General features: G+C 48.9%; 3 protein-coding genes and 1 long non-coding RNA gene across 7 annotated transcripts in view; 1 reads left to right on the plus strand and 3 right to left on the minus strand.

The window, feature by feature from the left end:
• The window catches only part of RPRD1B (regulation of nuclear pre-mRNA domain containing 1B), a 40898-nt gene extending 9844 nt beyond the window's left edge, over positions 1–31054 (plus strand). For 2 of the 3 annotated variants that reach the window (XM_020811593.3, XM_020811594.3), the window contains exons 3-7: positions 6100–6233; positions 13363–13475; positions 15656–15782; positions 17276–17451; positions 28945–31054. In XM_020811593.3, the coding sequence (XP_020667252.1) occupies positions 6100–6233; positions 13363–13475; positions 15656–15782; positions 17276–17451; positions 28945–29094 (700 nt within the window). In that variant the 3' untranslated portion in view covers positions 29095–31054. Of the gene's footprint in view, positions 1–6099; positions 6234–13362; positions 13476–15655; positions 15783–17275; positions 17452–19595; positions 20226–28944 lie in introns of those variants that run through there. The other variant, XM_020811595.3, reaches the window with a different exon arrangement.
• A 15454-nt stretch (positions 31055–46508) lies between these two features.
• On the minus strand, positions 46509–108439 carry TGM2 (transglutaminase 2). The gene is made up of 13 exons (XM_072996591.2): positions 105323–108439; positions 99862–100041; positions 89592–89834; positions 87004–87122; positions 78869–78997; positions 77864–78041; positions 76094–76229; positions 74510–74613; positions 73215–73454; positions 72623–72892; positions 52784–52944; positions 51134–51270; positions 46509–50213 (listed from the first exon to the last, which is right to left on the minus strand). The coding sequence occupies exons 1-13, from the start codon at positions 105330–105332 to the stop codon at positions 50057–50059; spliced, it is 2064 nt and encodes a 687-aa protein (XP_072852692.2). The 5' UTR covers positions 105333–108439; the 3' UTR covers positions 46509–50056.
• Positions 53196–64965, minus strand: LOC144588808 (uncharacterized). Its single transcript, XR_013544521.1, has 2 exons — positions 63966–64965; positions 53196–58392 (listed from the first exon to the last, which is right to left on the minus strand). It is a non-coding gene; the product is annotated as an uncharacterized LOC144588808 (long non-coding RNA).
• Positions 108440–137249: 28810 nt separating the features above from the next.
• LOC110088946 (bactericidal permeability-increasing protein) overlaps positions 137250–141982 on the minus strand; it is a 16994-nt gene continuing 12261 nt past the window's right edge. For both annotated transcript variants that reach the window (XM_020811601.3, XM_020811600.3), the window contains exons 10-15: positions 141318–141485; positions 140851–140918; positions 140400–140442; positions 139647–139710; positions 138599–138675; positions 137250–137995 (exon numbers count right to left, since the gene is read on the minus strand). In XM_020811601.3, the coding sequence (XP_020667260.3) occupies positions 137954–137995; positions 138599–138675; positions 139647–139710; positions 140400–140442; positions 140851–140918; positions 141318–141485 (462 nt within the window). In that variant the 3' untranslated portion in view covers positions 137250–137953. The remainder of the gene's footprint in view (positions 137996–138598; positions 138676–139646; positions 139711–140399; positions 140443–140850; positions 140919–141317; positions 141486–141982) is intronic.

Consider the following 141982-nt stretch of genomic DNA (forward strand, 5'->3'; position numbering starts at 1 on the left):
CCAGCGTCGGATCACGATGAGGAACCTCCTCTGAAAAAACCTCGGCGCCATCACAAGCGCAGACATGGATCTGGCGTTGATAGACGGAAAAAGCATCGGCGTCGAGACTATTCTTCCTCCGACTCCAACGATAGTGTCGAGAGGAGATCATGCCACCGACGCCGACGGAGGGATTACTCATCTGAGTCCACCTCGACATCGAGGGACCGCAGAAGGAGGAGAAAGAGGACGCGTTATACCTCTTCATCCTCCTCTGTTTCACCTCCAAGAAAGCATCGACACAAGCGCTCCAATGTCGATAAGCAGAGACCTTTGACATCGACCGAAAAGGGGGCCTCCACATCGACAACTCAAAAACCTGATGCTGCTCCTGCAGATCCTCAACCACCTCAACCTCCTCTGCCACAGAACCCCACCAGAGGTGCCCCTCAAGGACAGCATCCCAGCATCTTTCCCACCTCTGATGAGGAGAGTCAAGTATCCCAAACTTCCTTTGATTAAGAAGAGGAGGTTACATCTGAAGCCTCTTTAGAAACACCCCTTCCATGGGAACCTTTGGGATCGGATGCTGCTGATATCCACCCATCCTCTCCATCTGAGGATTTTTCATCCTATTCCCAGATGGTTTCTCGAATGGCTACCACCGTAAGGCTAGAGATAGAAAAATCGCCTACACGTGAAGATGACCTAACTTTTGGTGACATTAATAAGGAGAGATCTCACCCTGTTAGTCTATCTTATGTACCTGAATTGCTAGACCTCATTATGGAATATTGGGAGCACCCTGCTAATTCCACATCTGTGTCGAGAAGGACTGAAAACTTATACCATATCCATGGCCCTAAGACTTCTTTCCTATTGAATCATCCTGCTCCATATTCCCTGGTAGTCGAATCCAGTGCATCCAGGATTCCTACTAAGGGCCATGCAACTCCTACCAATAAAGAAGGCAGGAAATTAGAGGTTTTGGGGTGAAGACTGTATACAATGACAACCTTCGCCATAAGGGCACTGAATTATTTGGTTGCTATGGGCGCGTATCAGAAACAGCTTTGGGCTAGGGTGCTGCCAGCTCTACAGGTAGCGCTGGAAGATATCAGACAAATGTGTCTTAACACACACGCTGAGGCACTGACTGTTTCTAAGCATCAGCGTTTAGCTTCGTGACATGTTGCTGATGCCACTGCTAAGAATCTTGCTTCTATAATCACCCTAAGAAGGCATGCTTGGCTTAGATCATCCAACATCGTGGATGATATTAAGACCAGAATCGAGAACTTAACATTTGATGCTTCTGGTCTGTTCAGTGAGAAGACTGATGAGAAGCTTGAGAACCTGCATAAGAGCAAAAAGACAGCAAGGTCTTACTCCATACATTAGCAACCTAGGGGGACAAAGTTCCAATGGCGTCCCAAGTTTTCTCAGCAGTCATACCAACAATCTACACCATCATCTTACCGTTCCTTCCTTAACCAAGGTCAGACGCGGTCTTCACAGGCCTCTTCGTCTACTGCAGCTTCAAACCCCGGTCCAACAAACGACAGTCTTACAAATCGTCTGGACAAAAGTCCAAGCAATATCTTTGACTTGACCAAGACCATCTCAAAGGCGCATCACACAACCCGCCTGTCTCCTCATCTCCAGAACTGGTACAAGATAATGCAGGACTCATGGGTCTTGAACATTATAAGCTCCGGCTACCGGCTGGAGTTTATAGAATTGCCTCCTCTAGGATGGATCAAGTCTACATCATTCGATCCCATCCTAGAAGAAGAGATTCTTGCCCTCCTAGCAAAACAGGCCATCCAAAAGGTTCCACTTCGAGACATTCAAAACGGGTTTTACTCCCGGTACTTTACAGTACCGAAGAAGGACAGTGGCCTCAGGCCAATACTGGACCTGAGGGACTTGAACACCTACCTCAGACCTCGCCGTTTCAGGATGGTCACACTGGAGGGAATCATTCACCTGCTGAAGAAAGGAGATTGGTTTGTGGTGGTGGATCTAAAAGATGCGTATTTCCACATCACAATTCATCAGAAATACAGGAAATACTTGCGTCTAAGCTTTATGGACACCATTTGTCAGTATGTGGCTCTCCCCTTCGGTCTCTCCATGGCACCGACGACCTTCACCAAGTGCATGGCTCTGGTGGCTGCTTACCTGCGTCTACAGGGGATCCAAATTTACCCCTACATTGACGACTGGGTGATTGTGTCCAGATCCAGGGCAGAAGCAGTCAAGGACACTCTTCAAGTTCTTCACACCCTGCAAGCCTTGGGTCTTACCATAAATTATGACAAGTCTCATTTAGAGCCTTCGCAAGTGATGGACTGTATAGGGGCATGTCTTGACTCTCTGCGTGCTTGCATGTTTCTACCTCCCGAACGTATCCAGAAGATCAGGAAGGCAGTTCAAAACTTCAAACCCAAGGGCAGAGTCTCAGCACGGCTTGCGCAACGTCTGCTGGGTCTCATGGCATCGACAACCTGTGCCCTACCCCATGCGCACCTCAAGATGCGCTCACTCCAGTCTTGGCTACTCGCCCTATTCAATCCTCTGCGAGAACGTCAACACAAGCGACTGAGGGTCACACCAGAGCTAGCAGATCAACTTCACTGGTGGACATTCCCACCACATCTTTTGATAGGACGACCTTTTCGACCCCTACAGTTGACACGACAAGTGACAACAGACGCCAGCCCCCTGGGTTGGGGAGCCCACTGCGGGGGACATCAAATTCATGCCCTTTGGTCCCCTCAAGAAGCCTCACTCCACATCAATCACCTGGAGTTAATAGCAGTTATAAAGGCACTCAGAGCGTTCCTCCCCCTGGTGAAGGGCAGAGCAATACAAGTGGTCACAGACAACGCCACGACCATGTTCTATGTGAACAAACAAGGGGGAACACGATCGAAGTCTCTTCTGTTTCTGGCTGTCCACTTATGGGAGTGGTGTTACCAGCAGCACATCTTCCCGGTGGCCATTCACATCTCCACGACAGACAGTCAGCTGGCGGACGAACTGAGCCGCTGCTCGTTCCAATCTCACGAGTGGGAGCTAGATCAGGAAATGTTTCTCAGCCTGTGCTACAGGTGGGGTCCAACCAGTCGTAGACATGTTTGCGACACAGACCAACAAGAAATGCGAAAGGTACGGCTCTCGTGCAGGAAGGGGCAAAGGCTCTCTGGGGGATGCCTTTATGATTCCATGGAACAAGGGACTGCTGTGTCTCTATCCACCAGTACCTGTTCTGCAAAAGGCCCTGATCAGGACTCTTCAGATGAAAGCGGAGGCAATCTTCATTGCTCCTTGGTGGCCACGACAGCCATGGTTCTCCGTGCTTCTCCGGTCAGCGGTGGACAGAATGACATTGCCATGTCTACCACATTTGATCACTCAGGACGAAGGGAAACATCCTTCACCCGGACTTGGAATCCCTCCACTTGACAGCGTGGAGGATTTCCCAGCATTAACAGAAGTCATTGACAAAGCAAGAAAGCCAGCCACTAAATTACAAGTACAAGTGGCAGGGTTTCCTGAAATTTGCTAAAGAACGCAGGTTACAACCTTCTCCTGTAGCCTTATCTACTCTTCTCCTTTATATTCGACATCTTTTCGACTTAGGACTGTCCAAATCTACCTTAAAAGTTTATACCTCAGCCATCGTCGCTTTCCAACCTCCTAGCTCTGAGTCGTCTTGGTGGTTTTCACACCCAACTTTGAAAGCCTTCTTTAACGGTTTGTCCAGCATGAGACCTCCTTTGAGAAAACCAGTACCACAGTGGTCCTTGCAAACAGTGCTACATTGCCTCACTCAACATCCTTTTGAGCCAATGGCCTCATGTGACCTCAAAATGCTTTCACTTAAGACTTTATTCCTAGTTGCCATCACTTCTGCTCATAGAGCTAGTGAATTGGCCGCACTTCGTACAGACTCTCCGTACCTTCAGTTTTTTAAAGACAAGGTGGTGCTACACCCTGACGTTACATTTCTCCCCAAAGTGGTTTCCGAGTTCCATGTTAACCAACCTTTGGTGTTACCGACATTGTTTCCTGATGCAGTTACAGATGTTGAGCGCATGCTCCATTCTTTACATGTTCGAAGAGCGTTAGCTTATTATGTCACTAGAACTAAGGACTTTAGGAAAGTTCTGAAACTGTTCCTCTGTTTCTATGGTCAGCATAAAGGTTCCGCTGCCTCATCTTCCACCCTATCCAGATGGTTGGTCTCCACCATTGCTCTGGCCTACGAACTGCAGAACAAGCCTATTCCCGAGGGTCTCAGAGCTCATTCCACCAGAGCTGTTGCCACATCGACGGCCCTGCTGCGAGGAGTTGACATCCAAGAGATTTGCAGAGCAGCAACCTGGTCCAACGTGTCTACCTTTGTTACACATTACAAGCTGGACCTACGGGCCAAGAATGAGACCAAATTCGGGAGGGCTGTACTTACTTCACTTCTGCAGTGACAGCCCACCATCCAGTAAGTGAGCTTGCTAGTCACCCACTGGTGTGGATTCATAGAGACCACGTTGAAGAAGGACAGGTTACTTACCTGTAAACATGGTTCTTCAAGTGGATCTCTATGAATACACACATCCCGCCCAGCCTCCCCACATGTCCTTCACTGTTGAGTGGGTTCCAACTCTCTCCATGTGGCGGGCATATGGAGCTGGGGCTTTGGCGGGCGGAGCATGCGCTATACAGGGCAACCTAAACTTTGTTACTTTTCACTATAGTTCTAGAAGATTCCGAGAGGCCAGCGCAGGCGCTGTCTTAACCCACTGGTGTGGATTCATAGAGATCCACTTGAAGAACCATTTTTACAGGTAAGTAACCTGTCCTTTCTGGACATTGAAATACTCCATTCGAAAATTTGCTGTGACCACTTTGTACATCAGGAAGAAATGGTGATGGGAAGAGAGTAGACCATGGCTTCTTACCTCATCGGTTGCAGCTGCTGCCTTCTGTTTAGAGCATGACCTAACAGCCCTCCATCATGATACCTAATTACACAAAAGCCTCTATTCATGGGATTTCTCTCCTGGAGGTTGGGGAATCCAATCAAGCCAACAGGATGTGTGTGCCTCAGGTGTTACAGAATGCATCCTGTGTTCTTTGCAATGAATGGTAGAGGACAGGCCATGTGGGAAACAGGCTTCATGGAGCAGAGGTTGCTTGTAGAACAGAGAAAATGTGGTTACAGTGGGATTTGCCAGCTCAGGCGTTGCCTGCTTGCCCCTGTGTATCTGCATCAAGAGCCTGACGGAGGTTGCTCAATGCAAACCTGCATTTGCTTTCTGCGTGTTAACTGGGCCCTATATTTGATCCTAATGTGTGAGATAAATGTTCTTGGATTTTAGCAAATCTGCCTTCCCTTTGATCTGTTACTTGAGGAGTTATAACTGTGGCAAACAGAGTATCTGTTGGAGTATTCCCTTTAGAAACCTCGGGTTTTACTCTCAGATTCCTCACTGGCAGCCTTTCTGCAATTGCTAGTTATTCCACGTGCCTTCACTCTGTCTAAACACTATTTTAAGTAAGGTCAGCTTCTCAAATGGTATGGATTTATCAGATTTTTTTACCTCCCCAGATTGCCTTTCTGCCTGGCTCACTCCATCTGTCTTCAGGCGACTATTCTCTTACTGTGGGGCAAACTACAAATGCACAGCTATGTGTCATTTCCTGGCATGTAATATGTTATCAGCTTGTTAAAGGCTGTGGTGCTATTTAGAGAGGGTTTTAAGGTCTTAAGGACTGATGATATCTAGCTCAAACAAAGGAATAGGTGTGCCTTTGTGTTACTCTTCTACTCTTTATGTATGCTGTGAATGTTACTAAACAAATCTGGGCCTTTTAAAACCATGTTTTTTAATTCAGGTGCCTGTGAATTACAGCTGGGTGAGCATCTCTCTTAAAAAAATCTAGCTGCCCGCACTTCGGCTTTCCTAGTTATTTTGCCTCTTTGCCTGTCTCTCAGTGTTACTGTAGGAAGGACGTTCTGTTAGTGCCCTCTGCCCCAAACATCGCCTTTTCGGTTTGTGTACACCTTTTTTCCCACCTGTTTCTGACATACTTAAATTTTTCACCTTCCAGAGAAGCAGACGAGGGCTGCAAAAAGCCCCTGGAGCGATTGCTGAACATCTGGCAAGAGAGGAGCGTGTATGGCAGTGAGTTCATTCAGCAGTTGAAACTGTCTATGGAAGACTCGAGTAGCCCCCAACCTAAAGGTAAAAAATGTGCTTGTTTTTCACAGAAAAAACACACACACACCTGTGTTTGGATTGGGTTTAGCATGTTTTAAATCAATTTTATAAAAGGGACTATGTGATACACGTGGGCCTGTGGATTCTTTCGACAGGGAATCGTGTTATTTGACTAAAAGCGAGATATTTAACTCTTGCGCCAGAGGTTTATTTTAATTTGGATGTCAGATCGATTGAATTTGAATCGATTCGACATGTGGATACATCTTTTGGTGTAAATTGAGTGTGTAGGGATTGCCGTTCACTCCTCCATGTCCACGTCTCTGTTTCCCAAGCTTACTCATCTCTGATCAGTTTCGGACCTGTCCCTACCTTTCCTGTGTATCTGTCTGTCTCCATGTGTGTGTTTCAGGCTGTGGGGAAACCTCTGTTTAGTTTGTTTTTCTAACTGTCATTCTGTTCTAGCACTGTTCCAGATTTCAATCAATCAACCAGTCAATCAATAAACACCACAGCAGCAGCAAATGGCTGTGAGAGGCAGCCAGCGTGAGGGCGGCAGGCAGGCACAGGACAAAGCTTCAGATGCAACGCTTCTGACAGCCCATGTAGCCCCCTTGACCAATATACAACACCGCTTAAAATATGGATTAAATATTTTCCCGAGGGGATGCACAGGACAGCACAAAAACCATATGACTATCACATGACTTTAAAGTGAATTCAGAATCTCTGATCCATCACCCGATTTATTTCATTAGTGTAACCACCCTTAGGCTTAAGGATTGAGCTTGCTGTGTAGTCAAGGATGGTTTTTGGCAGACTATTCAAAACATTACCTTTCCCTATTTAATAGGAAATTCCCATCCAGCTGGTTGGGTGGGGGCCATAGGAGAATCTGTTTCTTGTCCAGAGTCCATTTCGACTTACTGGCCTTTATTCAAGCCATTATCAAGGCCTGGTGGCGCTCAGGGACCTGGACTACATCTCCTGCAAAGGATGTAGAGGAGAGATACAGCTGCATGTCAAAACTCTGGATGACCTCTCCCAACAGCTTCATGTAGATGTTAAAAAGCATTGGGGAGATAATTGTCTCCCGTAAGAACCTACAGTATAATGCAGGACCCACAGAGTCGAAACAGCCTCCCCGAGCTAATAATTGTGTTCTAAAGCTTGCTGATTGTGAATGATGCCTATATGGCCATCAGTGTTCAAAATAATTCCAAAATTGTAGGTCCCTGTCTTAACGAGCCTAGACTCTGCATTTCACTTTGGGAAGGAGGGTTAGAAAACATTTTATGACAAGTTAATACCCACATGTGTGTTTGCTCGTGTTTAAGCTTTGCTCCAGCCAGGTATTTGGAGTGGAGGTCTGAGGGATTTAGTCTCTGAAGTTTTGAGGAACTGATCGTGGCTTTTGAGCCAGAGGAAAGTATCCTGGCTCTGTCCACTCTCTGTATCATTCCTGTATAACAAACTTAATCGCTGTCCTGAAACTAAAGCAGGAAGGGTCATCAAACGAGAAAGGAAATCTGACCCAGCCACCTTGTCTTGCGGACTAGATCAACGGCAAGGTGTGGTTGCCAAAAGCGTTCTTCCCAGTGGGCATTCTCAAATATTTACCTTTTCTCAGAATCTTTAATCATGTGGGGTTTTTTTCCTACCTCCCAGATGCCTAGGAAAGATGCCCTTGGTTTGTCTCAAGTGTTTAGTTGGAAGATCTGGGCAGGGTGAGGAAAAGAGCCTGTCGTTTCAGGACGCTTCCATTTGTGTTCCAAAAGCTGGGCAGGAACACCCGACCCCTTGGTAGAGGAGGACAGCAAAATGTGTTCTGACCAGCTCAAGCACCGTCTTTCTCACCGAGTATCCAGATACTGCTGCCTTTTTCTAGACAAGGTTCCTGAGGACGGGTCACTCTTCCCTTGCCCTCTAGCTGTTCGCCATCTGTATCTAGTCTCCCACCTGCCAAAACATTGCAGATTCGTTCATAGGAAGGGAGAGGGGGAGCTTTTTTCTTGCAAAACCCTGCAGGAGAAGCCAAAAAAAAAAAAAAAAAAAAAAAAAAAACCCAAAACTGGAGGATCAGAGAAAACACCCATCCTCCAAATGCCTTCGGAGAGCACGGTTTCTGCTCTGGTCTCCCTGTTTCTTTGCTTGCCTTGCCTGTCAAGCAGGAAGACTAAAAAAAAACCTGCTGCCTTCACAGCCTGGAGATCACCCCGAGTCTGGTGTCCAGCTGTTACAGTGGCATTTTCCCAAAGGCCTTTGGTCACCTCATTTATTTATTTTAGTTTATTACATTTATACCCCGCCCATCTAGACCAAAGGTCTACTCTGGGCAGCATTACAAATTTAAAAGCAGTAAAACCAATAAACATGCAATAAATCCAAGATGGTAAAATGTAAATTTAAGATACAGCAGGAGGGAAGCAGCTCTTCCTCTTTAGACCTGTTTCTGAGGGGCTGGAAAAGCAGGAGGTGGAGGCGGAGGCGGCGCAGAAGTGCAGAAAATGCCTGATTCCGGTCCCCAGCATGTTGTCACTCCCCCCCCCCAAGGTATTTGGATGTTTCTAGCTTCAGGGCATTCCGTAATGTCTATGAGTTCGTCCGTGCCCTAAAGGCTGCAAACTCAACTCTCTTTGGTTTGAATCCTGTCAGATTGTCTGAAGTGAGCTATTCTTAGTGGCTGTACAGTCCTTTTCAAAGGGAACAGACTCCTGGCCTGGCAAGCTGTCACCTGAACAGCCTCCCAGGTGATCAGACTAGACCGGTCTGGCATCCCCAAGACATCCATTGACCTTAAGATTGGCTGCCAGTCAAGAGGAGGGCACTGTACGGCTCACTGTAGGAAAGCAGGGCTGCCAACATGTTGAGTCTTTCCTCGTGCCTTTCTGACAAATACAGTTTGGGGATCTGTTGGCAGCTGTGTGCAACACTAGGCTTCTTGGCGCCCGTCACGGGCTTGGAGAATGCACAGACCCTTGGTTTGTTCTGCTTTTCCCCACTGCTCCCCTCTTCTCCCACTCTTGGTATGGTGAGGCATAGTGGGCTGACGTTATGATGTTATCGGCTGTTTTGCGCCTATGCCTGATTCCTTGCCAGAGAATTTTAGAACCCAGATTTGGCCAGTAACATGCTGTAAAGTCTCACAAGCCCATGTGCAGTGGTCACGTGAAGTAAGAAAGCAAGAAAGGAAGCACATTTTTTAAAGAAATAAGGGAAATAACTGGATTAAATATTTAAATGTCCCCGTCAATGGCTTTATTGAATTTGGTTAAGAAGGATCAATTGTTGAAGCAAAATAAGGACTTAATAGTAATAATGATTACGGCAGCAAGGAAAAATGATAACCAACTCAGTTTAGAGGAATGGTATAGAGAACTATGGGACATGGCAATTAATGATAAATGGACATGTGATATGAAAATAAGAAGAGGCCTATCAAAAAAATAATGATTTTAAGAAAATATGGAGTGTATTCTTGGAATATGTATTTCGGAGAGGGAAGGGGTAAACGCAGAGGGAAGAAACAATAATGTTTTGGAGAGAAAATGGATTGAATGAAATTTAAAAATATTATGAATGCTTGTGGTTGTTCTGGGTTTTTCGGGCTCTTTGGCTGTGTTCTGAAGGTTGTTCTTCCTAATGTTTCACCAGTCTCTGTGGCCCGCATCTTCAGAGGACAGCACTCTGAATGCTTGACGGAGCTTCCTCTTGATTCACTTTTCCACTTGGCTGTTCTTCACGTGTTGTTCAACCTCGTGCGAGCTGTTCTTTTTGCAAGCCTCATTTCAGTTTAAGCCGGAGGTGGGCCAACAGCCGTCTGTGGACTGGTGGGTGGGGGTGCTCTCTGCCACCACCACCACCACCCCGGATTCTAAATTTATTGATTTTCCAAAGGATTTACCTGGAAATTCCTCCTTGACCCCTCCAGGGGACATGAGAGAACCATTTGAGGGTGTTAGAGGCCACAGCACTCCTGTCCCCACGCCTCTGGATTCTATGGAAGAAGAAGCATATGTGCGTGAGAGGGGTCTTTCCATTTTTTAAAATTTCCATTTGAGAGAGACGTGCTAGGAAAGGAGACGCAAGTGTGGCATGAGAAGACCTCGGACCTCTGAAAGTTGCCCAGTTCCATTTTAAGCGAAACTGTTTAACTGGTGTGAAATTGAAACCTGGGGCCGAATAGAGGAGTATGTTGGACTCTTCCCTGAGGGCCAAAGGGACGAAGCAAGGATGGACGTAGCTGTGTGAGATCGTGGCTTCATGGGAAGAGCTGTAGGCATTTACTCCCTGCGTTTCCTTGTCCCTTACCATCCACTCCTTGTGAAGATGGGACACTTTGTCTTTCTTAAGCAGCCGCTGAAAAGGCATTCTGAATGGATTTGAAAATCAGAAATTCTCCTTTGGCAAGAGAAGGCAACTCTAGCCTTCTGCCTAGTTGTTGAATGAATACCAGGCACTTATTACTCGGAGAAAGTAGTTTTCGTGCTGGCAGGGTTCCATGGGGGAAAAAACATTTTCTAAAACCCTCCTATTTGACCCTCTGTGGGAATTGGATGTGGAGAAGATGTTGGTCATGGTGTCGGGTCAGACGATCTAACACTGGACAACTTCCTAAGAGCTTATAGACCCCTAGGAAAAAGAAAAACAAAAGCCTGCGCTGCACAACAGGTGATATTTATCCCTGGAAGGGTTAATTCCATAATGAAACCAGATAACTCTTTCCAGTCATGTCAAAATCCCTCTGGGTATCAATGTAAAATAAGTAGTTTCCTTATTGCAATGATGCCAGGAAACATCCACTTGTCAGTTTTTATAAGTACTGTCTACATTGCCTCTGTGTCCCATCGGCATAGAAAATACTTCAGTGTTGTAAAGAAAAAGCATAGTCTTGCAGCTACGGAAGAAATGTAGGTACCAATGTTTAAGCTGAAATCCATTTGTGCAGCTTTTGAAAAGCTGCAGGAATGATGGCCATCCGAACGTCTTACAGCTCTAAAAAGTTGCAAATAAGAAATAATCCAAAAATGAAACTTAGGTTGTAGGCTGAATTTAAATTAGAAAAATTCATTTCCTTTATAAGCTTTTAGCTGTGTCACAGAGAAGAACTTAAATCATATTTCAATTCAAAATGCAGAGAATCTATTTCTAAAACACATAATTAAATGTTTAAAAAAAGCATTATACTTTTTAGCAGTCTTTAGCCTTTAAGCATATTACTCAGCACACGTGAAAAATATTCTAAGGGCTCAATCATGATTTCTTTGCTGCTGGTGATACTACTATATGATGCCTGATGCTCTTTGGTGTCTGTGCTATTGGTATCCAGTGTGTGCATTTCATTGCATGTTTCTTGCCTCCCTGCATTTATATTTCTCCCAGTTGTTTACGTTTCCTTTCAACTGTAAACACCTGAATTTTGCAGTTTAGTAAGTTACTGATCTCTATAAATAGTCAGAATAGTTTTAATAAAAAATATCTTTTTGGCAGCCTCATAAAATATGAGACTGGCAGGTTGCCACTCTGGCAGTTAATAGCCTTTATTTTGATTAACACGGTCCTGGCATTTGGGGAAATAATAAGTTACTTGAGTATGGTTATACTTGGCAGACAAAATCCCAGGAGCATAAGTGCTAGTGAACTGCGTTAGTAGGGGACCAATTGGCTCTATCCGCAGTTTAGAACTCGAGGATTCCACCCTCCCACGCCTTTATTTTTGTTTTCTTATCGGTTGCTTATCCTCAAGTGTTAGGTATGAAATAAGTTCTTTCGTAAGGCAACGTTACTGTACGGTGTCCTGGCTTTCAAACTTGGCAGGAGAGCTGATGGTTTTGCAATAAGGTAAAGGTAAAGCTTCCCCATGACCTTTAGTCCAGTCGTGTCCGACTCTAGGGTGCGGTGCTCATCCCTGTCTCCAAGCCGTAGAGCCAGCGTTTGTCCGAAGACCATTTTCATGGTCACGTGGCCAGCACGACTAGACACGGACTGCCATGACCTTCCCACCGAGGTGGTACCTATTTATCTACTCGCATTTTTACATGCCTTTGAACGGCTAGGTTGGCAGGAGGTGGGACAAGTGACAGGGGCTCACTCCCTTGCATGGATTCGATCTTACTACGGCGGGTCTTCCGACCTTGCAGCACAGAGGCTTCTGCAGTTTAACCTGTTCGAGCCTCATCTTCAAAGCACAATTTACATTTTCAGAGTTGTAATTTTTTCACAGTCCACTTAATGGTTTTAACACTACAAAAACTCCAACCTTGACCATGGCTGTTATTCAGAGAAGAGCAGGACATTTGCATTGCTTAGCAGAGGGTGAGCAAGAGGGGGCTTCAGTGGTGGACTGGCCTTGCTGGCCAAGGCAAACTTTGCAGCCAACAGTCCAGAGGGCCCTCCCACAGAAAAATTTAGGGCACGTTCCTCTTCATGATCAGCTCCTTCAGGTGCCATCTTAGGGAGATGAAATAAGAGTGCTGCATCTGTCTGGAAGCTGGAGCACTGTCTCCATCTGGTCTTATTCTGGCCTTGTGGTATCCATGCAGCCTGCTCTTCACCAGGAGACCATGTCAGGGCAGCGTGTGAGCCGTCTTGAGGAGATGACTCCCTGTTTATGGTCCCAACATAAGGGACATCAGAAGAAGGGCCCTGCTGGATCAGGCCCAGGGCCCCTCTAGTCCAGCATCCTGTATCTCCCAGTGGCCCCACCAGGTGCCTCGGGGAGCGCACGAGACCACGAGAGACCTGTCTCCTGATCCCCCTCCCCTGCATCTGGCCTTTGGAGGTCCCTTCCTTTGAAGCCTGGACAGTTTTGTTTCGGATGCCTCGGCCGTGGCTAACATCACCCATTGCTAGAAAGACCTTGCTTCTTGCTTTTGAAATGACGAAGGTATTTAATGGCCCCGGTGAACAGTCCCCGGGCACAGTACCAGGGCAGATAGAGGAAAGTCTCACGGACATGTACTCTTGATTGCTGCTCAATCTGATCGGCGGGTTGGGAAGTGTACAGGGGTTGGCTTGGCACAAACCATGATTTTCAAATTTGCAATCCTTTGGCTTCCATCTTCTAAAGGAAAAGAAACTGTCCCTTGGTGTTCACCCCACCCAGCCCCCCACAAAGTCTACAGCATTTGTGACTTTTGGTGTCTGGTCTCAGTTACAGAGGAGAAGAAGTCCTTGAAGCGGACATTTCAGCAGATACAAGAAGAGGAAGATGACGATTACCCTGGGAGCTACTCCCCACAGGATCCCAACACTGGGCCCCTTCTGGTATGTCTGGAAGTTGGGGGCTGGATAAGATCATTAACCCCCCTCCCAAGCAGGTGACACCATGAACTACTGCAGTGAAACAGTCAACAGCCACTAGTAATATTTATTTGTGTAAAATAATTGGATCTTGGAAATTGAAGAAGAGTACAGAACACAGGAAGAAGGAACATAAAGCAAATGCTAGTCCATAAAGTCACAACATTCAAAGCAAACTAAAGAAAATTGCTCAAAGCAAGGAAGTCTGTTGCAAGCCAGCAGGGAGTGACTTAATTTATATAGCTAATAGATCATTCCAGGAAGTTCATTAAACTTAGATTTCCTGCCTGCTGAGCTGTAAGGCTGCCTCCCAGTTCTTTGTTCTGAAAAAGAAAGGTCCTTCAAATTTTTTTGTGCTTGCCATTTGGTTTCTGGATGGTTTCTTAGAATTTTTAGAGAAGCAAATATTGACAGAACAGATACCAGCGTGCACAGGCCTGCTGCATTGGAAACATCAGGGAGCCCATTGCAGGACAGCGTGCTGCCGTGCATGACGTGGGCAGAGAGCTGACTAGTCCAGGATGAATCAAGATTTAGAAGGGCCTTCAGTAATAGCTCTGAAAGGCTGGACATTCAGGCTGGGGCTGGAACGAGGGAGGAAGTCCCACTCAGATTTTTTTGGACTCCCAACTCCCAGAATTCTCCATTCTGGGAGATCCACGTGACAGACCACATTACAGATGTCTAACTTTTACCCACCTGGAAAGAAGCCTGACGCGAAGGCTCAGTGGCCTAGTTTCTTCCTAGCTTCCTGTTAAAAATTGAGTTGGCATTTAAAAAAAAATCATCATGGCATCTCTCTGCCTAGAAGTCTTTCTCTGGCTTGTCTTTTGGTGGAATAAAAGCTAGAATCTCAGAGAGTAGATAAAATGTTATTTGTAGGTGGGATCCCCATGCAAAATGCTTTTTCCAGCAGCTTCTGCGGCACCACTTATGGCTTACATAGTCTTGGTGCCCGGGGGGGGGGGGTTCTTTGTGGCCTCGCAGGTTGGAACAGTGAGATCCTTGTCCTTCTGGGCTCTGTTTGTGCTGAATATGCCATCCCTGTTTTGAGAAGGTGGGAGAAGCATGGACAAATGCTATGTAAATGATTGTTCTGCATACCAGAAACCTTCCCGTATAGTGGTATGCCAGATATAATTCCCTATGTGATGGAAAGGGGGGGAAGCGCTTCCGTGAGGTGTCCCCCTCTCTTACCTTTCCATACTGAGAACGGCAGTTCTCTTGATCTGCTGTTAGCGGTAGATATTCCAGCCAAAGCAGTAGTGGGGTGCAAACCCTCTAATCCCTGTTTAAAATAGTGGAGACTTGTAGGGCCATTTCAAGAGGACTTAGGACAGGAATAATTCCCGACAGCTCAGCTTATTCTCTGCCAGGAACATCAGAGGCAACTGCTGGATTAGCCTAGTGATTTCTCTAAACCAGTATTCTGTTCCCCAAAGTGACGAACTAGCCTCTAAAATTATGCTGCTTACATACCATCCCATAGTGCTTAAAGCACTCTCTGGGTGGTATGCAATTTAATTATGCGGGCTACGCATTGCCCTCTTCTCCCCCCACCCCCCGGGGCAAGCTAGATACTCAATTGACCAACCTCAGAAGGATGGAAGGCTGAGGTTTTAAAATAGAGAACCGCTTCATATTGCTTTTATTGTTATACTCTAAGATCTTAAGCTATAGAGTAGTATATAAATGGCTTAAATAAAGGCTTAAGCCAGTGTTATTCTTGTGTGCAGAAACACAGCAGCTGATTGCGGTCCTCATTCAGGTCTCCCCGCTCTCCTTTCCGAAGGGGCAGGCAAGGGCACCATTAGAACTCTGATCCGTTGGGGATGGTGAGCAAGGCTTGTTGCCTTTTTTAGATGCCACAATTCTCCTTGTTGACTGGAGCACTGCAGAACACTGGGAATGAGATGTTTTGCTGGATTACCGATGCCCAGAAGTGGTTTTGTAAGGACAGCAAAACAACTGTTGGAGGCTGTTTTTCAACTCCAAAAGAATTGTTTCTAGAAGCAAGTGAACTAGCTTAGGAAATGTAGGACTGCAGAGTGCTGAAGGCTCTTTGAAACGTGGCCGTGGCTTGCAGAGGTACCCGTGGAGTGACTGTGGTGCTGCAGAGTGGTGACTGTGGCCTTCTTCTGCAGACCGAGGACTTGATCAAAGCCCTGCAAGACCTGGAAAATGCAGCCTCCGGAGACGCCACCGTGCGGCAGAAGATTGCCTCTCTCCCCCAGGAGGTCCAGGACGTGTCGCTTTTAGAGAAGATTACAGGTGAGACTCTAAATCGCCCTTGAGTGCCGAGCGTGTGGCAGGAGTTTTTCTGTACCTGGAAGGTGGCATCCAGATGGGCCTCGCAGACGGGCTGCTGTTTCATCCTTGGGGTTGGTCCAGTCTGGACTGGAAGCGGACGGCTCCTTGCCCTCCCCAACACCAGCCAGCTTGCCCTACCCAGTTCACTCGCTTTGGGGACTGCCGTGGGTCAGGGGGTCACTACACTTTCCTCATTTCTCAGGGAAATGGACGGTTCCCTCTCTTCTCAGGCCAGGCCGTTGCCCTGTAAGGGGAAGCACGTAGAGTGTGGTCAGGGCAGAGCTTCGAAGAGGTTAGTGCCGGTGAAGGCTTGCTCTTTACGGTGCCTCCCCAATGAAGGTGTGTGGTGGCTTCCCTTCTGGACCTTGGGAAGGGTCGTCTGAGCAGAGCCCACCAGGCAGAGGGGCTTCAGTTGGTGGGACCCGATGCTAGATAACGGGTGGGCGGGCAGGGCTCTCTAGTGAGTCAGGTCCCTGGGGTACCTGGTCTGGCACTCTGGCACTCTCTCGTGGGCCCCACCCCCAAAGGGAGGAGAGCAGCTGGCTGGCATGTAGTTTTACTGCAGCGCCCTCTCTGCAGGGAATGTGCCGGATCTCGAGAGGGTGTTTGACTTCCCTAGGAGTCCTCCCAAGAGGGATGGAACTCCTGGGCGAACAACAGAAGCCTGTAGTTCCTCATAGCTGACCTTATTCCAGTAAAGGATTTATCCCAGAATTAAACCAATCCATCATTGACAAGCATGTCCAAATTCATTTGGGTATCCAAGCCTAAGTCTTTGTTTGAATAATTCCAGCCAATTGCAAGATTTATAGACCTCCCAGGCAAGGGAAAAAAAGGCGCCTATGGTTTGTCCGTTGCTGGAGAGCTCAAGGGTTTAGGTCCCTGGCTGTGGAGCCCAGAGGGTGGGGAAATCAGTTCCCCACTGGACCTCCTTTATAGGGGCTGGACTTAATGATCCAGAGGGTCCCTTCTAGCTCTGCAGTTCTGTGATGTTGGTGGCGATGGTCCTTATTATCATAGCTGACAATTAGCAGGTGATATTGGCCGCTGCCAGCTGTCCAGCAGGGGCTTGAAGGGATGACAGGGCCACCCGGCGTCCCAGCGTCCTGCGGCCTGGCCCCTCCTCCTTAACCCTTGGCCTTTTGAGCCCAGGCTGATTGGCTCTTGGGTGAGCCAAAGTGCCTGCCGCGGCGCATGGCTGCCTGGTTTATTTCCCCCTGCTTGGTTTTCCTGGGAAGAAACAACAACCCAGGAGCTTTTATTGCTCGGGTGTCCGTCCTTGTCTTTCTCTAGCCCTGTTTAAAGAAGATCCGGATTCATTGGCACTTGTGCCTTCTCCTCAATTGGAATTCATCACAGGGGAGCAGCTGGTGGGAGGGGAGCTGGTTTTTGTCCTCAACACAAAAGGGCTCAAATGGAGCCCATGTAAATTATTTGCCACCTTTTGTGCGCAGACAAAGAGGCGGCTGAACGCCTTTCGAAGACTGTGGACGAGGCATGTTTGCTGCTGGCAGAGTACAATGGGCGGCTGGCGGCAGAGCTGGAGGACCGGCGCCAGCTGGCACGCATGCTGATTGAGTACACGCAGAACCAGAAGGATGTGCTGACAGAGAAGGAGAAGAAGCTGGAAGTGAGTATGGCCTGGTTGCCGAGCGGTCGGTTCTCCTTCCCAGACCGTCCGGAATGAGAAAGATTGGGTGTCAAGCCTGCACTGTGGCCACTTAAGTCCCGGCTTCGCCCGTGAAGTGTTTCTGTAGAAGAACAAAACGCTAAGAAACCCAGCTTGTCTTGCAGGAAACAATTTAAGCACCCGGGTTGATCTGATGGGCAGGTCTGGTCAGCCTCCCGGTGGGGTTTCCATTCTTTGAGAGTCCAGTACACATCATGCTAGTATTACCCATCATTGGGTTTTTTTAAGGGGGGAAAAAGTTTGGCGTGCTTGATCTGTGGTCAATGGGGCCTTGCTTGGCTTCCAGGATCTCTGTGCTAAGATGGTGAGACGCCCCTTTCTTGGAGTGCCCAGTTTCCAATTTAGCTGAGCACCTGGCCGTCCTTGATCGAGCTGATCCTGACCCAATATGCAGCTGAGTGCCCAAAATGCCTTTTCAACCGTTGCTGATCAGGGCCACAAATGTTTATTCATGGCCTTGTTACCGTGGGCTGTCCAGTTGCAAAGGAAAAATGGCTGTGAGCGTGGCCGCGTGTCATCTCTCTGGAAGGCACTCCTCATGGCAAGGCCGGGCGTTCGGCTGCGCAGCCCAAGGCTGATCCAGAAATGTGATTAATGACTCTGCTTGTATGTCCGCTCTGCCATCTGGTGCACTGGCCCCCGGCAGCCCATGACGTGGCTTCCTACGGCTGTCCATGCCCTGACGGTTGTGAGCAGCTGTTCTTGGGTGGGGTAAGAGTGGCGGGTGAGGGCAGAGTTGTCCAGAAGGAGGGCACGCGTTGAGCAGGATGCCCCTGCGGGGGTCCCGCCTGCAGCCACAGGCCTGCCTTGCCCTTCTCATAAGCTGCCTGTCGCCTTTGCTCACCCCGGCTTTCCTCTTGTGCTCACTCATACGTGGTTCCTCAGGTCTTACAGGGGTGGTTGCATTTCAGTTGCAAGAGAAATTGTTAGATGCTGAGAATTGACTGGTAACCGAACCTATAAGAGTAAGAAGGGAAGCCATATAGATTTTAAAATGCAGTTAAAATAAACTTCTTGTCTGACATCAGGAAAGCTGGACTTGGGCTCAGGAAGTCATGGCAGAAGCTCAGCCATGCCGGGTTGTCCCCTGTCTGGCCTCTTCACCCATACAAACTGGCCATCTGGCTGCCTCTGTTTGCCCACCTTCTGGTCCCTCTGCAAGGGCCGAAGGTGGCCTTGGTTCTCCAGGCCTCTGGGGTGACGAGGGCAGAGCAGCGCTTAGCCCTTGTTGTGCCTGGGACGCGTGTGGACGGGCTTTCCTAGCTGAAAAGGTGATGACGGTTTCCTTTGTTGGTTAACGTGACTGCAAAATACGGAGAGAAGGGGAATAATGACTTTAGGGCGAAGGTCTCCTCTCTTGGATTCTTTCAAGCCTCAAAAGGGTTTATGAACAAGAATGTGAGGGACAGGATGAGAAACGCTGACCAAACTGTAAAGCGCGATGATGGGTTTCAAGCCATCTGTTTAAAAAGCTTATCTGTGCAGGCTTCTGATGAAAAGCCTTGTTTGTTACACCTTCTCATGACACAAGACTTCCAAAGCATGAGAACAGAATGCCCAGATGCACAATGTATTCTACCTTATAAAAATTAACAGATACATCTTTTAAAGATTAACAGTTTGTTAGGGCTGGAAGGTCATGGTGTCATAAATGTACAGTATTCATCTTTTAAGAGGGCGCCAGACTTGATGTTGTTTTGCTGCAAAAAAACTAAGACCGTTTCCTTCTAGAAATTGATGAAAAATTGCTTCTTGTCCTGTTTCTGGAATGGGTTGAGAAGAGAAATTGGCCTCCTATCTGGCAACCCCTAAAGAGGATTTATTTTATAAGTCAGGGAAAGGTCTGCTGTGCTCTGATCAAATAAGGCAAGTAACTGTATGTCCTCAGGGTTTTCAGATTCTCAGAGTGATTTTTCATTGATCAAGCGGTTTAAATAGTTAATCCCCTTCTCTGGGACCACAGCGAACTATCTAAACATCAGAAGGGTAATTTAGAGGCTGCTGACATGACTGCTCATCAGCCAAGGCAAATTCTGCATCTAGACCTTATTTACATAAGAGTTGCCAATGTTTACTCATTTCAGCCTGTTGACCCAAAGATCCTGAAATAGCCCAGCTCTGGGACTCTGAACACTCTTGCTGGGAACTGCCCTTCCAAAGCATCAGTCATGCCAGGACACTGTGTTGGATGAGATGGGATGATGCCAGACACTAGTGATGATGGACCGGCCGCTGTCCTTGCCGCGGCAAGACCCAAAGGCTAGCTGGGAGATGTAAAGACGTGCCAGATGAAGCTGAATCACCAGCTTGAGAGGGGAATAAAGTCACACCTTGTACCTTCTCCAGCAGCGGTGTCTTGTGAGGGGGCTAAATCAGATTCCAGTGTGACTTCTTCTCTTAAAGGTTGCATGCTCTGAAAACAGTTCCAGCTTCACAAGTGGAACACCAGTTTGGCCCTTGCAGCCGTTCTCGAGAAGGCCAAGGAAGAGAGTAACATAGGCTGCGATTCAGTGTGTCTGCCTCTAAGGAATAAGAGCGCAGGGACATTTGGTGGGGACTTGGTTAATGTGCTATGGAGTGTGTGCAGGGTGTACTGTATGCGCTTCCAGATTCCTCCTTTGGAAAGTGTGAGCTGTCCACTTCCAGGATGAAGGTGTCAATGTTTCTGTACCTTCAGCATCTAATAAATAAAACATTTTTTAAAAGCTGCAAAACTGTCCTGCGTTCATCAGAACTCTTTTAATTCCTCTGCCTATTGTGACATTTTGCAGGATGGTCACTTTGAGCATCTCTGGGGTATTTCCTGATTTTTTTTCCAAATTGCCTACAAGAAAGGGTGTGTGTGTGTGTGTGGAACCTTTTTTGATCCCACACTTTTAAAGGTCCCCCCCCCCTTTGCCCAAAAAGTACTGCACCAATCTCTCTGAAACTTTGTAGTTTTCATTTTCGCAGAAGGAGCAGCTTTGTGGATTTTTCTATGAAATGAAGTTACAGGCGGTTTTCTTTGGGTGGAGGTGCTTTTAGACCTGTTGTTCATGAAGCGGCCTCATGCCTTTCAGATCCAGTGGGTGGTTGGCACTCCTATTTTGTGGCCGCTGATTCTGTACTGAAATTACTGGTTTGTCTGGAAGTAGTAAAAGAACCCAGCCTAATAGGTTCCCCTCTTTGTGAATCAGCTGCAGGATTTGGTGGGTCCCAAGCACCCGACCTTTACCCCTTGAGGTTATTTCTTCCATTCCTAACAGCACCCCATTCCTACCCAAACAAGGCCGTGCTTCAGCCCCAGCACTTGCAATGAAGAGGCACAACTGGGGCTGGCAGGTTTATCTCTCTACCTTTCTCCTGTGATTGATGGTGACACTCCCCCTGAGAAGCGCATTTTCCGGCAGGGGAAATGAAATCGATCAGTGGAGGCAGAAGGTGGTGGTAACTGACTACGCTTTCGTGGTGAGAAATCCTCCCACCGGCTCCCCGTTGTCTGAGCACCTGGTTTCTGGGCCAGTGGAACCTCTCGGGCTCTTTGGTCGGCCTCAGGAACTTACCTGCTCAAGGCCAACCAAAGATGGCAGCAGTGGCCTAGCATCTGTGCTCTGTTGTAGGTTTTGGCGGCGGTGGTGGCGGCTCTGTTGTGCTGACCACTGACGCTGGGCCAGCTTAGTGTGGGGTGATCCGGGTTCCCTTGAAGACAGGGCAACTTGCTGTATGGTGCCTCTTGAAGGAGGACTTAAGTCAGCCCTTCCTGCACATCTCTCTGCATAGGCTAGAGGAGCTGTGTGGAGTGACTGGCCTCAGCAGCCGTTCAAACAGCCGGGATGCATCTTTTTCAGTGTGCAAACTGCCCTGGCAGAGCCCTAGGGAGAGCCTTTTTTTTACATCCAGTTGACCAGGGGAGGGAGGGTGCCACGATACTTGGAGAAGCCTGCAAAACTCTCCGGTAAGCTTCCCTGGCAGAGGCTTCATGGCCCCCAAATGTCCTTCTACAACTGCCCTTCCTGTTAATTGAGATGATCCAGCATATGTCGGGAAATAAACAGACGCTTCACGTTGGCCAGAGTGAAGAATAGTATTTGGAAACGGGCAGAAAAGCATCCACGCAACTGAGCAAGCCAGACACTCCTGTGTAAGCAACAGCTGTGATCACTCAGGAGGCTTAGGAGAGCCTTACAGGGAAAAGACGTTGTAATACTAAAATCCTCCTCTGATTCCAGCTCTGAAACTTGGAACACTCACCCCAACGCTGGGAGCTGGTTGCCGGTCTCCTAGGTTTGCCTCCATGAAGCTTAAGCCTCCTTGCAGATGGTTGCATGGCGTTGCTTTGGAGATTTTGAAGGCAAGCCATACTGGGAAGTCATTTCCATGGGGTGAACCAAGCAAATTGGTCATTGCCTCTTTAGTCCTCAAATAAGGCTGCCTCGCAGGAGGGGGGGGGACCAAGTACTCTTCTGCTTGACTGACTGGTCATGTTTTCTCCCTCCTTGTTGGCCTTCTCTCCCAGTGTATCTATGGATGAGGTTGGGTTTTGGTTGAATCAGAAGGACTTCCTGTTCACCTCTCCTTTATCTTCTCAAAAACCTATTGAAAACAATGCTGAATTAGTCTAACAATATACTACAACAGTTGAGTCTCCTAATGAATCACTATACCCGGGGAAATTTGTAGTATATTGTGGGACTATTTCAGCATTGTTTTCATGAACTTTTTGCCATTGCTAATAACTGTTCTGTGCTCCTTACTGGATGTGCTCACGTATGCTGCCAACAGATTCTTTAACTGAGCTATATGGCGCAGTGGTTAAACGGCTGTCCTGCAGCCAAAACTCTGCTCACGACCTGGGGTTCAATCCCAGGTAGCCGGCTCAAGGTTGACTCAGCCTTCTATCCTTCTGAGGTCGGTAAAATGAGTACCCAGCTTGCTGGGGGGGGATGTATAGCCTGCATAATTAACTTGTAAACCTCCCAGAGAGTGCTTGAAGTGCTATGGGGCGGTATATAAGCAGCACACTTTTAGCAGCATGCTTTTATGTGCTGTGTTTCAGCAGATGATCCGGGATTTTAATGTGACGAGAGATGGCAAACTTTTCTATCCACTGGCTGATATTTCATGGCTGCAGTTGGCACTTTTATGAGGACAGGCCGTAACTTCCTGTGCTGGCTGCGGTTGATGGGAGTTGAAGTCCCAACACACCTGGTGTTTGGGGGTGGGAGTGGCCTGCAGCAACCAAACCTGGCAGGCTCTGTTGAGGCAACTCTTAAGATGACTTCCAGCTCCCATTTTCCCAGGCTTTCCTTGTGGGCTTCTGGTCCAACTCATTGCTCCCCATGGCATACTTCTTCATGGTTTGGGAATGCTCTCATTTTGCAACAGTTTACTTGAAGGGCTCATCTAATTCCTACTAAAAGATCTCCCCTCCTTCCCCCACTTTGCTAATTTGGGCTGCTCTACAGAGAAAGCCGTTCTGTTCTAGTTCCCTGGAAACCCATTCCTTTTTTCCAGTTCATTCGCTAGAAATGAAAAAGTCACCCCTTGTGTCTCAAATACCTTTCATTGAAAAAGTAGCTCCCGAAAGCTACTTGGTGTGTTCAAGGCAGGAAGTTTGGCCCTGTGACTCTCTCAGCCTTTTCTTGACGGCTAGACACTCAACTGCTGATATGCTGTTTGTTAGGTGACAAACGGCCGTGGGTGTTTATAAATGTGGACATGTTCCTAAGGCTGGCTTCCATGTCTAAATGTGTGTCCAAATTTCCGGGAATTATTTTGGAAAATACAAACCTAAACTCTGTTGGGGTTTATGGGGCTTATTTGTGCAGCTGTTTGGAGATGGCGCTGGAGTCTAAATATTTGTGTAAGTCTTGGGGGTGCAGAGCAAAACTCGGATTTCTAAAACCAGGTGCATCAGGTCCATTCATCACTAAAACAATTGTTTTCAAACCAGTTGCTGTCTCTTGATCAAAGGAATTGCTCCGCGTCCAAAGTCTTTGGGGTAAGAGCCAGATGTTTTCTCGTGGTGGAAATGCCTTTTACTGTAGAAGCTCCTCTTCTAAGCAGCCTGACCTAGAAGGGACCTTGAATTTTTCCTGTTGTTCATGGAAAACATGACCCTCTTGGATGGTGCCTAGGACAAGCAACCAAGGATCCACAGCCTGGAAAGAGGAAGGCCAGGAAAACATTGTGGGAGGGTGGAGATAGGAAAAGACCCCCTCCTTCCTTTCTTTTTCTTTTTCTTTTTTGAAGGTGTGGATGGGGAGAAAAGCTCACTCTCCTCTTTTTTCCCCTTGGCTTTTAAATACCTCTGATACTAGGTCTGCTCTTTCTTGAGTGGTATGGTTGAGGGGAAGGAGAGAGTATTTTCTCAAGGGTGGCGTCCTGCAGAGTGTGGGCGTATTGCTCGTGAAAGAATGGAGAGGTGTTGATTTTCCATCCCCGTCACCCAAAGCCCTTCCAGGAGGGACCCCGCCCCTCCTTGTCCTTCCTCTTGAACCAGCTGTTCTTCCGTCCCACCCTAGGTGTTGGGAGAGTGGAAAAGATTGACGGCAGGGGCTGAGTTCGGCACAGGGTCCTTTCCCTAGGAACACGGGGCCTGCCTGTGTTTCCAACCGGGTGTCTCTTGTCTTCCTCCTCTTCAGCCTGTCTTAATCCTCCCAGGAGAGGTGATAGAAATCACAGGCATCACCAGGTTACTCAGGGCCTTGCGCTTGGAGGGAGGGGAGGCCACAAACATTGATTGTTCCTCCTTTCTCTTTTTTCACCTCTCTCCCTCCCTCCCTCCTTTCTCTCCTCCGCCGCCGGGTTCTCCAAGCACAGCATCCATCACTGTCTTCTGGACTCATGTACTACAATTTTTAAGCAGCGGCTTCTTGGCAGAAGGGCTATCTGTAGACTCAGCTGTATCGGCCTCCTGTCTCCAAGACTGTTTAGGTACAATAAGATCTCTCGCTATCTCTATTTGGGGCAACCCGGAGGAGCTCCTTAATGGGGGGGGGGGCTTTTCCGTGGCAGCTTAATAGACTGAACCACAATGCCTCCCTTCCACACACACACACACACAGAGTCTCTGCAAAGATGCCTTTAGTTGTGAAATGTTGTGTCAAGTTTCTGCATCACAAAACTGTGGATCTGGAAGGACCTGGGGTCCCTGGTCTTCCCTCTCCCTCTCCTCCTTGGTGGTGCATCCAGTTGCCTGGCCCCCAGAGGGAGGTCACCGTTCTTGCCGGGGCCAAAGGACAGCATGCTGCAGCTGAAGAGCATCTCATCCCTCTGCAATCCGGCAGAGATAGCATGAAGAGGGTGGGTGAATCGCCGCCCTTGAGGGAAGAGGCTGGGGCTGCCTGGTATTTGCATGGAGGAAGCTTTGCCAGGGCTGCCCCTTGGCCGCTTCTCCAGTTGGAAGTATTTTGGGCAGCAGACGAGCAGGTTATAGGAAACACCCCACCCCACCCTGCTAAGGCGGCCTGTGTTAGATGACCAGGTGGGCAAAGGTTTTGGGTGGATTAAAAAATAAATAAATCTCACCACGTTCTTGGGGTGATGTAGGAGAGGCGGTCTTCCCAGTCGCCCCTGTGGTCATTCTGTGAGGTGCCTGCGTGTGAGCACCACTCAAATCTCTTGAGTCCTTGGCTCAGTGGAAACTTGGTTAGGAGACCTCTTGAAGGTGCCCCACCTCGCCCCCATCCTCTTGCTCTCCTCGTTAGAAGTGCTTTCTGCCCTGGAAGCTCTAAGGTTTGTCCCTCTAAGACCATGCGGGGAGTTACTGGCAAGGCCCACCAGTCGCTCTGGAAAATGCATTCGGTGACAAAGTGGGGCAAAATTATTCGGCTTTGTTTAGAGAATGTTTGGGACTTTGTTTCCTGAAGGGCAGGATCAGAAGGGTGGGAATGCATGGCCCAAAGCCGTGGGTGACACAGGGCTGCTGGAAGGCTTCACAAACGAACGTGCTCTGGAAAGCCTTCCACTCCTCTCTCTTTCAAAACATTTTCCAGGGGCCAAAACACTGCAGTTGAAAAGGTTTTATTGACGGGCTCTGGGTGGGGATTTGAAAAGCACATCCAGCGTGGTTTGAGTGATATAATAAAAATGCAAAGTTTTATTTGGAAAGTTTTTGCAGTGTTTATAAATACCGTAGGAGACATTTCATGCTATTTAATATCCTAATTTTAGCTGATGGGAAGCTCTTGTGTGTGCCTACACGCATGTGAATGATCCATGCAACTATTTCCTAGGGATCGCTTTATTAAGATGAAAAAAGCTAATTGCAACTTTGACAGTGCTTTGCTTGTGTTTTTCCCCCATTTGTAAAGCCTCTGGTTTTACGAGAGGTTTCATTTCTAGAACAGAATCTTCACCGCTAGCCCTAAACAGAAGCTAGCCAAAAGAGCTGTCCACCTTCTGCCCAATGAAGATTCTCCAGACTTTCCTCTTTTTGCTCCCTGCCAACAGAAAGGACCTATATATATTAGAGCTGCAGGCTTCTCAGGCAGAGGGTGGCTATGGGTTTCTGTGTGGGGTCAAAGGCTGGGTAGAAAGGAAAGGCATAAGCTCAGGCTGCTCTCTCGGTGGCACAGGGGACATGGGTCTGAACTTCCACCCAGGTGGCCTTAAGGCCTCCTTCCAAAAAAGCCAGGCTGGGATGGAACTACTTTTCAGGCTGTTGGGCTCAACCCTGATCAAGGTAAGCTTGGCACCTTTTGTTAGATGGGAGGCTCCTTCAAGCGGTGAAGGGTATCTGGATGTCATAGCATTGTGACTTTCCTATCTGGCCGGTGCTCGCTCTCCTCTGAACATTATTGAAGGAATTTTGTGCAGTTGAGATGCAGAACATTAAAGGAAGTCCCTTTTGGTGTGTCAGCTGGAGTCAGGGAAAGCGTTTTGGTGCTCCTGCAGCAAATGTGGCCGGCACGCCAGAGGGACACAATCAAGTCTGTCATGCTGGCATAATGGTTGCCCTCCATGGAGGGTTCTGCCAGCCAGATGGTCCTGGAAACCCAGAACCTTTTGCCAAAGATGCACAGAGGTCCTTTTGGAAAAGATTCAGTCTTCCTGGCCTTATCTTACCTTTTCATCTTCGACTTTGGAATAGCTTGCCGCCAGAGATCTGCCTGGCACCCTCGCTGGGTGTTTTCAAGAGCCAATTAAAAACTTGGCTCTTTAGGCAGGTCTTCCCTCCTGCCAATACATGATTTTGACCTTTTTTTTTGTTTTTTGTTGTTTATCCTCCCATCTTGATTATATCATTACAGTGGTGCCCCGCATAGCGACGATAATCCATTCCGGAAAAATCGTCGCTATATGGATTTGTCGCTATGCGGGGCAAAAAAGCCCATAGGAACGCATTAAAACACGTTTAATGTGTTCCTATGGGCAAAAAAGTCACCATTATGCGAAGATCCTCCATGCGCCCACCATTTTCGCTGCCTGGTAAGCGAGGAAAGGGCGCGAAAACACAGCGGGCAGCCATTTTATTTACTCGGTGGCCATTTTGGAACCGCCAATCAGCTATTAGAAAAAACATCGCAATGCGAAAATCGGTAAGTGAAACGCTTACCGATCATCGCAAAGTGATGTTTTACCATTTAAAACATCGCAATGTGATCACTTTTGCGATCGCAAAAAACATATCGCTATGCGGATTCGTCGTTAAACGAATCGCTCGTTATGCGGGTCACCACTGTATTGTAGATTTTAAATCTGTTTTGTTTATAATGTATTGTGAGCCACCCTGAGTAGACTCCTGGGATATAAATTCAATAATAAATAAATAAATAAATAGTCTTATGGAGCATTTGTTGACTTGACAGTTGGGCAGTCAGCTGTCCATATCTTCTGAATGGGGCTTGTTTGCATCCTGTTTGGAAGGAAGGAAGTGGGGATAGTGGGAAGCGGTTGAGTAAACGTGGTTGAACAGGAGTGAAAACAAGGAGTATTTTTATTTATTATTTATTGAAAATCTTTCTAGCCCGCCTTTCTCCTTAAAAAGGACCCTGTCGTCCTGGCAGGGGCCAGCATTGAGGAGTCCCTGAGACCGAGTTGTTGCTGAAGCGATCAGCCTCTCTCTCGGGGAGGGGGCTTGCACCGCAGGACCCGTGGGATTCCCTGGGCAGAGAAAGCGGACCCTTGCAGAGAATTTGACTCTGAGCTTAGCCTTCGGCCTGACATTCCCGTCATCTTTCTGGAAGGGCAGTTTTACCCTTTTTTGTGGAGTAGCATTCAACCCGGCCCTTCCGCCTATTGGCTGAAAAGAGGTCCCGCCCAGATCGCCTCCTTGGGAAGCGAGGCCTCTGGTTATCTTAGGGGTGCCTCTTTTACAAGCACACGTGGGGCTGAACTTAACGTGGTATGTGCCCATAGGATCCCCACAGCCTGGGAGATATTTGGAGAGCCTGAAACCCTGTCATGGTTGAGCTAGCAAGTTTGTTTCTCTGCTTGGAGCCCCACTCCAGCGGCCTGCCCCCCCCTTTGAAACCTGGGATGATGATGATGATGATGATGATGATGATGATGATGATGATGATGATGATGATTTATTTATTTATTTATTTATTTATTTATTTATTTATTTAATTTATATCCCGCCTATCTAGTCGTGGTGGACTACTTTTTAACCCCCGCCGTGTCCTCTAATGGGCAGGCGGTGTGTTTCGTAGTCTCTGCCACAGGCCCTTTGGTGTCTTCTCCGACATGCAGTGTGGATCTGTCGTGATGTCTCCTGTGAAACCAGCCGTGGGAGCCACAGACGATCCAAGCAGGACTTTCTGCGCTCGGGGACTTAAACCAGCTCCCCCCCCCCCGGCCTCCCATCCCAGCTCTTCTGCCCCTTGTCGCCATTTGTAGGCACCTCGGTTTTGCCAGCAGTAACCAGTGTGTGGATTGAACGGCCTCCCTTTCACCGTGGATATGAGCCAGAGAAGGGAGAAATGAAAGGTCACCCTTTTTATGACCCCCTCGGTTAACTGCCCCAAGTAGACCTGGTCTAGAGGGGCAGGGTATAAATTTAACTAAAGTAAAGTTCTGGTCTAAGACTCTCCGATCCACAGGTTGGTTTCCCTGACCCAGGTTGACCCAAGTTTTATGTTTTCCAGTGGGATTTTTAGTGGGTGGGGAGTGTTTGGGGATGTTTTTATGTGTGTGCATGTGGGTCTGGTCTCTGGGTGTCTCTGTGAATTTGATTGTATGGGTATACTGTGTATATACTTACAATGACAATAAATTTATTTGATTTGATTGATTTGATTTGGTGTCTATGGTGGCCCAACCTTCAAGCGGCAGGAAGGGTGGGAAGCCAGCCAGCGAGTGGCTCGGGGCAGCCAGCTTCGCATCTGAAGTAGACAGAGCCCTGGGTGGGCTGCCTAGGTGCAGTCCAGCAGGGAGGGACGTTGAGGCAGGATCCGCAGGGCTGATTCTAATGCCTTCTTTTTGTTCTGTTTGTTTTTCTGATTCTAGGAGTACAAGCAGAAGCTTGCTCGGGTAACGCAGGTCCGGAAAGAGCTTAAATCCCACATTCAGAGCCTGCCTGACCTGTCGCTGTTGCCCAACGTGACCGGAGGGCTGGCTCCTTTGCCATCTGCTGGGGACCTTTTCTCAACTGACTAGGACACTAAGGACACGTGTCCGCCAGTCCCTCTTCATCTCTGCCCCCTCCCAAAATCCTATTCCATTCGATACCAGCAGAGAGCACCTCGCGATGGTGGACAGTTCTCAAAGCAAACTGTGACATAGGAAGCGTAGACAGACACAGACAGAGGCTGTCCTCTGGTCTCTCGGCAGGACCTGCTCCTTGTGATGGAAGGAAGGCACCCCTTCGTGTTTGTCAAAACATTTAACTTTACTTTCCTCTTTACACATCCAGTTTCCACCTCCACCTGTACAAAGTGTGCGTGTCTGTTTCAGCCAAAAAAAAAAAAAAAAACAGAACTTGATTTATGGTTTGCTCCCCCCGCCCCCTGTATAAAAAGAAATGGGTTGTTTCTGAATAAGTTTGGTGTGTGTGAGGCTTAATTTTTCCAGGCCTCCCAACTCTAGAGTAGACAGGCAGCATCACTACGTGAAGACAGCAAGGCTGAGATGCATGCCCTACCTGGGGTGAGATCTGATCTTTTGGGTCACATTTCTGGGAAGAGGGGCCAAAACGCCGTTCTCTCAGTCGGCATTAACCTTTTTCCCCTCTTGCCGCTCTCGCAGAGCCACTTTGCCTGGCCTCCCTCATCGGTCTTGTGTCCGGCTTGGTCCTCCTGCAGCATTTGCAAGCGGCAAGTGTAGGTTTTTAGTCAGCTGGTATTGAATGCTTTCTTTGGAACAGCCTTCTTGATGGACTGCAGTCTTCCTCTCATAAAGAGGTGTTGAAACCCTATCCATTAAATTCCTCTGTAGCTGTGATAGATTTGGCAAGCCCACATGTCCTAGAAGGAGCATCTCTTAGGCATTAAGCCTTGGGCCATTTCGAAGACCAGGTGCCTCCCTCGGAGATGTTCCTCCTTGTGGATTGTGCTCGTTGGGAGTCCACGTTCTTCTCTTGGTTTCTTCTTTTCCCCTCTACCAGCAGGCCAGGTAAACAGGGCCACAGGGTTTGTGCATGTGGACTGGCCTTTCCCAAAGGTTACCCTCTCCAACGTCTTGGGCTACAGCTCCCACAGCACGTTGTGTGGGCATCGGGAGCCTGTGGCATTGGGAAGATCTCAGGGAGGCTGGATGGTGGTGGTGGGGGTGGGGGTGGGGTTTCAGTTCCATCAGCGTGCCCAAGGGTTGGGGAAGCCAACGTCCAAAGCATCACAGAGACTGAAGGTGGAGGGTGAAGACTTAAATCTACACTTGCACTGACGGATGGTTTGGGGGTTTCTCTCTGTCCTCTTAAAAGAAAGCAGGTCTCCCAACCTCTCTGCAGCCATTGCACCGGGGGTTGCGGTGGCTGTCCTTCCTTCCTTCCTGGTCTCTGAGGAAAGAAGAAGGGCCTTCCCCTTGGCTTTTTGCTGAGGGGTCTCTTGCCACTTTTGCATCTTCCTTCCGTTTGGCCTGGAAACGACCGACATCCTGGCTTCTTTGCCAACCGATCCAACCCTCCAAACTGCATTTCTTCTCAAAGGGCAGCCACAGGGCAGTTTTGAGTTCTACATGCTTCGCCTGCGGATCTCGAGTTTCCACCTGGATGCCTCTTCCCTTGGTCAATCTTGGAGTTGTCGGAGAAGCCCCGTGTGTATGCGCGTGCGTGTAAGCGTGTGTGTGGGTGTGTGCCCGAGCCCATGACAGAGCAGCACAATGTTGGCAGCCTGGCTGTTCCATGTTTGTTTTGTTTAATGTCCCCAAAATCCTATGAAACCCATTTGTGCGAAGGTTCTGGGAGGGGCTGGAGCCTCTGCGCGGGCGGGAGGTGGGGGGCCACAGTGGCGCTCCGCTCCGGGTGGTCGCGTGTTGAGGGCGATTCTTCCCAAGGCGCTTTCTTAAATCTGTATATGAATTGATCTAGAGATAAATTTAGAGATATAGGCTGCCGTTTTAGCAGCAGTATATTCTGAAATGTCTCATAAATATATTTTTGAATAAAGAGAGTGTCATCCAACGGGAGAGTGACATTTTGTTTATGTAACAGAGGAGCTCTGGTCCGCCTTCCATGAAATGCCAGCCGGAGTGGCAGTAAGCACTTGGAGATGGTTTCCGAACTTTGTATTGGAAGCACAGCCCTTGCGCTTGTAACTCAGAATATAGCTGTGTTTGATCTTCATTCAATGGTGTTTAGTCCTTCAGCAGAGTTTCTGAGCCTGTGGAGTTCAATTCAGGCTCATATTGATTTCTTCAGAGGTTGGGATGATTTAAAAGTCACAGGCTGAGATTCTCTGCACACGGCAAAGAGGGGTCGGAATTACAGTGTCTGCCCTGAGCTGGCAGTCCTTTCTCCTGCAGAATTTCAGATACTAAATGTGGGATATTAGGAGCTGGAAATCTGCTTTCAGGTAGCAGAGTGCTTACGAGAAAGCCATCAGCTAGGGTAGAGATAGAAGCGTTGAACTTGCTGTGAGATGTCCTTTTTCTTTAATGAGAGAAGGACGCCCTCCACTGCAGGAAAACCCCTTTTGTAAATGCTGGTAGGTCCTGAGCTGAAATCTACACCACCTCCAGTTGAAAGCAGGGTTGAGTTAGAGATGATGTGGTCACAGGTGCCATTCATCTGAAGATTTATTTAAAACACAGCAGATAAACAAGGAATAAATTACATGAAATGAAGACACAATATAAAAGAAATAAAAGGAAAATCAGTGAACTTCTGACAGAGTTATAATGCAGCGAGGACATGAAAAGCAGAACAACCAGTATTAAAGTTATCAGATGAAATTATAGTTAGTTACACAGCGCTTTATCAAAATAACAATCTTTGCCCCTAATTTTTAACTCGCCTTCTAGTTGGACATTTAGTGTGTTTGATCTTCTTTGGCCTAAAGACTGAGAACGAAAGACGTCTTTAAGGTATAAATAAAGGACGACAATGAGGAAGTGTCGAATCTCCTGGAAGGATTCATCTTCATCGAACCCATTGTGAAAACTTGGACCTTCTGATGGAATCAAGGCAAACTTAAGACTCAAAAGGCCTCAAAGCGGTCAGAATCCATAGAAACGGAAATAAGATTTTTGAAGTCTGCAAAAGTAGAAGTCACATGAGGAAAAGTGAGCTGAGAAACATCTGAGTGTGACCCTGGGTCTGAGCCCTTTCCCGCAGACAGTGGTTGCTTTTTGCCCCACTGACACCCCTCACGTCCCTGCATCCTGCCTGGCTTCCTTTCCACTACCCCTAAAATTCAGTTCGTTGTTGGTAGATAGGAAGAAAAGTGCATCATGCCACTTTTCTTTATTCCCAGAGACCGAATCGTCCCTTTCGGCGGCCTGTGACATGGCCATAGCATCTGATCAGGTTACCCTCTGGGCCTGGAGCCACTGAAAGGATCCAAATGGGTCCCCCCCCCCCCCCCGTGCTGTTCTTTGGTCTTGCAGCTCGGCCAGAGCCTGGTTGCTCCCACAATCTTCTATCCACCTTTTTTCCTGCTCATTCCATCCTGCAAAAGTCCAGGCTGGAAGGAATCCTCAGCCCTTTTGGCCAACAGGAAGCTGTCGGCGGTGCTGTGTACGAAACAAGCCATATGTTTCCTCCAGACCGTTTCACAATCCATATAGGCCACATACCTGTAAGCCAGGTGAGTCCACATGTCCGCAGGCCTTTTGTCCAGTGTACCCTAAAAGTAGGACCTGATGAACAGACTGTAGTGCATCACATAACTAACTGTCCAGGCCCTGGGCCATTAACGGCAGCCTGGCAGAATCAAGACAGGCAGCGCAAGGAGACAGCCTTTCGCTGGATTATCCTGGCAGTAAACTCTACATATGGAGCTATTCTAAAGCATGCTAAAATGTGAGTCGATAAATAGGTACCACCATGGTGGGAAGGTCATGGCGTTCCGTGTCTAGTCGCGCTGGCCAGATGACCATGGAAACTCTTCGGACCAATGCTGGCTCTAGAGCTTGGAGATGGGGATGAGCACCGCCCCCTCCAGTCGGACACGACTGGACTAAACGTCAAGGGGAACCTACTTACCTTCACCTTTATGGAGCTATTCTGCCAGTCCGTGTTGTTGCTCTAGCAATGGGGGGCGAGGGGCAGGGGGACCTCCTCCTCCTATATACTATATCTGTGTGACTCCTTGGGAAAAGCCATTCAGTTATTATTATTTTACCCTGCCTTACTGTCCGTAGAGGGACCCGAGGCAGCTTACAAATGATCTAATAATTTAATAAATAATATAACCGTCGCATTATTGAAAGCCATTAAATACATTAATCGTTAAAAAGTACAAAATGTACCCCTTGTGGCACGCACTTCCATAGACTCTACACTGTCCAAATACAAATATATTGCAGAAGTCAGGACACCCCCCTCACTTTTCATAAATATTTTAGTATATCTTTTCATGGGACGACACTGAAGAAATGACACCAGGGAGGGAAAACGGCAACTTGGGCCCCATTTGGACCTTGTCACTTTGTGGTGTACTCACTTTTGTTGCCAGCGGTTTAGACATTAATAGTTGTGGGTTGTGTTATTTTGCGGGGACAGCACATTGACACTGTCATACAAGCTGTATACTTATGGCTTTACATTGTAGCCAAGTGTCATTTGTTCATATATATATATCAGAAAGAGGGGAGAACTTAGCTCTCTGCTTCCCCCCCACCCCCGCCGCCAACCCAGTGCCCACAACTTTACAAGTACAGGACCTGCATTTTATGATCCAGGCTGCACACTGTTCAGAAGCTGGTCCCACCCACTGTGATCCTGCAGGGATCATGAGCAACGTGGCTCACTTGTGGAGGTGGCTGTTGCCTGTCACACAGTCCAGCTTCCCTGCACCTGCTGCCCTCCAGGTGCTTTGGACTAGAGTTACCATCATCCCCAGTCCACATAACAAGCAAGGCTGATGGCATTTGTAGTCAGTAAGTTGGTGGCATCAGTAAATTGGTGATCTTCTGTCTTGGGTACCAACCAGACAGGGTGGGGCAGCGGCATCAGTCCAGGTTTTCCCCCTATCCACATATTTGGTGCCATTGAGTCTATTCTGACTCCGGGTGACCCTCTCCAGGTAGAGAATCCTCAGAAGTGGTTGCCCATTTCCCCCATTTCTTTTGGGGACATCCTGGGACTCCTGTGCAGATGGCCGAGGCCGCCCAGGCTGGCTCTACTCACAGAAGAGGCGCAGTGGGGGGAACTGGGCCCCCAACCTCTGGCTCTGCAGCCAGAGATCTAAACCCCTGAGTTTTCCAGCCAGCTATAATAACCATGATGTGCCATCAAGCCAATTCAATTCACACTTGCGGCGCCCCTTTCCAGGGTTTTCCAGGTAGAAATACCCAATAAGTTAAAGAAATAAGTGAAATGTTTGTGTCAAAAGAGAGCCATGTGGATTAAGGGAGAACGAACCTCTCCTTTTCCCAGCAAAACCTCGAACCTGGCCTTCCCAGCCCCAAACGGAGGATCAGAATACATTCAGATGCGTCCTACCGCTGAGTTTTTCCTTTGGTCCGAAAGAGGAGCGTAGCTGGAAGCATCCGCACACTGGCTTTTGAAAGAAGAGAAAGCCCAAATTACTAGATGGATGTATACGATTTCATTTTATCTTAGAAGCCCAACACAGGATTTAGCCCCTTTTCTTCACTGCTGTGTGCGGAGAGCTTTTCTCCCTATGCCCTTGAGCAGGATTTCTTGGTCAAGTAACAAGATGCTAAATCTTTGACTACAAATTGCCTTCCTCCCGATGCCCAGGGTGGTTTGCAAGCGGGACAAAAGCATCTCGGGGCGGGGGATCGCTTTCAGAGGATGGCAGCTGCCTTTAAACGCTTAATCATCTTCAAGTGCTTTAAGTATTTTGTACCGTCTGCCACCTCTTTGACCCTCTCCTTCCCCCTCCTATGTAAAGAGAGCTGAAAACAACACGGTTTCCCCCTAATTTGCGCTTCAGCCAAGCTGCTTGATCCTTCCTTGGCCGCATTGCAGGCTGATGTTTCCAGCTTGCTGAGCCCACCATTAACTGCAGGGAGAGCGCAGGCTTTGTCAGGCTTGGTGGGAAAAGCCTCGTAAATCTGGACTCTGTTGGGCATCTGCTGCTGCCATTTTGCTGCGGGCTTTGTTCTCCCTCCACATCTGGAGCCGTGTCAACATGACTCAAGGCCAGCCAGAGGTTGTGCTGCTGCTGCAGCCTACTCAGAACGAGGGTTTTCCTCTTCCGTCCAGCCCTCGGTTCCTCCCAGGAAAAGCACAGCTTTTTGGTTTTCTTCCATGTGCTTCACGGAGGATGTTCTGGCTTAATTTCTGGTGACGTCAAAACTGTAGCTGAAGATCAAGGACCAACAAGTGGCTTGTGAACGTGAAAAATCTCATCCGAGCTCCCCTTGGGTGGGCAAAACCGTGCTGGAGGCTTTCCGTCAAACCTCCTGGAGAAGATCCACAAACAGGTTGTAAGGGTTTGTGACATGGAAAATAAGAGGTGATTTGAGTCGGTGCAGAGGGCCTCTCTCGAATGATTCAGCAGAAGCGGTGAGGACATTCTCCATGAAAGACCCACGCGAAATGCAAATGTTTTCTGCAGCTTGGGCGTCTTTGTCCTGCTTCTCAGTGCATTGGACTAAAGTCTTTGCAGCCTGCAGAATTGTGGCTGCAAAGACACGTGGCTTTGCATTCCACCTCCAGACGACGTGGCTGGAGGTGGAATGATCCTAACCTCTCCTGGGCTCAGTTCCATGCCACTGAATGGGGCCTATCTATGGTGGCCCCTTATTGGGTCTCCAGGGGGGGAGGGGCCTCGGGTCTGCATTCTAGTGCCTGCATATCTGTCTTTATCTTTAAGATGTTTATATGTTTATAATGAAGGCTGTGTGCTGATGCAAAGAATCAGCCCACCCTTCAAGGAGAGTTTCTGGTCCACTGGCAAAAGATCGTATGGCTTGTGTTCCTGACCAGCATCCCTCATGTAGAAGAATCAAGGAGGCCTTCGACCCTGAAGCCCAAGCCGGCCTATAAAAGCCTTCCTCTTCCCTGGCCCCTGCTTTGACTGCGTATTGCCAAATATCATCCTTTGAACTGCAAATTTAATCCACTCCCTTGACCTTCGTAGATTTTCCATCGTAGGCGTTGAGCCACCTGCTTAAGCTGGCACCAATGGGCGTGCATGTTTTTCTGTTGTGCCTCTTTCCTCTGGGTTTTACTGCACACATTTCTGCACCGGCTTGCCCGACAGGAGGGCCTGTGACCCTGGCACAAGCCGCCCCTTTCAGCGCTGTGCCTCTGGGGCTCCGGGCCTTGCTAAATCCAACGCAGCTGCCACCTTCACCCCGTCTCCGGTCTTTTTTATTCCTCGGCACTTGCCAAGTCCAGTTGCCTTCAGCCGGAATTAGCTGCCACTAGAGGGGTCTCGGGGGGAGCAGACCTGGCTGCTGAGCCCACAGGACAGAGGGAGGCAGTTCTTGTAAGCATGGATTCAGTCAGGATTTCCTTGGGAGGTTGAAGAACCCGCTTCAGTCGCTCAGGGAGAGAGGGCGGTTTGCACACCCACGGCCCCCCAGCAGGTTCTGTCCTTGGCCTCTCCAGGCAGAGCTAGGGTGAGCTCTTGCCAGGCGGCCAGAGAGGGCAACTGCCAGTCTGACCCCATTGTGGGGGTCATCAGGCTCCGTGCAAACTCTCCCACCTGAATATGCGGTGCAGGTGTCTATATGTGGATACACAAAATGCCAGATGCAGGGGAAGAGAGGGGATCGGGAGACGGGTCTCTCATGGTCTCTCGTGTGCTCCCCAAGGCATCTGGCGGGGCCACTTGAAGCTGGACTAGAGGGGCCCTTGGCCTGATCCAGCAGGGTGCTTCTTCCGAGGTTCCCATGGAGGCCAAGTAACCACAATGTGGGTTGTGTTCATGAGCCCTCAAGTTGTTTCTGACTTAGGGTGACCCTCATGGGACCTGTATGAGGGATGTGAGATGCTCAGGGAATGGTCTACCATGGCCGCCGCCACTCCCAGTGGGTCCGAGCAGGTGAGCGGGGCTGGGAACCCCGGCCCCCTGGATCCGACGCAGGCCAGCGCGCCATCCCCTCCACTCCATCGCCTCTCCAACCACAATTCCTCACAAAAGCCAGCAAGGAGACAAGGTTTCATTGTCTGTCTTCCGAAGCTTCTTCCTTAAGGCCACGCCTGATTTTCTCTTGCGCACAGGTGGTACGGTGCGATTATTCAGGCATGGGGAAGAGTGCACTGCGCATGCTCAGAGGCACTCTCAGTATTCACGTGTTCTGGACAGAGGAGCCTTCCTGCCAGGGAGGGAGGGGGTTGTGTCAGGCCCCTTGCCTGGGGGATCAGAGCCTGCGGTGGCAGAGAAGAAATCCCACAGCTGAAGCTGCCTTCATTCTTCCCAAAAATGGAGGCAGGGAAGGGAAGGAGCTACGTAGTGGGGGAGACCCGAGGTCAACGTGTGTGTGTGTGTGTGTGTGTGTGTGTGTGTGTGTGTGTGTGTGTGTGTGTGTGTGTGTGTGTGTGTGTCGCAGGTGGGCTTCTGCCTTTGAGGGCGGGACGCTCCACCACCCTCACCGCTTCTGCGCTGACCTTTGGTGTGGAACCACTCTAGAGACCTTAGGATCAACCTCTTCATCGAACGTTTCCCAGTGCCTCTTTTGTCAGGACTGCCACGTTGAAAAATGAGGCATTCTCATGGAACGGGGAGTGTTTCCGCCCCATCCTTCTCCACCCAGAAGCTGGCAACCTTTCTGTGGGGCAGAAGGAGGACTGGATGGACATAGGCAAGGCAGGCCGAGTTGGCGCTGGTGGATGGGGCAGGGATGCCCATCTTCGAGGGAAGACCCACCTGCCCCTGGAAAGACCAGGGCTTGGGATGCGTGATTGGGAGGCCAACGTAAGAAAGGGACGGGTGAAACGGAGGAGTTTTACTCTGCCATTCCGGTCCAGAGGAGGGTGACTGGGGCTCCCCTTCAGCTCATGCAACCCAAACATGGATCGTTGCCTTTGACCCAGGCTTCTTGCACATGCCTCTGCCTCTCCTCCCTCTGGGCCGAAGGAGCAGCCTGCCGCTTTGCAAAGGGATGCTCCTGACCTTCAGGAAGAGCCTGTCAGAGACTCATCATGTGCCATGCCCTGGCTTTGATCAGAAAGGGGAGAGAAGGGAGACTATTTTCATGTTAGGGGATGACAGGGTCTGTCAGCAGCAGGGAAGGAGCATCAAGGCTGCAGCCAAGCTAGTTGGCAACTGCCCTCTTGCCAGCCCCAGCTGGAGGAAGGCCTTCTCAGAAGGGAGGAGACCTGATCCGGTGGAGACCTGGGGTCTTAGAACTGGTGGGCTTCTTCTCCCTGAGCTTCTTGGTTGCAAGCTTCTCTATCGCTTCTGCACAGCTATAAACCATCTCTCTCTGTCACAGCTCAGCTGAGTGAAGCCAATATTTATTAGCCAAGGTTCGTGAACATGGGAAGACTTTGCTATGGACAATGTTACGTCCCAAGGAGGAGAAACGGACGCCCTTGGCAGTGTGAACCTTTGTGCACCATGTTGGCACCGACATCGGAAACGGGGGCTCCGGGACACGCACAGAACGAAGATGCCAGGTCATCTTCATGCCAGACAGGATGTCTGCTGGGATCCCTAAAGGAGTTCAGCCTAATTCCAACATCAGCCAGGCTGGAGGCCTCCAAAGGAGCTCTGACTTGGCAAGAGGAATCCCAGGGTGCCTCATGGAAGCAGGGAGGCTAATAAGGGCTCCTTCCACATTTCAGAGGCTGCTTTGCACCTGCGTGCACTTGTCTGCGGGAGGCACGGCCTGGGGGTCCCGTTCATTCTCAGCTCTTGTTCTCACTTCCACGAAATAGGAGCCCTTTGGGCTCAGCGTGCATCATCATCCTTGGCTGGCAGGATCAAGTTGCAGGATCCGCCAAGCAGGAGCGGATCCTGCATGCTCTTTTGGTGAAGAAGCTGTGTGGTGCAGTTGTTCATGGGCCCAGGCTCTCCCTTCGATCCAAAACCACTGCGGTGTTCCTCAGGCCAAAGAACTGGGTGCAAAACGAAGCCAAATGAGCCGGGCTGAGAAAGAGTCACTGGACTCCTTCAGGCCCTGTGCAGCGTGAGTGTGGCGTGTCCTGAAACGCCCATGTGTGTCAGGCTTGGCTCATGTGAACGCTGCAGGTGGAACGGGGGGGGGCAGGCAGGTTAGGAATTCTGCCACTGTCATTGAGCTGACGTGCCAAAGTGGATGCACAATTAATTCACAATCAAGGTGTGCGCATTCACGGTAGCAAAACATGGTAGGGTTGGGGGGGTTGTTTTTAGTTTTTAAAGAAGCTCACGTGGTTACTGGGGGGAAAAATGCTTTGAACAAGATTGCCCACAGACGCAAGGCACCAATGGCACAGCTTGAAACCTTCCCGGCGCAGTTTGGAAAGACAAGGGCCTGTTATCTGGAAAAGACAGACGATGCCAAAAGGTACTCCAATAACAGTGTCGCTACTCCTTCCAACGGGGGACACTTTTGATGAGTTGAAGATCGATGCCTACAGGTACAGGAGCATTTCTCTTCCTGGCCTGTCCCCCAACCACCAGCTCCACCTCAGGAGAAGCATTTGGTGCTCTGGGAGACATAGTTCTTAGCTCTGCCACTGATCTAGAGCTACAGCATGACGTGAAGAGAAGAGACGAGGCCTTCCCGTTGGAAATGAGAGGAGAAACCCACCTGCTCCAGGACCCTCGTCCCATGAAGGGTCAGGCCGAGAGACTCCCATCCAGCTGACGATCTCCTCAAACGGAGCGGCCCTCCTGTCGCTCTTCTCTGTGGCTCCTGAATGGAGCACTGGCTCTGAGCCGAGAGGGTCAAGAGCAGCCAAGAGTTCTCGAGAGAGAGAGAGAGACCTCTCCTCCACACCCATGATTCAGATCCAGGGAAGAGAGGAGAGGATGGGATGTTTAGAGAAGAGCGGCCCTTCTCTTTCCAGAAGGAATCCAAGAAGGGGCTGGCCCGATGCTCTTTGGCCATCCTTCACTCACTCCCTTCCCGTTGAGTCTCTTAGGATGTTGCTCAGCTCACAGGTGAGTTTCTCCTGCCACCGGGAAGGAAGAGAGGAGAAAAATAAAAACGGAACAGACTGAGGTAGCCCTGGCCGGAAGTCCTTTCGCTTTGTCTACCCACTTTTTTTTTGTATTTTCCCAGGCACAGAAATGTATGTGTGTGTGTGTTTTAAACAGAGAAATGGAAGTGCTCAAATGCCATCATGGACCTCTACAAGGAACAAGAGTCACTGCTGGAGACGGTCTCCTTTTTCTACAAAATCGGATAAAGGCAACTTCTCTACTTCCCCCTGAGGCGAACTCTGGTACTACCAAGATAAGTCAAGCTAGTTCTGTGTGTTTGCAACCTCTGTCTCGGAACTAAACCGTCAACATCTGGGCAGGATGATTTTTGGACTTCTTTACGCCCCCTCCTCTTCCACAAAGACAAACCCCCCGCCCCCAGGCTCTGCATTACCCAGCCTAAAAAAAGGATTTCTACAGAATTTGAAAGCTTGCCCATTAAAAAACAATATTTTAGTGGTCTGGTAAAAATGTCTTGGAGGCCACGGAAGACAGGAGGGCCTGGCGTGCTCTGGTCCATGGGGTCACGAAGAGTCCAACACGACTAAACAACAACAAAAATGTCATCCACTCATGTGATGGGTTAGGAAGATAAGCAAGAAGGGACTCAGGCTTCCAGCTGTGTCCTGGGAGACAGATGAACGTGCCTTTCTCTCCCCCCCCCTCCCCGGACATTGGAGATGCAAGGCGGATGTTGTGCCTGAGTGGCCAGTGCTGGTTCTGGACCAGAAGATGGTGGTGGGCAGACGAGGGAGGGGGAGAAGCTGGGAACTGTACTTTCTCATTTTTTATTCAGGGACACCGGCAGGGAAGGGAGCGGGAGGGCTGATCTATGTACCAAATAAAAGCACAACACAATCGAGTTCATAAACTTTGAACATAAACATCTCGCAATAAAACCAATGGAACATCTCACTTCCAAAGAGCAATGCAAGCAAAACCGAAAGAAGAAGAAGAAGAAGCCCTCCTAACCTTCAGCCGCTGGCCATTAAAGGCACGCCTGGAAACAAAACTTAACCCCAGTATGTGACGAGGCAGGGCTGGAGGATGGGTCCCTTAATCCCTCGGGGGAACCATGGGAACGAAGGAGGCCTGGCTCTCTCTCTGTGGGGCAGCTTGGTTGCCTTTGGGCCGAATCGAGCTCCACAACCTCTCTTTGGGACCCACATGTATGTGTGTGTGTGTGTGTGTGTGTGTGTGCGTGAGAGAGAGAGAGAGAGAGAGAGGTCACCCTCAGTTTAGTTCAGATGGCGGAATGTTGTCACTGCGGAAGGCAGAGTTCACCGTGGTGGCCATTGGCCAACTCCTGGCAAATCCTAGACACACACACACACACACACACACACCACATCTGGCTTGTCAGCACAGCATCTTCCTCCCCCCCCCCAAAAAAATGTGTTTAAGGGTTGCCCAGAAGCAACAAGAGTGTTGCGGTTGAGGCTCGGAACCAACTGTAGTAAACAAGAGATGGTGTCATGCACACAGTTGTGGTGATGGATCCAGAGGTGTAGTCGTGAGGATGGTGACCCACAACATCCTGACCGGATGGCACTGCCCCATTGCCATGGTGTGTTCAGTGGGGCGGAGTATCGGGATGCCCCTCCTGGAGTATGTTTGGCTTCCTGACAATCCCTTCGAATTTACCACCTGAAAACATCTGTATGCGTTTCAATGATGTCGTGATGAGTCCCCCACGGAGTTTGCTTCTATTCCGGGGGTCAAAGGCGGCCGTCCTGTCTTCCATTCCTCCTGGTCGCTTGAGGGTTGTTTTTGTTCAAAAGGCAGCCTCAGAGCCAAGCGAGGATGGATCAGCTGGCCAGGAAATAGAAACACGGCCAATTCTCTTTTTCTTCTGGCAAAAAAAAGTTATGGATCAAACAGTGGGGGAGGCCAAAACCTGCGAAGCCCCCGTCCAGACTGGCCAGCATGCAGTCCTGGGAGAGAACGGCGTGGTGGCCATCCATCCAGAATGGCTGGGTCTGTTTGGAGCTCCTGGTCTAGATGGAAGTAATGGTTGACTCTAGGATATTAGACACAGGCATCTGACAACATCCAGGTAGCCCCCTGTGGAACTTGTAGCCCCCAGAAGTCACCTGTCCAAGGCCTAAGGTGGCCGTGGTTTGGGCTTCATCCGCCAGGAGTCACCTGTCATCAGATTCCTGGTCAAACCAGTTACTCCCCTGTTTCTGGAGGCTTTTGCTTTCCTCTTTCATCGGTGCTGCTTCCCAAAAACAACCCTGCCGGTTGGCTGGGCTGCCCTCCCTCCTCCTGGGATCATTGTGTTAACGAAATCCCAGAACAGATGATCCAACAGCTGCTGGGCATCTGGTTTTTTTAACAGGGATGTGCATAGGTCCCCCGACCCAGTCCACACCTGAATAATGGGCACACCGGTGGCAGCTGACCTGCCCTTTCCCCTTTTGGCCGGCACGCGACCCCAGTCCATATTGCGGGCGGTGATAGTATTTATGTGCTTCCAGTTCTCTGTGGGGACCTGGTGCTTGTGAGCAGGGAAATGCAGCAAATCTGGGTCACACAGTGTTTAGGTGTAGGCAGGTGGTGAGCGCTCCAATGCTGGAGGCATGCAAGAGAAAATTGGACTGCCGTCTGTCGGCTCTACTTTGATTTGGATCCTTGCCTTGAGCAGGGGGTTGGACTCAATGGCCTTAGAGCCCCCTTTTAGCTCAATTATTCTAGGATTGAATGACAGAAGGGCACCCCTGGCCGCTTGCAGAGCTGGGCATGCCGTTTTCTTTTCATTTGTATTTCTTCTCTTGTCAGGAGAAAGCCCCAGTTGGCTTCCTAAGCCAGCCGCCAGAAGGCGAGGGATTTTTTTTAAAGGGCAGGGGGCCATGCTCGTCTTTCGATTCCTTCTTAAAAGGTCAGTGCATGAGGCCTGCCCTTCTACTGCTTTCCCGTTCCATCCTTTCTCTCCTCTCTCACCAGATCTTCCTCCTCCCTGGATCTGAAATGAGCGGTGCTGCAGCCATTGTGCCAAGACTTTGGTTATGAAATCAGCAATTTTCCATTAGGAAAGGCAAGGAAGGGTGCTTGCTAAGGTAAAAAGCAGACTCTCCTTCTCTGTTGCCACCTGCTCAGCATCTGCCTCGGCCTTTTGCTTTCCCCCCACTTATATTCATGATGCCACGTTAACCTGCTGGTGCTGCTGAATCTACTAAGCGGAAGTTCCACCCCATTGTGTCCTCTACTGAATGAAGCAGCCCTCGCCATCCCCTCCTGCATGTCAGTCCAGCCCATTCTCTCTCTCCGGCAGCTGGTTTCTGTAGGTCTGGAGTGGAGCGATGGCATTATGCGCTGGATATCTGGGGAGAAAGGGCAGGGATGTTGCAAGTCCAAAGCCTCAAGTCCAAGTCTCGGGTCAGTGGCCTCAGAGGCGGCAGGCCTGGCTTCCTTTCCAGGAACCAGCTGTGGCCTCCGCCCAACCCACCTACTGCCCAGCTGGCACGCCAGCACATGCACAGAGGCAAAAGGCCGGCTCCAAGCCGGGAAGCTGATTCTGCGGCCTCTGAGAAGGGTGGTGGAGTCAAGGGGTCAAGTGCCTGCCTTTAAAAAAGAAACCAACAAACCTGAGTCAAATCTGAGCCGGTGAGACTTGAGTTGAACTCCACAGCAAGTCAAGACTTGAGACGTCCCCATCCCCGGGAGAGGGACCCGCATTCTGTTTTCTTGCTGGCCTGGATCCTGGACGTTCATTTTCAGGAAGAACTTTGGGCGCTGCTGAATCTTGTGCCTGGCTCTGGGCAAAGAACCACCGTGGGGTGAACTGGACGTCCGATCTCCACGCCCCAACAACAAACCCACAGATCCAAACCAAGGTCAGGTATTGTATGATCCCTTTCCGTCTCCCCACCCACCCCAGCATAGAGCCCCCTTGATTCTGTGGGGTGGAACCACAACCCAAAGGGGTTGAAGGATCTTTTACTGATGTGTGGCAGCCCTCTGCTCAACGTGAATGACCCTCCGCTGTTGGGCTGGAAGGGTGGGATCCTGCTTTCTAAGAGCCGAATCTCCACGGGGCAGATGGAGTGCTTTCAAGGAAGATCCAGATGAGCGAAGGGGAAGTTCTCAGGTTTGGAAGAACAGGAACACAAGCCTCACACTTGCTGAGCAAGGACCAAGGAGGACCCAGAAAGGGCCAATGTGGGGGCGGACAAGCACAGCCAGTCCTCTTCCCTAGTCAGGGAGTCAAATTCGGGCATTACTGCAGGCTGAAGCAGCTGGCCACACCGGGCTCAGGGCTTCCTCGCCTCGGGTTCATTCGGTCTCTTCACTGGAATTTGTTGGCCTGGTTATGTGGAGGCCTCCCAGTGCTTGGGGCTGGGTGACCCTACAGAAGCGCCCTCCCTGCGGAGGCCGGGTCGGGCAATGGCCAAGAAATGCCGAAGCCTCCCTCGCCATCTGGGCCAGATAAGTGGATGGGCAGGGAGGACTTTCACTCCGAGAGGACCTGAATGTCGGCATTTGGGGAGTTTGAAGGAATGCCAATTCGGTGGGATGAGAGCCAGGCCCAGAGATAAAGAACCTTAACCTTCAGACAAGTTCTGGCTGCACTTGCATCCTCCTCCTACCAGGCTTTTTTGCTCCTAAGCAACTGGAACAGCTTTCTGAAATTAGTGTTCTCCTTGATCATCCATCATGATCCCCCAGGCTGCCCTGTTCATCCTTCAGATTCCATCTCTCCCCCATCAACGCCCGGACCTTCCTTTGAAAAGGCATTAAATCTAACGGGATCTCAGATGGCAAACCAGCGTGAATCGTTGCCCTCCAAACTTCACATCACTGACCTGGAATGTTTTCCCCTCACTCCATTCCCAGCTGATAAAGTCTGTTAATTTCCAGACCAGGGTTGCTTTGTGTGTGTGTGTTTTAGAAAAACAGCTTGCGGTTGCAAGCACTCAAGCTGAGTAACTAAAACAGAACCTTCTTTCCTCTGCATCCTGCTGGGGGACAGCGGACAGAAATTTGCATCGTACCCTACCAATGCTGAGTGCCAAAGCAGAACTCTGAAAAGGTGACATGCTTCTTGTTTCCCCTTCTGGACATCTTGCAAAGCAAGGCCCAGTGCAGGCGAGCGAAGTGCGCCCGCACAGCCGGGAGAGAGGCCGAAGAGTCTTAGCCATTTTCTATCAAGTGTGCCAGCATCTGCACACCTGGCTAAAATCCCAGCCAAGCCTGTGATTAGAACTGCTGTGGTTGGATTGCTGCCCTGTGTTCCCACCGGAGCTGTCCTTGAAGACCCTCCGAAGTCTTCAGGAAGGACCAAAAATACAGCCAGCCAAATCTTGGCTGGTCTTTGTTGCTTTTAACAAAGGTACTGCCAGTTCTTGCCCAGAGTTTGAAAAAGTAGGTTTTTTTAAATGGACCACAACCCCCAGGATTCTCTGGCAAGACGGGAGGATTAAGGGGGCTAGAGTGCCAAAGCAAATTTTCACATGCTCGGCGCTCGGCTTTGAAAGCTTTCAGCAGAAAACTGTAAGCAGAAAAATGGGACTGCCATCTGTCGGGTCTGCTTTGATTTGGATGCCTGCCTTGAGCAGGGGATTGGATTTGATGGTCTTAGGAGCCCCTTCCAACTCCATTATTCTAGGATTCTAGAACGATGTAACACTTTCAGCGGATTTTGACCCAAATAGGTGGTAAGGGACTGGGCGGCACATCTACCTCCTTGTTCTTTAAAATCGTCAGATGTGGGAAGGTGCTTTTTTTTTTGGCAGTGGCCCTTCAGCTTTGGGAGGCTCTCCCGGTTAGCTGGTGTTGCCAGCTAGACTTCAGCGGAAAGTAACTCTATTTACCCATGTATTTATTTTCAACAAATATTGACAGATTTAACTTGTTTCCATCTGTTTGGAAGCTTTACCGGCCCCTTTCTTACAGTCTTTCAGCTGTTGCTGCTATTGTTCTGCATTTGTTTATGCTGCCACACGGGCTCTGAAAGACCCTGGGACCGTCTGTTTCCCACACCACCAGGGGCTAGACCAGATGATCTCTGAGGTCTCCTCTAACTCTTCGGATTTGGATTCCTGCCTGGAGCAGATTCTGGTGGAGTCTGATAGGATAACAGGTCATGCATGCGTGCGGCACAGCAGGAAGAGTTGTGCATACAAACCGGCTCACAGGTAGCTTCTGGAAAAGCTGCTGCCCTGGCAATAAGGGCACCCGGAAGGTCCCGCTTATTCCAGACGTGGTGGCATCTTCTGCACCATTTGAAGACACTCTCAGGTGGGTCGTCCAGACCCTAGGTCAGAAAGGGAAGGCCATTGGTGGGTGTGAACTTGAGCCATCGATCAAGTGGCAGGAGTGTCGTTCTCCGCACGACGCTGGCCGGAGGAAAGCAGCCCAATCTTGGCAGTGAAAAATAAACTCTTTATTTGGTGATTGCAGGGTAAATTCCTATCAGCGTAACATCCCGCTCAAAGAAAACAGCCCTTGCAAAGGATGCGCTCTAGAAACGGTTAGGAAAGTAAACCGATCTTTTGGTACATTCAAGGTTAGGAATAATATCATGGCACAATACATATGTATTATATACAATCACGAACACACATTTATATGGCTCATCTTATTTAGCTCGGACAGGCGTGCTGAAAAAAGGAATAATAATACATAGTTCCAAGCAGTGCACAAGAAGACAATGGCCCGGGTGGGGGGGCATTGTAGGAGAAAATAAAACCAGGGAGGGGGGACATCAGGAGCCAGAGGTGCAGGCCCTGTGGCTTTGGGTTGGGTGGAAGGGACCCCCATGGAGAGTTCAGTGGCTCAGATCACTGTGGCTGTTCCAGCAGGAGGAGGGGAGTGATAAATCGAGAAAGGGCAAGAGACCCTATGTGCCACGTGCACACACACACCAACTCTGGAACAGAACAAGCTGTCTGGTGCCTGTTAGCTGCGTCACCTGGTGAAGAGGATTTTGGTAGCCTGGGGAGATACAAAGCTAAGGAGAGGAGAACCAGCTGAGCACCTTTTCTTTTTGTTCCTAATTTTTTACCCTCAGGAAACTCTAGTCCCGAGCAAGGCTTGGTTTTCTGCGCTTTTTCTTACTGGGACTTCCTCTTCTCTGCTTGCCCTAACTCTGGCCTGTGCCCAGCCCTTCCCTATGTGGCACTATCCAGAGGTGCTGGACTACAACTCCCTATGGCCATACAAGTGGAGGGTGATGGGGCATGTAGTACAGCCCCTCGGAGACTGCCAGGTGGCAGAAGGCAAGGCTCCCGCAGCTGCTTCTTTTTCCCCCCCAGGAGAGAGGAACTTCACATGCACTCTTTCCTCCTAAAACAAGCAGAGGTTACCATGCCGGTCAGACGTGGTGGAGTGACCCTTTCACAAAGCCGAGGGGGGGGGGGTTGAGAGAGAGAGAGAGAGAGAGAGAGAGAGAGAGGAAGGCACAGACAAGTGTGGACGATTCTTTTCTTCAGCGGGCAAGATGCGACCCAAGGAGGCCAGGATGAGGGATCGGACTTCTCCTCCTTGAATCCTCACAGTCGGGCATCACGTCCTGAGATGTGGCAGAGGAGGAAAGGGCTGCGGGCGATACCTGATGGGGTTCACCGGGTGATGATGCAAGGATGTTGAGTTTCACCAGGAGGAGCCCACGGGCTTCCTGGAAGCTGGAAAGCTTAAAAAGGGTTTTGGTCTTCCATCACAGGCAACGGACACCCCTGTTTTCCTCCTCACACAGCAAAGGGGTCCACGTCCATCAGGAAAGGGAGCCAGGAAGAAGGCTGGAAGCCCAGCTCTGGAATACGCGACTTCTTTTTGGTCTTCAGCTCCCAGAATCGTGGGCTGAGGGGTTCTCGGATTTGGATTCCCCCCCCCCCAAAAAAAACAGGGAAATGCTTTGACTAAGAGTCACACCACTCTGGTTCTCTGCATGGAGGTGGCCTGGATCTTTACGATGATCCCGCCCGGCGGCCCTGGAGGGGGACAGTGAGCTCTCTCCTCCTCCTTCTAGAGCCTGCTCTCCTTTCCTCCCTGTCCAAATAATCCCTTTGCCAGCAGAGCTGGTTCCTTCAGCTAAATCAAGCCAAGCACTGCAGCAAGCTGGATGCCCTGGACTCCTCGGGAGGAGGGAGATCGGAGGCATCGTCTGAGGTCCAGGTTTGTCTCGCTGTCCTGTGGGCACTTTCCGTTTTCCACCGCAGCCGCCTTCTCCAGCTCGGTTTTAACAAACATGAAATGTACTCCGTGTCGCAATTTTTACAGAAAGCAAACTGTGGCAAGCTGACACCTAGAGGCCTAGACAACGCCATTCCTTATTTTAAAAATAAATGTTCAAGCCGGCATAACGAATGTCGACACCGTTTGTTTTCTGAGCCGTGGCTGATTTATTTTACGCCTCTCCCCCTGCAGCCTTCCTTTTTCTACTTGTTTCGGGTTCTTTATAAACATTGAAGTGATGTAACCACACACCAAAACCATAAGACTGAAAAGGCTCTGATGTTTCACTGCCGTGGCTGTCTCTCACCTTAAAGAAACCAGGAGGTAGGATTGAATGGGAGAGCATTCCTCTCGGATGAGGCTATATATCAGCATAACTCTGGACAGAAACAGACTAGAAGGTCGGTTTGCAGTTAGATGCAAAGCTGTCTAAAAAAAGAAATGGCTGTTTGATCATCCTCCAGCGATTCTCCTCCACAAGAGACAGATGCCGTTATGTTGGGTGGCTTTGCATCCGAAGGTACGGGACGGACTTCCTTGGCTTGTCGACGGGGCAATCGTGAAGAACGCGTCTGTACAGCAAGGGAAGATAGCTATGGGGCGCCCCCAAAACCGTGCGGGATCAGGTAGCCCTAAAAATAACAAGACACTGGGGCTTGGTTTTAGGTAGTTCTGGAGTTGGGGGGTATTTCTCTCGGTGGAAAAATACTGTCCTTGACAAGCTGAGCCTATGCAGCGCTTACTTAAGACCCACGGGAAGCCATGGGGTGTGGAGGGCAGGGGGTTCATTCCGGTACTCTGAGTGCTGAAATCCCTGGGTTGGAGAAGATACAGGAGCCCATTTTAGAGGCTGTGGCATCGCGGCTGGAGGCTGCCAGAACTGCTTCCCTGCGCATGTATGGACCCCCATTCACTTGCATTTCCCCCAAAGGATGAATCATATTCGGAGCATATATACCTCGGATGCAAGTGCTGAGGCCCAGGGACCAGGTATTTTGACCCCAGCTGGCAGGAAGCGGGCAAGCCTTGTGACCCCCAGCCCCAGCCCCACAGGGCAGGGAGGCAGGACAAATGCTCCTAATGAGGAACAAAGAAAACGGGGGGGGGGGAGGATTCAGGGCCACCCGTTTTGGAAATGGCTATTCCTGGAAAGAAGAGTCACAATAAAGTGAACATGGTATATCCTGGCCTTTCTACGCAGCACAAGAAAGATGGGAGTGACAGACTCTTTGGCTTTGGAGAGCAGAGGGCTGAGCAGGCGACCCTTTTTATAAATGGCTTCCCATTTCCTAAATATAGGAAATTAGCCACAGCTGGAAGTTTTGAAACTTGCAGTATGTTTTTTAAAGAAAAGATGCATATTAAAATTGCACAGCTATACAGGGAGGGAGACGGGCAGCACCCTGACATAGCCTCAGAGGCCACCTCACTTCTGCTGTGTTTGTAGGGGTTTGGGATTGAAACGATCCTGTTTCTTCCCCCCCCCCCTCTTGGAACGGAGACAGGCTGTGCTGGGTGAGGGAGGAATATCTGCTGCCCTTTGGCAAGGTGGACCCCCTTTTTTAGAGGGAAAGCTGGAGGGGGGGGGAAGTTCCTTGCAACCCCATTTGCTAAAAGAAGCTCTCTTGCCACCAGAGTTCCCCCTTTTTCTGATCCGGAGGCTAATGCAACGGGTTCAAGTGCAGGGGGTGGGGGTGGGGGGTGTGGCAGAGGCTGCCTCAAGGAACAGGCCCTCCTCATTTGGGCAGCGGGGCAATGATGACGTTGCGGTAGCCCTTCACCCCTTTCAGCTTGTTGCTCTCGAAGTCCACCACCAGCTTCCGCAGGCCCGACTGCCGGGGGACGAAATCCACCCTCACTTTGGCCTCCTCGCCCGGCCCGACAGGGGACTCTCTGGGGAAGAGACCGGAAAGCAAACGTCAGCCCTGGCCCTTTGCAAAACCCACACCCATATCCAGGTTTCAAGCTGCTGCACCCCAAGGTCAACCCCGGCCTCGTCCTCCTGGAGTGCCCGTCGGAGGGTGGTTGGCGCTCAAGGGAGACGTTCCCTCCATGCCTGGGTTCCCGAACGAGGGCCAGGATGCCTACCCGTGGATGCTCCCACGTGTTGAACTAAAGCACGTGGCACGTGCTTTTGAAGTATGTCTCTGAGGGAGAGGGCTGTATTTCACCAGAAACAAACGAGTTTCCAGTGCCACCACCCTCCTTCGTTTTTATTTCTGCTGCACACGTAGAAAGTGGGTGGGTGTCCCTGTTGGAAGGGTGAAAAACCGGCCACCTCGGGTCGTAGCCACTAGGTTTCGCTGTCCTCAAGGGACACCGCCAGAGCTCAGAAACATTTCCCTTTCGGACAAGAACCATCCTGGAATCACACCCGCCCCCTCCCAGCCACTACCAGCCATTTCCTCTGCTGCAATGGGATTTCCTCCAAGCACGTGAGTTGCAAGATCCACTGGTGAAGAAAACCACATGCAGGGACCAACAGGGCTATTTCCTCCTTCAAGAAACATCTCTTCTCCAGGCATGCTAAGCGTTTAACTGCAGCTGGAGTTGCAGGCTGTGCGTTCATCACCTCGTTCTGTGTTGACTACAGCGCACAGAGATTCTCCCGAGTTTCTGGCTCTGGGGTTTCTCCTACCTGGGTTTGCCTGCCAACGCAGTCTATGTCTTCCGCCGCCACCAAGGGAGAGCGGAACTGTGGCTCGCCCCTAAGGATCACTGTTTTTTTTCTGTAGCCCAGGCCATCTGCAAGCCTCTCCAGTGGGAATGCCCTCTCTCTTGCCACCATTGAGACCCCAAGAGTGAGCACTTACATTTCCTGGGTCTTCTGTCCTTCCGTGAGACCAGCCCCCTCCATGGTGAAGACGCAGCCGCTCAGGGGTGTCGGGAGGGGGTTGGTCAGCGTGAGCTCGGCCACCAGCTTGCGCTTCTGGATCGGTTCCCCCAGGACCTGCATTTTAAAACAAGGAGGGAGGGGCTCAGCCTTTTCCTCATGCAAGGAGGTGCCAGTGCAGACCCCTGGGAGTAACTGGGGGGCTCCAGCACTCTTCAGAATCCCTTGACCCTGATCATAAAAGCTGAACTTGGTGAATTTCTGCAGCTTGGGTCTACGCTCACATTCCGCCCGGGTTCCAGCGACGGCCAGGCGTGCCTTTGCGCCGTTAAAGCCAGCGTATCGGCTGCTGCTGTTTCCGTGAATGTTCGATCTGGCTACGGGAACCTGTCCCTCAGTCACTCCCTGCTTGATTTCCTGCAACCTGTTCTCTGTTGGGCTGCCCTTGGAGAGTGTTCAGAAACCTTGCCTTGTTCAAAATCCTGCAGTGGGTCTCTGGATTGGGGTCCGTTACAAGGATTGCACAGCCCCCTCGCCTCAGCAGCTCTGCTGGCTGACTGTCTCTTTCTGAGCCTGGTCCAGAGTGGTGGCTCTGACCTCCACAGCCCTGTCAGGCTTCGGGTCTGGGCTCTCTGAAGGGCCCTGTCTCCTCTGACTGCCATCTTTGGCTTTCAAGACCATGCTGGGATCCCCCGGGGGTTTTTTGGCCCCCATTGGCTTCCCAGATGCGTCTGGAGTGGCTGCTCCCAGGGGGTGGAAAGCCGTCCCTCGGGAGGCCCGCCTGGCCCCCTTCTTGGCTGTCCTTCCATCGGCAGGCAGGCAGGCAGGCAGGCAGGCAGAGTCTTTCCTTTTAAGGCACTCTAGTACCGACTGAATTGGGCAGCCCAAGAGGGAATGTGGGTGATATTGTGCCTTTTACTATGTCCTCATGGTTGCCAAAGGAGGAACTATATATAAATTGTGACAGGTGTCACTACCAGGAGGAGCCCTGCCCAGGCTCCTCCTGGTAGTGACACCTAAAATATATATATTTTAGGGGCTCCACATTCATAGTGGCCAACATTTTGCTTGGGCAGGGCTCCTCCTGGTAGTGACACCTGCCACAAAAAGACAAACATTGCATGGAAAACATTCTTCTGGGTGCAGATAGCCCCAGAAAGGATATCTGGGTGTATATTTGGATTTCTTTAAACCAACCAACCAACAAACCCAAACCAACCCAACCAACCAATCATGTATTGTGGGCTTAGTTGCATTTGTTTTTAAATAATTTGTGAGCAGCCTTGGGTCTCTACATGAGGAGACAGGCGGTACAGATATGACCTGAAGTAAGTAAACAAGCAAGCAAGCAAGCAAGCAAGCAAGCAAGCAAGCAAGCAAGCAAGCAAGCAAGCAAGCAAGCTAGTAAGTAAGTAAGTAAGTAAGTAAGTAAGTAAGTAAGTAAGTAAGTAAGTAAGTAAGTAAGTAAGTAAGTAAACAAATATAGGTAGGTAAGTACAGAATGTGTCTTCCTTTGCAGTGTTTACTTCCCGGTCTTTCCAAAGGGCCAAATCCAGCACAGGTTGGGCAATGACGTGCCCGCACCCACACCGTTCCCAGGAGCATTGACGGCCCTCCGAGGTGGCCTTACCCTGACTTTGATATCCGGGTTCTTGACATGGATGTCTCGGACCCCGAGGACAACCTCCTTGGAGTCGTGGTCCATGAGGAGAGCCATGACCTTGATCATGTTGTCTTGCGTCAGGCAGTCACCGTACTTCTCATACAGGATGCGCAAGGGGATGACCTTCTCTGCAAAAGAAGCCGGAAAGAAAACCTCATGAGGCTTCCCACGGTCCCAATCAAGCTTCTCTTTAAAGCAAAAAAAAAAAGCAACATGTGCGGATTCTGGACTGCCCTGTAGGCCTGGCCGCACCCTCTGGGTGGTTTACAAGGTAATTAGGCACGCAACACCTTGACCCTCCAGTAAGCTGGGAACTCATTTTCCCGACATTGGAAGGGTGGAATATGGAGTCAACCGCAAGCTACCTGGGATCGAACTCGGGTGGTGAGCAGAGTTTCGGCTGCAGTACTGCAGTTTAACCAACAATGCCGGGAGGCTCCAGCTTTAAGCATCCCATGTTTTAAAAACATTCTAGGTCAACACCATGTAAAACACCAGGGGTGCCTTTCCTTGGAAAATGGAGGGCACTTTTAGAGCAGGCCTTGTGTCCCGCTAAGAAATGAAAGGTGTGTGCGCGTGCATGGCATTCATCATGAAATGGGGAACATTATCTTTTTTTTATTGAATCACAGAACAATGGAGCTGGAAGGGGCCTACGAGACCATCTATTCCAACCCCTCCTGCTCAAATCAAAGCAGATCTGATAGATGGTTGTCCGATTTCCTCTTGAACGATACCTCTCAAAATCTCACACTAGCATGACCAGTGGCCAAACTGGCTGAGAGAACCTGGGATTTAGAACTTGGGAGGTGGAAAGAGACATTTTCATTTTGATTGGTCCTTCTTCAGCCCCCCCCCCTTGCATTGCATCTTTCAGCCAAACATGCCACTCTTCTCTGGGACTACAGTTCCGAGAATCCCCCAGCCAGCTCCAGAGAGAGAGAGAGACACACACACACACAAATCTCTGCACCTCAGGTCTGGTTAAGTTGGTTTCATTGCTCCTTCTGTGCAACCCGTTTAAGCCAAAGGCAGATCTTGGCACAGTTTCTACTCCTGCCTGCAATGTTGTGTTGATGGAAAACCTTAGACAGGAAGAAGCCAAGGTAGTCATACATCAGGTATCAGCAGCTGCTGCCGCCTTGCCTCATCCTTCCACTTGCTCCCTGGTAATATCCAGGAAAGGAAGGCGCAGCATGGACTCGCTCCATGGGTCGGTTCTTCCCCTCCTCACTCACCCACATGGACTAAGACTTGGAGCATCATTCTTCGACGTCATGGGGTGGGAGCTGCCCCATAGAGCGCCAGCCTGGCCCAGCAGGAGCCCGGCTTCAGTCACCCTCCCTGCCCGGCTGTCGTTCTGCTGGTTTTCCTCTTCCTGCGTCTGCTGGGGAGGTGGAGAGTTTCCTTCGGAGACCTGACTTTGTTTCTGTTTTCGACATCTCCCCCAAACTCCGGCTAACGGCAGGCGCTGTTCAGATAAAACACCCTTAATGCAGGCAGGTCAAGTAAAGGTTGTTCTTGTAAAAGGTTTCTGCTGTTCCTAAAATGCCAGAGTGCTGCCAAAAATAGCTGAGTGCAAAATGTTGGGTCAGAGCAAATTGGATTCCTTCCCAGCCGTGGGAGAAAAAAAAGCCACTTCAAGATGAAGAGAGGCACTGCATGCGAAGAGCACAGGGAGCAAGAGAGAGAGAGAGAGAGAGAGAGAGACCCTGCTTTTTCCTTCCTTCGCTTTCACGCCGGGCTTCTCCAGCTTTCTCCCTCGCACTTTTGTTCACACTTGCCCCCCGAGCTGGACGTTTTGCACAGAACAAAGATCCTCCTGGACAAGGGCAGGAAATGCGGCGGAAGGCTTTCCAACACAGAGGTTGGAAACACAACACAACTCTGCCCACCAGGAAGCATTGGGCACTTTAGGGGGATTTCTGCATGGGTGCAAATCCAGAGGTTGGTGGGACTTTAAGCCAAGATGTTAAAAGCCTTTCGACAACCTTTGCCAGCGTGCGTTGCCTCAGTAAGAGCAGCAAGGCAGGCTCATTCTAATCCACCTGTCAGTTTCCACTCCTTTTTTCTCTGTGAAGGGGATGGACTGACTCACATCACTTTCCCAAGCTCTGGCGTGAGAGAGTCTAGAAACACCCTCATTTAGGGCCAAAGGAAACATTACAGATAACCCATCATTGGAAGTGCGGAAAGGTACATGACTGTCACAGCAGGACATTTCTCATCTCCTATAGCTTGTGAATCAGCTTTCTTTCTTTCACGGCTGGCCTTCCAAAGGTAAATTCAGGTTTTGTTGGACAGTCTGATGTTTCGAAAAGAAAAGTGTGCTTAGATGGTATCTCCCTTAAGATTTAGCAAGACTTTGGCTCAGACGGCTGATTGGGTGGAATGCAGAGTTTGGCCCTCAACCAAGCATTCAGGGGTGGCTGAGAGAAGCAGCTTTTCCTCGCCTGCCCGGTTCTGTAGGGCTCGGGAGAGGTGCTCCCTGCGTGCTCGTCTGTCCCACACTTTGGATGCAATGGGCTGTGCTCCAGCTGTGTGCACAGGACATTCTTAGCACATCCAAAAGATGCAGCTGGTTTGGATTGGCAGCTCGTCTGATAAGATCTGAACAGAGAAACAACAACAAGCACCAGCTGGTAGGAAAGCAAAATGAAAGGGCTTCAGCCTTCATGGCGCACAACAGAGGCCAAGCAGGAAAAACAAGGCTTTGTAGCCAGGAATTTGGCAAGGCAGGGAGAAAGCAATGGGGCATCCACTGAGGTGGTGCTGGGTAGGGGAAGGAACGGCCGTGTGGGTAGAACACGCCCACGTAGGAGAAGAGAGGGGAGATATCTTCCCTCTATCCCCATTTCTAGTCCTACCCCCAACCAGATGGTATCAGGTGACCCTATCTGCAAACCCTCGAGCCACACGGTGCTGCTGTTGATGAACGCCAGGTCAGTACAAAATAGGACTGCCCTCATCCATCATGTAATTCTGGATGAGGGTGCTGACCTGGCGTGCATTACTGAGACCTGGGTGGGAGAGGAGATGGTGTTCCCCTCTCCCAGCTGTGTCCGCTTGAGTACTCGGTCCAGCACCAATGTCACTCGGACAGTCAGGGAGGGGGAGTTGCTATAGTCTATAGGAGTTCTATCTCCTTGACCAGGCTTCCTGTCCCTTTGAGAGAAGGTCTTGAGGGCCTGTATTGTGTGTTGGGCTTACAAGACAGACTGGAGATTCTGTTGGTGTACCGCCCACCCTGTTGCGTACCAACAGTCTCCCTGCCCGAGCAGATGGTGGTCGTCTTGGACTCGTTGTTGAGGACTCCCAGGCTGTTGGTGCTGGGGGACCTCAACCTCCATGCCGAGGCTGCCTTGACTGGGGCAGCTCAGGAATTCAGGGCCACCATGACAACCATGGGGCTGTTTCACTGTATCATCCTTAAAGATGGCAAGTGGGAGTGCCTGACCACCTTATCTATCTCCTGAGAAACCTATATGTGGGACAGGAAGCAACAGTTAGAACTGGTCATGGAACAACTGAGTGGTTCAAAATTGGGAAAGGAGTACAGCAAGGCTGTATATTGTCCCCCCGCTTATTTAACTTATACGCAGAATACATCATGCGGAAGGCTGGACTGGAGGAATCCCAAGACGGAATGAAGATTGCAGGAAGAAATATCAACAACCTCCGATATGCAGATGATACCACTCTGATGGCAGAAAGTGAGGAGGAATTAAAGAACCTTGTAATGAGGGTGAAAGAGGAGAGTGCAAAAAACGGTCTGAAGCTCAACATCAAAACAACTAAGATCATGGCGACTGGTCCCATCACTTCCTGGCATATAGAAGGGGAAGATATGGAGGCAGTGACAGATTTTATTTTCTTGGGTTCCATGATCACTGCAGATGGTGACAGCAGCCACGAAATTAAAAGACGCCTGCTTCTTGGGATGAAAGCCATGACAAACCTAGATAGCATTTTAAAAAGCAGAGACATCATGTTGCCGACAAAGATTCGCATAGTCAAAGCTATGGTTTTTCCAGTAGCGATGTACGGAAGTGAGAGCTGGACCATAAAGAAAGCTGACCGCCGAAGAATTGATGCCTTCGAATTGTGGTGCTGGAGGAGACTCTTGAGATTCCCCTGGACTGCCAGGAGAACAAACCTATCCATTTTGAAGGAAATCAACCCTGAGTGCTCCCTGGAAGGACAGATCCTGAAGCTGAGGCTCCAATCCTTTGGCCATCTCATGAGAAGAGAAGACTCCCTGGAAAAGACCCTGATGTTGGGAAAGTGTGAAGGCAAGAGGAGAAGGGGAGAACCGAGGATGAGATGGTTGAACAGTGTCATCGAAGCAACCAAGATGAATTTGACCCAACTCCGGAAGGCAGTGGAAGACAGGAGGGCCTGGCGTGCTCTGGTCCATGGGGTCACGAAGAGTCGGACACGACTTAACGACTCAACAATTCCTGCTTTAAGCACAAAGAGCTCAACCTCTTAGCTTGGCCCAACAAGCATGGTCATTGGCTGGAGCATTCCAGGGGCTGAGATTGAAAAAAGGCAGTTCCCCGTAGATGGCTGTGGCTTCTCCATGGCACCCCGGGCAAGGCTGCTCTCTGGGTGCTCCCTACAGGCACCACTCCGCATTCCTAGCCCCTTTGCGTTCACCCAAATGACTCCCCCGTGTGAGTTTTTGCCAAGCTGCATTCCATCTCGGCAGCCTGGAATTTCCCCCTATCCACCCAGGGAAGGACAGCTGGGGGTTTTGCCTAGACATGTTTTGGCGCTCCCCTCCGAGTGGCAGTCAACGGCCATGCCCTCAGGCTGCCAATGTTTCCAACCACAAGGCTTTGACAGCCTCCGATCTTCCCTTTCTCTGCGCTCTGCATCTCTGTCTCTCAGGGTTCACGAAGGGGCCACAATCCGTCTGTTCCTTCCACTACAAAGCAAGGGTAGACGTCAGGGGCGCTACGATGCCCTTGGTGGCCAGAGGAGAAGAAAAGGCTGTGTTGCCTTGTTGTGTCCTGCTAGTGGGTTTATTACCCTCAAGGCACCTGGCTTTGGGGAAAGACTCATCATCTAGGGAGGCCTGTTTTGGTCTGATCCGGCCGGGTCCTTTTCGTGCCTTGAGTTCTGCTCTTCACCCATCTTCTTTCTCTGCTGGCCCTCTGCAAAGTCTCCTTTCCATGTTCCTCACAGGAGAGCATCACACGCTCCCCGGCTGGCAATCTCTTGGCATAAGAGACATTATTTGTGAATCCACGCCTCCCCACCCCCCGGTTGCACTCCTTCTGGATTAGGGTGGTGACAGGTCCTTTTTTCTAGGGAGTCCTTTGGAGAGATGCCAGAGGACAAGCCATCTTTCGAAGCGGTCCTCCCTCCACTCAGAGGACCAGCAGGGACCCCTGAGATCGCCCATCATCCTCCGGGAGCAGCCATGCCTGGGCAGCTGGCTCAGCAGCAGGCACCTGGGTCGCCCGGTCACGGTTCTCTCTCCCCCCCTCAACCCCTTGGGCGAAAGGCACAGGAATTCTGTTCAGAGGACAAGCATCATTTCAGTTTTGCCTCTGAGCATCCCAAGGTACCTTTTGTTACATACAGCACTGATGTTACCTGTCTGTCATGGGTTTGGAGGGAAAGTTCCATCCTATGGGGAGTGGAAGGCGGGACATCAGGAGGAGGGGCTGTACTGTATAAATATGTGAAGCGTGTGTGGAGAGTTTATGAGATGCTGAGAGACACTGGGATGTGACGAAGCAGCAGCTGGGAAGAAGAAGCTGTTGTGGGAGTCTGTGTGTCAGACAGGGTACTTCTGTGTGTCAGAGTACCAACCTGATAGGTTCAGGTGTCTGTTGGTTAGCCAGAACTGATAGGTTCAGGGTCTGTGCTTTAAGTTAAGGGTTCTGTGTGAACCAAACTGTATGCTTGTATGAGTGAGAATAAGCCACGTTACTTTACCTATTCACCTGATTGTTTATTTTTCCCTGTGTGTATTTAAATAAACCTTATTCTTTTTATTGTTTAAAAATCCATCCCTGGTCTGTGTGACTTCTTACAGGGAATGGTTGGTGGCAGCTTAGTGTAACTGTGTGACAGATCCCAGTAGGTCTGGGTTTGTCACATTGATTGGTGTCCAGCGTGTGGGATACGACTGGTCCAGTTGTCCAGCGGTCCAGCAAAGCCTTGGCAAGTGTGCCCAGAGCAAGGGGGGTCTAGTCAGGGACAGTCTGAGGCGCGTAGGTAATCTTCTAGGTGTACCTCACGGGGAGGTGCCCTAGTAGAAGAACGTGCCAACTGGGGAGACTTAGATTAAGGTGCTCTGAGGTAGCCTAGTTTTGGCGGGAAAAAGCTGAGGCAAAACTGCGTAGTAACAGTGATCTAGCTTGCCAGCTGAGAGGCCCAGCAGAGGGGGGTAGGCTCTGACTCGATACTGTTGCAAGTTAGTGCTGAAGAACAGCAGCAATCTCTAGGGAGAGCTGGTTCTGAGGCAAAAAGGAAAAAAGTGGTCGTTTTATTTTGAGGCTTGACTTTTTAAAGCAGCCTGTTCTGAGGGGGGATTATGCCCTTGACTCGAAGCCAAGTAGCAGACATGAGTGAAGTGAAAGACCCCCAGATTGACCAAGGTTCTGAGGATGAATTTGGCTCAGTGCAAGGTGACAGCACAGGAGAGCAGGACCCAGAACTCAGAAAATTGCTCATAGCCCAACAGCATGAACTGAGGATGAGGCAATTGGAAAAAGAAGAAAGATTAGAGAGAGAGAAAATTGCTCTGGAAAAAGAAAGAATGGCGTTTGAATTAAAAAAAACTGGAACTGATGAACCAGAACAATAATAACAATAGGGATTCTGAGGGAGGCCAATTGTCTAAGGCTGACCTGAAGAAATTCCCTGTGTACCACAAGGGAGATTGTCCTGAGGTGTTCTTTTCCTTAGTGGAAAGAGCGTTTGTGGACTTCTCAGTGAGGGAAACTGAGAAGATGACCATCATGCGATCTTTAATCAGTGGTAGCCTGGCTGAGGTTTATGCCGAGATGCCTGAGGAACTGATGAAAGATTTTGCAGAGTTTAAAAAACTGGTGTTTGCCAGACATGGGATAAATGCGGAGCAGCTGAGACAAAGATTCAGGTCCCTCACCAAAAAGCCAGAACAGACTTTTACCCAAGTGGGGGCCCAATTGGTGAGGCTGCTTGAGAAATGGCTATCGCAGGAGGGAACAGAGACCTATGAGCAGCTTAAAGACTTGATAGCACTGGAACAGTTCTATTCAGTCCTGCAGGGGGAATTGAAATTCCAGGTGAGGGAAAGGAAACCGAGGTCTGTGGCAGAAGCCTCAGAGATCGCAGATTTTATTTCCCAAATAAGAAAGCCCTTGGGTGAGGGGAAATCTGTAGGTAAACCCAAAGAAACCTACAGCAAGTACTCTCAGGGACCAGGGAAAAGCCAGCAAGGGGGAGGGGCCCATGGTGAAGGGAAGCCCTCAGACATGAAACTAAGACCTCAGATTTTGGAGGGAAAACCAAAACAAGATGAGAGAGAATCAAAATACACCAGAAAATGCTATTTCTGTCAGGGAAAGGGTCATCTAATCTCAGAGTGTGAGAAATTAAAGCAGCTAAAAGGAATGGTGCCTCAGGAGTCTAGTGGGACCAAGCCAAAAGCTGTGTTCTGTGTCCAGAAAGAGCAAGGCTCAGTGTCACTGAGGGAGCCTGTTGCCATGACTACTCAGTCTGGAACAGCTACCTCTGCTGAGCAGGCTGAGGAAAATGGTCCTCTTGTGGAGGTAAAGCGCTGCTTGCTGGTAAAAACAGATTCTCAGTTGTTTGAGACAGCAGGGGTGGACGTAGGAATACTTGACCGTCAGTATAGGGGGCTGCGGGACACTTGTTCCCAGGTAACCCTGTGCCATCCAGATATTATTCCTAGGGAGTTTATAATCCCAAATGAGAGCATGAAGGTGGCAGGGATTGAGGGGCAGGTAATCTCTCTGCCAGTAGCAGAGGTACCTGTCAACTTTCAAGGCTGGAGGGGAGATTGGCGGCTAGCGATTTCATCGACTCTGCCAGCAGCCGTGCTCGTGGGAAATGACCTGGCTGAACATGTGAAACGGGTGCTAGTGATTACACGCTCACAAGCCACCACAGGGACAGTTCAGGGGGTTAATGATGAGCCAGAGACGGAAGCAGAGGGGAGTTCAGAAGCTGTGGTGGAAACCTTAACCACAGACAGCAGATTTGGACAGGAGCAAAAGGCAGACGCCACTCTCCAAAAGTGTTTTGAACAGGTGACTGACGCCCAGATAACACCTGAAACCCCAGTGAGATTTCTGGAGAAAAAGGGGATTTTATATAGAGAGACCCTGAGGAATATCTCAAAAGGGGGAGATGGGATCAGAAGTCAGCTGGTGGTACCTGAAAAGTATCGCCCCATGATCGTACAAAGGGGTCACTCTGACATGTTTGCTGCACACTTAGGGGTGAAAGGGCCCCTTGATTTGATCAAACAAAATTGGGAGCAGATCACCCAGGATGACCCACAAGACGTTGTGACATACATAGACACCTTGATGAATGACCTAAGGAGAAATCTAGAGCTGGCAGCAGAAAACCTGCAAGCTCAGAAGGTCAGACAGAAAACATGGTATGACCACAAAGCTAGAGAAAGGCACTTTGACCCAGGGGAGGAAGTGCTTTGGCTTAGGCCCTGCAGAGAGAATAAACTGCAGCTCAAATGGGCAGGACCATATAGGGTCATTTCCAAGATGTCAGACCTGAACTACCTTATAGAGCAGGAGGAGAACCAAGCAAGGAGGGTGGTTCATGTGAATGCCCTAAAACCCTACTACAGAGGGGAACAGAGGGTTTTATTCGCGATAAAAGCAGCTGAGAGTGAGGAAGCTGAATTACCCTTCTGGGAGGGTAGAGGGGAAGTAAAATACAACCCAGAGGAAGTAAAGATCAGTCCTGCACTCACCCAAGACCAGCAGCAAGAACTAAAAATGCTGCTTAGTAAATATCAACAGGTGTTTTCCAACAAGCCGGGGATAGTGAAGGGAGTGATGCATCGGATCCACACAGGGGATGCACCCCCGCAGGCAGTATCCCCATACCGAGTAACGGGACCCTATAGGGACAAGGTGCGGAAGGAGCTGGACGAGATGCTGAGGGAGAACATAATCGTCCCCTCTTCTAGTCCTTGGTCCTCTCCGATAGTCCTTGTGGACAAGCCTGATGGGAGCATTAGGTTTTGTGTTGATTACAGGAAATTAAACCGTGTAACCACTCCTGATGCCTACCCAATGCCCAGGCTAGACAACCTGATTGAAACCATAGGGGGTTGTCGGTTCATCTCATCATTGGACCTGGTAAAGGGATATTGGCAATTAAGAATTGATCCCAGGGATCAAGAAAAGACTGCCTTTTGCAGCCCTTTTGGTCTCTATGAGTTTCGAGTCCTGAGCTTTGGTCTCAGAAATGCCCCAGCCACATTCCAAAGGCTGATGGACCAAACCTTGGCAGGGCTCAGTGACTTTACAGTGGCCTACATTGACGACATAGGGATCTTCAGTAATACCTGGGAAGATCACCTGATACACCTGGAGTTAGTGCTGCAGAGGTTAAGTGCAGCAGGGCTAACAGTAAAGGCCAGCAAGTGTCAGCTGGGTAGCCCAGAAATAAAATACTTGGGTCACATGGTAGGGGGAGGAGTGATAAAACCCCTGGAGGCCAAAATAGAAGCTGTTCGTGATTGGCCTAGACCCAACACCAAGAAAAAGGTCAAATCATTTCTTGGGTTGGTGGGCTACTACAGAAAGTTCATCCCGAGGTTTAGCGAGATTGCGGCTCCGCTGACCGATCTGACGAGGAAGAAGGCTGATGACCGCATCCCGTGGACCAGCGACTGTGAGGCGGCGTTCCAGAGGTTGAAGGAGGCGTTAATCAACTATCCTGTGCTGCGCGCTCCAGACTTCGACCGGGAGTTCATCATCTACACCGATGCGTCTAACAGCGGGGTAGGAGCAGTTCTGTGCCAGGAGGATGAGAATGGTGACCAGCATCCAGTGTCCTACCTGAGTAGGAAACTTCAAAAAGGTGAGAGACATTTGGCAACCGTGGAGAAGGAGTGTTTGGCCATAGTCTACGCGATCCAGAAGGCCAAGCCTTACATCTGGGGAAGACATTTTATTCTGTGTACTGACCATTCACCATTGCAATGGTTAAAGACAATGAAAACCCACAATAGCAAACTTATGAGGTGGGCTTTAAACCTACAGGACTATGACTTTGAAGTGAAGGTGGTCAGAGGGTCAGTGAACTGTGTTGCTGACGCCTTATCAAGAAGACCTGAAGAATGAAGACGGCGAAAGAAACATGGACTATGTGTATATAATGATGACAAAAAGTTAAATGTACCTGGTTTTGAATTTGGTTTGTATGAATAAAGGTAAATTGATGTAATGTTAATGGTAAATGTTTAAATGCATAATTGCTATGGTTAACTTAGAGTGTAAGGATAAGTAAGTATAATATGGTATGTATAACTGTTGTTGTGTATTTTATTCAGGTTGTTTTTTGGTGAAAAGCACGTTAGCTTTCCCCCTACAAAACAACTTATAAAGAGGGGAGGTGTTACATACAGCACTGATGTTACCTGTCTGTCATGGGTTTGGAGGGAAAGTTCCATCCTATGGGGAGTGGAAGGCGGGACATCAGGAGGAGGGGCTGTACTGTATAAATATGTGAAGCGTGTGTGGAGAGTTTATGAGATGCTGAGAGACACTGGGATGTGACGAAGCAGCAGCTGGGAAGAAGAAGCTGTTGTGGGAGTCTGTGTGTCAGACAGGGTACTTCTGTGTGTCAGAGTACCAACCTGATAGGTTCAGGTGTCTGTTGGTTAGCCAGAACTGATAGGTTCAGGGTCTGTGCTTTAAGTTAAGGGTTCTGTGTGAACCAAACTGTATGCTTGTATGAGTGAGAATAAGCCACGTTACTTTACCTATTCACCTGATTGTTTATTTTTCCCTGTGTGTATTTAAATAAACCTTATTCTTTTTATTGTTTAAAAATCCATCCCTGGTCTGTGTGACTTCTTACAGGGAATGGTTGGTGGCAGCTTAGTGTAACTGTGTGACAGATCCCAGTAGGTCTGGGTTTGTCACACCTTTCTCTAGATGGACGAGCTTTTTCGTCTCACTCTCTCACTCTTCTGTCAATGTGTCGGCGGCCCTCCTAGGCTAGAATGAAGCCTTGGGCCCTTCAAGGAACAACGGCTCAGACTGGGAAGGAGCTCAAGTCAGCTCCTCTGTTCCAATGGTGTTGCTGGCGCTGCTGGTGCTGCTGCTGCTGCTGTTATTGTTGTTCTTCTTCTTCTATTATTATTATTATTATTATTATTATTATTATTATTATTATTATTATTATTATTATTATTATTATTATTATTATTATTATTATTATTATTATTATTATTATTATTATTATTATTATTATTATTCCAATCCTAGCATGTGGTGCCGTCTGACCCGTTTTGCTCCCTAGGACTTCAAATGATTAGGGTGCAATAAGCCATCGCTTCTCCCCCCCCCCCGGTACAGAGGCCAGCGGTGAGTCTGTTTTTCCCCGGGAGGCGTCTCCTCGTCTTTCTGTTGTGTGACCGGGAAACAGCCCAGGGAGAGGCACATCTGGGGGCCTCCTCGGCAGGAAGCGCGGGAGGTGACGGATGATCTGGGCAGGGACCCAGAGCAAACCCTCACCTGCTCCTCCCTCTGGGCAAGAAACAATGCCTGCCTTAAGCATCCACCTCCGACTGGGAGGCAGGCCGGAAGGGCTGCTCCTCTCTGCGGTTTTGCCTCAGGCGGTCCCTTCCGTCGTGGCTGAACATGGCATGGAATCCGAGAAGGGCCTGACTCTGCCAGTCAGGCAAGGAGAGCCCATTGTTTGCCTTCCAAACAGGGGCCCGCAGGCGCGGTTATATCAAGAAGGTGAATCAACGAACAGACCATGTTTCGAGGTTCAGGAGAGGCTGAGCGGCTAAGGGCAGGAAAGGAGCCGCTCAGGAGGAAAGCCCCTTCCACCGGCTGCCTGGGCGCGCGCACACGTTTATGCCCTGTGGATTGTGGAGGAGAGCTGAGGAGACCCCCCACCTCCCTCAGCCAGAAAGCACAAGCCAACCTTAGAGGGAGACGGCTCCAGCAATGCACGAGCATGCACCAGAAGACAAGGCGCGTGTGTTCACCAGATCTGTTCTGACGAAGCAGTCCAAATTCAACCCTCTTCACAAACTAGCCTGACCATGAGCTCAAAAGTCCCTCTGGGGCGGTTGTCTACCTTTTTTTTTTTTTAAAGACCAAAGGCCGTGGACCCATGAGTCTAATGTTGCCTTCCTATCTCATATACCGAGTTCGTATCATAAATTTGCAGTCCCACGACACACAGCTCCCTAAGCAAATCATTCACTGGGTGAGCAAGCTAACTAAAGATCATTTCTCGCTCGGCCAGAGGCTTCTACTTTTTTTGGAACAAAGGTTGTATTGCTGCGTGTGGGAAAGATCTTATCACAACTTTTTTTTCCAACTGCTGTCACAGTGCATGTCCTTTAAAAACGCTTTTACATTTTTTTAAAAAAATTGTCCGCTGTGTTTGTGCCTGATGCCTTGGTTAACTCCTGTCAAACTTCTCTCAAGAAGAAGCTCTAGGCGTTTATGGAATTGAATCTTCAATGGAGTGTGTGTGGTCTGTGGACCGCCACGCATTGTTTCCCGAGGCACCAGGGACACCGAAGGAAATGAAATCATTGTGAAACCGTCGTCAACACAGGGATGAACCATTTAAAAAAAATTGCAGAAAAAAAAAGAGAAAGAAGAAATAATGGGGTTGCAATGCCCAAAATGAATAATAATCCAGCCCTAAGTGATTCGGTAACCCAAAAACACATTGGGGCACGCATGCCGGAATAAATACCATACAGTTAAAAGGAGCAGAATTAAAAGTCATGTAACCGCAGGGGGACATTTCCCTGTTGTCACTGGGGATGGGATGGGGGGCTGAAGAGCATAATAGCGGATCTGATGCCCGGCAAGTCTAAACGGGTCCCAAAACACATTGGAATGTTTGAACCCTGGAAGCGAAACCCCCTCCGTGCTTCTCAGAAAGCCATTTCAGTGCAAGCTCCTTAGGCTAGGTAAAGGTAAAGGTTCCCCTTGACATTTTAAGTCCAGTTGTGTCCAACTCTAGGGCACGGTGTTCATCCCCGTCTCCAAGCTGTAGAGCTGATGTTTTGTCTGTAGACAGTTTCCGTGGTCACATGGCCAGCGCGACTAGACACGGAACGCTGTGACCTTCCCACTGAGGTGGTAACTCTTTATTGACTCACATTTTTACGTGCTTTCAAACTGCTAGGTTGGCAGGAGCTGGGACAAGCGACGGGGGCTCCCTCCGTCGTGTGGATTCGATCTTACGACGGCTGGTCTTCCAACCTTGCACCCCAGAGGCTTCTGCGGTTTAACCCGCAGCGCCACCACGTCCCTGCTCAGGCTAGCCAAGACAAAACTCTTCCGGGCAGCTGTTGGCCATCTTGCATCTCGTTAGGGCCCACCATGGGCAAGGCCCTGAACAGACCAGACTGATTCGACCCTGCAAGACGGACAAAGCAGGGAGGCAGAACGGAAGAACGGCAAGACCTTTGGGAAAGCACCACCTTGCATTCTTCTGCTTTAAAATGGGTTTTCAGCGGCAATCCTGGATCTGCTACTAACAAGCATGAGTTTTTTCCCCCCTCCGTGACTTTGACTCCTAGATGCCACTGCTTTCTCCCTATTATCCCTTCGTAACCCTCCTTCCCTCTCTCCTCTGTTTTCTGCTTTCTGACGTTTGATGTGTAGAGATGTAGCCGCACACAACATAAAAGGGAAAAAAACCACAACCATGGACTGCAAAAAAAGCCATTTTTTCCCCTTTTGACCAGAAACATCCAGGCCTGTCATTTTTCTTGTCTGAGGGAGTCGGGTGAGACTGGGCTGATCTCCACATGCTTTTTCTCCGCACCAAAAAAGGAGACCAGCCGAGGAGGCTTGGCCAGCAGCAGAATCCCTCCTAATCCAAGAGCAAAAGGGGCTTTGAGGGAAGAGCAGCGGGAACAGGCGCCATCTAAACAGGGAAAAGTCTTGGCGTGGCTTATGGAATGGAAGGGCCACGCGGGACAGGATCCTTTGCACGGACACCAGCCACGGCAGGGTCTTGCCCACTGCCTAACCCATAATATTGTTTGACCAAAGCTGGAAGGAGAGGGCCCTGATCCAGGCCTCAAGAGGGGCAAAGAGAAGTCCTTCTGCAACCGTTCAGATCCATGCTTCCCAAACCTTAGGTCACCCAGATGTCTTTGGACTAAAACTCCCAGAAGCCTCTACCCCTCGCTGTGCCGACCAGGATTTTTGGGAGTGGCGGTCCGAGAACATCTGGGGCCTCTTGGTCTCCTGCTGTAGAGGCTCCTACCGTCCTTCTCCTTCTTTCTTGTCTCCTGTGGGCAGCCCCCCTGCGCTTTACTATGCCTCCCCCCCCCGCCTGATCACTTGCTCAGAGTTGCCGTGTGTTCCCATCCCCTACCAAGAAAACATCTGGCCAGAAATGTAGACAGCCACGTTGTCAACTTGGAACTTCTTTCTTCACATCTGTTGAGACCTAGCTGGGAAAGCCACGGGGTCAGCTTTATTTATGGTTTTTATTCTTTTTAAATCTGCATACTGCCCAGAGTAGACCTTTGGTCTAGATGGGCGGGAGAGAAATCCAATAAATAAATAAAATAATATTCTGGCAGCAGGGTGGGGAGGAAGGCTGTGACATACCCACACCCCATGACTCTTCATTCATGGATAAAACCCCTGCCAAGTCTTTTCTTTTCCATATTGACTTTCTTACCCGGACTTTCTTGCCATCTTTTAGTTGTGAGCATCCTGTTCTGCCTCCCTTCTTTCTTCCCTCCTGCCCTAACCTTCATGACTTTTCTCCTGTTCTTAATTCTGCTATTCATGCCCATCAAGGTCCACAAGAACCAGATTCTTCTCTCTCCCGTTTTCTGTTTGGACACGCGCACACAGTCCCTAGGAAATTATAGAGTACACTACTGTTCCATCTGTTGCAGAGTTTTAAATTTGGGTTTAACTTCACCTGAGCAGCAGAAATGCAGGGATTCTAAGAGGAGAAGAGTTTCCAGTTCCCCAGATTAGTCCAAAAACCTTTTCTCACTAACTGCCAATTACAGTCTCAATAACTTACTCTTGAGTCATTAGTAGGAGAAAGAACAACGGCTATTTCTTTACTTACAGATCAACAGCAAACTGACAAACACGGCTGCTTTCAGCAACAGACCTCAACAGACTCTAGAGAAGGGGAAAAAAGCACTGAGCAGAGAGGCGGGTCTCTCTTTGAATTTAGAGACAAGAAAAGAACGATTGGCTAGTGCTGTGAGTGATTGACAACCTCACCTACTAAAGGAAACATGCAAGGTTTCAAAACCTCCATCACTCTTAGCCATTATGGCATGTTTACTTATATGGAACAGCTACCTAATAACAACTTTTTTTTCTTTTTTGGCTTTTGCTGATCTGATCAATGCCAGCTCTTAGGTTAAGGAGAGCTGAATTGTTCCTATGTTTTAATAAACACTTCAGGTTGTCCTTTTATCGTGTTTGTTTTTTAGCTTCTCGGTTCTTCAAACTCCACAGTATTGACTCCCAGCAGTGCTTTGTGATTCACAGCCCCTTCATTGTCCTGCACAGGGCAGGGGTGTGTGTGTCTACGTGGCCCGTGAGTCTGCTAACCAGTTGCACCCGTTTTGAAGAAACCCTATAAATATTGTTTCCTTTCATTCTGTGCAAATATCAGCATCTTTCAAGTCACCACTAGCCTCATCCTGTCATCCTCATGGGCTAATGTTTGCACAAAACCTGTAAACAGGAAACCATGGTGATCTATTATGCCGATTGTGGCATAACAAGGAGCAAATATGGTGTGTGTTTTTTGTACTTTTGAACAGTTTGTCCAGATTTTGTAAGCCATGGAAAAGCGAGGGGCACGGAAACCTCCCTCATGGGCCGCAGGTGATCCTGCTCAACTGGCAGGCATTCTGGAGATTTTTTCAAAGTTGTTTTGGAAAGCAAGTTTCTTTTCTTCAGACAACCTAGAACTTTGCTTTAGGAAAAATAAACTGGTCTATGTAACAAAGCTTGAGACTCAGTGTTTGCACAGCGTCATTCCATCAGTATGGAGCGCATAGGGCTTAAATATTCCCATACCTTTACACTTGTGTCGCATCGACACCTGCAAACTGCCCTGTCCGAAATGAGATGCTCGGTCAGTCTTGTCTGCTCTAATGAGCAGTGAGGGTCTCCAGTTTCACAGAGGAGATTCACGGAGGGTGGCTCCTTCAAATTCTAAAACGGGAGATGGCCCGTACCCCATCCGTCATGTGGAAAATGCATTGCTGCTCTGTGATTTTATACAGTGGGGTCTCTACTTAAGAACTTAATCCATATTGGAAGGTGGTTCTCAAGTTGAAAAGTTCTTATGTTGAATCTGCATTTCCCATAGGAATGCATTGAAAACCATTTAATCCGTATCTGCTCTTTTCCGTCCATAGAAACTACAGTGGAACCTCTACTTAAGAACTTAATCCATTTTGGAATGGTGTTCTTAAGTTGAAACATTCTTAAGTTGAAGCAAAATTTCCCATAGGAATGGACTGAAAACCAATTAATCCGTTCTGGCTGTTTTTTTGTTATGTAGAGGTGCGTTCGTACATTGAAGCATTAGTTCCCATAGGAACTAATGCAAAGCTGGTTAATACGTACTCTACCACTAGGGGGAGAATTTTTTTAAAATCTAAGATGACCTAAGGTTAAAAAAAGAGCAGGAAAGTTTTTTTTTCCTGTTCTTATCTTGGATTTCTGTTCACAAGTAGAAGCAAAATTTAGCAAATGGAGCTGTTCTTAAGTTGGATTGTTCTTAAGTAGGGACGTTCTTAAGTAGAGACCCCACTGTACAGGGACGGGATTTCTTTTTTTAAATTTCTTGGGCTACGAATCCCACAATTCTCCATTTTGGGACTTCCACCTGATGGCCACCTAAAATATGGCTCACCTGGGCGAAAGGCCTCAACCGGAGATGCCTGAGGCTGAACTAGGCCTAGCTCCCCCCTCAAGCTTCCTGCTTCTGACTAGTGAGAAGCTTTCTTTGTAAACAGGAAGACAGGGGCACGTTGGCCGAGCACAGCTTCAAAACCTTCCGGTTGAGGCCTCTGTCCCACAGTTCGGTGTCCGTCAAGTGTCTGTCCGTCTGTCAGGTAGAATTATGGGATCTGTAGTCCATGAAACAAAAATATCATCCTTAATCCCTACATCTCTCCCTCTTGATGGCTCAGGAGATAAAGGGAGAAACAGCTGCTCCACATCTGGACTTACTCTCTCCATGCAAGGTCTCTGGGCGTGATGGTTAGAACTTCCATGGCATCAACATTAAAACCAAGGAAATACGTCAAACAACCGAGGAGTGGAACTAAAGCACAGAATGTTGTTGAAATAACCCCTGCAGAGAAAGAGTGGCCGGAAAAAACAGATGGGGAACATCTGGAGCTGAGATAAAACATGTTTGGCTTAGAGGCTATCATTCCTGGATGGCCTTCAAACACATGGCCAATAGTAGTCAAGCCAGCTGTGGGTTCCTGGACGTTGTAGCCCCTAAAGACAGACGGGCCCGTCTCTGATGTGGCGCAGCACACAGTTCTCCTCTGACACAAGGGAGGGGTGCTTATGTGAGACCGGGCGTCCATCGAGTTAACAAAAGCAAAGAAACAAGAGATGCTACAGCAAGTATCCAACCATCCATCTGTCCATCCACGGTTCAATCCCGCCTGTACTCCAAAGAGCTCAAGGTGGCACCCGGAGTCTTTCCCTGCTCTTCCTCCTCCTCCTCTGCTTTATCCTCACCACAACAGTCCTCTAAAGTAGGCGAGGACGAGAGGAAACACGTCTGGCCCAAGTTCCCCATAAAGAGGGCCACCACAGCTCTCTGAGGACATGAACCCAGACCCGCCAGCTCTGCTCTCTCCCCCATCCACTGCTCTGGTTAAATACGTCAGAAAGATAAGATTTGGACACGGAACAGCAGTTGGAATCCTCCGTCCTCATGGGACTCTAGCGTGAATTCAGCAACTGAGAAGTCAGAAATTGCAAACTGTCCCCAGGGAGAGAAAAGAGCAGAGAAATCTTCCTGGCAGGTCTGCAGAAATCAGCCCGAGGCAGAAGGAAGAGCTGGAAACCTATCCAGGACCCCAGTGCTCTGTGCTGGCCCAGTGCATGCGATCCCCCGACGGCCTCAGATGGCCCGGTCAAGGGTCGGGGTCCCAATGGGGCAATAAGTCTCCTTCTGCTGTCGGGAATCAGGCTGTCACTTCAGGCCGCAAAAACGCCTTTTGAGTGGGCATTCTCTCGAGAACCTGGGGGAAGGTTTGGGCCTCCATTTCTCCCACCCCCTATGGACGGGGGCACGGGGGTGTTACAGCCTGGCCTTGCCCCACGGAATATGCTAGCTCCTTCCAGCCCCTTCTGCTTCTGCAATCGCTCTGCCGTGCAACTCCGGAGCCGTTTTCTGTTGCTCTCTTTCCACACTGACTCCCTGACAAGCAAGAACGTTCTTGTGGAGTTCATAGGTGTGTGCTGTTTGTGTGTTTGTGTGTGAGACCCCATGCCCTGTGCCAAGAACATGGCACAGATTGCCTACGGCTGGGATCAGAAACAAATGACAGCATAAGTTATATATATATATTTAAAAAAAGAAGTCTTGGCTGCCATGGATGAGATTTCAGAAAGGATGGGTTTCGTCTGGAGCTTTTCTTATTATTTTCTGCCTGGCCGTCTGCGCTTCAAAAGGAAATAGATCAACAGGTACCTCTGGACTGTAAGTCATATTCCTGTTAACCACCCAGAAACCACCACAAATCTATTTAAAAAAAAAAGTAAGAAACCAAGTCTATGTGTTTCCCTCACGCAGAGAGACCCATAAATCCTGCACCAGTCATCCTGAAATTGGACAGGCTTCATTCCCTCCAAAGGGGCTCTAAAGCCTTAGCATTTTACATAAATCTATCAGAGCATAAACAGTTATAGCTTTTTGTTCGTTTTCTCACTGTAGTCACCTGGGAGACATCCAAAGCTTTGGGGGCTAATGGAGAATTGCTCAGCTTCACACACAAGACGGACGCACGGCTGCTACCTCTTGCTCTCCACCCCAGCAGCCCCCTGACTGACCCAGGCTGCTGCTCTCGGTGAGAAGGATTTCTGCACGCAAAAGCCCGCAAGGGCGGTGGCCTCGCTTGCAGGAGTCCTTCGGGATCCGAAGCTTTGGGTGGCTCTTTTGCGCCTTTCTGTGTCACCTGCCAGTCATTCTGAGCTTGTCACATTGAAGGAAGGAAGGAAGGAAGGAAGGAAGGAAGGAAGGAAGGAAGGAAGGAAGGAAGGAAGGAAGGAAGGAAGGAAGGAAGGAAGGAAGGAAGGAAGGAAAAGGGAAGGAAGGATCTCCTTTTCTTGCTCTTCCTCTACCTTGTGTATCTTGGAATTCCTCATCTTCTTCTTGTCTGAATTAAGGAGAACAAGAAATCTATCAAGAGTTCTCTACACTCCACTCCATCTCTCATAGCGGATCTTTGCCCCAAAAGTGATCCTGAGCCAGGTGGCCCAGTGGTGTTCAGTATAGGGCAGATCCCTAAACTGACATGTAGAAAAAAAAGAGGGGGGGGAGAAATAAGCCACTCCGCGCCTCTCTCGTTACCTTCATACGGTTCCAGCTGGACATTGAGCAAGTCTTTGGATCCGCACTCGGGCCCCAGGGTCCCGTTGTAGGTGGCCGTGCGGGCCCCGAGCATCAAGCGGCAGCGATGCTCTTCCGGCGTGTTGTTGTTGATGACGGCGAAGACGTCAAAGTCGCACCCGTTGTTCATCCCTTCGGAGGCCTTGATCCTGACTTTCAGGCCTTCCTCGGCCGGCAGGGGGCTCTTCTGGTGCTGGGCCTTCTCGAACACCGCCCGCTCCTCCTCCGAGTCTGCCAAAGGGAAACAGCAGCCGTGGACGGTGACCCTTTGACCGCCTCCAGCCTCGTCACGGGCGGGCGGCATAGGGAACAGAGAAGGCGATTCTCCCCACACCACCGAGGGCTCTTTCAACTATTTTATGAGATACCTGCTGGGACAGCTTGGTTTCTAAAGGCACTCTGCACATGTTTAAGAACCCTCTTTTCTTTCCAAGGGTCACAGTTGCATATTCTTGCCCTACCTGAATATTTGGATCATTTGGCCTCATTTGACCCGGAGATCCCCAGCATCCTCACACACCCCTCGCCTCCCTGTTCAGGTGGCCCGACCTACCTTCCCGATACTTGTAGTTCTCGGTGATGTCTTCCTTGGTGTCTTGGCCCACACTCTTGGTGCTGATGCTCTTCCCGATGAAGGAGGCGTGCGTGGTCTTCCTCCGGGACATGTCGCTCTGGAGCATCAGATACGCCACGTCGGCGTTGACCTCGGCAAAGACGAACCGGGCGTCGTACTTGAGGTTGAGCTCTCCTTCCTTGACCGCTTTGACCGGAGTGGGGCCGCAGCAGTAAACCCCTGGCGAGTAAAAGGTACCGTGAGCATCCCACCAGGAAGAGAAGAGACCCCAGAGAGGGAGGCAGCGGTGAAAGCCGAACGGGAGGCGAGAAGCTACAGACCCTAGGGCAACCTCCGCCATCGGAGTGTCCGGCCACTCCCAAGGCAGATTTTGCAAACGGTCAAGCCAGGAGGCTGGCAGCTCTTGTGTGGCCGGCTGGACCATCCTGCTTGGCACAGTTTCCACTTTCAAGAAACAGCCATCCCTCCCTAATGACTTTTCACCTCAGTCCCTCTACGTACAGGCCCTGGGGGCCTGACCAAAAACTCGTCTTCCCCTGATGAGCTGGGCTGCACTTTCTGGCTGGCTGGGGACGACGAGACCCACCTGGAAGGCAACCCATCCAGGAAGGCTGCGCGCTGGCGCCTTCCTCTTCCGAAACACCACACGGGACAATGGCCCTAAACCTCAGCCGACAAGCTGTCCGTTCGCGGGAAAGCCCTGGACCTACGGCTCTCACGGCATCCACCAGCCCAAGCTCTGAGGCTCAGTTTCTGGCATTTCCATGGACGCCGTGAAGGGAAGGGGTCTGCTTTTCATCACAGAGACCTCATTGAGTCAAGGCCGGGACCAACGGCCTGACTTGGGGCCAGAACAGGCTGCTTCACAATTAGAAGGCAGCACTCCAAATATCTGCAAAGCGGCTGTGTTTGTGAGTTCAACAAACAGAACTTCTTGTCTCCTCCCTAAGGACATGCACACATGAAATCCAATTTCCGCCAGGATGTGAAAGACCTTAGGGGATCATCCTATCTCCTTTACTGCTGAAGTCAGCTTTGCTTCCAATTGCAAAGCTCCCCGCCTTGTCTGTTTTAACTTCTAGGCTTGTGCAGTTCCTTGTGGCTTGTGTTCCTGACTCCCCCCCCCCCCCCCGATTCGGAAATGCGAGTATGTTCCGCCATGTGTGATGATGAGATGAATGCAGATCCTCCTTATGAAACACGAGGGTGATCTTCAAAGAGAACGCCCGGGTGTCTCGTCTGCTCTGGGCCGTGTAAGCGCCTGGTAGACCTACCTTCACTTTTTTCCTGGGGCGTCGGGTCCAAAACCTGCCAGCCGTCATACCCTTCGGGAAGATCAGGACGCGTCATCCAAGACTCGACCCAGCAGTGAAAATTCCTGTGTCAGTCACGAAAAGGAGAGAAAGAGAGGAAACAGGTCGGGGGGGGGGGGGGGAGAGAAGGGAAGGGTGAGGCCGTTGCTCTGATAAGATTCCAGAGAGGCTTTTCATGCTGATAGCCACAGGAGTGGCAATACCCACAAAAACATCCGTTGGGCTGCTCATCCCTCTGGTTTCCCTGGCACCCACACCTCCTGAAACAAGGAACGCCTTCACGGCAAAGTTGGACGGAAGCCGGGTGGCTTGGAGCACAAATATTAGCTATATTCTTGACTACCAGGGTCTCTCTCTCTCTCTCTTTGTGTGTGTGTGCGTGTGTGTGTGTGTGCGTGTGTGTGCGCGTACCCTGCCTCATTCAGTCCAATGTCAGGGCCGGCCCTGCTCAGGGGGAAGAAATCCTATAAAAGCAAAGCATCTCTTGACAGCAGGGAGTTTGAACCTCTGCCAGGCCTGCCGATTTGTATCCCCGTTGGATGGGTTTCCCTGGGGAATTCTGGACCTGCCTTGGGGTCAAATTGCACATTACAATAAAAACAATAACAAGCTTAGAACGGCAGCGCTGGAAAGGGACCCGAGGGATCATGAGTCTAGTCCCTGACAAGGAGGCCCAGTGGGGGAATCGAACTCCCGAACCCCTGACCTCAAATCATTGAGCGATCCAGACCACCTGTTATTGTAAGAAGGCATTCCTTAATGGATGGAAGATCTCCGATTGTCAAAGCAGGAGGTTTTCACACACCCCATAGTTTGCAAATTAGTTTCCTTTGTTTCGCGATTGGTCCTCCAGACGTAAACATGAGCCTGATCTGCAGACCTGAAGGTCTGCCAGAATCCCATCTCTAGAACACTTGCATGAGATTTCAGCTAGAACAATATGTCTGATGCCTTTATGACTCTGTAGAATCTGAGTCTGAGCTTCTGCACCCCAAAGGACAGAGTTAGTGATCACAGGAGTTTCATTTGGAATCGTTTTGCTTGGAAGGATTGCAGTTTGAACCAATATTTTAGGGTACCCATGAATCAGCGGGCCCCTAAGGATTGCCCTCTCCAGCAACACACGGCAGTTATCTCAGGCAGCGAATCCAGGGAGGGACAAGCAGCCTTGTTCTGAGCCTGGCCATGGGTCCCTCTGGGTCACAGTGCTTCCCATCCTTGGGTTCCCAAGCTGTTCTTGGACCACAACTCCCAGAAATCCTGGCCAGCAAAACTCGGGGTGAAGGCTTCTGGGCGTTTGAGTCCAAAAGAATCTGGGAACATCCATGGTTGGGAACCACTGGTCTAGGAAAAAGACTGGCTGCATCTCTCTAGGAACTCAGGTACGGTAGGCTCTCTCCTCTGGGCTTCTTGCCATCTCTCCTTTTAAACACAAACACAGAGAGAGAGAGAGAGAGAGATGCCAGATATTGAACCTAAGACCTCCCCCCTCCAAAACCCAAGGTCTCCCACTGAATTATTCGGACGACCTGCTGGGCCACTCACCAGATGTAGTCCCGGTTTCCTTCCTGCAGCTTCCCGTTCTGATCCAGGTACTGCTCAATGACCAAGTTGCCATTGGTGTCATGGGCAGAGTTGTAGTTGGTGATCACACGGCTGGGGATTCCCAGGCACCTGAGCACTGGGCAGAAGAAGGGGAGGAAAGCAGAGGAGGCAGGAGGCATTCAGAACCGCCCGCTCCAGAAAACCCAAAACGGAGACGGGAATTCCCACCCCCTTCACCAGTGCTTGGACCGGGCGCATTAAAATTAGCATGTGGACCTTGACATTGCCCCATAGCCTCAGAGGATAAGGGCATCCATATGTGTAGGAAGATAAAGGTATAGGGAGAATAAGGCACTGATGCACCTTCTCTTTCAAGATATATTGACTTATATTTTATATATCTATAACATTGTGAGTTCCTTGTTAAGGCCTGTAAAGGTAAAGGTAAAGGTTCCCCTTGACAATTTTTGTCCAGTCGTGTTTGACTCTAGGGGACGGTGCACATCCCCGTTTCCATGCCATAGAGCCAGCGTTTGTCCAAAGACAATCTTCCGTGGTCACATGGCCAGTGCGACTTAGACACGGAACGCTGTTACCTTCCCACCGAGGTGGTCCCTATTTATCTACTCGCATTTGCATGCTTTCGAACCACTAGGTTGGCGGGAGCTGGGACAAGTGACGGGAGCTCACTCCATCACGTGGATTTGATCTTACGACTGCTTGGTGTTCTGATCCTGCAGCACAGGCTTCTGCGGTTTAGCCCGCAGCGCCACCACGTCCCTTTAAGGCCTGTTAAGGCCTGTATTCCCTGTAAAAACTGACTTCAGTTGCACTTCTGGAAAATATAAGTCAAATAAATAAAAGAATAAATAAAAAGATAGATATACCTGGGCATGACTCCAATTATTACCCCCCCCCCATATATGCTAGACTGATTAACTCACTGGTATTTGCATAGGTGCTGATTTATCTTTCAGCACTTAAGTCAGTGGCTCTAGTCTCTGAAACAGTCGGATTCTCATAACTGGATTTAGACCCTTGACAAGGTCCCACTTCAGAAAAATGTCCCACTTCTGCCCATTACTGCCACCTGGTCCTTGTCTTATCAAGTAATTTCTGTCCTTCTAATTAGTGGCTTCCTGTTCAACCACATTTTGCAACAGTGATGTTAACTATATATTTTTTTTCCTAAGAAACCAATGAGAAGTTGCTGTAGGTGCAAAGATGAAACTAAAGTGATTGAACTAAAAAGAAACTGATTTGATCCCATGTACAAATTAAGGAGCATTCTAGAAGTTATGCCCATTGTGACTGAACAGGAAGCAACTAATCGCCCTTTCAAAATAAAAGCCAAGGAATCTAATTAAAGGGACATGAAAATCATCAGTAGCACAGTGCCCAAGTTGCAACTGTGCTCTAAGATTCCAAAAAACACCACAAATCAGGCCTGAAAAAAAGAGACAATAGGTGCAATCAGACTAGGATTTGTCCCACTGTTTGGTATCACTGTGGGGTGATAGGATCACTCTGCTTTGGTTTGTTTCCAGCACATGAGATCACTGGAAACGAACCAAAGCAAGCCTTAAGCTGTCAAATTGGACACTGTGAAGAAATTTAAGAAGACCACCACTTCATGCTTTCTCTAGCCGTGTTGGCTGGGAGATTCTTGAACTCACTGTTCAAAGCAGTAACGTTTCCTGCAGGACAAAATTGCACCACAGGAGAAGGAGGCAGCTGGCTGCTCTTGATTCTTGCAGGGTCATTTCTTACCTGTGCAAGCCACCGCAGCAAAGACCCAGCACTGGCCATAGCGGACCGGCCGGCATCCATACTGCTGCCACCTCTGGAGGATGTCCACACTCCCATTCCAGGCCATAGGGCTCACCCCATCATCATACTGGTTATGCCAGCGCCCAAACAGGATGCCTTGGTCATCGTTACAGTTCACCTGTGGCCCAAGAAACAAGAGGAGGTCAGGGGGCTCAGAGACCAAATCTCACATTTTCTTAAGGCCAGGCACTTCACATTTCAACTTTATGGTTCAGAGATTTAGGCACAAATCTGTTTTAAGCCATATTGACGTAAGGCAGCCATCACTGATGCAAAATAAGGAAAGCGCTGCAGAAGCGACAAGGATTCGGGAAGCATTTTAAGGACTGAGAGCTGGCGGGATAACTCAGGGGTTTAGGTGTTGAGCCAGAGGTTGGGAGTTTGATTCCCCCTCTGGGCCTCCTGTGAGTAGAGCTGGCCTGGGGAGCCAGGAAGAAGGGAAGGGTCAACCACTTCTACTTATTCTTTCCCAGGAGAACCCTGAAAAAGGGTCACCCTAAGTTAGAGGGCACACGGTCATTATTATTAAAGACTGAGACGTTTTGCTGGGCCTAAGCCTTTGAGGACTGGAGCCCATTTTTCAGATGCAGTGATTACTCTCAGTGGAGTATTTTTTTTCAGGTCACTGGAATTTTATATTATTTCTTGGAGTAGAAGACTTCTGGGTCCCAGGAGGGACCTTCTTAGCTTGGCTGGGATGACTCTCTACCGGGTTATCAGGATGGCGAGGGTCTCCTTTGAACTCAGCCACCGCCAGCCTGTGTTCCCTTTCCTGGCCCACAGTGCTTGGACTCCTCCAGCGATCTAGCTTGCCAGTTGGGGGATTCTTGGCCTCATAAAACCCCCCTCCCCAAAAGGAGCTTCCTCAAGCTTTGGACACGGCTGGAAGGGCTCCTTGAGAAGGCCACGCTCCGGCTTCTCCCTTCTCGCCCCCCCCCCACTCACCATAGCGCTCACTACCCGGCTGACGTAGACGGGGCTATTGCGCCGCGAGCAGTCCTTGTCTTGGTTGCGGAGGAACTTGGGGTTGGTGTCCAGCAACTGAAGGCAGATGTCCAGAATGCCGTCTTCGAACTAGGGACAGAGAAGAAGGCAAAAAGGTGTGAGGACGAAACGGGTGCCCCTGCCAGCAGAAAAGGGGAAAGGGACACACACACACACACACACCGGCCGATCCTCATCCGCACTTTTCAAAATTTCAAAGGCTCTGTCCTACAGAGGATGTAAGGACAATGATGGGCTCAAGGGACAGGAAGCCAGATTTTGGTTGAGTATCAGGAAAAAAACTTCCTAACTGTTAGAGCAGTATGACAATGGAACCTGTGACCTCGAGGGAGGCTGAGTGGTCTAACACTGGAGGGACTCAAGGGGAACTTGGACAACCATCTCTCAGCTCTGTTTGACTTGGATTCCTGCCTTGAGCAGAAAATGGTCCTGTTGTTGTCTTCCAACTCCATGATTCTAGGATTCTCATGCACGTGGTTATGAAGGCAACAGTGTCTGGTCCTCCCTACTCCAAATGGGACTGATCCTGAAAACCCTGCCCTGAACTTCCTCCTAGTCAGAAAAAAAAAGGAGGAAGTGGAACCTTCTTTTCCCTGATTTCAACCTGTCTGGCCATTCTTTCTCCTTGTGTGCCTCACCCAGATCTGGGCAAAGAACATAAGATAAGAGGCGGGAGCCCTTCCTTGCGATGCATTGCTGGGTTTCATGGTTGAACCAGGGCCCTTGAGGCCAGATGTGGCCACGCAGGGGCAGCTGACGGTCCAAGCTGGGTGGAAGCTCATCTTAGGGTTTTGATCCAAAAAGTAACTTGTCTAAGCGACCACCGGGATAACACACAAGAGGTCTCTGGGCTCAAGATGCTGGAGAATGAGTAGAGTGTGGGATGTGTGTGTGTGTGTGTGTGTATTATTGGCCCGATCCTGCCCTCATGTTCAGCACCAGGCTTGCTTTGGTCTGGTCCGGCTTTCAGTGACCTAACCTTAAGCTCTCCTTGGCATGGAGCAGGAGACGAGCCACTCCCTGCCAGGGACACAAATGCGGCACGCAGACGGGCATCCGGCTTTCTGCTGCCAAGGGATAAGCAAAGGCCAGGGCGAGCCTGGTGGCTTCCTACTCTGGCGGTTGTTGTCCTGCGACAGAAGCCAAGCTCAAGCCAGGGTGCCATTTTTGTGGAGACGGGGGCTGTTCACGACCCACCTCGGACAGACCGCCTGAACTGACCCTCTCCTGCAAGACAAGCCACGGCCACTCAGCCCCCCCCCCCCCCTGCTCGGGGCATGGAGCAGCGCTCGGCTCTTCCCCCTTTGGCAGCGAAAAGGAAAGAATGCCTGGCACCGGCTCGCGCTGGGAGAGGGCTGCCTGCCAGCTGCTGCTCGAGGAGTGCCTTCTATGGGGGTCTCTCAACTCAGAGGGTTGACAGAGGGGGGGGAGGAGGCTTGGGCAGAGGGAGGGAGGGGGAGAGAAAGAGGGGTTGCGACTCGTTTTTTAAAGGAAGAAAGACAAGAGGGTCTAGCAGGAGGCGAGGAGGGGGGAACAAGAGGCACCCCTTCAGATGAGCTTTTCATATCCACACCAGCCCCCCCCCAGGAATCCTGAGCCGTGAAAAGCCACCAGGAGCGGGTTTTTATCAGAAAGCCCAGGAGGTGCTGAGTCGCCTGGCCAACAGCCAGTCTGCGTCCAGTCTGCTTGTGCGGCACAGATTAGATACCCAGCAAAGCCTCCGATAAGGATGGGGAGCTCGCAGCAACCTCCGTTCCCCTTCTTGGCCCCAGAGAAAGGCCGGAGTGGCCTAAGCGGGTGTTGGAGGGAGCAGGCTTCTCAGCTATGGGGCAGTTTAGTTAGCAATGGGCCCTTTGGGTTGGTCTGCAGGGGGCACACGGTGGCCCCCCAGCAGGCACTTGATCCACCCACTTGGCCTTTCTGCCTCCAATTTCATACCGTGCACTTAACAAACCACCTCAATTCAGGTAGTGTTTTGCTTGCTGCTGGTCTCTCCAATGTTTGCTCTATGAGGCTCCACCACCTGCAGCACTAAAAACACCCCAGGCTCTCCCATACAATCATAGAAGCATAGAATAGTGAAGTTGGAAGGGGGCCCCTCTAAGGCCATCCAGCCCGGGAGTGGACAGAGAGGTCCTTGATGTCAAGGGAAGAGAAGTAGCCAAGCGGCCTCAACTTCTACTGAACGGGTGCCAGAAGCGGCCACTCCCATTGAAGTCAATGGATTCCCCTCAGGACATGACGGAAAGAGAAGGAAGGCTGAAGTGTGCATGGCTAGGGTGTGGGTCTGTGGAAATATTGTGTGGCAAAGAAAACTGAAGTGGCGCTTTGGAAATGGACCGGTTCAAAGGCTGACCCCGATGTGCCTTTATTTGGGGGCCAAGCTCTGCTGCTCTCCTCTAGAGGTTTCCTCCCCAGGGAGGAGGCAGATGCTGACGTCGCTTCTTTAGGTCAAAGGAAAACATGCAAGCAGAAGAAGAAATAAGCGGTGCACGCCAAAGCCATTCCTCCCACCCACCGCCTGCTGAATCAGCCCTCCTTGGAAAGTGGCCTTCCTCTCCTTGCTCTAGTGGCCTGGCCTTGTTCCCTGGCTTGGGACCCTTGACGGTCCGGCTGGACCCCGGCCACCGCCATGGCTGCGCACCCATGGGATCCTTTGGAACTCACAAAGGACTTTCGAAACATGGGTACCAAAAGGAGGACATAGAAAGACAAAAAAGAGGACAGGGGAGGACGTATTGAATGTTTCATTTGAATCGTTCCGGATTAGACCTGCAATCAAACCTGCATTACAATATCTCAATATCCCAATAAATGTCTCTTACTGAACCGGCCAAAGAACAATCATGTTAAAAAATAAAAATAAATTCAATGGAGGCTTTTTTTTTCATGATACCAAAAAACATTATTTAAACAGCCAATTGTACCTGAACCCACCCTGGCCCGGCCGCGGGATCCCCCGGCTGCTTGCACTCTGCACAGGGTCAGAGGCAACCTTGCTAATCTAGACGCCCAAACAATCTGGACAGAGGACATTAGGCTAATAAGGAGGACATGACCTCCTTTTGCCAGACGTCTGGCAACCCTAGCTCATGACCTTCCTCCTGCTGTACGAATGGGTAGCGAAGATTGCAACGCCTTATGAAAGAAAACCCCAAAGCCAGACTCCCCTGGGGGAAAAAAAAGAAACCTCAGGCTGATCAATAGACGAGGATATGGGGATTTGTGGGTTGTCGTTCACTTTGGGTGGGCTGGGTTCTGAAGGGGAGTCGTCGGCCTTTGTGTGTGTGTGTGTGTGCGCGCGCGCGCACGTGCATGCGTGCGTGCGTGTGTTCCATCTAAGTTGAAATTCAGTGGAACCCTTTACATATCATGTATAACATTTATCTTACCCCCTGACTTATGGGGAAAAAAACCCAAAACATCCAAATAACAGAATATAGAAAGGAATGTTCTGTCACATTAAAGAACAAAAAAAAAACATACTGATCTGCAATAAACCATGATAATGAATCCCATTTATCTTTCCTTTGCCCTGTGTTTGATTCTTTTTAAAGCTATATATGCTTATTAACTATTCTTTGCCTATTCAAAAGACTGGGGAATGAGTGAGCCGTATATTAAACACATTAAAACGAAAATTTGGAATTGGAGACAATCAAATCTTTTCTTCAGCCAGCAATTATTGCAAATTATATCTCGGTTATATGGGTAATAAGAGGCAAAGTGACACAAGAGCAAATGCATGGGTAAAACTGGGAGACACCGAGAGGAATAATATTTTGTATTCTTTACAGAGGATCATTATATAAAAGGACAGAATTATAAGTATAATTATATAGTAGTAATTTTATAATTATAATTACTACTACTACTACATATTACTATTACTATTACTATTACTATTACTATTACTATTACTACTACTACTACTACTACTACTACTACTACTATTATTATTATTATTATTATTATTATTATTCAAATTCATTTTGAGTTCAGTCTGTTATTCCAGCTGGGTATCTAATGACTGGAACTGCCCATGTGTTTATGGCTTTGATTACGTATATTTCCCACATTTGATGTTAAGATTTTCTGCAGTCTTTTGATATAGTTCCTTTCTGTCCGTTCTTTAACTTTTGTGCACACAATGTTATCTGCTTCTAGTATTCCAAGGCATTTATGGTTTTCATCACCTGATGGTGATTTTATAATGTTGCCATTTTTAAAATTTATTAGATAGATAACGGGCCAGCAATGTTTTATTCCAGCTGGAATAACCCACCACACTTTGTTGTCACCCAAGACTTCTGGGCAGCCAATATCATTTGGAAAGCACACCAAGTACTGTAATCATTATGCAGCAAAAGATCCCCCGAGACCACAGCCTTGTACAAGCTTGTGCTGCATCTGCTGAAACCAGGGAAGCCCTCTTCAGACGACAAATACTTGGGAAAAGATGCAACAACAAGAATGGAGATTACGTACATTGGTTTTAGAGGTCACAGGTTGGCTTTTGATAGAGTGGCAGGTAAACAATAGTCATCGAATCACAGAAATCATAGAAAAGGGATGTTGGAAGGGACTTACAAGGCCATCCAGTCCAACCCCCCCCCCCCCACTCAACGCAGAAATACAGTCAAAGCATATCTGCCAGGAAATTATCAAAGTTTTTCTTGAATGTCTCCAGGGTTAAGATAAGAACTACTGTATTTATGTAACAGGTAACCTGTGCCAGGAGTAAAAAGTGGCCATCAAAGTGGAGGATTAGAGGTAAGGGAACAAAGAGTTATGAAGGGCACGACAAGGCTGTACCTACTTTCTTTTCTGTTCAGTTTGTAGTTCAAGGATGACTTTAGAAAAGCACTTGATGATTCAAATGACAGAATCCTTGTCAGTGCACAGCTTATCAACAACACCCAGTATGCAGAAAGCAGCTGAGATCTTGATGCACAGCAGTAAAAATGAGGTCATCGGCTGCGGCCCTGCCATGTTTATTCCAAGACAATCAAAAGCTTCCCACAACCCCATCCAAGTTTTGACAAGGAAGAGCATTGGGAATTTTCCAGCTATAAATCATGTCACCCTCTCATCCCACAGCCCCTGAAGGCTACTTCAGGTGGAAGGGGATACCTAAAGCCTTGGAAAGGGGGTGGGTGGTCTCTAAGAAGACTTTTATTGCTCTCTCATGACTGACACACAGCTGTGGCTGATGCCATCATCCTCACTGTGGATGCAGCTCTTCCAACAGGATTTTGGCTGATCTGATATTGCCAGCTATTCCAGTTCATGGCGAAGAGTAAAACAGCAAACAGTCCAAGAAACACAGTTGAAAAATCCAAAATGAAAATGTGCTGTGGGATGATAAATGGAAGTATCTCGTCCGTCCCCCCCAAATGAAAAGCCATTCTTTAAAAAGGAATTGAACAAACTGCCGTGCAATAATATTTAGAGAAGAAATGCCATTGGCAGAGGCTCCTTTGATATGAAGAATGTAAGATGCAATATATATATATATATATATACATATATTAACATTGGCCTTGATAACGTGCATTGTCTACTGCTATGTGCTTCTCCGTTTTACCATATGGCCTGGAACCCTGGACCTTAACACCAGTGGCTATTTTTAAAAAGCTGGATTTATCACAGAATGTCAAGAATTCCTTCAGTCAAGTGCTTAATCACTGATGAAGCACCAAGATGTAAAAAAAAAAAAACCCACACACCACGGAATAATAGAGCACATGAAATTCAGAAGGCCAGAATATTTCCATGCCCCGAATAAAGTTGAATGGCAGACACTCCTGTACTGAAGAAAAGCAGCACACGCAGGCGGTGGTGGTTCTGTGCTGGCAAGCGGCCTCTGAATTAGGGTAACCCTATCCCTTAACGACCTCCAGAAGGCTTTGTCATTAACAGCCCTGCTTGAATCTGGCAAACCTCAAGGTTACAAGGGGACATTTCCAGAGATGAGCAGCAAACCTTCAACATCCTGAAGCCACAACCGACCGAGGCAGATCAGCGCTAGACAGGTCTGCGTGGTTAATCCTCCTGACAAAACCTGTTTGCGAGGAAAACTGAAAAGCTGGCAGGCACGGCCCCCCTCTGGATTTCTGTTTCTCCCATTTGGCAAGCCTGCTCGCCTATGGGCGGGCTGCCCCATCTACACAGGCGAAGCGTTTCTGTCAAAAATGTTGCTGCCCTGGCTGTTTTCCGGGGCAAACGGAGGGGTGGCAAAGGAAAACGCAGGCTTCAGATTCAGAGTCGGATCTGTCTGAACAGAACCAGGGCTGAATAGGAACGTCTCGCTTGTCATCCAAAATGAACAACAAAGGGGGAGGTTTTTTAAAGTAATCCTAATGAGAAAAAGGAACCAAGCAGGCCATTCAACACGGGCGTCAGGGTGGCCATCACTGGAGAGAAGCAGAGAGCCAGCCCAGCATCTGTGAAATTTGCCTGCTCGTAAAAGGAGACACCGTTTTGTGAAACGGGTCCCTCCTCGCACACTTTGTTTCTCTGAACTGGTTCACTAATTCTTTATCCCATTTACTTGGCAGGAAGCTCCACAGCATTCCAGATGGGCTCGGTTCATGTCCTGCGTAGAGTCGCCTTAGCTTCCAAATAGGGTGGCCTCCGTACACTTCTGCCACAACGCTTTTCTGTGTGTGCCCAAGATCCTGCCCCACATTTCTGGCCTGTTTTCTGTAGCAGTTCAGGTTTTAAATTAAAGCCATGTGGAAGTTTTCAAAGAGATATTGATCTGTTTCAGCGGTTATAACAAAAATGGAACAAAAATGGAAACAAAAGCCCACACAACAATGGGCTCAAGTTAAAGGAAGTCAGATTTCGGTGGAATATCAGAAAAAAATTCCTAACTGTTAGAGCAGTAGGACAGTGGAACCTGTGACCTCGGGAGTCGGTGAGCGCTCCAACCCTGGAGGCATTCAAGAAAAATTTAGATCATCCCCTGGCAGAGATGCTTTGATGGTATTCCTCCGTTGAGCAGGAAGGCCCCTTCCAACTTCACTATTCTATGATTCAATTAATCCACCTGGAATGTTTTGCGATGCAATCACATTGAGTGCAGGTTACCGTATACAACTGCAGTTACGTAGTATGTTGTTTGTATCTTGAAGATAGCAGGATGTGATTTCCTGTCAAAAGCTTAATCTTTTATTGTTTTCTTAAAGCTTTTACTTGGAAGCTAAACCTGTTCCGTTTTGGGGATCAATTCAGTCTGTTTTTGACTGGAATGAGTCAATTTTTATTGTGATATCATTAAAAGGAACAAATTTATTTCAGTGCCCGAGGGAATAGATCACAGTTCACAAAACTTCATCTTGGAAGTAAATACGTTTCTTTTTAAAAGGGGCCACAATACTTGTGCCCTTGTTTCATTTTTGTGATGCCTTTGCTGAAATCTTCAAGTTAACATGATACATAAAACTATGCCTGTGAAAATCTGCTGGGCCTTAACACCCAGTCTATTACGTGGTTGTGTGGGTCTCAGGGCAATGAATTGCACGGTTTGGGTTGTGGTTGTGCAGTTCACATTGGGACTGTTGTGCGATACACCTACGGAAGTGCTTCATGGAGATGACTTCTGCCCTGCCATGATTTTTTTTCTGCTGCTTCTACAGCTTTGCATTATGTAGATGTAGCTGCCCAACAGAATTTCATCTATGGCATGGAGAGGCAAGGTATGACTTTAAATCTTTGAACAAGTCCTTTTCAAGCCGCCGATTCTGTTTGTTTGAAGGGCTGAAGGTGGAATCGCCACCAGATCTGTGCAGATGTATATTGCAGTGGGAAAGGAGGATCTTTATTTGTTTATTTTTACTGCCATACGCCTTCTGAAATCCCCAAATTTAAAAAAAGCACCAAAGAACAAAGCTAAATGGAAAACTAAATGATGACTGTTCAAATCTGCTACCCACCCGAGTAATGTAGATGGGGAGGAAAGCTGAAACAGTGAATATCAAGATGAGGGTGTGTCAGGGCAGAGAAATGCCGGTGCTCAGTCCCATAAACTTTCCCACTGTTGTGAATGAAAGAACGAGACCCAAACTCACCTGCCCAAAGTTCCATGGGATGGAATAGATGAAATCTTTGGATCCCTGGTAGATGTGGCCGTGCTGCGTCAGAACATACTCAACACGGTCCTCCTCGCTTTCCATAAAGACAGAATCGTCTGCGAGAAAAGAAGGAAAAATGTAAGAGATGGAGCAGCAGAAGGAAGATGGTTGTGGGAAACTCCTGCTTAATGGTTGTAGCTGCATTCTGTTCCAGTGACGTGCAAACACTCCTGGCAGGAAGCGGTAGCTGCCAGCAGGCAGGGTAACTGCCCCTTCTGTCCTTTCGCTTGGAGGTAGAGCATAAGATCAAAGGGTTATTTTAGCTAATCCTGGTTACGATTAGGTAACTAGTATCTTATCTGTCTCTCTCACAACATACGATGGAAATCATGCTAAGTCAATAAAAGAGCTCTCAGGGCGTTGCCTGTAGGCTCCGCTGGCTCAGACATCCGTGGTCGACTCCTTTGTTCTCTCTCCAAGGCAATTAGCCTTCCTCCATCTGATCACCCATAGATGGCCAGCAGCCAAAACTCTGTGTCTATAAGCATGAAGGAGCTGTCCCTCCCCGAGGGCTTCTAGATGGTATGGGAAACCTAGAAATAACTAGCTGGCGGGGGCTTCATGAGAATGAACAGCTTTGAATCTAAAACATCTGGAAAGTTGCATTTTGGGATGAACTTCCTCAGCAAAAGCATCATTCTGAAGAATTCCCTGAAATTCAACATGTCACAATCCTGCTCTGCTTTCTGTCAGTTTTCTGTGAAAGCTCTGGACTAACTTCTCTGTTGGTTCCAAGCTCTTGGAAGAGGGACATGTCCAAGAGGAAACATCACCTGCATTTTCCAAACCCCCAACTCCATTGAATCTCTCTAGTTCTAATCATCATCATCATCTTAGACCTACAGAGTTGGAAGGGACCCTAAGGATCACCGAGTCCAGCTCCTGCCAAGGACGCACAGTGGGGGGAATCAAACTCCCAACCTCTGGCTCCACAGCCAGATGGAGCAGCTGGCAGCTTCTTGAGACGTCATCACCTGGTGGGCTGACCACTCGGAGACTGGGAAAGCTACCTTGTGTATCGTGACTCTAAGAAGCCCCTCAGCCAGTACAGCTGCTGCTGGAGTCTTAATCTTCAGAGCACATAATCACCATGTATGTTTCCCCTTAATTAATTGCAAATGCATTCTTGCTAGCACCTGTGGTGCCTTAAGAAGCTGCTGGGGATGATACTAAATCAGCCCCTGCGAGATGGAGCCGATATTTTCCCACCGGTGGAAGAAAAGGATCTTTTCCCCTCTCACCTCGACGCTGAGGCTTGGCTGGCTCCCAACCAAACCAAGCGGCATAAAAAAAGGTTGGCCTCAAAGCCTTCCTTCGAAGCAAGACACCTGGCTTCCCCACCACCAGCCCGCCCCCAGTCCTCTCTAGCAGGCACAGCACGTGGGTCCAAGTCGCCTGACGTTCATAGAGGAGGATGGCTTGAAACCACTGCTGCATCGCCCTCCTCCTCCTCCTCCTCTTCCTCCTCCTCCTACAGCCAAGGAGAACTTCCGGCTCTCTTTTTCTCTGCAGGCTTTAAGTGAAAAGGCCAGAGGAGCTCAGGAAACCGGAGGCCCCGGCCCCCTGCACGAGGGCACAGCGGACGCAGCAAGGATGGCGGGAATCAGAAGGAGCCGGGAACTGCCTTCCTTGCCTTCTTCCGCTGGCGTTTTTCTCTCTTTTTCTAAAGCCCCACCAAGAGCACCAGAAGAAGGATCTCTGCTGGAGGAATCCGGGAGCCATTTCACCAGGCGCCGAGCTCATACGGATTCCCTTTGGAGACCCAAGGGTCACAGGATCTCCATTCAGGGTGGCCAGAGGTCAGAGCTGCTCCTTCGCTGCCTACACATTTCCTTCACCTCCTCCCGTCTGATGTTGTTCTATGGAGTCTCTTCCCTCTTTGCTTTCCTTACCCCAACTTATAAACGGTGTTGCTTGGCACCCTTTATAAGTTCAGACTACCATACCCATCCAGCTAGCTGGGGGATGAGGAAAGTCGTATTCCCAAATATATGGAGGGCATAAAGTTGGTGAAGAAACCCCCAATTTTGAATCAGTGTAAAATTTAACCCTTCAGGGGAGAGACTTATTTGCCAAGCCCCTGTTTCAGACCATGGGTGGAAACCTGCAGTCTAATGGCTGTCATTCAGTGGCCTGCACCAACTTTCCTTTTTGTTGTTGTTGTTCAATAAATTAAGTGACATAGCGCTACAGCAATGGATCTACCTGGCATGGTACATATAATACCACTAATAGATCTTATTTATCTAGAATAGAACTGCATATATTTCAGATAACATTGCCTACAGCTGTATTTGGTTATAAGTGTACAGACGTTAGAACGGGACAGTAAGGAGGGCTCCAAACCATGCCAAAAAAATCCTTTCACCCTACTGCTATAACAAAAGGAGTGGAACAAGTCTGCAAAGGGGCAGGATGGATCACTCAGAGTCAAAAACACATATGCCATAATTGGTTTTGAACCAAACAGTGATCCAAGCGGAGGCATTCAACGCTGCTTCCTGTGAGACTTCCTGATGACCTACCTGGACACCATGGATTAAAGAGCAGGGTGAACTCCCCAAGGCTGTAGCTGGATCCCTGTCCGCCCGAGGAGGTGTCCAAGGTCAGGCGGTAGCGGCCAATCCGTGCGTCGGGAGGAGGGAAAATGAACACGGTTAAGGAGTTCCCATCCTGTCCTTCCACTGCTGAATTCCACGTGGTTTCTTCCAGGGAGCAAGAGAGAGGGAAATTGGATCTGGTCCCCGATGTCTCAATGGGGCAAGGCCCTGCAGGGGGAAGAAAAGAGAGCACGTCAGGGATCTCTGTGGGTGAACTCTACTTAGCGAGGTTCGGGGGGGACCTGTCCCTCAACAGGCATGCAAGAGTGGCTTTGCAGAGGGTTACTCTTTGACATAAAAGAGTTTAGAAGAGAACAAGTCACACAGGCAGCCCAAGTGATCTCAAGGGCAGGAGGCAACTGGCAAAGAATCTATATGCGTATTGCCTTTTGTCTTTTCTAGATCTGCAGGCAGACTGGTTCTCTTAAGCCTCCCTTCCCTCCTTCTTTGAGAGGACGTCCTGTCTCAGCCTTCCCCACATGAAACAAGCAGATATCCAGAGACCAAAGCCAGCTCTAGTAGTTTCTAAGGAGGGAGGGAAGCAGGCAGCTGCATCATCATATGTTGGGGTAATGTATAGCACCCCCTACTACACCACAGGACAGGGCCTCTGCCTCTCTATGTTGAAATAATATCCATAGTTTGGATGCTGCGAGTAGAGAGAGAGAGAGAGAGACACCCTCTTCCTCCCAACATGGACCACCCAGACTATCACATCTGCAGGGTGACCCTAACATAGTTTAATAGTTGCTCGCTCAGCACTGGGCTGCTGCACCCTGCCAGGTGAATACTGGGCGGTCCTAGCTCTAACAGCCTCTAAGCCAGATGCTAGGAGTGGAACACGGAAACGAAAATCCAGAAGAAGGAGCATAAGGTTAGTAGCACAGTCCTCCGGCTGATCTGCTCATTAAGCACTCTTCACATGGGCAGAAGGCACTCAATAACACCAGCAACAACAACTCAGTGTTGTGATTTCTGTTGCTGGAGAAATCAAGTAATTTTGCTTTCCTTTGTTTTAGGTCAATGAGTGCATGGACAGAAGCATGGATTCCCTCATTCCATTCTCTCCCCAGTTTTTTTTCTCCAGTGGAAAGACAGCTGGAATGGGGTACCTGAATGCCACCACCAGAGAGGTGTAAAAACAAGTGTGCAGGATAAGAAAGGAGGGCGCACAACAAGGACTCTGTGCTCCAGTAACACTTCCAGACCTCTGGAAAATTGAACCCCGGCCACTGCCTGCTAAAAACAAAACACCAACTCAAGGAGCAAACGATGGCTCCCAAGGAGGCACCATGATGACACCAAGTGTAGGAACAGAGAAATAGGTAGCTGAGGTGAGTCTCCCTTTCCTCTTTTCTAGATCTACGTGGAGACTGGTACTCTTGGCTTTTTGGTCTTCTATCTCTGAGCTCAGTTCCATTTTTTTCCATCTTCCTCACGTGAGAGAAGCAGCAGCACACAGAACCTCCGTGACAACGGCTGCAGAAGGGTGCACACGTGGAAATGAGCCATAGCGGCTTCTCCGAGTAAATGCTAGAGAATCTTTGGTCCTGCACTATTTCAGAAAGGATCTCTGGAGGTTGCCGATAGGGGATATATCTATACAACTATAGGGGGTTGCTGAAAATACGTACCCACAAAGGGTCAATCAACTGATTGATCGATCAATCAATCGATTGATCAATCAATCAATCAATCTTGATTCCCTTCAAAACTGACAAGCACATTGCTCACCCACGCATGGTGTATGCATTTGCAGCACGGAGATATACCGCCCTCTCATCAAAGCAACAGGGTGAAAACAACAGCAGAACAGAGCATCGAGGAACATGGAAAGTGAATATTAAAAAAAGGCAGAGCGAAAGGAACGAGCAGCCGCCAAAGGCAGAGCTAAAAGCTCAGCAAACAAGTTTTCTGGAGCAGCAAAACACAATCACAGCCCTTGAAAGGGAACGGGGGGGGGTGGGAGCTCTGGTTTCCGCACCTGGCCTTCAGAGGCCAACCCAGATAAAGACACCCCCCCCAAAAAGGCTCATTTCCCTCCCAGGCGAACCTGAGCTGAGCAATTCTTCGGCCACTGAGCGTTTACTTCGAATGTGCAGCTGCTCGGGGCCGTTGATGGGAGGGGATGAGAGATCTTTCTCTCCCTGTCGCCCACCCGACCGCTGACCTTCAGGATCTAGGTCTCTCGGGTGGAAAATCATGCGGCCGCCCCATCGCTCGGCTTATTCCTTTCCCCTTGCACCTACCCACACCTCAACCGCTGTCTGCAAGAGTCTGTCCGGTGTGTAAAGAGGAACTGAGGAGGGAGCCGGACACAGAGGAGCTGCGGCAGAAAAGGGGATTCCTCAAAGCTGCCCTCTGCGCTCTCTCCAATGGGGTCAAAAACCACGCTCTGTCCCCGCCGTGGTTTTCTTAAAAAGCTCCTTGAATCTGTACGAATGATGCAAAATTTTATTTATTTATTTATTCATTTTATTAGATTTATACTCTGCCCATCTAGACAGATAGTCTACTCTGGGTGGCGTTACAAAATTTAAAAATAGAACCAATGAACATGCCAAAGAGGTAGAACGCACAATAAACCGTTTCAGAGGAATACATCAAGTCTGCAAGGTGCCCGCCTCGGGTGGCCACCTCTCAGTCACTGGAGTGGATGGACTGGTTGGTGTCGGGCATCCCACCCTTGCGGGCCTCGTCCAAGAGAAAGCACAGCCACCAGCTGCCATGCATTAAAAAAAAAAACAAGGTTTCTCACCTCCTTCTTTCAGATGCCAGTCAGGGCTTTGGGTGGGCAGGGAAGCCCAAATGCCTAATTGCAAAGAAAGATGGCTTTCCTTGCAATGAGAGCTCCAGGCACAAAGCAGGTGGGGAGGTGGCACCTTGGCAGAACTTGGGGAGGTCTCCTCTCTTTTCTGGAGTACAACTCCCAGAATCCAGCGGTCTTGCAAGTGGAGGAGATGCTGGGAGTTGTAGTCCAAGAAGAAGCTTGCCTAAACTCAGAATTCCCCCCCCCCGATGCCGGGGGGACGAAGCCCTGCTCCCTTCATGCATTCAAAGCACTGTGTGTTTCCTGGATCCAGGAGGAGGAGGTAGGGGCAGGGATGAGTCTGCTGGCTCTGCCCCCCCCCAACCATGCCCTCAAATCAACAGCATCCTAGAATCATGGAGCTGGAAGGGACCCCACAAGGCCATCCAGTCCAACCCCCCAGCTCAGGGCAGGAATCCAAGTCAAAGCAGATGGGACAGATCCGGACTTGTTCACAAACACTCACATTATAAAGAGAGCAGGTCGTCTTTAAGGCGCCACCCACCGCATTCTTATGTTATTTAATGGTTATTTTATTTTCCTGACATAATCGAAACAGTGAACCCCGTGTCGCTCAAGAGATCTGAGAAATCCTTGGGGTGACCTACGCGGCCTGGTCCAGCGGATCGCTTGGGTTAGCCCTCTGTTTGGAAATGGCCAGGTGAGGAGAAGGCCACCGAATGACCCAGATGGCTGTGAAACATTAGGGTGTGACGTAGTTGCTTTTCTGTACTATCTTCCCAAGAAACCTCCAGGAGCCCTGCTGGATGGCTGGACTCTGGGGGGGGGGGGAGGGAAGGGTCTGTAGCCCTAAAACCTCACCCCCTGAAATAGCCAGGTGACCGGGGGGGGCACTCCTGGACCTGCGCCTCTCGATGGTGGCTCAAATATTGACCACGGCCAGTCCCTGCCTTTCATCAACTTTCGTTGACTGCCCAGTTGCATCCTATCTGGATATGAAATGGTGAATAACAGCGGTGCACACATTGGTAATCTCAAAAAGAGACTACTGCAAGGTTCTCTGCCTAGGGCTGCCCTTGAAAACTGTACAGAAATTTCAGCAGGTCCAAACTGTGGCGGTGGCCACACTGATTCTTGGGATTTGTACGAGTACCTTCGCTCATATATCCCCAGTCGTGGCCCTCGTGCATGGGCTCCCTGTTTTGTTTCCCCGCTCGACTCAAAAGGTGCTGGTTGTTGTGATCTAGGATACAGCCCCAAATGGCCTTGATCCTTGTCGGAACGTCTCTCCCAGAAAACAAGGACCCGTTTCAAACATTCGTCCCAATCCACAGTGTTAAAGGTGGCCCTGCCGAGGAAGGCTAGAGCGGGGATAACAAGAAACCGGGTTTTCTAGGGGATGGCCCCCCACTCTGTGGAACAAACTGCCCATTGAGACAGGCCGCGCTCGTCCTCACAATAGTCAGCCAACCACTAAGGTCAGAATTATACAAAGCATCCTTTAAAGAACACCTTTCCAGAGGCTGTCATTTTTTTTTGTTTCCATTTTAAAGTTTAGGTTCCCTTCGGATTTTAACTGTCTTTGAGTGGGTCCTTTCACCATCCTGATTATGTTCTTCTGGGAGTGGGCCTGGGAGGTGGTGTGTGTGTGTGTGTGTGTGTGTGTGTGTGTGTGTGTGTTGCCCTGTGCACTACCCCGAGTGGTGTGCATTCACTAACTGGGTGGCATGCAAATTGAACAAACAGATAAAGAGAAGGTACTTTGGATAGCGACGAACGGCCAGTGGTCGGCGGTAGGAAGGCGAAGCCCTTGGCAGGCACGCCAGGTTTCTTCTCCAGGGTGCCGGTAACTCACACCCCCCCAGCAAAGAGAGGGCCCCGTGGGCCTGCCTTTCAAAGCAGCTTCGCCCTCCCGCGACACCAGGAGAGAGAGAGAGAGAGAGAAGGGGCTCCCAGAGCCAGCCAAAGTGCACCATCCCCGTTTCCCGCCTAGCCACCCTCCTTCCATGCCAGGGGCCATGAGGGCTTGCCCCTTGCCTTGCCTTCAGGGGCCACCACGGGTCTCAGACTGAGCCCCTCCTGTCCCGGCACAGAGCTCCCGCCCGGGTCAGCCTCTGCTCCCTGGACCACCCCACCCTTGGCTGGGGAGCCGTCCGTCTCTGGATCAGAAAAGGCACATGAGCTCAGCCAAAAGGATGAAGCAGCAGCAGCCGGAGCAGGCAAGGAGGATGCCGGTCCTCCTTCCTCTTTCGGCCGAGCCGGGGCCTCCGGGAGACATCTGGGGGAAGTGGCAAGCAGCATGGGAAACACCCGCCTTGGGTGATGACTCAGGGCCCCCCAGGGAAGGGACCGGGACAGGAATAAATGTTCCTGCTCCGGCTGCTGCCTCCTCCTCCTCCTCCTCCATCCCAGGGTCAGGGAGGTCTCCTTCGCCTCCTCCCTCAGACGGTCCCTCCCTGTAGTCTCTTGCCAGGAAGGCCAGGGCGGGGGGACCCGCCAGCCGCCTCGCTCTTCTCTGGAAGTGCCCCACGCATGGCTCCCCACCCACCCACCCACCCACCGCTGGGTGTCTTGCTTCTGCAGAAAGCCTTCTCTTTTCACAGGGAGACACATGGAGCCTCTGGGTTGACCCTCCCTAGACATCCTGGCTCCTGAGGTTTGCCCGTCAGGAAGGAACAGAAGTCCTTTCAGTGGGGCAGAGGCAAAAGGAGACGGCAGACGGTGGGTTCCCCCCCCCCCATTAGAACAAACACGGAGGGCTAGGGACACAAGGGATCAATGCTCTTTCGGCAAAATGGAAGGTTTTTGCTTCTCTCCCGATCAACGGAGCTGGGGGGGAATGGCTGCGTCGGACTACAAAGCCCAGAATCCTCCAGCCAGCATGGCTACTTTCCAAGGCCCACTGATGACCCGGAGTGGGAGATTCTGGAACTGGTTGCTCCCAACAGGAAGGTCTCCCAGCCGTGAACCAGAGTGCAAAAGGTTTTCCTTTGAGGGCCCCATCCACCAGAGCTGCTTCAAGATGAAGATCCTGTAAGGGTCCCGAGAGGCAGCTGATCGGCCGCCAGTAGCCAAAAGCAGGATTAAAATGTGGCACCCGCATGGTACGGAAGAGGAGGCTTCTCTCCCCCACCCCCATGTAAACAATGCAGCCTTATCTCTGAGCAGCAAATACGGGAGTGTCCTGCTTCCTGAGAATCATTTTAATTTAAGCTTTTTGACAGGGGGAGTCTAACTGAATGCTGCTTAACGGATGGCGAGGAAGCTGAGAGAGCATTAGCAAAAGCAACTTTTGCCTCTTCTCCCACCCTCACCCACCCTGTCCTCTCCCCCCCTTCTCTTTCTGTGTATGCATTTAGGGCAGGGGCTCCGTGCAGGGGCTGAATCTGCTCGGGTGCCCAGCACAGCCTCTCCCTACACCCCACGGTGTTCTCCCAAATCCTGCCCATGCTTCTCGGGGCCACTTAGCCTGTCTTCTCTAGCGCATCAGGTCTAGGGAGGTGAATCCCCTCCTTGATTAAACATAGGATTTCAAAGAGAGCCCCGCCCCTCTACTGAGTGCTTTTCCCCTCCCTCTCTGTTGCCCACCAAAAGCAGGGAGTCGGCTGAAGTCTTTCACTGAAAGCAGCCACGTTTGTCAGTTGACTGTCCGATCTGTTCAATTGTAAGTCGTGAAAACTTTTATTCTTTCTCCTACCAATGTCTCAGAGTGAGTTACCGAGACTGTAAGCATCAATGAGAAAAAAAAGGTGGACGATCCAGGGGAACATGAAACTATTTGCTCTGTGAATCGAGACAAATTTAACCGAAACTCTGCAACAGACCGGACCGCTCCGTAAGTGGTTCCACTTGTGATCTGTTTCCCAGTGTGATCACGCCCTGAGCGGAACAAACGGTCCAGCTGAAGCCACGTACCCCTGAGCCCGAGAGCCGACGCCGAAGGAACTGCCGGCTGAGCACCGCTTGGCAATGCCGGCTTTCTCCGTTTTTACCTGGCACTTTATCAAAGGGAGAACGAGCCAAGGGGCCTTTTGTCTTCCTCGCTGGGCGGTGGGAAAGGCCAAGCGCAGGGCTTCCTCCTTTTGTGTGTTCCCTCTCCCTTGTGTGGCTTGGTCCGGCCCCAGCCGCCTGAGGCACAGAGATAACGCGCGGGAGCTCAGAGGTTGCAGGCTTCCCCCTTCTTCTCCCTCCCCAAGCGGACTATAGGGCCGCTCTCAGAGGCCCTCACCGCTGTTCAAAGTTTTTGGGATGCTCGGGACTTTGACAAGAGCCTCCCAGGGCTTCCCACCGAAGCTTTAACCCTTTATAATGTTTCGGTCTGCGGCAAATCTTGCCTTCCGTCCAGCCGAGATGCTGCCAGAGGCGGGTGGGAGTGAGGGGCTATGGAAGCCGTTTTTTCCAAGCTCTAGGGCCACTCAGAAGACACTGTGTGGCTGCCCTTATCATCCTTCACGGACATTCCTGTGGTTAGGAAGGAGAAAGGCCAAAGCAGCTGGAGAAGACGGGAGGAAACAGCAAGAGGAAGGGATGAGCATTAAAATGATGATGTGACCATTAAAAAAATATTAGAAAGTGCAGAAATGAATAGATTGGCTAAGAGGTGAAAGGGACTAGATGAATCATCTTTGTATTTAAGCTGGAATTTATTTCATAACTGGTGGAAAGTAAAAAAAACCCGCAGTAAAGGAACAGAAAATGAATTTTAAAATGGGATGTCAGGAAGAGGATCTCATCAAAAGAATTGTTCAAATATACAAGGTTGCTTCTATGTTGAGCCTTAGGCTTTTTTTTTCTTTTTTGCATTTAGATTATCTTTGTTTATTGTTCAGTGATTAGAAATTCTTACACTTTATGTTTACTGTTTAAATGCGCATTGTGCTCTATATGTTTCAAAATCTTCTGTTAGAAAACAATTAAAAAAAAAAAGAGATGCTCTCTGGACCGCCCTTCCCTCCTCTCCCGCACTCTGAGTCCGCCTCAGTTCTGGAACACCGAACATAACTGGAGATATTAATTAATTGATGCGAGTAACCATTTAAGCCCTAAAATGTGAATTTCTAAATCGAGAGATAATTTCCCCCTGCTAAGGCCGGCTGGAGTCCTGAAGTTTCTAATATAACCCATTGGTTGCTGCAATTTATTCTACAGTGCTTCAGGGTCTTGCAACTCTAAGGAAACGAACCAGTTGCAGCTCAGACAAATGAACACAAAATAAAACATGTTAAAGTGCCACCATGTTTATTTCTTCTTTCCACTACAAGCTTACAAGTTTGCAACCCTCCCCCCTCTGGAAATTGCCCTGAGCAGACAATTGGATGCTATATGTAAGCTGCCAGTAGAAGAGAAAAAATTTTAAAGGCTGATTATGTTTGAGGGTATGAGCAAAAATTCAAGCAAATATTTATTTTGTGCTCTTGTGGCATTTTCCCTTTGGCTATTTGATCTCTTTTGTTATGCATATCTCAACAAAGGACACTATTTTTTTTTACAATCCAATGATCACTCCTGCTTTTACTTTTAATGTACTTTTATAATCAGATGTCTTTCAGAACTTGAGCGAGCACTCCTTCTAGATACAGCAGTTGCCTCTTGAATCATTTGGCCCTGAAGGACACAAGAAGAGATCTTGCAAATTGTGTTGTTGTTTTTTTCTGTAATTGGCCTATCCGGTGATGAGTCTCAAGCGGTGGATTCTTTCCAAATCTGAGTTCTCAGACATGACAGGGTGCCTGAATCATGTCTTTCTAACAATAACATGGGTTCAGTTCTAGTGATGAGTTATCTGGCTTAAAGATCTTTGCTGGGATTCTTGGAAGGCTCTGTTCCAGCTGGCCCGCCCATCTGGATGGATTCCAAACACAACACACTCCAGCCTAACAAACAGGCAAAGACAGCAACAGCTCATGGCGTAGCTAAATCCTCTCAGCCCTGGGAGGCCCGGTTCATCTTTCCATTCTGAGCAAAGGCTCCAGCTCAGAGCGTTTTACATCCCAGCATATCTGACAGCAGGAACAATGGGGTCAATGACCTGAGGAGGTGGGGAGCCCTCCAATGCCGAAGGCAGTCAAGAGAAAATCGGATCACCACCATCTGGCAGATCTGCTTTGATTTGTCGTCCTGCACTGAGCAAGGGGTTGGACGCAATGGCCTTAGAGGCCCCCTTCCAATTTCCATGATTCTTTAGGATCTTTAATAGTAACACAAAGACCTAAGATAACTCTGGAGAAAGGATGCACAGGGAATCTGCAAATCAGGTGTCCTTGATTTGTGGCTGCTCTTTGGGGGCAAACCGTGCTCATTCCAGAATCTCTGGAACAGTAAAGGATTTGGGTCTCCAGTGGCGTGCTCTCTGTAACTTATAGTTTGGCCCCTCATTATTTGCCACACACCGCACACTTGAGAAAGGCTGGCCAGCTCTCTGAAACCCACAACGGCTTCCTTGATCTCTAGTTTGGTCCTGAACGTTTGGAAGAAGCAGCAGCAAGAAATGGGCCCTTTCTTTGGGGGGAAAGTGGACATTGCCGATGGAACCTAAAACTGTCCCTTCCGTTGGGTTGGTCTGTGCTGGCCTTCTTGTACGGTGTTGGTTCCAAACAGTGATTCCCAGCCTGGGGTATGCATGCCGCCAGGGATATGAACCGGGGCATTTAGGAGCATGCAGGGGGGAAAATGGATAATAGCCGGAAGACGCACACTCATTAGCAAGGTAAAGCAAAATACAAGTGAAAAGTTGTGAAATTAATTGAACTTTATGACGAGAGGCGGGACGGGGTTTCTTCAATATTTAATCTTGAGAGAAGCCCAGTTCCCTTGCTTTGTTATTTTGACAAACGATGGGGAGTCTGACCCTAAACCATGTGTTGCAAACATGTCACCACTACATTGCGTATGCTTGGTGGTGCGTCCCTCGCAGGCTCAGCTTTCGCTCCACTTTGCAAACATTCAAATGCTCTTGTGTTGGTACTGGTGCATATGGAAGCAGGCACCTCAGTCCGTCCCGTGAGCCGTGTTCAATGAGCCAGTTTTTCTGGGTTTTCTCTACATCTCTTCTCTTTATTGCCATTTTTATTTTTGAAGTCATTTTTCAGTTTGTGTGTTATCAGACACGCGTCAGCCATTGAAAACTGGCACAGTGCAAAAGCCGTAATCCATGCTGTATTTACTTGAGTTCGTCGTACCTGTTGAGTTTTGAATGTAAATGTATAGGCGTGGTCTGTTCCCCTGATTACGCCATTGCTTTGTAATCCCATTATTGGGCCATTTATCTATAGCTATTACAACGTATCAATTTGAAATATCAGCAACCATATTAATAACAAACATTTTGCTAACATGAAGGGTACAATTTACAGAGGTGGTCTGCCAGCAGGGTACGCAAGTGAAAAAAAAAGGTTTGGAACCATGGTCTTAGAAGAGAGCACTCACCTGTCTCGACGTTAAAGGTGAGCTGGTCCACTTCCGCATCATACGCCCTCCCAGCAAAGTGCAGCGTGATGATGAAGGACTGTCCCCGGCGGACGACGAGCTGTTGACACTCCCCTTCGAAGGTCCGGTGGTCCAGGTTGTTGTGCTGGCACTGGAGGTCCCAGGATTCCAGCTGCAGATCTGGAAGGCCAAGAGCAAATTGAGGGACATTTGAACTGGGGGGGCGGCGGCCATGCTGTGCTCAGTTGCCTTCCTGCGAACCATCCGCCCATAATAGCACATATGAGGGCAGAAAGAAGGCTTTGCAGATGCCCATCGTTAAGCGGAAAGCATGTTGGAGAGCTGAAATTCAGACACAGGTGTTCAAATTCAAGAAATCAGAAGGATTAAGTCGTGATTAACCACAATAAATGGGCAACTGATCTGCAAATTACAGAAGGCGAAAAAAAACGTTGCTGTAATGTCTGATTCTGCCCTTAACACCCAGATCTTAAAACTGTTGGGTCGCTAAGAGGAGAGTGAGCTTACTTATTTGCTGAAAATCCATCAAATTCCATTGGCACCAGCTCCTTACAACACACACACACACACACACACACACACACACACACACACACACACACACACACACAGTGTTGTATATACAAACACATAAGCACACACACAAAACATACACACACCTCCTCACTGTTAACTTTGCAGGAGGATCTACAGAACAGACTTGAGCTGTCTGGAAATCACGCAAAGCTAGGATTTCCCATGGAAAGGCTCGTTATTGTTTGCAAAACAACGGGCCAAAACAAGTGACTGCATATTTTCAGTTTCTATTGACGTCAGGGAATGGGACCGTTACTTTTCCCTTTTAAATGAAAGCTTGGAATTTAGCCCAGGTGAGGGTTTTCAAAAAGTCACTGTCTGGGACGCATGACATGTGGGTAAAACCTGGGCAACTGGTAATATTAACATCAAAAATTAACCAAGATCATGGCCACTGGTCCTATCCCCTCCTGGCAAATAGAAGAGGAAGACATGGAGGCAGTGACAGATTTTACTTTCTTGGGCTCCATGATCACTGCAGATGGGGACAGCAGCCACGAAATTAAAAGGCGACTGCTTCTTGGGAGGAAAGCGATGACAAACCTTGACAGCATCTTAAAAAGCAGAGACATCACCTTGCCAACAAAAGTCCGAATAGTCAAAGCTATGGTTTTTCCTGTCGTGATGTATGGAAGTGAAAGCTGGACCTTAAAGAAAGCAGACCGCGGAAGAATTTATGCTTTTGAATTGTGGTGCTGGAGGAGGCTCTTGAGAGTCCCCTGGACTGCAAGGAGAACAAACCTATCCATGTTCTAAAGGAAATCCACTCTGAGTGCTCACTGGAAAGACAGATCCTGAAGCTGAGGCTCCAATACTTTGGCCATCTTATGAGAAGAGAAGTCTCCCTGGAAAAGACCCTGATGTTGGGAAAATGTGAAGGCAAGAGGAGAAGGGGATGACAGAGGATGAGATGGTTGGACAGTGTCATCGAAGTGACCAACATGAATTTGGCCAAACTCCGGGAGGCAGTGGAAGACAGGAGGGCCTGGTGTGCTCTGGTCCATGGGGTCATGAAGAGTCAGACACAAGTTAAACGACTAAACAACAACAACAACTGGTAATATGGCAACCCCAGTACAGAACAGCTTCCTGCCAGGTGGAGAAGAAGCCGAGTCGCTGAGGGAAGCTGAGGGCCAAGATTCTTTATGTCTCTTCCAAGCCAATTTGGACATGAAATGTGCACGTTTTAAGGATGTTCTCGACGGATGTAAAAAGCTCAGGCACGTCTGCGTGCCCCCGCCCAAACGGCTCGAACACAAGGGACAGGTGCCGATATCTTTGGCTTTGAGAAACTTCCACTCATTAGAAGCTCCAGCCTCCTGGAACGCATCTCCTTGTCAGGAGAAGAGGGTCTCTTCTCAACTGAACCCACCCCATTGCAGTTGGCCGCCGGTCCCAAACATCCCTCGAGCGCATTGTTCTTTTTTCCTCTACGTGCTCCTCTTCTGCTTCCAGCACGGATGACACTCGAGTCACCTCTTCACACTCCTCTGGGCAAATGAACAAAGCCAAGTTTAATGACTCTCGTGGTGCCTGGCTTAGCGGAGGCTTTCTGAAAAGGATGCCTCTCTGTTTAGTTCTCCAGCACCCGCATTTTTGCCCCTTTAAATCCCCACTTCCCTGCTCTGAAAAGCAAGAGCCGTGTGAGAGGATGAGAAAGAGCAGCTGAATACGGAAAGGGCTGTCAGAGGTTGGGTCAAACCCAAAGGCCCCTTTCCCCAAACCTCCTGCTCTCCACTGTGGTGGATCAGAGATGCCGGGCGGAAGCGCAGCCTGGAGAGGACCGTGCCCTCTGCTCCCTGCTCTTCCTGAGCGAGTGACATTCACAACCATGTTGGAAGAGTCCTCTTTTTGAACTTTAGAAGACCTGTTCAGATGACCTCATTCCGTCCTTCCTCCTCTCTCTCTCGAGAGGACTGGATGACGAGGCTGCGTTGCATCAACATTCAAAGCTTTTCCGCTTCCAAGCCGGCCTCACTCTTGAACTTCTGTTGGAGGCCCTCAAGTGGGCCTCAGGATGGGGTGGCAACAGCTTGTGGTTTTAGTTGTTCCTCCTCTGCTCTGTTAATTCAGAGACCGTGGACACGGACCAGCCAGTGAACGGACAGCGGGGAGCTCGCCCGCGGAGAAGCCCTTCTTGCTACTGACGCTACAGAACACCCCGGAACTGAGACTCATGCCAAGGGAGAGTCACACAAGCCACTGTACTTGCGTAGTGGGCCATTAGAGACAACGGCACTCATCACACTTTGGGTCTAATGAGCTGGAAGCAACCGTCAGTAACAAGCCGAAGCCGAGTGATTTTGTGCAAGAAAAGAAAGGAATAGATGACGCCAGGAAGGCAGGAGACTAAGGGATGCTCCCAAAAAAGACCCTCACGCATCAAATGATCTTTCCCCTCAGTCTGGGGTGCTGAACTGCCTGGTTTGACTTTCAGAGAAATCTTCATGATACCCATGTTTGGTGCAGAAGAACCGTGGGCTTCTACTTCCTCTCTCTCTCTCTCTCTCTCTCTCACTCACTCACTCACTCACTCACACACACACACACACACACACACACACACACACACACTTGTGACAATTGTACCAACATTAGTATTATTTTTTTTTAAAAAGCCATTTTGCCCAATTCCAGAAAACAACAGTGTCTGCAAGTGAAATGCCTCTTTAGAAGGACGTTGTGCACAAACCAATATAAAGAGAGCTTTTCGGAAGTGTTTCCTTTGGTAAATCAGGGTGGCGAGACATGGATGGACGAGGGGAATGGAAAGCTGAATCCAGCTCCTAACCTTCGGCCAAATCAAATTCCAGAAAGAGTCTTAGTTAATCCAGGATTCAGAGCCTCTGCCTCAGAGACGGACAGGTTTTAATAGAGCTGACCCAGTGCACGTTGCCACCTGCGGCGCCCCACACCCAAATGCACAGCACTCCGTGCCCGAGGCCAGGCAAGTGACTTCTGTGCCTGCGGGAGAACCTCTCCCAAGAGCCTTCCTTCCTCTTAGCGCTACAACGTCAACCCGATATAACCAGAATACAACCCGCTCAAGACCAAGCCCGAACCTGCTGCCTGCCTCCTTCTGCCAAACGGTGGGGCCGGGCCAGAGAACAATGAATACAATAAAAATACAATTTTCTCACCTTGATCTGGGAAGAAGGTAGGGCCACCATCCTTGGTGCTGGGGGATTAACCAACTCTTTAGAGGTAGATGTCCTCAACCCTTTTGTAAATTCATAGGTAGCACCAGATCAAAACCTGCTGTTGCTTACAGGATATTATTGGGAAAGGAGAGAAGGTCCTGTCATTCTACTTTGCAGAGGCCTCCACAGCCACGATACAGCAGCTCATGCTCAGCTTTGGCTCAGGTTACTTGCAAAAGAGTTGCGGTCTTGCACAAGTTGTGCCACATTCATCGCACGGACACCCACAAAATCCTTTGGAGACCTCAAGTGGAGATGAAACAACTCCAGACAGACACAAAATCACGAAGGTGCCATTTTAAGTAGGAGGGAGAGCAGAGTGATATCATGGTCTCCGAGGGAATCTGCAAGACCCTTAACATCTCAGGAATTTGGTAGGCATTTTCACAAGCAACAGAGAGATGGAGAAGATGAAAGACTCGGACAGAAAGACGCGAGAGAAGAAATCCTTCAGCCTGTTTCTTGCTAAAAGCACCCCTCTGTTTTGCCATGTGTGAAGGCTGCCCATAGAAACGTTTGGGAAGCTCAGGGGGCCGGGAAGTAGGGCAGTCGGCAAACCCTTCCTTTCAATAAAATATCAACCATAGCCCAATATTGGGGTAGATTGGATGTTCATGCAGTAGAGCTGTTATTCTGCTTTCTGGGCAAAGGCATGAAACAGAGATTGGAAAAGTGCAGCAGAAATGGGAATTTTCGATTTCATGAGGTTTGTGTGGGTGAGCGTCCCTTTGGATCCTGTCCTCATAAATCTCGGCTGTTCAGGAATTCTGAAATATCCAGGCATGGCACTTCATAGCAGCTGCCCCTGGATTTCTACTGGGATGTACCAAGCGTTTGTTCCAAAGTTTCTTCTTCCCCCCCCCATTGCAATTGCAACAACAACAACAACAATGACAACGACAACAACAATGACAACAACAACGTGTTCTCAAGTCCATTCAGACAGGGTGACTCTTTTTCAGGTTTTTTTTTTCCAGCCAGCTATAATAAACGACACGCCTGTCAAGTTGATTCCGACTTACGGCGACCCTTTTAAGGGTTTTAACGGAAGGAAAATACTCGGAAGTCGTTTCTTCTTCCCTTCTTCTGGGGGCACCTTGGAACCGTGCAGCTTGCCCAAGGCCACCCAGGCTGGCTCTAGTTTGCAGGAGGCACCGTGGGAGGAATCGAACTCCCAACTTCTGGCAGTGCAGGCAGAGACCTAAACCACTGAGCTATAATCACATTTCCCCCCCGCCTTAAAAGCACAAATTGTTACAGAGAGTTGGGTACAGAAGATAATTTTATCCCTGCCAAAATATTACTTCCCTTTCCCTCCAAACAGAAAGATGTTTGCCTTTAAAATAATAATCATCCGTGATCATCATCATAATTACTTGTTGGATAGCTTAGGCTAAAGGGGGGAAAGTGCTGTTTGTTTTAATGCAGATTGTTTGCATGCAATTTATAGAGCGGAGGAACAAGGGAATGGAACGTTCTTGGACTTCAAGTGGAAACGCCGAGTGCTCAAAACACACACAGCATGCACATCATGCGCACACAGAGAAAAAGAAATCCGCTCCTTTGCTCATGTGTTGCCCCTTAGCCAAAGCGATCAGTGAGAAGTGAAAAAGAGAAGCCAGCCCAGGGTGTCCCCGGAGATCTCCCTGTTTGTCTGTTTTTACCTTCAGCCATCCGGGCGGGTCTTCTCGGCTCTCTGCCTGGCGCTTCCCCTCTCCTGCTTGCCAGCTCAGCTCTCAATCAGGAGCTATTTACCTCCCCAGAGTTGTGGCCACTTATATAGTCCTCTACAGCCCACACCCCTCAGCTGGGTGGATATGAGACAGCCACAACGGGGGCCGGGCTGGGCCATGGGGGTAGGGGTGGAGAGAGGAAGGAGACAGAGCAGCAAAGCGTTTCCACCGGCTTAAAAAAATGAGCAGGCTTCTCTGAACTTTGGAAGTGGATTAGCAACAGGAGGGTGGGTTGGTTGGCACGGCCAGAGCTCCTAGTGGCACAGAGTCCGGAAGGCTCTGGTTGATGAAAGAGCCCCCTCTAGCTGGCTCACTCGTCCACACGCTCATCCACACCAGGGTTCAGCACCAAGCGAGAGACAAGGCTGGTCTCCCTGTGGTGTCCTTTGCCAAACCCACTTGAATCCGGACCTCTGTAATGAGGATGGAGCAGGTGGTTTCAAGATTTTGCTATTCGTGCCCGCGGATCATACCCAGTGGCTGAAATCCTGTTCCTTACTGTAGTAAGTCCACTAGAGTAGACCCCCTGAATCAGTGGAGATTGGATGAGTCAGCTCCTCCTTCATTTCCTGCCAATACTTGACTTTATTTTTATTATAATTTTCTGTTTTCCCATCTTGAGCATTACTAAGCATTACTAATCACTATTGTTTTGAATTGTTTTTAACTGTATTAGTTTACAATGTTTAACGGAACCCACCTGGAATAGGCTTTGTCTAAAAGGGTTGGATAGAAATCTAATAAAAAAAAATAAATTTCCATTGACTCAGGAGGCCTACTCTAGCTGCAGCTTGCTACGCTAAGTTGCAAGATTTCAAAAGTGCTTCTCTCCCTATAATTTAACACATCTGTAAGGTTCTCAGAATGCATTGCACACCTGAAATCATGCATAACTTTGAAAAAAGGTGAATATGCAAACAGTAAAAAAATGTACACCAATACTAGTGATGGAAATAATTCTGTGAACAATTAAGGAAAGTGCACACATAATATGCATCCTGGAAATGCTTTAATTCTTCTTTTATTTAAATTATTTGTAACCTGCCTTTCTCCTTAAAAAGGAGTCAAGGTAGCTTACAACAGTTAAAAAACAGTATTTAAACTAATAACAGTGAATATATAATACTAAGGAGCATCACCAAAACACAGTCAAAGTCGTAATGTACAACCATCTATTTTTAAAAACCCCTCTCAGGCTGCCGGTCACTCAGGGAAAGCTTGCCGGAAGAGAAAGTTCTTGGCTTGCTTGTGGAAGGACAGCCAAGATGGGGCCCAATCCTCTCTTTGCAGTTGTTTGCATGCATTTCCATGTGGGAAATGAAAATGGACGTTTTCCATTCTGCTATGAACCGAAAAGAAGATGGGAATGCAAAGAGTGTCCAATTATGTAACTTCTATCATACTGCCATGCTCCATGTTTTTATTTTCTTCTATCCTTTAAAATGTATTTATTGTATTATATTTTTATCCTCACCTCACTTTATGATTTTTGATTTTCACCCCTATGCATTAATGTCACTATTTGCTATTTTGTTACTCTGTTGTTGTTGTTGTTGTTGTTGTTTTGTTATTTGTTGTAAACCGCCACCGCTTTTCCTGAAGAGGAGCTGAGGCAGGAGGTGAGCTGTGCTTGGGCGGGGGGGACATCTTCTAGGCTGACCTTTGTTCTCCCTGACCGACTGCATGGTCTGAGGGGGCGAGGGTTTTAGCTTTAAATGAGAGCGAGCAGTAGCTCTAAGCCCTTTTCCTGAAGAGAAAGCAGAGGCAGGAGGTGAGCTGTGTTTGGGAGGAAATTCTCTGGTTCTATTTTTTACTCTAATCTGGTAAATAGGAAAGCCAAATAGCATTGTATACACCTGGGGGGCAAGCACGTTTTAGGGGTAGGATCAGATTTCCTCCCTTTTTAAATTCACTGACCAATTAGTTGAGATGGAGAGTGCAGGATCTGTTGCATTTGTAACACCTGTGGCATGTCTGTTTTCTTGCCAATGAGGTTCCTGGGTAGAAATGCTCTAAGTGTCAGCTGGTGGTCCTCTTGGAAGACAAGGTCTGGCAACTGGAGGCACTATCCGGGATTAGGCCAGGTAGGTGGGGCTCATCAGCCTTGGAAGGCAGCCCATCTAGGAGAAGGAAAACTCCGATTCCAAACCTCCACTGCCCTGTGGCTCTATCCACTGATGGAAAAGGCTTCAGGCAAAATGCGGAACCAGAGTCCCAGAGGCAGTTTGTGTCATTCTAGCAACTCCTGTGACATCGCTGGAACCAGTTGTATTGACTCTTGCCTTTCCATTGGACTATTTCAGTGATGTGGAGAGGGGGGATTTGCTGCTTGGATAACAGCCTGTCCTCCATATTTTTTCACTCAGGCTTCATGCTCTGGAGAGGACACTCCAGCTTTGCATACAGCATCAAAATAACACAGAAAATAGCAGTTACGGGTTATAGGTCCTTGCTCGATTGGCACAGAGCATGACGCCAGGGGCTACTTCCAATAGTGGGACAGGACATTGCACCTCACTAGGTAGCTACCGCCTGCCTTAAGCTGGGCAGCCCCCAGCCAGTAAGGGGCTGCCTCATCCTAGTTATTTAACCTCACGGGGTGCAAGGGGTTTAGGGTCAAAGCTGACAAGCAGATCAATAACCCTGCACCATGTAACAATCATAAGAAAACTTCTGCCCTAAAGTTGGGCACCTGGAATATTTGGACAATGACCTCTGGCTTTTCTGATGACCTGCAGGAAATAGACAATGTGCTCAAGACAGCTGTCATCAACATGGAACTGAGTAGACTGCAGATGGACATTGTTGCCCGGCAAGAGACGAGATTGCCAGACTCGGGATCTGCCAAAGAAAAAGACTTCTCATTCTTCTGGCAGGGAAAACCATTGAATGAGACCAGGGAATACGGTGTTGGCTTTGCGGTCAGAAATATTCTGCTGAGATCCATTGTTCCACCTACTGCGGAGAGAGAAAGAATCCTGTCTCTGTAGCTCCACTCATCAGTAGGACCGGTCACCCTCATTAGCGCATATGCACCAACACTGTCATCCACAACAGAAGTCAAAGACAAATTCTATGACAATCTGACAGCTACTATCAAAAAAGTCCCTGAGAGAGAACCACTGTTCATTCTCAGAGACTTTTTAATTTCCAACAATCTACAGTGGTGCCTCGCATAACGAGCGCACCATTTAACGACGAATCCGCATAGAGTTTAATGCGTTCCTATGGGGTTTTATGTTCTGTTTAGCGATGTTTTCGGATAGCGACGTTAATCCTGAACGGATTAATGTCGCTATGCGGGGCACCACTATATGTTTATTAAAATACAGTCGTGTCATCTTCTGGTTGCTACACAATGGTGGAGGGTGGGGTTTCACTTAACTAGGGCTTATTTTTGGAGTAGGGCTTATATTATGAGCATCCTGAAAAATCATGCTAGGGCTTATTTTCAGGTTAGGTCTTATTTTGGGGAAAACAGGGTAAAACTGCGAACAAAGAGATTGTATCACACGAAAAGGAAGGAAGACCATGTATTGACATCAGCAAGACTTGAGATCAAAGAAAAGTGGAGGAATTTGGCCAAGCGCTTGAGGAAACCCTTCCAGGCCCAGCTGATGCAAATGCACCTGGATGATGGGAACATATCAAGATACAGGTCTATAGAGCCTGTGTCCTGAGCACACTCCTGTACTGCAGGGAGTCCTGGACCCTTTGTGCATGGCAGGAGATGAAGCTGAACATGTTCCATATGCGTTGTCTCAAGATGCATTTTTGGTATAACCTGGCAGGAACAAGTTCCAAATAGAGTAGTCCTGGAATGAGCGGAAATTTTTAGCATGTATACATTACTGAAACAGCAACATCTACATTGACTTGGGCATGTTGTGAGAATGGCTGATGGTCGGATTCCAAAGGCTCTCCTGTATAGAGAATTAGTGCAGGGAAATTGCCCCAGAGGGAGACCACAGCTGCGATACAAGGAGATCTGCAAGCGGGATCTGAAGGCCTTAGGAATGGACCCCCACAGATGGGAAACCCTGACATCTGAGCGTTCAGCCTGGAGGCAGGCGGTGCATCACAGCCTCTCCCAATTTGAAGAGACCCTTGTCCAGCAGGCCGAGGCCAAGAGCCATCCTGGAAGCAGCCAAATCAGGGAGCTGGACAGGGGACAGACTGGATTTGTCTTCAGTATGGAAGGGATGGTCACTCGCGAATTGGCCTCCTCAGCCACTTTGGACGCTGATCCAAGCCCTCCATACAGAGCACGCTACCCTCTCAAGACTGAAGGATGCCTAATATGTAAACCGCCCAGAGTGGCCTTGGCTGCCAGATGGGCAGTAAATAAATAAATAAATAAATAAATAAATAAATAAATAAATAAATAAATAAATAAATAAATAAATAAATAAATAGAAAGAAAGAAAGAAAGAAAGAAAGAAAGAAAGAAAGAATTTGGGGAAACTCATTGAAATGGAGAAAGTATGCAGGGGTTGCTGCTGTTGTCCTTGCCGGGCCATCTGCTCTTGCCACACACACCCTGGAGTGCCTGTCGGAAGCTCAGACATGGTTTTCCATCCCCTTACTCTTGCAGGTGGGTTGTGCAGCTTGCCCAAGGCCACACAGGCTGGCTCTCTGGAGATGCACGGTGAAGAATTGAACTCCCAACCTCTGACTCGGTAGTAAGATGCCTAAGCCACTGAGCTAAGCTGCTCTCCCCAGGACTCATGTAGGTGGAGAGAAGGGACAGCAGGTGATGGAAGAGGAGACCTGCTAGTTGAGACCAAGATTAACAGACTGTTGCAAGGGAGAAAGGGGGAGAAGGAGAAGCAGGAGGAGGGCAGAGACAGAAAGGGGAGAGAGTCAGGGGCTGTGATGGATGCAGGGACACCAGAAGGAGAGGAGGCTTCAGGTGAAGTTATTGAAGAGCTGGACCCTGACTTGTGTGTGACTATGGACCACCAGTGGGTGGGGAAACTCAAGGACTGGGGTCTTAGTGTAGGTCTCCACCACCAAAGGGAGGGGTATGGAAGAGCAGTGCCCCTCTTGAGTCCCCCAGCATCTCCACCTTGTCCCACCAACCCCAGTGGCTGGCAGGGCTCCCGTCCCCCACCCTGACCCTAACCCTGAGGCAACCCTGGAGGAGCAAGCGGTCAAAGGAATGGCTGTGGCATCTCTGGTGGGTGAGGCAAAAAGGCACAGAATCTATCCACTTGCTGGCAGTAAGAGCCTGGATGCTCTGACCCAAGTGGCACCAACTTGGGGGGCGGTGGAAGCGGATTCACATGGGGGGAGGGGCAAGTGATGGATTCAAGGCTTGCGGGGAGGCAGGGGTAGCCCAACCCCCCCCCCCCCTTTAAGCCCAGTTACGTGTAGCTCTGGCCATCTCAAGTCCCAGGAGACCTTCCTGACTGAAGGAACTCTGCACACCCCAGCTCTTGATTCTGTATCTGGATATTGAACCAAATAAGTGCATTTTCCATTGATGGGCTGAGTGTGGATGAGTGCGTGTGCACATAGAGGAGGCATAGAATGACTGATGAATTAACCAAAAAAAAAATAATAATGCACAAACTGCTACTCCAATGCAAAGCTTAAAAGTGAGCACAAAACAGCAGCTAGCAACCTCGTTCTGTGCAATTTTGAGCAGCTTCAGAGGTCAGAACCAGCACCTCGAGCAGCGTGCATGGAGGCTGACTGGGAGCCAAAGAAAGACAGAACAATGAACAGTGTCAAGGCCATTCATTCCACAGACCGCGTTCCGGGTGCCATCGGCTGGAGCAGCTGGAGACCGACAGGCCTTTGGCCAGCAGGGAGGACCCTTAAGAACGGATCCCGAGCCATCCAAGAGAAGAACCAGTTTTGGTGAATCTGCTCGGCTCGCCGCTTGGCGTGGCCCGATCGGGTCTTCAGCCCGAATAAAACCAGCGGGAACAACAGTGTTCGTACAGCGTACATGGTCCATCTCTCCCTGCTCCCTCCCGAAAAGGGTGCTGGGATGCCCTTTGAACCTCGGAGTCTGTTTCGGAGTAAAGCGCCTTGAAAGGCTTGCCACAGGGGCTAAGAAAGGAAAGTCGAAGCAGAAAAGCCCCGAATGTCACGTGCTGCACGCAAACAGCACGTTGCGGCCATAAAATTTTTTCACAAGCTCCCCTAAAGGAGTGTCCTTTCTTTGCAGGAAGATGTTTATCACGGTGCCTTTGAAGGAAATAAACCGTGGCAGGTCAGATCCATCTGCTCTGTAAAAATAGTTTTTTTTCCCCTCCCACTTCCATTGGTATTGAACTTCTGCCTGAGATGATGCTCCCCTGCTCCCAGTGGGTAGCAAAGGATCGTGTTTCGTTTTCAACAGAGCATTTTATGCCCCAAACTCAAAGAGCAGAATTTGGGCTTTACTGGGGAGAATTCTCTCCCACAAAATGATTTTTTATTCGACCTCCCCCAAACACAGCCACCCGACCTTGGGCCAGAGCGCTCCTCGGGTTGTGGTGGGGGGAATCATCTGTTCAAAGGGCCCACCTCCCTCAGCCACTTTGCTGGCATTTGGTGCTGAAGGGAATCTGTGGTTTCCCAGGATTTATATCCCAACCTCTCTTTAAAAATGTGTTTCTCTTCTCTTTAAGAAACTCATGTTTCTGCTAGAACTTTTTCTAGAACTTTTTTTTGGTGTGTGTGTGTGGGGGGGTCAGGGGTTGGAGTCCTTGGGTGCTAATAGACAGCTTCTGACCAGAGGCTCGGGAAGGGACCTGAACAGTTCCTGAATCCACCTTGCTGACGATGCTGGGGGTTGGAAGGTCCTGCTGTGAGAGGATGTACTCCAAAAGAAGCTGACACGTTCCCTCCCTCCGGCCTCAGGTTTTGCCTTTTGCTTTGCACCCTGCCTGGCAGCTCGTATGTGATAAATATAGATCCTTTGCTGCAGCAGGAATTTCAACACTTCCAGGAAAGCTGACTCTCTCCACGGCTTGCCACTGCTCTCACTTTCTTCAGAAGAACTGGAGCCGTTCCCCCACCCTCCGCACGGCTCTCCCCTTTTCCAGCTCTCGGCTGTCAGAGGCAGCGAATTGCCCCTCCCTACAGCTGGACCAACAGAGAGCTCTCAGTCCGTGCTCAGACAGGGACGGTTTCCCATTCAAAGCCTTCTGGGTCCACACCCTCCTTGGAGAACCTCCGCTTGACATTCCCAAGGAGGTCTCTTCATCAACCTGAGTCATGTTTGCCTGGCTGGGTGTAACTGGTGGCTCTCTGGTGAGGAGGCAAGAGGGAGGCCCCTCGCCATCCCATTGGGCTCCCCAGCCCTGTCGTCACCAGGTAGGCGTCAGACCAGATAAGGTGGCCATGAGGGGACATCCTGTGAGGCATTTTGCTGGTAAACATCAAGGGCCAACTGGCCAAGGCCCTGAGTAAGCTTCCAATGGAACCCATGATTGGAAGGTAGAAATGAAATCCGGAACACAATTGAGTTCTGCAGACGGAGAAGGAGAAGTCAGTGACGAATTCCCCTTTTTTCTCTCTCTCTCTCTACCGCTCAGCCCTGGCCAGTCTGACCAGAGGTGAGAGACAAGGCAATTCATAAATCCTCAACCTCTGGAGGCCCACAGCTGTCCTACCCACGGCATGATGACTCCAAAGCAGAGGGCTTCCAAACCTTGCCTTTTCCAGGTGATCTTTCATGCCCAGTTTCAAGCTGTAGCTTCCCCAATCTAAACTGGACAGACTCGTCTGTGTGCATCTTCCGCTCCTGCACAAATCCAGCCCCCAAACAGCTCCCTCTGCAGAAACCATCTTTGGTTTCTCACGGAGGAAAAAACGAGCAAACAGGACTCCCACAATCCGAACAGAAAGGAGTAAGGTTCCCCTTGACATTTAGTCTAGTTGTGTCCAACTCTAGGGCGTGGTGCTCATCCTCGTTCCCAAGCCGTAGAGCCATCGTTTGTCCAGAGACAGTTTCTGTAAATTGACCCAAAGGAGAGTTCCTGCTCAAGCTGTGGCCATTCAGGTCCACCCTTTCCATCCAGATTAGGAGGGGTGGGTGGAAGGTACCCCTGTCTAGCCCCAGCAGGAGCAGATCTGGCCACAGCTGCACCCCAGCCTGGTCGATCGCTCTGGTGGCATTTTCCTAAGGGCCCACATGGATCCTGATACAGTTATCATTGCCAAACTTTTGGGGCAGAAAATGTTGCTTTTTGGGGGGCAGTCCTATTCTTGCCTGCCCCCCTCCATGCACCCCAGCTCAAAGGAAGCTGCATGGGGATATTTGGAGAGGTGTGGGGTGAGGCATAAGAGGGGATGCAACCTGTCTGGGCTACGGCCACCAACCATCACTGCCCCCTCCGGGGGGGGGGACGACAGGGAAGAGCACAAGAAGCCTCTACCAGTATTGAAATGCAGTGCTCACAAATTAAACACAGAAGGAATCTAATCGTGACAGGCCCAAGGCAAAACGTAAGGTTTTCAGTAAAAAAACTGAACACCATCCCCAAATAAAAACAGATTCCGACACCCCACCCCCCACCCACCCCGGCATCCCTTCTGATGTGCACCTGGGCAAGTGTTTAAAAGGGCACAGTAAAGGACGGCTCTCTATCCTCTTTGAGCAGAACAATAATAACCAATCGATCAGTCAATCAACCTACCTACCTAGCTACCTAATTTGAAGTCCACCTTTCGCCCAAGGAAGGAACTCAAAGGCTGCTTATAATGTTCAAACGTAGAATTAGAAACACAATTATACACGAAAGAACAATGAAAGCCACAACAGTAATTGAAATGCGTTGAATGACGAAAAACAACTCAGCTAAAAAAAACCCCCCAGCATTCAGGGCCTCAGTCATGATCGTTAAACGCTCACCTGAAAAGATGGGTCTTATGCGGTTGGTGGAAGGATAAAAGGGAGAGGGGGGGCAGCCTTACCTCCAGAGGGAGAGCCTCCCGTAACCCGGGAGCGGCCACCGAGAAGGCTCTTCCCCGTCTGTATTGCTGAAGATGTCCAGTCCACCCTCTGAGGGCCATTCGTCCAGCCAAGTCCAGGCCCTGGAATGACCAGCCCCCACCCCCCCGTCTCCACCCAGAGAGCTGCAGGTTGAAGCAGGGAAGGGTTGGGAGCCAGGCAGGCATATGGGCAGGCATATTTATAAATCTAAACAAACAAACAAACAAACAAACAAACAGCAGTTCTTCCAAGTCCCCGCCTTGTTCCACCTGCGTTCTGTTTCTCAGGCCCATCCTCGGCACCCGTTGCTCATGTCGGAACAGACTCCTCCACCTCCTTTCCCATCTCAGCTGGGTTTTGCTCCGGGTGACACTCCACTGCCTGTTAATGGGCTGGGTGTGGTTGACAGTCAGGGCAAGAATGCTGGCAGGTCTGAGTCCCAAGTCCGACTCTTTGGTAACAAGTCCCAAATCCCTATTAAAAACAAGGTGTTTTGTTCCCCCAGAAAAAAAAAGGAGACAGGTGGAGCCACGAGTCTTAATCCTTGGAGGGCGGGGGAGAGAAACACCTGATTCACCAGTGCGACTTAAGTCCGATTTGACAGCAAGTCCTTTGACTCAAGTCCCCATCCTTGATTAGGGTCAACGAGATCCCCTTCGCCAAGATGTCAGGGTCAAAACCTGAGAGGCTCCTCGTCATGTCACAGGAAACAGGCCAGGGCTGGAACGCCTGCCGCTGGGGCTGACGTGGCAAGAAGCCTCCTGAGTCATGACGACGGAGCTCCACTCCCTGCCTCGCTATAAGGACAAGACGTGGCAAATACTGGGAGGGAAAAAAGGGGGGGGGGGAGGAGAAGGCTACCAAAAGGGAGCAAGTGGGTCCCTGTGCTTTGCCCCGCTGTGCCATTGTGCCAACTGTTGGGAGGCGCAGAGGGCTGAAAACTCTTGAGAGCGGCTGCTGTGTTTAATGAATTTGAAGCACCGAAATGGTTGCTTGCATCTTTTCAAGCCGTCTCCCGGTTCTTCGACGCCTGCCGTGAAGGTGTGACATGCTTCCTGCTTCTCAAAAAGCAAGAAAGACATTTTGCACCCCATTGCAAAATTGGGGGGTGGGCAGACGGGCGGGAGGCGAAGGGAGAGCACTTTGTTTCACTTGCAGTGGGAGGTGAGGATTTTCATGGGAACTTCCCATTCCTCTTCTGACCTCATGCGATCTCTGGAAAAGTCTACAGGGAGGAGAAAGGCCATTTTTGCCAGGATTATTTTGATCCCAAGTTCACTAGTACCTCCCTGCTGGCCTACTAATGCAGGATCCTTTTCCCTCTGCTGTGTCAACATTCGAGTTTTAAGTAACAAAGCTTGTGGCTGCTTCACCCCCATCCATTAAATCAGATATATTTGTCTCTTTCTTTATCTTCTCCTTCCCTCTTTTCCTGCTTTCCTCACTTTTGAGGGCACATGATCGCCCTCCCTAATAAATACAGGCTCAGTATTGCTTCCCCTCTGGCGGTAGCTAATCTTGGGAAGAAGTTGTGGTTTCTGAAAAGAGGGGAACATTCTACCTACCCAAGAGAGAAAATTAGATAGGGAGAGAGCTTTCTCCCTCTTTTGATAAAACTGGACTCATCAAGCAAAGCTGAATGTTCTGGATGGATTTTCAAAAAAAGGTACTGTGCAGCAAAATAATTAAACGGTGGAACTCACTGCCACAAAGTTGCAATGATGGGGCCATCCTGGATTTCTTTCGAAGGAGTCAGAGGCAAGAAGGAAAAGGTTACTGGTTGCTACTCGTTGGGATAGGCATAAACTAGTTAGAAAGCTAAATCTGAACCCCAAATTTATTTATATAGAATTACTGATTTCAAACAACCCCTCATCTGTTTTCGATGCTGACTGACTCAAAGGGCCAGTTCATCCTTCTGGTCGCTGGAAACTCTGCACAGTCTCTGCCAGGCTCCAAACTCGAGGCAGGTTCACCGGCCATGCCCTGAGGAGGCGGGAAGGGGTGGTGGGTAGTGGTTTTCTTCTCTTCTTGTCCCCACCTGGAGGTTTTGTTCCAGCTGTAGGAGAGCTTGGCAGCCCGGCTTGTTTTCATCTCTGCTTTCCAGCCCATTTCTTCCCCTGGCAGGGCTGGGTCCCACTCCTTCTCCATGACATCAGCCGGACACACAGGAGCAGCCAAACACGAGCAAAACGCAGCAGCGTCTCACACAAAGAGGGGGAAATCCAGGCAAGGGTTGGCTCTGGAAAGCCCTCTCTCTTTTTTCTCCCTTGTGCATTTACAACTGAGGAAGAGCCAGGCAGGCTTTGAAACAGGAAGACAAGGCAAACCCTTGTTGGAAGCAGCTGCTGCGTAGCCGATTCGGCAGCCCCCCCCCCCCGGGCATCATCTTGCCTCCTGGAATTCTCCATGGAGGGCCTGTCCCGGCCACGCGACCGACGGCCAGCCCTCCTCGGGAGTTGCTCTCTTGTGGCTGGCTCTGGCCACGGTCTTTGGCTGGTGACTCTGCTTGACCAGCTCTTGGCAGGGAGGCTTTGGCCCCTTGCCCTCCCAGCATCTGTCTAGAATGCGGCGCCAGCAGAACAGCCTCACCCAAAAAACAATTATTTAAGGAACATCGTGAGTTGAGGACACCAGACCATTGGCACAGTCCCCCATTGAAAGCCCCCAGAAGCCATGGAGACTGTGGGGTTCCTTCTGCACGCCTGCCCCGGAGCACGCCAGGCCCTCCTGTCTTCCACTGCCTCCCAGAGTTGGGTCAAATTCATGTTGGTCGCTTCGATGACCCTTTCCATCCATCTCATCCTCTGTCATCCCCTTCCCCTCCTGCCTTCGCTCTTTCCCAACATCAAAGTCTTTTCCAGGGAGTCTTCTCTTCTCATGAGATGGTCAAAGGATTGGAGCCTCCGCTTCAGGATCTGTCCTTCCAGTGAACACTCAGGGTGGATTTCCTTCAGATCAGATAGGTTTGTTCTCCTTGCAGTCCAGGGGACTCTCAAGAGCCTCCTCCGGCACTTGTCAATCTGCCCTTCTCTCCACGACTGCACGTGGGTGTTCCTTCTGAGCAGTTTCCTTTCATCAGCTTTCTGTTTTACAGAACCAAACTTCAAAAGAATCGAATGCCAAACCAGGGTCTTCTGGAATCATTCCTTGGCGTGAAAGGCATGCAAACGCCATTGTCTTTCAGTGATTGTTTTACCAAGTTGCCTCTGTAGTCTAACCCATCTGTCTGAAGAAGTGGACCACATTCCATGAACGCTTTCATCAAAATGTAGCAGTTCGTTTTTAATGTGCCACAGCTGGAGAGCTCAGTGGTTTAAGCATCTGGCTGGGGAGCCAGAGGTTGGGAGTTCGATTCCCAGCCACCCCCCACCCCCAAAGCCTCCTCAACAGGGGCCGGACTCGGTGATCGCACAGGCTCCCTTTGAGCTCTGCCGTTCTAAGATGATCATGTCTTTATTTGCATTTGTTCTGTTTTGTGCTTCTTGTCAAAACAGGTAGTTAATTAGTTATGTTCTGTCAAGTCGGGACCAACGTGTAGTGACCCCACTAGAGATTCCAGTGTAAGTGAGATATTTAAGGAGTGTTTTTTTTTTTTACTAGTTCCACGCCCTTAGTGAGTTTCCATGGCCAAGTGGGGATTCAAACTTTGGCCTCCAGAGAGTCCTAAGTCTGTCACTCTCTCCACGATAGCTCACTGGGACTAACTATGAGGATGGAATCAGTTTATTTTTCTTTATTGTATTTATTTTGAAACTGGCTGGTAGATGTGTTCTTGGTCTCTGTGACTCCAAGATCGTGCCCAGGAAAGCGTACATTGTGCTATCGCATTGTAAGAGTGGCTTGCAATGTGTAGCAGTCTCAGATCAAATACATGTTGTGTTGTGTCTCTTTATTTTTGCTTTAAATAACACACCCCTTTCAGGGGTTTTAGAGTGATTTTCATGATCAGGAGGAATGGTCTGGAGTCACATCCCCAAGTCTGTTGAGTCACCTCCCGGGACCCTCATTCTGGGGAGTTTAGCAATGAGGAATCCAATTTCTACTTCCATCAGGAGAGAGTAACTTTTGGCAGACACTTTAGGGGAGGGCTACACAAATTCCATACAGCTGGAGCCCCTTTTTTGGCTTGACCACCTACCCAAAGAGAGGATGGCCTATAAGGAAAGGGGTATAATTAGTGGTTATTTTCAATCATTTTTATTATTTTATAATTCATTATGGACAATTTCACCAAACCAACTGGGGCTTAATTAAGGAGTAACTAAAATTAATGAAATATTGCATTTAGCGGGTTATACAATAAATGTGATTAATTATAGATTGATTTTGAGCCATTTTAGAGAGCCACTGACTTTAAATTTGCTGAACAGCAAGTGGCTGCTTCAATAACAAAGGTTTGCGAAGGAGCCTGAAATAACAGAAGAGAACAATGGCTGGGAATAGAGAGGGGCTTGTAATTAAAGTTTTCCTGTCTCCATCAACACTAGCAGCCCTTTCACCAAACGCACACCTTAACGAAATAAGCAGATGAGGCAGTATACCGTAAATCCAAAATAAAGACGACATGGGAATGTGCTTAATCCACCGCATTTGGTGGCAGCAGGAGAGACAGCGTGTGCTGCTCGGGGAACGGCCAAATCCACCTTGGAAGAACCAAGAAATGGATACCGGAGCGTTTTCCTACCTTCTGCCAACCTAGCAGTTTGAAAGCATGTAAAAAATGTGAGTCGAGAAATAGGTACCACCTCGGTGGGAAGGTCACGGCGTTCCGTGTCTAGTCGCGCCGGCCATGTGACCATGGAAACTGTGTACGGACAAACACTGGATCTACAGCTTGGAGACGGGGATGAGCACCGTGCCCTAGAGTTGGACATGACTGGACTCAATGTCAAGGGGAACCTTTACCTTTACCTACCTCCTGCACCCAGAGTACAGAGCAGAAAAAGTTCCTTGACAGGTGAGTATGTTCTGTCTGGGCGAGCTATAATTAAGAGAGGGCATGGTAGCCAAATATACCAAGGGGTGGTGGTGGTCACATAAATGACGGAACAAATCTGATGCCCAGAGGGTAGGACCTACACCCCGTGGCTTCACATCCCAAGGGGAAAAAACCCTGTACTTTGTGGAAATGAGTATTAAGGGAAGATTTATGGAAGAATTTCTCTTGGCACCAGTTTCCTCCTTGGAACGGATCAGGCCCAGGCGTTATCTGAAATGAAGCAAAGAGCACCATTTCCTGGCTGTCACACACTTGAGAGTTTCAGAAGAAGGGCGGCCAAGAGAAAGAGCCAAAGGATTCTCCCTTGAACTCGCTCTTTGTGTTCCCCGGGCTGTTGGCCTTGGACAGAGTCCACTGGGTTTTTTTCCAGTGTTTTATCAACCCTGGGGGCTGCATTTCTAAGCAACTGGCCAGTTCCTGAGAACTGGGTAGGCTCAGATGGCCTCGGTTGGCATCTCCCACACCTGTGGAGTCAGGACCGTTTCAGGACCTCAATGCATCTCTGTTTTAAAGGTTAGATGTGGGCGAGTCATTTTCCCAGGTAGTGAATGTGGAGCCTTTTCTGGTTCTTCTACAAAGACCAGCTCAGGGCCCCCTCCTTAGGCTCTTCTTTCGCCCCTAATGTCTACCTTCGTCACTCACTCTTGCTCTACAAATATACCTTCTGTCTATCACTGTGTCCTGTTGTTGCAGCCTTTGGCACTGGGTCTGGCAAGGCCAACAGGCCCTCCATAAATATTGACAATAAGTAAATAAGCAAACCCTCTGTTCTTTATGTACGAAAACGTAAATGCAACCCACGTTTCCCCAAGGAACCTTAGAGACATGAACGTTTATCATAGCAGAAGACTTCATGGGTGAAAAGCAAACTCTATTCTGCAAACTTTTATGCCGCAATGAATAAGCCACCGTTTAAGGGTTTCGGACTAACACAGCTGGGAAGGAAATAGCTTTGTCTGTGGCTTGAATGTTGAAAAGCCATTTTCAGAACAAATGTTTTTGGTCTGCAGAACCATTTGTATCAAATAAATATTTAACGTTCGAACTTTTAAAAAAATCTCCTTTTCTCGGCAGGGCCTCAGCTTTTGAAATTTAGCCGATTAATACTCGCAGCACGTCTTAGTTTAATTCAGACTATTAAATATTTTACTATAAAAAGATATTTTCAAATATTGTTTTCCTCCTCGAGCTGGTGCAAATATTAGTACTAAAAGTTGTATATGACTTCGTGTGTGTGTGTGTGTGTGTGTGTGTGTGTGTGTGTGTGTGTGTGTGTGTGTTTTTCAAATAAACTTGTGTGGTGCTTGTCTGGGTTGATAAAAAAGCTGCTGTTTAAAAACTGCTGAATGAGGAACTCTGTGCCCTAATCCAGACTCTGAAGTGAACTCTCTCCTCCCTCCCCTGCTTCTTACTCCATGACAGAGGCCCTTTCAAACCTCCATCTAAAATAGAGGCTTCCAGTCTTTACTGCACTCCATCCATCTCAGCGCTGGCAAACCAGTTACCTGCAACTGCGCCCATCACTGTGGAGCAGGAGAGGAGAAGGTAATTGAGGTGGAGAAAAGGTGAGAGACCCTGAACCTCCAGGACACACCCTGGGGGCATTTTCAGCAGCAGGAGACGTAACATGGTGTCACATTTGCTGGTATCTTCAGAGGACAGCACTCTGTGCTCTCCTGTCCCTCTCCTGTTGTGCTGTCCTCTGAAGATGCCCATGGCCACAGAGACTGGTGAAACTTTAGGAAGAACATCCTTCAGGACACGGCCAAAGAGCCCGAAAAACCCACAACAACCATCTGTTGGACCTGTTTAGGCAAGTTCGGAGCCAGGCTGGTTCTGCACCATTGCCGTTTCGGCTGCTGTTTATCCTGCTTTGGGGGATGAAGAAAAGGGAACAGAAGCCTGGTGTTCAGGCTTATGTTCAGCTTCAGGGGTCTCTCTTCCTGTTCATGGATCCTTGGAATGGAGGCACCCAGTCCCAACCAGGGGTGTCTCTTGTGCGCGGTGTGTGTGTGTGTGTGTGTGTGTGTGTGTGTGTGTGTGTGTGTGTGTGTGTGTGTGTGTGTGTGTGTGTGTGTGTGTGTGTGTGTGTGTGTGTGTGTGTGTGTGTGTGTGTGTGTGTGTGTTCATAAGTGGCTAGGCTACCCACGTCCTCAGTTTTAAAGAGGACAGAGAGATGGTGTCCAAATCTGAGCCAAATCAGGCAAAGGGTCCCTTCATCCACTCTCAAAGGCTCAGCAGAAAGGAAAACATTCATGACATACCAGTCCTGGGACCTGGGGAAACTTCATTGAAATATAAGAGAAACGGGGTGGGCGGGTGTTTTAAATTTTCACGCTGATTATTGTGACTGTCATGAGAGAGACAAAGGCTGCAGAAACTAAAACGAACCCATTGCTATCGGGAGGTTCTTATAGGTCCCCCTGGTAGGAACCAACAACAACAACAACAACAACAATTTTCCTGGAATTCAACATTCTCTGGAATTCACTCTTTCCGTGTTCCCTTCTCTTTCTTAGGAGAAGACACGTCGTCCGGCTGTTGCCTGTGCATTTGCGGTGTTTCTGGCATCACATCACTCTCGGAATTAGAGCATGTATTTGGAGGCGAGCATTGTTTTTCTTCCTTTTATATGAACATTAACATTTTCCCTCACAGGTTATCATCTGCTGATTGATGATCTGGCAGCCCAACTGCTGGACAGCAGCAGGATGAATTCTTTCACTGATTGATCATCTCTCAGTCTATCCAAAACAGTTGTACTGTAGTTATAACTGACCTTGTGTTTTGGCTCTCTCGCTCTGGATCCCTGACACACACACACACACACACACACACACACACACACACACACACACACACTGGCCACATCCACACATAAGCAGGAAATGTGCTGTATGCCAGTCCGTGTGAAGCTATTATTTCCCCTTCTGCTGTCACAAGCTGTCCAAGAAGACCCAAATGGTCTGTTTAACACGTTGCTTGAACCTGGGATTCTCGCTCATTCCTTACAAAACAAGGCAGAACCCATAAGCCCGGACCAACTCTGGTTTAGGAGCTGAGCTTGTAGAGAAAGCAAGAAGCCAAGATCCTAGATTTGGGTGACACATGAAATCAGGGTTGAGTGGCTGTGGTCCTCCAAGTACTTTTCGCTAGCCAACAGCTCCCACCAGGCGCAATGTGCCAGAGGACTCCCTTAGGTGACGAGTCATCCTGGCCTTCGTAGGTTTGCAGGCACTCCTCCAGGGAAGTCTGGTGGGGCCGCGCTGCTCTAGAGCACCGAGGGAAGTGGTGGGTTAAGAAGTCAAGTGGATGCTGACGTGGGCTTAGCTAGAACTCAGACTTCAAGGAGGCCTGGATTTCTCTGGATCCCAGAGAAGTGTCATTCAGCTGTACCAGCAACATGGCTGGCACACGGCAGTGCCAGCTGCCTCTAAAGGAGCGGAAAGCTTTGGGAGGTAAGAGGCTTGAAGGAGCATCCAAGATGTGCATGCCAGGGGGGTGGACGCCAAAGCTGTGCTGTCTGATGGTCAAGAGAGGACGAGAAGAGACTGCGGCACATGGGCACCCTTGTCCCCAACCCGGAAAACCTTCCCGTGGTTTTTTCTGATGGTCAAAGGGCCACCTTGAGTAACCCTTTAGTGGAATACGAATGAAAGTGATGGCAAACACATCAGATTAATTTTACTTCAGCCTCTTGGTTGCTTTTGCCAGAATAGTGGATGGCAGGGGTGGGGGCACACTCCTGGAAGGGGAAATATGGCCTGCGTTTGAACTCTGCCAGGTCTAATCAAGGAAGCATGCAAATCAGTCAATCAGGATTTTCACATCTCTTTGAGATGAGGTCATGAATTCCTAAGCTAAGGAGTGGAAGAAAGAACAGGGGCCTCTTCAAAAAGTATGCTAATGGTACAACAGCTGATGCAATTCAAAGGTTGTTGTTGTTGTTGTTGTTGTTGTTGTTAAAAAACACGAGGCACAGTCAATCAAAACTATTAAAAACATTGACTAGTATTCTATAACAGATACAAGTTTTAACCAAAAACCTAAATATCTGTTAAATATCAGTGCAGTATATATGCTGATCCTAATATTGACGTTTTTTGTAGCACTGATGGTGGTGTGATTTGTGAGATCTGCAACTGCTTATAGTACTGTGTGGAATTTCTTGATATTGTTCCCAAAGCCCCGATGATGATGAGGACCCCTGAAGTGTGTTTCTTCTAGAGGCAAGATGTTTTGATGGCCAGTTTTCTGTACTTTGATAGTTTTTTTCCAATTCTTTATTTTCAACTCTGGCATCCGAAGAAGCAATCACTCAAAAAAAAGCAAGGGAATTTGCCATTTGTGAAGGTGAGCGGTAACCAACAAATCTCTTATCATCTCTAAAAACAGCAATTACTCACAAAATCACACTGACATCTGTTTTGACCCTTGATATGTGTCACGAAGTGAACTTCTGCTTCCTTGGAAGCCACTGTGGTTGGATTCTGCTAGCCTCAATTACAGTGAAAAGATTTCTATTCTCTTCCTGGAAAGACAAATACTCACAATGGCTAGTTCATTAGTTGGAGCTTCTTCCCTGTCATCTACGCATGAGCAGAAACTTTACAGATGTGCACTTCAAGCAACTTTCTTTGGACATAGGAGCTAAATCCAGCTGTTAGGGCCAACAGCTAGGTATACCAAGCGATTCAGGAGGTCTAATCTGCTTGGTGGGACGTGGTGGCGCTGTGGGCTAAACTGCAGAAGCCTTTGTGTGCTGCAGGGTCAGAAGTCCAGCAGTCATAAGATCAAATCCACATGATGGAGTGAGCTCCCGTCGCTTGTCCCAGTTCCTGCCAACCTAGTGGTTCGAAAGCATGTAAAAATGTGAGTCGATAAATAGGTACCACCTTGGTGGGAAGCTCACGGTGTTCCGTGTCTAGTCGCGCTGGCCATGTGACCACAGAAGATGTCTTCGGACAAACGCTGGCTCTATGGCTTGGAGACGGGGATGAGCACCATGCCGTAGAATTGGACACGACTGGACTAAATGTCAAGGGGAACCTTTACCTTTACTCTGCTTGGCAAGCATGTAAGGGAAGACTTGCCCCAGTTTGCTGGTGTGTGTGTGTGTGTGTGTGTGTGTGTGTGTGTGTGTGAATCTTAGTGACAAAACCATAAATGTTATTGCTGTTAACCATAAATTTTAATGAAACGGTGGCTCTTTTTATACTTCTAAGTGATAATTCGAAAATACAGACTGAGTAACAACAAGAATGCAGAGCATATAAACAACAGTATGCACTGGAAGGGCAGTTTCTCTGTCCAGGAAACGTCTTTATCGATCTGTGTGATGTGCCGCAGCAACAAAACTTTCCGGATTTCCTCTGATGACCAAATATAGCCACTTCCACGTCCTCGCTGTCTTCCTCCTTTCTAGGAGGAGGGTTCAGCCCACAGCCAGCTCATCTTCATGTACGTGTGGGCCTTCTCTATGATTATACTCTCTGAACCCCTTTTCCCTCTTGCGATCCACCTCTCTTTTTAATTTTTTCTCTTTCAACCCTTCATATCATACTCAAAAATTTGTGTTAAAAAAATAAACAACGAAGTGGGTTTCTCGAACTACCCAGTATCTTTGTTATTGTTTAGTCATTTAGTCGTGTCCGACTCTTCGTGACCCCATGGACCAGAGCACGCCAAGCCGTCCTGTCTTCCACTGCCTCCCGGAACTGGGCCAGATTCATGTTGGTTGCTTCGATGACCCTGTCCAGCCATCTCATCCTCTGTCGTCCCCTTCTCCTCTTGCCCTCACACTTTCCTAACATCAGGGTCTTTTCCAAGGAGTCCTCTCTTCTCATGAGATGGCCAAAGTACTGGAGCCTCAGCTTCAGGATCTGTCCTTCCAGTAAGCACTCAGGCTTGATTTCCTTTAGAATGGATCGGTTTGTTCTCCTTGCAGACCAGTGGACTCTCAAGAGTCTCCTCCAGCACCACAATTCAAAAGCATCAATTCTTTGGCAGTCAGCTTTCTTTATGGTCCAGCTCTCACTTCCATACATCACTACAGGAAAAACCATAGCTTTGACTATTCGAACTTTTGTTGGCAAGGTGATGTCTCTGCTTTTTAAGATGCTATCAAGGTTTGTCATCACTTTCCTCCCAAGAAGAAGGCGTCTTTTAATTTCGGGGCTGCTGTCACCGTCTGGAGTGATTATGGAGCCCAAGAAAATCAAATCTGTCACTACCTCTATATCTTCCCCTTTTATTTACCATGAGGTGATGGGACCAGTGGCCATGATCTTGGTTTTTTTGATGTTGAGCTCCAGACCATTTTTTTGCGCTCTCCTCTTTCACCCTCATTACAAGGTTCTTTAATTCCTCCTCACTTTCTGCCATCAGAGTAGTATCATCTGCATATCGGAGGTTGTTGATATTTCTTCTGGCAATCTTAATTCCAGTTTGGGATTCCTCCAGACCGGCCTTTCGCATGATGTATTCTGCATATAAGTTAAATAAGCAGGGAGACAATATACAGCCTTGTCGTACTCCTTTCCCAATCAGTGTTTCCGTATCCAGTTCTAACTGTTGCTTCCTGTCCCATGTATAGATTTCTCAGGAGATAGATAAGGTAGTCAGGCACTCCCATTTCTTTAAGGACTTGCCATAATTTGCTGTGGTCCACACAGTCAAAGGCTTTTGCATAGTCAATGAAGCAGCATTAGATATTTTTCTGGAACTCTCTGGCTTTCTCCATAATCCAGAGCATGTTAGCAATTTGGTCTCGAGTTCCTCTGCCCCTTCGGAATCCAGCTTGCACTTCTGGGAGTTCTCGGTCCACATACTGTTGAAGCCTACCTTGGAGGATTGTGAGCATAACCTTGCTAGCGTGTGAAATGAGTGCAATTGTATGGTAGTTGGAGCATTCTTTGGCACTGCCCTTCTTTGGGATTGGTATGTAGGCTGATCTTTTCCAGTCCTCTGGCCACTGCTGAGTTTTCCAAACTTGCTGGCATATTGAATGTAGCATCTTAACAGCGCATCTTTTAAGATTTTAAATAGTTCCACTGAAATGCCATCACTTCCACTGGCCTTGTTGTTAGACAAGCTTTCTAAGGCCCACTTGACTTCACTCTCCAGGATGTCTGGCTCAAGGTCAGCAGCCACACTATCTGGGTTGTCCGGGATATCCAAGTCCTTCTGGTATTGTTCCTCTGTGTATTCTTGCCACCTCTTCTTGATGTCTTTTGCTTCTGTGAGGTCTCTCCCGTTTTTGTCCTTTATCATGTTCATCTTTGCACAAAATGTTCCTTTAATATCTCCAATTTTCTTGAACAGATCTCTGGTTTTTCCTTTTCTGTTATTTTCCTCTATTTCTTTGCATTGTTCATTTAAGAAGGCCCTCTTGTCTCTCCTTGCTATTCTTTGGAAGTCTGCATTCAATTTTCTGTAACTTTCCCTGTCTCCCTTGCATTTTGCTTCCCTTCTCCTCTCTGCTATTTCTAAGGCCTCGTTGGACAGCCACTTTGCTTTCTTGCATTTCCTTTTCTTTGGGATGGTTTTTGTTGCTGCCTCCTGTACAATGTTACGAGCCTCTATCCAAAGTTCTTCAGGCACTGTCCACCAAATCGAGTCCCTTAAATCTGTTCTTCACTTCCACTGTGTATTCATAAGGGATTTGGTTTAGATTATACCTGACTAGCCCAGTGGTTTTTCCTACTCTCTTCAGTTTAAGCTTGAATTTTGCTATGAGAAGCTGATGATCAGAGCCACAATCAGCTCCAGGCCTTGTTTTTGCTGACTGTATTGAGCTTCTCCATCTTTGGCTGCAGAGAATATAATCAATCTGATTTCGGTATTGCCCATCTGGTGATTTCCATGTGTAGAGTCGCCTCTTGTGTTGTTGGAAAAGAGTGTTTGTGATGACCAGCTTGTTCTCTTGACAAAATTCTATTAGCCTTTGCCCTGCTTCGTTTTGAACTCCAAGGCCAAACTTCCCTGTTGTTCCTTTTATGTCTCGACTCCCTACTTTAGCATTCCAATCCCCTAGAATGAGAAGAACATCTTTCTTTGGTGTCAGTTCTAGAAGGTGTTGTAAATCTTCATAGAATTGTTCAATTTCAGTCTCCTCAGCAATGCTGGTTGGTGCATAAACTTGGATTATTGTGATGTTGAATGGTCTGCCTTGGATTCGTATTGACATCATTCTATCATTTTTGAGATTGTATCCCATTACAGCTTTTCCCACTCTTTTGTTGACTATTAGTTCACTGATGCCCAGGATGTCGATGTTTATTCTTGCCATCTCCTGTTTGACCACCTCCAGCTTCCCAACGTTCATAGATCTTACATTCCAGGTTCCTATGCAGTATTTTTCTTTGCAGCATTGGATTTTCCTTTCACTTCCAGGCACGTCCACAGCTGAGCGTCCTTTCGGCTTTGGCCCAACCACTTCATTAGCTCTGGAGCTACTTGTACTTGTCCTCCGCTCTTCCTCAGTAGCATGTTGGACGCCTTCCGACCTGAGGGGCCCATCTTCCAGCGTCATATCTTTTAGCCTTTTGTTTCTGGTCATGGGGTTTTCTTGGCAAAGATACTGGAGTGGCTTGCCAGTTCCTGCTCCAGGTGGAGTATCTACATAATACTTTCTTTCATTTGAGGCTGAGCATTTTAGATTTTGTGCTCACACTATCTTCATGTGGAGAACCAAACACCAGCCCTTGCTTGTCATAAATGTCTCAAGTAACCGCGAAGACTTTTTGGAGAAACTGGGGGTCTTGCTTGCCGTCTTCTCCTTGGCATCAGGTGGAGCCACAAGGGTTCGCCAAATGCCGGCCGAATGAGGCCATGGGTCTAACCTGACATGATTTTTGTCAAGGATTGTGACTGGGCCACAATGAGCTCAGCAGGAGTGTGAACTGAAAGAAAGAACACCTAGGGTGAAAGACATAGCTGTTTAATTCCTGATCTCAATGAAACTCTGTTGCATTCATTCTAATGTGACTTAACTTACCCCCAGAGCACCTCCTTCATGTGAAAAAGATTCTGGGCTCAATTCCCAGCAGCATCTCTTGACAGAGTGTGAAATTTTTGCTAAAAAAATCCTTCTAGTTATGCAGAAGATAGTGCAAGGACCTAGGGAGAAGAATTAGCTTCAAGTTTCCCCAGAGCAGACCACTCCTTTTGGTTCTCATCAACTGGCACTTACTGTCTCAATAATTCCGAGACACTGGTAAGTAGAATAAAAGGTTCCATTTACTCACAGTTCTGAACAGATCAGAAACACATATTGTAGAAAAATTAACTAGTTTCACAATCATTTCTTAATTAGCTACATGACTCACACCTACGTGGACAGAATACTGACTTTAAAAAGAGCAGGAAAAAGACCCTTACATGGAGAGGCATGCCTCTCTTCAACATCAGAGGCAGAAAGGGAACGATTGGTCACTGCTGGATTGTTCAAAAGTCACCACAGCCCAGTATGGTCCTTCCCAACTAAAGGACCCGTCTCTGTCTCCCTTCCAACGGACAACCCTTCAGATATGATAAGAGGCTTTCAGATCACATCTTAGCCTGCTCTTTCCCCAGCTAAACATACCCAGCTGCATCAACAGGTCTTTATAGGGCTTGGTTTCTGGACCCATTGCCGTTGATGGCTGTCTTCTGGACATGTTCAAGTTCCTTGGTATTCTTCAACGGCGGTGCCCAGAAATGGGCACAGGAGTCTAAGTGAGATCTGACCCAAGCAAAGTTATTTCCCTTGATGTACACACCGCACCACTTTTGAGGCAACCTAGTAGTACCTATTTGCTTTTGTTTTGTTCCTGCATCACATTGTTAGCTCATTTTTAGCTTGTGATCTACTATGATCCCTTAGACCTTTCCCACATGTTGTACTGCCAAGCCAGCTGTCATCCTATATTACTGTATCTGTTTTTTCCTGCTTAAATGTAGAACCTTACCTTTTTGCTAGCTGAAACCCATTTCTCGTACGTATGTTTTGCCCGATTCTCTGGTCTACTTAAGTCATCCAATAAAAAGCTAGATAAAGGTAAAGATTCCCCCTTGACATTTAGTCCAGTTGTGCCCGACTCTAGAGGGCGGTGGTCATCCCCATCTCCAAGCCGTAGAGCCAGTGTTTGTCCATAGACAGTTCCCGTGGTCACGTGGCCAGTGCAATGAAATGCCATGACCTTCCCACCGAAGTGGTCCCTATTTATTGACTCACATTTTTACATGCTTTTGAAGGGCTAGGTTGGCAGGAACTGAGACAAGCGACGGGAGCTCACTCCTTCGCGTGGATTCAATCTCACGATGGCTTGTCTTCCAACCTTGCAGCACAGAGGCTTCTGCAGTTTAACCTGCAGCGCCACCACGTCCCCTTGTAGACAGCTACTCCTGCCAATATTGTACAGTATAGTATAATCTGCACATTAGACAAGCCTACAGAGGAGAGCCAGGATCTGTTCTCAGTCCTCCCAGACTGCAGGACATGTCATAATGGACTGAAGTTACAGAATCCAGATTTAGGCTGAATATCACGAAAAAATGTCTTATCTCTTAGAGCAGTATGGTAACAGCAACAATTACCTTGGGAGTTGGTGAGCACTCCACCGGGGGAGGCATTCCAGAGAATGTTAAGAGAACCCTCTGTCCGATCTGCTTTGATCTGGATTCCTGCCTTGAGCAGGGGGTTGGACTTGATGGCCTTAGAGGCCCCCTTCCAACATCATGGTCCTATGATCTACTCCACACTTTCATCAAGTAATTTATAAAGATATTGAACATCACTGGAGCACAACAGAACCCTGTGGCAGCCTGCTCGTCATTCTCCTCTAGGATGATGAGAGGCCATTGGTGAGCACGCGTTGGGTGTAGCCTATATACCAGTGGTTCCCCAGATGTTCTTGGACTGCAACTCCCAGAAATCCCAGCAAGCACAGCATGTGGTGAAGGCTTCTGGGAATTGCAGTTCAAGAGCATCTGGGGACCACAGTTGGAGAACCACTGACCTGTAAAACAGCTAAGAAATTAAGATACGCTCTATCCACAACATTCCTTTCATCTACCAAGATTGTGACTCTGCCAGAAGAAAAAGGATAGGAGTCTGCTGTGAATCGTTTTTGAGAAAAGTTGGGTCTTAGAAACCAGTGCTCCCAAATGGATTATTAATGACCTTTCCTAAAACCTTTCCTGATGTTGATATCAAGCCGATGAGCTTAGATCCTCTTTTCTTCAGCCTTTTGTAATTAAGGATGACATTTGCTCAGTTCCAGTCGTCAGGGACCTCTCCTGTTCTCCAAGAAATCTCAAAAATGATAAGACCGGAAGTCTAAGATTCCATTTGCAGGTTTCTTGAATGCAGTTCCTTTGGTCCATCTGGCTCATAGTGTGCATCTGCTATGTCGATGCCTCTTCAGATGGAGGAATTGCATATCCTCGCTGAGGTTGCTTTTACTTTTTTTAAAGTATTAGTCATGATGGATAAGGCTGTCAATGATAACTACCTGTGGTTCTTAAGTGAGATGCCCGTATGGGCACCTGCTCTGACTTTGAACGATACAAGCTGGAGACAGACAGCATCCTTCAGAAGAGGGTATAGAGGCATCTGGCAAAACACCGGTGGAAAAAGAAAGTCAGACTTAAATTGGTGTTCTGTCTAATCCAGGAGCACACCATGCCTCAAGGTCAATAGGACAAACTGCTTTTCTGCACAACAGCATTACTTTGCTAATTCCGATTTTAAAAGCTACATTACCAGGAACTGGCCTATGGATGCAAAATGGTGGTCTCTTGTGACATGTGTCACAACCCCCTTCACTACATGATTGCTGTCGGCTGTTTAGATTGTTTTGGAAACAGCCATGCCCTGTTAGCGTCATTCATAAACATGTTCTGCAGCTCAGTTCCTAGGTACTGGGTATAACACCCACTGTCCCCAGAATCACTCCCCAGGGATGATGGCACTTTGAATGTCTTCTTCTTGCCCCTGGGACTGGTAGTTCTTCAGAGAGCAACTCCCCCAGTACAAATCAGCAATGTCTCTCCCACACCCCACTTCATTCTACAGAAGAGTCTCCCTGTTAAATCAGTTTTTCACTTGGCTTCTGATGGTTTCGAGAAAATATCATAAAACATGGGCAACAGAGACAGAAGGAAATATATTTCCTGAAACATCACCCCCTAAGGTTTCTGGGAGTTGCCAATTTTTTTACAAGAGTCACTTTGCTGACCTCTGGCCCTAGATTCATAGGGGTGTCATCCTGAAACTTCTGTTGTTCTTTTCAAACCCGGGCAGGAAAGCTGGCCTTCCCAAAGGAAGGATTCAGAAGGAGAGGAAGAAGAGAGAAGCAGAGAGAGTAAAAAATAAAGGGACATAGCGCTGATGCTGGGCTAACAGTGGACACTTCTTCATTTTTCCCAATATATAAGTTTCTGTAAACACCAACTCAGATTTTTCTGTTCATTGAGGATGACTATTACCTGGGCAACTGATACAGAGGATGGGGCCGAACAGTTCAGACGGCTGGGATTTCTTAGCCGTATCTCCGCCATGACAGCATTTCCAGAAGACACGATGACAGGAGTTGCTGGAGAAAGGGGACTAGAAGGAGCCGTGTGTGTGATCTGACAGAATGGGAGTGGAAGAAGACTTTCTGTCTGGAGGCGTCAAAGTTGGCATGATCTCAGCTGACAAAAACTTTGCTTATCTGCTCTTTGAATGGAAGGCCAGCCCATGGGAAAGCCATGCTTTAGACTACAATGCCCAGAATCCTGGTTGTGTTGGCTGGGGGGGGGTTCTAGAGGCTAAGTCCAAAACAGGACCGTTTCCCTTTTCCATCCTGAGAATTGCTGTGCTAGATCATCCAGCCGGGGCTGTCTCCAGGAGCAGCTGCTCGAGGGTTTCGTCTGGAAAGGGAACTCAAGCAAGGGGCAGAGGGAAAAGACGGCAGCCACCCCCAGTTCCTCTCACCGCCTCCAGTTCGGGTGTGCAGATGGGTCTGTGACCTTTGAGATGCTATACAGTTAGGGGTGATGGCCGTTCACAACTCTCTCCCCTTCTTTTTCTGTGAAGGGACTGCCCGCAAGCAGCTCCCTAGCCACAGGCCACTGGGGACTTCTTTCTATGGGACATTTCTGTTTCACCTGGTGTCCCCTGACCCCTGATATTTTCTACAAATTACTGTGTGGGGTGCTGGAACATCCATCACCATGGCTAAGTGGAACAGACTCCCCAAAAGGGCTACTGTTCCGGTGGCCACTGTGGCCACACCTTTTGTTGTTGTTGTTGTTTTTTAGTCGTTAAGTCGTGTCCAACATTTCGTGACGCCATGGACCAGAGCACGCCAGGCCCTCCTGTCTTTCCACCCAGTCCGTCCACCACAAGACCCCTGGTCGGGGCCACTCTGTCCCAGTTCCCTTCCCTTCATTCGAAGCAACACAGAGCAGTTCCTGTTGGATTCAGGTGCAAAATGTGACGTAGAAAAAACGATGGAACCGGCCACGAGGTCCTTGCTAACACCCAGGCTCTTGATGCGAAGGTGACCACATTCAGAGGGATCTGAAGGGTGGTCTATCGGTCTCTTGTCTCCCTCTTCTGGATCTGTTAAGGATGCAACTCTCTTCCTCCTAAGACGGCACTTTGCTCACCATAAATACACTGGAGATATTTAGAATAAACCTCCAAAACTGAATAGAAAAACTTGTCACTCCAAGGAAAGGTTTTTCTCAACTTTTGAAGCATTCCCCCCCCAAAAAAAATCTCTCAGTTTTCTTTCACTATGCAATATAAAGAGTGAAGAAAAGGGGGAAACAGCTCACTATTTGAGGTTTCGCTAATGGGTCAGATCATCAAAACACGTCTCCTGCTTCCAGCAGCCACCAAATATCTATGCCTTCTGGAAGAACAAAAACAACAGGAAGCCACCAGGAGGACTGCGGAGAACCTGAGTTCAAAACCATGCTTAGCCATTAAGGTTTACTGTAGGTGAGCCACAGAAAGTGTTGATGGTCTCATGAGTAACTTTCATAGAATCATGAAGTTGGAAGGGACCTATAAGGCCATCGAGTCCAACTCCCTGGTTAAGGCAAGAATCAAATCAAAGGAGATCTGACAGGGGATTGTCCAAATTTCTCTTTAATCCTCTGGAATACCTCCAGTGTCGGAGCGCTCTCCACCTCCCGAGGTCAGGGGCTCCATTGTCTTACTGCTTTAACAGTTAGGAAGATTTTCCTGATATTCAACTGAAATCTGGTTTCTTATAACTTGAGCTCATTGTTGTGTGTTCTGTAGTTTGGGATGACCGAGAACAGATCCTGCCCCTCCTTTGTATGACTGCTTTCCAAGTCTTTGAAAAATGCTCTCCTATCTCCCCTCAGTCTTCTTAAGGCTAAACATGCCCAGTTCTTTCAGTTTTTCCTCATAGGGCTTGGTTTCCAACCCCCCTGATTCTCCTTGTCGCCCTCCTCTGAACTTGCTTCAGCTTGTTGGCATCCTTCTTAGAGTGTGTTGTCCAGAACTGGACACAGGACTCCAGATGAAGCATAACCAGTGCTGAATAGAAGAGAACTAGTACCTTGCGGGCTTTGGAGACTATACTTCTGTTAAGGCAGCCTAAAATAGCACTTGCCATTTTTGTAGCCACATCACACTGTAGGCTCATATTAGGTTTGTGTTCTACAACAATTCCAAGATCCTTCTCGCTTGTAGTAATTGCTGAGCCAGGTATCCCCCATTTTGTAACTGTGCCATCGCTTTCTTTTTCCTTGGTGTAGAATTTTACGCTTATCGCTGTTGAATTTCATTCTGTTGTTTTCTGCCTAGCCTATCCAGATCATTTTGAATGTTCTTTCTGTCTTCCAAGGTATTAGTGGTTCCACCCAATGTTGCGTCATCTACAAATTTGATAAGTATTCCCTGCACTCCCTCATTCAAGTCATTAACACATTGAAGAGGACTTGGCCCAGGACTGAGCCTTGGGGTACCCCACTAGTCACCTGCTTCCAGTTTAAGGGCCCATTAATCATCACCCTCTGAATACAGTTCTGTAATCAATGGTGTATCTGCCTGATGGTTGTGCTATCCAGCTCCCGCCTCGTTAGCTTGCCCATCAGAATATCATGGAACACTTTGTCAAGGGCTTTCCTGAAGTCAAGATATATTACGTGTACAGCATTCCCACCATCTACCAGAGAGGCTACCTATACAAAAAATGAGATAAGGTTAGTCTGGCAGGATTTGCTCTTGACTAATCTGTGTAGGCTTCTAGTTATTACTACCTAGTTTTCAAGGTGTCTGCAGAGTGGCTGATTTATCATCTATCTTTACATCTGAGCTTGCATCTTCCTCCCCCTTCCAATTCAATTTAAAGACCTCCTGATGAAGTTCTTTATGCTGTGGCTGAAAGACATTTTTCCCCGTCCATGTGAGTTGCAATCCATCACTTGCCAGCAGCTGATCTTCCAGGAAGATCATCGCTCATGGTCCAAATACCTAAATCCTCATGTCAACACCACCTTCAATCATTTACCTGGAGTATATTTCCCCCCCCCCCTTCTATTCCTCTTTCGAGAACTGGTGGGATGGACAGGAAGGACATCCCAGTGCCAAAGCCCTTCAATTTTCCTCCTAGAGCTTCCGAATCTGACATGATTTCTTTGTAGTTCCTCTTGGCTGTGTTATTTGTTCCCACGTGGATGAGGAGAAAGGGATAGGCATCTGCAGGTTTAATGAGAGATGGCAGCCCTTCTGTCATATCCCTAATCCATCCTCCAGGGAGACCGCAGACTGTCTACGCTATGGTAACGGCACTCAAAAATGACATAAGAAGGCACCTCTTGCCTCCGTCTCCCCATAAGGAGCGGAATCTGCCTTCGGCTGTTGTAACAAGAGCCTCGTGAACGGAGACGAACGATAACCATGGAAATTGCCTGGAGGGTTGGCGGGGCCGTCTGGATGAAGAAGGATCGTCTGAGATGGAGCGCGCTGGGAGATCCCAGGTTTGATTTATGCTCCTTTCCTCTCTGGATGGAAAAGCCACCCATTTGTCTAGGAGGGAGGAGAGCCTTCTTTCTTCCGGAGGGGAGGAATGGCAGCTGCAGGTGCTCCGTTATCCGAATGGCCTGCCAGGAGTCGCCTCCTGATGGCTCTTGCATTAGTGACCAGAAGAAGGATGTCTGGCTGGGATAATAAGTATCTTCGTCAAGAAGATGGAAAGGTCTTCAAGCAGAGCCGAAGGTCTCCAGCGCTCACTTTTGGGTAGAGGAACCAGGGGTCACCCCATGCTTCCAGTTCCATATTGCAACTTAGCCACAAGGGCAAAAAAAGCCTATTTGAATCATTCCGGTTGGGATGTGGACTGACCCGAATCAGCCTTTGCATCATGCAGCCAGTAAAAACAATTTCACACCCCCCCCCCCAATTACAAGCAGAACAAATCCTGCTTCAGTTGACCATGTGGTCACAGCCTGAGTCTTCGTACAGACCAAGGGGCACTGATTCTTGCTGAGGTGGCTTTAAAAACCGGGCACCCATTTTCATCGCTTCCCAGCTGTTACCAGCCGTCTCTAGCTCAGCGTCAAGTGTGTGTGTGTGTGTGTTGTACCTGTGTAGCATCCATGGACCAAAAATCCAGAACCAAGGGGAAGGGGACTTGTGGGGGGAGAAGAAGGAGAGAGAGTGGCTGCAGAAGCTGGACTCATGTTGCCAGCTGCCCCACCAGCCAAAAATGACCCAACTCTCCTGGATATCCATTTGACCAGGCGAGCTGCGTTATACCTTGGTTTTGGTCCCATGTATCCCATTTTCCTATGTGCACCTCTTCATGGATGGCTGCCTTGTTGTGGCGAAGGGGCTTGAGTCATTCAGAGAAGCTCTGGGCTACACCGTGCAGGGACACCTGAGAGGGAGAGGTCATAGTGGAGAGTTCTGACTCAATGCGATCCACCTGGAGCAGGAACCGGCAAGCCACTCCAGCATCTTTGCCAAGAAAACTCCATGGACAGAAACAAAAGGCTAAAAGAGTCCACAGTGCAATGCATGAAATAGAGCTTGCAGGTTCCGGAGGCCTCACCAACTCCCAGACATACGTTTATACAGTGCAACCCAAATCTCCAAAATAGGCACTAGAGATGGGCACAAAAGGAACCATGGACCCAAACACCGGACGAACTGCGCTGGTTTGTGGTTCGTTTCAGTTCGGGGATCCTGTTTTGCTGAAGCAAAACGAAACACTGAACATTTTTATTTCATAGAATCATAGAAATCATAGAAAAGTGAAGTTGGAAGGGGGCCTACAAGGCCATCAAGTCCAACCCTCTGCTCAAGGCAGGAATGCCATCAAAGCATCTCTGCCAGGGGATTATCCAAGTTTTTCTTGAATGCCTCCAGGTTTGGAGGGCTCACCAATTCCCGAGGTCACAGGCTCCACTGTTGTTGGGAAGTTTTTCTTCATATTCAACCGAAATCTGGCTTCCTGTAGCTTGAGCCCATTGTTGCGTGTCCTGCACTCTGGGATGATTGAGAACAGATCCTGCCCCTCCTCTGTAGGACAGCCTTTCAAGTATTTGAAAAGTGCTGTCCTATCACCTTTGGTGTTCCTTTGGTGCTCCATTTGCTTTGGCAAAGGAGATGCCCGCCTGCCCGCCCCCTTCCCACTGTCCCCATCGCCTCTGTCTACCTGTTCCAGCCGCCGCCTTGGGGGCCATCCGCAGAGGCCACGGGCCTGGCTTCCCTGCAAGGAGCCTTTTGTGGCCTCTGAGCATGGCCCCGTGAACTGCAAACCATCACAAACTTTTGGTTTTCTGGTCCATGCCCATCTCTGCTGGGCACTGGAACAGTCCCAAAAACCCGACGGAGCCTCTTTCCACCTTTGCTACCTCCGATGCCCATTCCAGAAGAGCCCAAGAGAAGCAAAAGCATCTGGGAGGCCAGCTCGTGGCTTCTCCGGGGCTTCTTCCCTGCCTCTTTTATTTGAAAACTTTAAAAAGGTACAAGAAGAAACCAAAATCACAATGAAATGTGAGCATCTTAACATGAAAAACAAATATAGCACAATAGGAACAAAGAAACTGCAGGCTCAGTACTAGGACCATCTGGAGACAGAACCCAATTTCGCTTCATGACGGAGCCCCCTCCAAAACGGCACTGATCCTTGTGAAGAGTACACAACCCTTCCCTTTTTCAAACACACATTCCATAAAATCTCCCCATTTGCCAATACATCTGTTTGCACATAGCAAGCCCTTCTAAATTTTATATCACACATTAACTTATCATTAGTCGCTTTGTGCCACACTCCTCTATACCAATCATTCCCTTTAAGGTCATGGTTAACATCCCAGATCTTTCTTCCCCTTAGCTCTGCTGTTGATGTAACATTTGAAACCAATTCTTCTAATTGCCCAGCTCTGTGGCTTCTCTTCTGGGCTTCTGGCTGGGTCCTGGGGTTCTCCATCAAGCAGCCTAGCTGAGGAGCAGTTTGCGAGAGAAAAGGCAGGAAGGGAGGAGGCTACACCAGGTGAGGATCCGTCTGTGGATTCACACCCAGAGTCCCCCACTCGAATCAGCTGTGAAGTGGAAAGGGAGGTGATGGGCCTCGCTCTGCCTTGGTCACTGGCTTCCCCTTTTCCTTCTGCCTCTTCACGGTTTGTACTGAACATCGGCTCCAAACAGCAGGAAGTCCTGAGGAAACACCAGATGGCAGAAGTGAAGGGACACATCTCATGTTGGACAACCGCAAAAGAAAACCGAGACCCTTCCTGTCCTGGTGGATTTCTGTAGGTCAAACACGGGTAGAGGTGACATGACACCTACAACCCAACGCTGGTTCATCCCATCTGCAAGCTACGTTTCCAGATGTCACCCCACAGCTATTATTTATCTTCTCCCCATTTTCTTGTCTAGACCCTGATCAGACACTACAGAGAAAACTTCAAGAGATTCCATCAAGCATGGATTGATCGTCATCCATGCATTCTCCAAGGGTGGATTTTCGTCCATGGTTTCTGTGAAGGCTCCTTGAGTCTAGGAGGTTCTGGTGGGTTTTTGCTTCTCACCTGGCTTTGCAATCTTGTCAGGGGCTCTGGAGCCCTGCCATGATGTTAAGAAACGAATCGAGGCGTACGCTCGGCCCTCAGAGCTGCTGGTGTGTCCAGACTCACCCCAGCAGTGCCGGCTTAGCCTGCCTTTCAGGAACCTTTCATGTGTGCCGTCTTGGCACCAACTTTATGAAAGCGACCCGATGGATGGCATTTTCTTCTGCAAATGGGCTCAGGAACTACCCACCTGGTATGGCTGAAGGATGAGGCTGTAGAGCTCCACGTGGTCCAGCAGAGGAAGGGGGAAACCCTCAGCCAGCCGTGCTGGAAAACAAAATCCATCGGGGTGATGGAAGGAATCAAAAGGGTGGGCCAGGTTCCAACAGAGTTAGGATTGAAAGCCACATCAGTTCCCCATCTTTACCCCTCTTTCCTCAAAGCAGGGCTTTTAATCAATGCCCCCCTCCCTAAATTCTGTAGTAAGAAAAGTCACAATATATGGTGCACACTGAATAGATTCTGACCCTCACATTCTTGTTCAGGTCTCAGTAAGCTGACGGTTAGTCAAAAAGGAGTTGTTGGTTTTCTCTCTCTGTGTGTGTGTGTGTGTGTGTGTGTGTGTGTGTGTGTGTGTTTGCAACCTTACATGCTGTCTGTAGTAGGTATTTCTGGGAGGGACTTTACTAGGTTGGGGTGACTGTCAATCTAATCAACACTAAACAATCATTCCTCCCACCTCTGAATTCAAAGATAGGCCTGCTTCTCTATTCTGCGCACTTTCCCTTTCTTTAGTCTTTTAGAGGAAGTCAGTTTGTTGTTTGTTTGCTGTTGATCTGCTCACAGCTGTAAGTAAAGAAACATTTTTTATTCTTTCTCCTACAAATATCTCAGAGTGAGTTATTGGGAATTCAAGTGCCGGTTAATCAGAAAGGTGTGGGCTCTCTGGGGAACTTTCTGCTATTCCCCTCTGTGAGTCTCTGGACTTCTACTGTGTAGCCACGAGGAATTTTAATCAGAAATGTGAAGCTCAGCAATAAAAAGAGTGGGCCTGTTCTTTCTCCATTGTGGCTTCCCTTCCAGTCAGGTCGAAGGCTCCACTTTTCCTTATGATTGCAATCTTCCTTGGCAGTTTCCAGGGACTAGATATTAAGCCTGTGGAGTGGTTTCAACAGAAAGAAGGTCCACTTTTTGAGGCTTTATTTCCTCCTTTCCAAAATGAGCGCTCACTTCAGAGAGAGGTTGGGATGCGGAGAAAGTTATAATGATGCTAGCACATCTTACAGAGCAAGCCTTACCATTAATTTGTGGCAGAAGGATGCTTGAAGCGGAATAGCTCAGGATGGCTTGCAGCAATTGTACCTAAGAGGGGAGGAGGAGGAGAAAGAGAGAGAGAGAGAAACCATCTATGAGAAAGGTGAAGAGGAGGATTGGGAATCCTTCATTGTGATCATCCCACACACCAGCTTTGGTAGGACTCTGTATGTGCCTTATCAAGCAAGGAGAGACGGTGGTGGCAGGATGTAAAAAATGGGTATTGATATTTTATTCAAAGATAAGCCCATAAAGAATAAAGTTGCATCCTGGGGCTGCCGTCTCTCCTTGCTTGGCAGCTTCAGTGGATGCACCGGTCCTTTCTGTTCTTGTATCTGCCTTGGCCTGTAGACTCAAAGGCCCATAGCCCATTGGTTGAGAGCTCCGGCTGGGGAGCCAGAGGTGCAGAGTTCGATTCCCCACTGGGCCTTCTCGACAGACTTGATGACCCACAGGGTCCCTTCCAGATCAGTAGCTCTAAGATGATGACGATGATTTCTTTACCAATTTTTAGCTAATGGGGTAGATCCACCAAGTGGCTTCAGGAGGCCTCCTGGTTTTCTAGGAAAAGATACTGGGGGGGGGGGGCAGAATTAAGCTGATGATGACAAGGTAGTCCTGCCCCACTCAAATAGGGAACGGGAACCTCTGGCGATACTGGTGGAATCCTTGTGTGTGGGTACGTGGAATAACTGAATGAGGCCATCACGCCACAGAAGGCACTGAAAAGATCTTACCGAGAAGGGCCCAACGTCCGAATGCTTCAAGGACAGCTGCAGCCTACACGGGAGTAAAGGAAAGAGAGAATAACATCTGTGTTTTTAGGTCGCTCATCTGTGGCAAAGGGGTCAATAGCAGAAGGCAAGTTAAAACACACCAGAGGAACAAGCCAAATGGTAGCAGGCAGTTTGTTGAGCCTTGGTCTACCTTTGCTGGCTGCCAGCGGGGATGTTTCTGGCTAGAAGCTGGCACAGAAATAAATGAGGACGTTGCGGAGGCAGAATGTGGTCAAACCGGCAGTTTCCGGGTCCTGCCTGCCAGCAGTAAATCAAGTGCACGTTTTCTGCCCCCCTGCATTAACACCCAACCATTTACTGTAGCCTCGTTGCCCTTAATCAAGAAAACCAAGGGAGCGAGCGGGTGGGTTATGAAGATGGTAGACTGCCAACGGGGAAAACCTCTGCTCACCTGCCCAGTTTCAGGGACCCGACAATCCGGGTGGAGTTCACGCCAACTTTGGCTGAAACCGGGGCTCTCTGGAATAAAAGAGGAACAGAATGAGCCCCACTTTGGCGACACCTTGAGGTTGTTCTAATGATGTTTCTGCACACAACCGTTTTCTAAAAAATAACATCCAATGGGGTGAACTTCTCTTTTGTGGGGAGAAATTTGCAAAAGTATAAGAAACATTAAATAAATGAAGAGAATGGGGAAAGAGAGAGGGAGGCATTAACAACATGGAGAGGGGGAAAAAAGCTGGTAATAAATATGGAAACAGGCAGAAAGACGCATCCTAAGGTCATAGTGCTCAATTTATATAAAAACAAGAAATCCAGAGGAAGAAGAGGGCTTAAGAGAAAAAGCAGGCTGGAAGAAGCTGCAAAATCTTTGCACAGTTGACGCTGATGCACGGAAAGGAGACGGGCTCGCCTTACCGCCTCAATCACAAACAGAGGAGCCAAGCTGGAGTTGGGGAGAATCGCGGACGCCTGGACATTAACCACTGGAGTCAGCGAGAGGCTTTCGGGTGCAATACGTAACAGCGGGGCAGAAGAAGGGGAGACCTTGAGCACCATGAGCATGTTGGGGTACATCTTCTCCAACTGGGGGCAAAGAGCAAAGAAAGAACATGAACCTAGGCCGTCCTGTTGCCTGGTTCTTCCTGACATTTGTGGTTCCCTGATGAAGATTTTTCATTCTGCCCGTTCTCAGATTTCTAGCCCAGGCTGCCCAATCACTCAGCCCTTCTCTCCCTTTTGAGAAACAGAGTGCCCTTGTTGTTCGTCACCCTTCTTCTGACACCCCAAAACTGGCACAGGGGAGGCAGAGCACCAGTCAAAAGGGAAGAGTGAACAGTCAAGGGCCAGTTCTTCTACCATTCCATAATATCAAAGAGCCTCGTGGAGTAGCGGTCAAACTGCAGTATTGCAGTCAAGACTCTGCTCATAACTTGAGTGTGATCTCAGTGCGTTCAGGGAGCCAGTTTGAGATGGACTGAGCCTTCTGTCCTTCTGAGGTTGATAAATTGAGTGCCCTGCTCACTAAGGGGTGGGCAATGTGTAGCTTATACAATGTGTTACTTTGCTTTATTTAAAAAATG

Source organism: Pogona vitticeps, chromosome 4 (genome assembly GCF_051106095.1).
Source record: "Pogona vitticeps strain Pit_001003342236 chromosome 4, PviZW2.1, whole genome shotgun sequence".
In the NCBI taxonomy this organism is placed as follows: domain Eukaryota; kingdom Metazoa; phylum Chordata; class Lepidosauria; order Squamata; family Agamidae; genus Pogona; species Pogona vitticeps.

Excerpts from the sequence above, each read along its gene's own strand:
- TGM2 (XM_072996591.2), bottom strand. Across the intron at positions 74,614-76,093 it reads GGAAACCGGGACTACATCTG|GAATTTTCACTGCTGGGTCG; the intron begins GTGAGTGGCCCA and ends TGACTGACACAG. Across the intron at positions 50,214-51,133 it reads GGACAGAAGACCCAGGAAAT|AGAGTCCCCTGTCGGGCCGG; the intron begins GTAAGTGCTCAC and ends TCTCTTCCCCAG.